General features: G+C 32.8%; 8 protein-coding genes and 2 long non-coding RNA genes across 19 annotated transcripts in view; 3 read left to right on the top strand and 7 right to left on the bottom strand.

The window, feature by feature from the left end:
* LOC133783189 (uncharacterized) overlaps positions 1-56 on the top strand; it is a 6,249-nt gene extending 6,193 nt beyond the window's left edge. For all 4 annotated transcript variants that reach the window (XR_009870809.1, XR_009870810.1, XR_009870808.1 and 1 more), the window contains exon 6: positions 1-56. This exon is cut by the window's left edge. This is a non-coding gene — a long non-coding RNA (uncharacterized LOC133783189).
* Positions 57-5,831: 5,775 nt separating this feature from the next.
* Positions 5,832-15,246, bottom strand: LOC133786014 (receptor like protein 22-like). The gene is made up of 3 exons (XM_062225226.1): positions 13,109-15,246; positions 7,193-7,369; positions 5,832-6,996 (listed from the first exon to the last, which is right to left on the bottom strand). The coding sequence occupies exons 1-3, from the start codon at positions 15,244-15,246 to the stop codon at positions 5,832-5,834; spliced, it is 3,480 nt and encodes a 1,159-aa protein (XP_062081210.1).
* A 6,187-nt stretch (positions 15,247-21,433) lies between these two features.
* On the bottom strand, positions 21,434-28,809 carry LOC133783190 (uncharacterized). 2 transcript variants are annotated; one of them, XM_062222739.1, is made up of 8 exons: positions 28,489-28,809; positions 28,352-28,410; positions 25,361-26,660; positions 22,624-22,865; positions 22,329-22,544; positions 22,171-22,263; positions 21,984-22,088; positions 21,434-21,905 (listed from the first exon to the last, which is right to left on the bottom strand). In XM_062222739.1, exons 3-8 carry the CDS (start codon positions 26,643-26,645, stop codon positions 21,561-21,563), a joined length of 2,286 nt encoding a protein of 761 aa, XP_062078723.1. In that variant the 5' UTR covers positions 26,646-26,660; positions 28,352-28,410; positions 28,489-28,809; the 3' UTR covers positions 21,434-21,560. The 2 variants fall into 2 exon arrangements, with proteins under 2 accessions (XP_062078723.1, XP_062078722.1); XM_062222738.1 differs by lacking the exons at positions 21,434-21,905; positions 21,984-22,088; positions 22,171-22,263 and having other exon boundaries at positions 22,501-22,865; positions 24,336-26,660.
* Positions 23,151-24,329, bottom strand: LOC133783191 (uncharacterized). The gene is made up of 2 exons (XM_062222740.1): positions 24,115-24,329; positions 23,151-24,024 (listed from the first exon to the last, which is right to left on the bottom strand). The coding sequence occupies exons 1-2, from the start codon at positions 24,315-24,317 to the stop codon at positions 23,151-23,153; spliced, it is 1,077 nt and encodes a 358-aa protein (XP_062078724.1). The 5' UTR covers positions 24,318-24,329.
* A 5,095-nt stretch (positions 28,810-33,904) lies between the features above and the next one.
* On the top strand, positions 33,905-58,950 carry LOC133786015 (uncharacterized). Its single transcript, XM_062225227.1, has 3 exons — positions 33,905-34,444; positions 34,528-34,812; positions 58,400-58,950. The coding sequence occupies exons 1-3, from the start codon at positions 34,138-34,140 to the stop codon at positions 58,948-58,950; spliced, it is 1,143 nt and encodes a 380-aa protein (XP_062081211.1). The 5' UTR covers positions 33,905-34,137.
* A 4,075-nt stretch (positions 58,951-63,025) lies between these two features.
* On the top strand, positions 63,026-72,973 carry LOC133784475 (uncharacterized). Its single transcript, XR_009871361.1, has 5 exons — positions 63,026-63,117; positions 63,491-63,559; positions 64,227-64,283; positions 72,539-72,581; positions 72,736-72,973. It is a non-coding gene; the product is annotated as an uncharacterized LOC133784475 (long non-coding RNA).
* A 2,689-nt stretch (positions 72,974-75,662) lies between these two features.
* On the bottom strand, positions 75,663-76,197 carry LOC133786016 (uncharacterized). Its single transcript, XM_062225228.1, has 2 exons — positions 76,120-76,197; positions 75,663-76,037 (listed from the first exon to the last, which is right to left on the bottom strand). Exons 1-2 carry the CDS (start codon positions 76,195-76,197, stop codon positions 75,687-75,689), a joined length of 429 nt encoding a protein of 142 aa, XP_062081212.1. The 3' UTR covers positions 75,663-75,686.
* Positions 76,198-89,298: 13,101 nt separating this feature from the next.
* On the bottom strand, positions 89,299-100,565 carry LOC133786017 (receptor-like protein 53). The gene is made up of 5 exons (XM_062225229.1): positions 99,509-100,565; positions 90,660-90,996; positions 90,285-90,463; positions 89,750-90,236; positions 89,299-89,629 (listed from the first exon to the last, which is right to left on the bottom strand). Exons 1-5 carry the CDS (start codon positions 100,563-100,565, stop codon positions 89,299-89,301), a joined length of 2,391 nt encoding a protein of 796 aa, XP_062081213.1.
* On the bottom strand, positions 89,557-115,631 carry LOC133783192 (pentatricopeptide repeat-containing protein At2g18940, chloroplastic-like). 6 transcript variants are annotated; one of them, XR_009870815.1, is made up of 4 exons: positions 115,186-115,631; positions 110,701-110,816; positions 107,119-107,819; positions 106,187-106,915 (listed from the first exon to the last, which is right to left on the bottom strand). XR_009870815.1 is itself a non-coding variant. In XM_062222741.1 (2 exons), exons 1-2 carry the CDS (start codon positions 115,595-115,597, stop codon positions 112,735-112,737), a joined length of 492 nt encoding a protein of 163 aa, XP_062078725.1. In that variant the 5' UTR covers positions 115,598-115,631; the 3' UTR covers positions 112,699-112,734. The 6 variants fall into 6 exon arrangements, 1 of the variants encoding a protein (XP_062078725.1); XR_009870813.1 differs by lacking the exons at positions 106,187-106,915; positions 107,119-107,819 and adding an exon at positions 89,557-89,864 and having other exon boundaries at positions 115,186-115,630; XR_009870812.1 differs by having other exon boundaries at positions 106,187-107,819; positions 115,186-115,630.
* A 21,465-nt stretch (positions 115,632-137,096) lies between these two features.
* On the bottom strand, positions 137,097-139,973 carry LOC133786019 (receptor like protein 22-like). Its single transcript, XM_062225230.1, has one exon. It carries the CDS (start codon positions 139,971-139,973, stop codon positions 137,097-137,099), a length of 2,877 nt encoding a protein of 958 aa, XP_062081214.1.
* Positions 139,974-144,179: the final 4,206 nt, after the last annotated feature.

Here is a 144,179-nt window from a genome sequence, read left to right on the forward strand (position 1 = left end):
TATGTATTTGGACCGAGTTACCTAATATGATGATATTGATATTTTTTAAGATCTAATGCTTTTTTTTAGGGATTTTTTTTATAAATACCTATATATAAAACTTATCATTCATTTATACGGTAAACTAATACTTAATTCAATACTATATAAATAAAAGATTTTAATGCAAAAAGACGGTCTCTCTTATCACTTCTCAAAACTATATGATTTTTTTGTTTTTTTCATTTGCAATGCATGCATGATCATCTAGAGAGAGTAAATTAAAGCATATATATTTATGGTTTTTGTCATATATGATTTACAGGTAGTTAATTACTTTTAAACATATATATATATATATATAAATAATGATTATGATGATGGAATTAATATATATTGGTGAAGAAAGAGATGAAAATCTAGTTTTGTTGTAATAAAAACTCCATATATCTTTTAGATTATGCGAATAAATATTTTACATAAATCAAATTGTAATATATGACAACGGAAGGTGATTTCTTTACTTTTTATTTTTATTTTTTTAGAGTTAAATTACAGAAGTGAGTTATGAGAACAAATCAAGCTTTGAATTTAGCAATGATGATATATATATTTATAATCTTTCACACACTCTATCTCTCTCTTTCTCTCTCTCTATCTCAAGATTTGGCATTCGTATTGTAACTAAAAATATAAAACTCAAATCAACTTCAAAGTATAAATAAATTACCAATTCATTTTTCTTTCCATTTCCTCCCAACTCCAGTTTTCTATCAACTCTCTCAACACCTTATATATATATATATATATATATATATATATAATAATAATAAGAGACAAACAATTTCACTCCCTCCTACCACTTTCGTTGCCCCTATAAGATTATAAAGAAAAGTTTGAACTCACTCTATTCGTATAACATCAACGAACTCCTTTTGTCATATGTATATATATGTACAACAATTTATATTTATTTTTCCCCTTTTTCAAGATATATTAGAGTGTGAAATCCAAGGACAAAAGAGAATGAGAGATGGGAGCAAATGCATATGTTTGAACCCAAATTAATTTTACTTTTCCTCTAGTAAAGTGCACTATGTATGAATAATATGTTACAGTTCACATGGCTTTTCTCTATTAATGGTGTTCACATATACTATATATGGGGTTGCATTGGATTGCATGATAGTTGCATTGGGTTGCATTTTGCAATTTGGAAAAGAGTTCTTTAATGTTTTTTAGATTGCAATTACTTGCATGTGATATTTCAGTGAGTTGCTTTAGGTTGCATTGGACTTGCATTTCAGGTTGCATTGAGCTTGCATTTTAGGTTGCATTAATTTCATAAGGATGAAAGATGTTGCATTTGAGGTTGGAGTGGGTTGCATGAGAATTAAAGTAGAATATTAGTTTTTTGAAGTTGATTTAGATTGCATGAAATTGCATTAAGCTTTCGTTTGAGATTGCAGTAGGTTGCTTGAGTTGCATACAAATGAAATTAGCATGAGTTTTTTTAAGTTGTCATAGTTTGCATTGAGTTGCATATGAATTTTCATGAGTTCTTTTAAGTTTCCATGTCTTGCATTGGGTTGCAGTTAGTTACATGGGCTAACATTTGAGGTTGAAATGGGTTGTTAAATTTTCCAAAAATGCATTTAGGTTGCTTTTGAATTTGCATGAAGTTGCATTAGGTGGTATTTGACATAAGAATTGGGTTGCATTATTTTGCATGTGTTAATTTAGCTTATTTGAGTTGCAGTGGGTTTATTTAGGTTACATTAGGTTCTTTAAGTTGCTTTAGGTACTTTAGGTTGTATTGAGTTGTTCGGGGTTGTATGTGACTTTTTAGATTGGGAACATCGTGTTGAATTAAGGTTGTATGGGGTTGTTGCAATGTATGCAACCTCTGTTTCAACTACTTTTGAAACTTTTGCAACTTCTCTCGCCACATCTGCAAAACCTATGAAACATGAGTTGCAACCTCTCAACCTCTGTCACAATATCTGCAACCTTTGAGGTTGTATAAGGATGCATGGACTTGCCTTTAAGGTTGTTTTAGGTTCCATTGGGTTTGCATTTAAGGTTACAATGGGTTAGACGAGTTGGGTTCTTTTAGGTTGCATTTAAAATTACATTGAGTTGCATTGGAATTGCATAGGCTTGCATGTGTTGCCATGTGTTGCTTTAGGTTGCATGAGGTTGTAGTGGGTTGCATTTGAGGTTGCATTAAAGTATGTTGCATGATTTGTATAACAATGAAAATAGAATATTAGTTTTTATGTTGCCATGAGTTGCATGGGGTTATAGTGGTTGCATGCATGGGCTTGCATTTGAAGTTACAGTGGGTTCCTTCAGAATGTTTTAAGTTGCATTGGGGTTGCATTTAAGGTTGCAGTGGGTTGCATTTGAAATTGTATTTGGTTTGTATGTTTCTAGAGGTTTCATGGGTTTGCATCTGAGATTGCAGTGAGTTATCGTCTGGGATGTTTTGAGTTTGCATTTGAGGTTGCAGTAAGTTGCATGAGTTACATTATAATGAAATTTCCAAATGAGTTTACAAGTTGTTTTGAGTTGCATTAAGTTGCATGGACTACTATTTAAGATTGCAATGGGCTCGTGTGCTTCCATTTGAGGTTGTAACGTATGCAACCCATGCAACATTTTTCAAAACCTTTTCCATCTAGGGTAGCTTTCAGTAAGCAACCTATGCAACCTTTTTGCGATCTCTTTTAAAATATCTTCCATTTGAGGTAGCTATTGCTATTGGTATGCAACTTTTGTTGCAATGTGTGCAACCTCTGCAACCTTCGTTTCAACTTTTGGAACCTTTATGACAATATCAACAACCTCTATTGCATCATTTGAAACCTAACGTGCAACATGTGCAACCTTAATTTGGAAATAAAATTTTATAAGTTGTTTTACTTGCATAGAAGGTTGCTTAAGCTATTTTTTTTTTTAATTACATTGAGTTTCATGAGTTTGCATTTGAGGTTGCAGTGGTTTGTTCATTTTGAACAAATTACACTTTCTATTTATAATATTATGAGTTATTTGAACAAATTAAACTAAATAAATGCTCAAAAATATTGGATGGATCTGATCCGATCATATACATAAGCAAGGGGACACATTCAATGGAGAAAACCGATCCAATCCAATGGATAATTGGATCGGATCGGCTGAGACAAGTTAATTGCATTGGATCGGTTATAAAAATCTAACATCCAATGAATAATTAGATCGGATCAGATAGGTCTAAAAACATTGGATGTGATCCAATTAATACCCCTACTTGCTGTGCTAGACTCCGACTTTAATATTTTCAAACTACTTTGTAGATCAATTGTTATTTAGCTTATAATTTGAGTAGAGGATTTTACAACAAAAGGCTGAAGAATAGCAGGTTTGAACCATTTGAAGCTAATTTATAGGCAAAAAGTATAACCAGATTAAAATGGCAATGGTTGAGCTTCTAAATCACACCACTCACGACTTCCAATTTTTCTACCAACAAATACCAAGAATGCAAATGATCAATCATACAAATACTAGTAGCTTTTTCTAAAATTTAATTAGAAGAAAACATATTATATTTATATAAGGTTGCATTAATATATATGGTAAATTATAAATTGCTCAGTTTGATATAATATTGTATAATAAAACAAAAGTTCATGACACATATACATTGCATCTGTTGAGGAAAGGGAGCTTGTTCTTTAGCCCGAATGGAAATCTTGAAATCCCTTCTCCATTGTTGGAAATTCTTGTCTGTGAGAGGAGAGGAGGAGAGGCAAGAACAGTGCCAGGTGATCTCCTGTGCTCAAGAAGTAGGGACTACTACCATCTTCATGGGCAGGTCGATCAAGAACAGAGAAAGAAGAGAAACGGTTCGAGACATGGATGGGAGAACTCGGAACCCTAGAAATTGGGGGTTCTTGAGGAGGAGCATCAGGATTCGGAAGAGAAGAATCAGTAGCAGCCGTTGAGGGCTCCGGAAGAGGAGGAACGGGGCTTGTACTTCGACGACCTGTAGCTCTTGTTCGTGCCATGGAAACAAAGGAAAAGAAAGGTCAGATGGTCACTGATACCATATTAGAGTAAGAAGACTTATTATTCAATCAAAAAGTATATCAAGTCTTATAAACAAGGGGACCAAATCAGCTTAAATAAAGGCTGAGAAAGGTCTAAGTCAATGATAACAAACCTAACTAAAATGAAACAGAATTGGTTAAACCAAGAATGCTAACAAACCAAGCCTAACTAATTAACCATAAACTGAACTCTAATAGTATCGTCACTTAAGTGATATAGCAAGCTACTTACATACCTCTTCCAATATAAATATATATTTCATTAGATTAGATAAATGGAGTAGCTAGCCCATGCTTACTAAAGACTTGATCATTATTTAATATCGACTATTGATCGGTTAATATTAATACCAAGTAATTTTATCTTTATAATCAATCACATATAATTTTTACATTTTGACAAAATTTAAATTTAGTACTATTAGAATCGATCAAACATGATATGTTGCCCTCAAATAGCGGCACTCATCAAATTCGTATAATTAAAAAATTTATAGTAAAAAAATCGTACAACAGAAAAAAATGCTAAATAAAATTGAACTAATAAAAACTTAACCGTATAATTGAAAAGTTTATCAAATTATAGTATATCGGGTAATTTCACTTTTATTTTTTGTCACAAAAATATTAATTCGATAGATTAATTTACACTTGTATAAACTCTTCCTCAATCCATGTTGTCATTTTCTATTTTCTTTTCTTTTCTTTTCTTTATTTTCACGTGGTCATTTTTGAATTGGGTTTATATATCCTAATTTATTATAACTTTTTAATGATAGTTTCAATATTATGTAAATAAAAATATAATTTTTCTTTTATAATGAATGAATAAATTATTTACTCACTTGTGTTTTTTTTTTTATAATTATTTTATGTTGAGTATTTAAAAATGATTTCTTGGTGGATAAAAATTGGTTGATCTATAAAATGATGTATAAAGAAATCTTGTTTAGTGGTAAGTGTTTCATATATTAACAAATCTTGTTTAGGGATCTTTATATGTCATGCATTCAATAAAAAGAGATCTATGGTCTCCCATTGTATTTGTAATTTTGTTAAAGTAAAAATAAAAACTTTTATTGAGAATACTAAGAATAGTTCAATAGTACAATGTGAGATAATCATAAAATTTATACGACCCAAATATTATATCATGTGGTCTAGTATACATAAAATAGTATTGGTCTTATTATGTTTGTTTTGTTTTTTTGTACTTTTCAAAAAACACAATCATTTACTTAATTTATGTAAAAAAACTACTTCCTTAAAAGGTAAGCATATAGATATGCTCTCTAAGTATTATGAATAACGTGAACACAAACCAAACATTTGTATTATTGTTTGGATGAATTAATCAAGTAATTAATATGGCATTTTTTTCTTTCTTATCCTAGTTTCTTACCAAAGAAATTAAAAAGAACAATTATCTATCTTATTGTACAGCATCTCTTTATTTTTAGTATTATTTTTCACTTAGGTAAAGTATGTCTAAACCATAAATTAATTTTGTAATTGTATTTGAATTGTACATTTTCTTGTCTTATTTAAGAAGCAACCATTTTTATCATCATTTGGGAGACTTTACAAGTGTATAGAGAAAAATGAAACCAAAAAAAAAAAAAAGTTCAGGTGACCAACATAGTTTTTGTAAAGTTGACTAAAATTCATTTAAACAAAAACTTACATAATAACGATCTACAATAACAAACAACATACATTTAAACAAAATGAAACACAATATACTAAAAATGTAAACTAATGTCTTCTCTCAATTCCAACATTTTGACGAGCCCTCCTCTGCTTTGATCTTTTTGCCATAAGATGCCATTGTTCTCCTTTCAATGTTTTGACAATCCCATCAATGTTTTGATCGGTAAGGAACATGTATCCGATCGAAATTCCAATAACCATTCCACTTCCAAATCCTATTAACACAATTTTCCAATCAAATCCCTTCACATGCTCCTCATTGTCCTCTTGCTGAAATTGGTGTATGGTGTCCTCGTTGCATGATTCTGAAATTGGAAACCCACATAAGCCCAAATTCTCTTTGTATGAATCGTTTGTGAATGTATCAAATTGTCGACTGCGAGGTATAAGCCCCTCCAATTGGTTCACAGAAAGATTTAAAATTTGGAGTTGATTTAGATTTGCTGCCAATTGCCATGGAATCTTCCCAACAAGCTCATTCGAGGAGAGATCTAACCATTCCAGATTGGTCAAATTTCCCAAGGATGGTGGAATATTGCAAGATATCTTGTTATGTGAAAAATTGAGCCCTTTGAGTGAGTTGAGCTTACCAAGCAATTCTGGGATCTCTCCTGTGAAGTTATTTCTTGAGAAGTCAATGAATATAAGCATGGTTTGGATTTTCTCTAACTCAGGATAATATCCTTTTATTGTCAATGAACTGCTTTCATAATATCGAATTAGTGTTGGATATTCCATGTATCTCAAGTAATCTGAAGTAGCATTCATCATTCCCACAAAATTCTTAAAATATTTTTGGGGCAAATGATCAGTAAATTCATTGCCAGAGAGATCCATGATTCTCAAATTGTGAAAGGGATGTCTCACCTTGGGATTGCCTATTGGACCTTGAAATCTATTAGATCTCAAGATAAGAACTTGGAGATTCGGAAGAGATTCCAACCACCAGGGGAATGCTCCATTTATCTTGTTGATTCCAATATCTAAAAATTTCAACTCTTTACAATTGAGCAAAAACTTTGGTAAAGAACCTTCCAATTGATTTTCTTTGAGATTCAAAACACCTAGGCAGTTTCCCTTTGCAAAATGTGAAGGAATCAAGCCATGAAGCTTATTCTTGTGCAAATCTAGCACACGGAGACTTGAATTTCCTAAGCATGGAGGAATGTTCTCACTCAAATTGTTATTTGACAAATCAAGGATTTGAAGCCTACTGAGATTGCAAATCAAATGTGATAATTCACCATCCAATGTATTGTTTGAGATTTAAAAAAACATCATTTTTAGGTGGTGGGATTGGAAGATGACCTTGAAGTCGGTTGGAGCAAAGGTTAATGAATGCTAGATTCTTCCATGGAATCTGATCTATTTGCGTTAAAGAGTTGTGAGAAATATCTAGTAAATACAATGAATCCTTACCCATATTCCATAGCCATTGGGGAACACTCCCTTCGATTTGATTGTTGGAGAGATCCAAGTATCTTAAATTTTCTAAGCTTCTTAAGGAGTATGGGAACTCACTTATGCCACATGAAGACAAATGTAATTCAGAAAGAATATTGGGCAAAGTATCATTATTATTACTGTTAGATACCAATGATAAGCTATTATCAGAAAGATAAAGAATTTGGAGCTTTTTTAACTTTGAAAATTGGTCAAACTACACGACACCACTCAAGTTATTTGAGGAGAGTTCCAAATCCGTGAGATTGACTTGCTGAAAAATTGATCTTGGGAAAGAGCCTTGTAAGTTATTAGAATATAAAGAAAGATACTCCAAAAAATTATGTTGGAATTCCTGAATGCTACCACTAAATTTGTTGGAACTTAGATCTAAATATTGTAAAGATGGAAGGGAATAGAACCAAGATGGTATTGTCCCATTAAGCTCATTTCCATATAAATCTAGAGTTTTTAAATTCAATGGAGGAGAACTCACTAATTGATGTTTTGAAGAGACACACGAAATTGAATTTTTTGTTGAGTTACTACAAATTTCTGGAATTGGGCCTACGAAATTATTCTCTGAAAGATCCAAATAGGTTAGTTGTTGTATATTTAAAATGGATGACCATGGGATATAACCACCAAAATTATTACGAGAAAGGTCTAAGGAAGTGATTTGTGTGCAGTTGTCAAGCAATGTGGAAGAAAGTTTTAAGAAATTGTAATTCCTTAGAGACAAAATGTGTAAATACTTCAACTTTCTACAAAGATGAGGTAGATCTATTACGACTCCAGATTCAGAAAGATTCAATAATTTAAGCGGGCTGCTCCAATTATATTGTGGAAAAGAACCATTGAGATTTGGGTTGTAACTCAAATCAAGTTGTTAAAGGTTTGGCAAACTGAGAACATTTTTCATTATATTTTTGTCTATATATTTTTCATTATATTTCCATACAAATTCCTGTGTTTAGACTTTAACACATTACAAAGCACTTTCGTCTTTCTTTTTGAGCTTTGAATTTAAAAACATCGATTGAGACATAGTTGAACATGATGAGATAAATAGTCAAGTAGTGGATAACCACATTGGAGATGGAAATTATCTACCAAATAAAAAGGAATTTAAGAAAAATAAATTAAAAATAAACAAAAAAGATTGTTTTCTTTTCTTTTGCTGAGATAATTGAATGTGTATCGCATAATCTATGTGTACAAATTTATCAATAATTACATCCCAGTGAAATAAAATTAGATAATTAGTACTGTATCTAATTGTAATAATGTGTACCTAATCTCAAAAATAATAATTTGACTAGTGGATCATGCAAAAGTTTTAATTAAAATTAATGTCAATTTGCCTCTCCACAAATTTCTATTATTTTAAATTTTGTAAATTTTACCCAATATTTAAATATATATATATATTGTGTCAATTTAAAAAATTATGTTTCAATTTTTTGTGGACTTTGTAAGTATTTACATGTTAACTCAACTTAAAAATTTATTTTGAAAACAAACATGTTAAAACTAAAAATGGACCTTAAATACACAATCACACTTTGGGTGTGTGGTATATATAGAGTATTAATGAATTTGACTGGCCTCCGTCAAGATGTCTGCTACATTTGGATCACTATCAAAGACAGCTAATATGGAGGGTTGACCTTTTCTTGCAAAGAGTGAAACAACCCTTTCAACTAATAAAAGAGAGTAGTTGAATTGTCGATATATAGTTTTACTTATTTAATTTGTGGTTCCAAATTTCTTTTTCCTTTTGGTCCCATTTATTTATTCCTTGATTAATTAGATGAAATTAATTAAATATATATATATATGCAAGTTTTATTATCAAAATATATAGTATAATAATGATCAAAAATATATATATATATATATATGCAACAGAAATTTTTACTAAAATGAAATATAATGACTAGACACTTGATGATGATTTTTGATATCAATATATAATGATGTTTAAAGAATGAATTATATAGTTTAGATTTCAACAAATGATTGTAACTACAGACTTATGATAAAATTTTGAACCTACAAGCAATGATAGTTAGAAAATTGTACTGATAATATATTATAAAAGAATAATTGACAGGAAAAATCTATTATCTTTACATGTTTTATACTTAACCTTTCATTCTTTATTTTTTTTTATGGTAGTACCTCCCAAACTACAATTCCACAATCCTGGTAGTTCTAGACTATTATCTGCCAACATGGATGTACTGTCCACATCATAATTTGAGGTCCAAGTCATTAATAAAAAAATATTTTGTTTAATAAATTTTTTTTAGAATAAATTAGAAACTAAGAAAAATCAAGAACACTAACAAAAGATTATGGGCTTTTATGCTATTTTTTTCTTGCTTACCCAACCCATCACAATTTTCTCGCTCTAGATCTTCTCGGCTTTTCTTATTAGCTTTGGAGATATCCCTAATCACTACAAGAAATACGACTTTTGCTTGCAGTTCTATAGTTATGCGCTGGCAAAGGAAACTTTTATCGGCGCTTTATACATAACGCCAGCAAAAGCACCCCCATTTTCGCCTATGAATCAATCTTTATCGGTGCAACTTCTTGCCGACATAAATCACCTTGTCTAGTGGGTTACATACATACCTTGTTGGCAAAGGTTGAGAACTTTTCCCTCTTAATTAAGCATGGGGTATTTTTGGTGGGAAACATAACTTTTGTCGCTACAAATTTGCGTAGGAAAAATCAAGTTGCACCGGCAAAAGTTTTTTGTGGGAAAATTCCCGTTGATGAAAACGTGGGAAAATTGGTGCCAAAAAAGTTGGTGGGAAAATTCATTTCCAGTGAAACAAATTGTGCCAGCAAAAGTAGTCGACTTTGAAAACGCCACCGTTTCATTTAGTGAACATGAATTCATGTGCTTCTTTTCTAGACCAACGAGAGTGTTCTCCTTTATATCCCAAGAATTTATTTATAAATATGACATCTCTTTCATCATTTAGGACACACCTTATCTTACACCACTTTTTTCATCTCTCTATTCTCTCCATCTTTTTATCTTTTAGAGTAGCATTTATGTAGTTTTAGAAGAATAATTTGGAGGCTCCACATCCAAATTTTCCTATTTATGTTGTAATTTTTATTTTATTTTGATAATTATGGGTTTCTAATCCACTTAAAATTATTAAGATGGAGGATGAAACAAATTGTAACTAAATAGTATTTGTTGTATGTTGATCTCCCAAACTTTGAGTAATAGAAGACTATAATTTTTCTTCTTCTAAATATTTCTTTCATCTATAATATCATGTATTTTAGATTGTTAGAACATATTTTACTTGGTTCTTAATGTTTACCCAAAAAATATTTGCTTGATGACATGGCACGATCAGGACGCACGTGGATATCATGTGACTGTTTAGTGATGACAGTCTGGTCGACCAACGACCAGGAAACAGTAAGCTGCTCAATTACAAGAAATAAGTTGAATAGTAAGGATGAAGATATGCTAACATATGTGCCAGGTCTGATCATAGGAACGAAACCAGAATTAAAAAACAGTTCTAAGATAGATATTTCTAAGATTACTAGCCAGCCATTTTAAAAGACATTAAAAATTTAAATGTTGACACTCCCCTTTTAGCTCTTTCGTCTTTCCTTTTTGAGTTTTGAATTTGAAAACATTGATTGGGACATAACTACTGAACATGATGAGATGACTTGACCATATCTATAATCATTCATAACTAATATATGAATAGAAATAGTGGATAACCACGTTTGAGATGGAAATTATCTACCAAACAAAAAGGAATTTAAGATGATTTAAATTAAAAATTAAAAATAATAATTATTTTCATTTTTGGGTGCATTAATACAACATTCCCCAATTAATACTTACTTTTTTTTGCTATAAAAAAAACTATATAGTAATTTATGTGCAAGTTTTTAGATTACTAAATAATTTTTTACACTAATTTATCTAAATAAAATTACTTATATGAAATGTACTCGGCCATTATCGTACTTGCTCCATTGTAAGCTTTGTAACTCTCTCTGAACAGAGTTTAAAGTTATGTAATCGATTGGTTTAATTAGAAATAATAAAGTTATCCCAGATATATAATACTTTCCACTATCAAATTAATCATTCTTTGTCTACTTTATTACAGCCATGTATATAAAAATATACGTGACATAAAAAATGTATTTTTTAAAATTTATTGTTAAATAACATTGTTTTGTATGATGAAGCTTTATAAAAGAAAATATTTCAAATAATAATCTTACCAATCACTTCTCCGATTTTAGTTTGTTCACTGTAAGGGGAGATTACATTTTATATAATTTTTTAATAAAATTTGCAAAAATATGATTTTTTTTAAGAACTTTCACTTATGAGTTTAGTTTTTTATATTTTTATATAAAAGTTGGTTTATAACATAATTTTACTCTTAATCAAATTTTTTATATTTAGTTAGTTATCAATAAAGTTTCTCATATTTTTTTTTCTTTAATAAGCTTTCTTATATAAACTAATAAAAATAAAATCCTCGTATTTTTTAAACAGTAATAGCATAAACACCATATTTATGAAAAATCTCTTATGTAATCTTTAATCTTTATTACCAAATTTATAAATATCCACGAGATTTATCTTATATTTATTATTTTGATAGAAGAACAATAAAACACATAAAAAAAGTTGAAAAAAGAAGAAGAAGAAGCATGATTCTGTTATTCCATTATTAATGAAGTGTTCATTAATTAGCAAACTAACAGCTTTAACAACTTTATTGCAACAGTAACTAACTACAACTACCAAACCTCTATAAAAAATCTACAACTACCAAACACTAATTCTGTTTATATAATTCTCGGTTGAAAAAACCTATGAAACTTGAGAACCAAATTAAAATAATGATAGACTTTGTTGCAGTAGTTTTTTTTTTATGTTCTAATATTTATACAGGGAACACGCATAAATGGGTTATTTTCTAAATTTGATTTTTCTGTGTTGGATAATTAATTGAAGATGGAGTGAAAAATGATGCTTGTAGCTGTAAAATCATACTTTTGAAGTTATAAAAAGAAGAAAACAGAGAAAAACAGGACAGCTCCAAAAGACCATTTTAGCTAGAAATGAAACTAACATTACAATAATAATAATTTCCTATTTCTCAAGAAAAAAAATAAGATGTGTAAAAACTTGTATTGGCTAAATTTTATTTTAGACAAAATATTTTAAGTAAATTGAGAAAAATTAGTAGCATATCCTTAATTAATTGTCACATGATTCAGCTGGTTTTAGTATGAAAATATTTTAGTGTGAATACAATAGTTTTACCATATTTATTACAATTAATTTTTATTGATAAAATATTGTATTTAAATTATCTTGTGAGAATATTTTCAGGCATTATGTCCATTCAGAGAATATGATTGGTAATGATGTGGTCATTATTGATCCGCAAGGTGAGCTGAGGATGAGTGGTGATGATGTAATAATGAACATTTGCATACTTAAATTGCAAATGATGGTCAATCTCAAGTACAAAAACACATAATAATAATAATAATAATAATAAGGAAACTAATTACTCTTATTTACTCCAAGGCATTATTTTATAAATTTATACCACCCAAAAAGACAAGAAAAAAGAGAGGAAAATAATAAAAATACAAAATACTACAACACCAACATGAGCTTTATCACAACATGAGACTAAATATAATTAAATCTAAATAAATAAGAGACACTCCTTGCCAATTATGACACCACATTGCTCTACTACAACCACTTCACAAACACACCTGCTCTTCCATTTGAGAAAAAATTAATATAACCTATGAAGATCCCAAACACAAAGCCACATCCATACCCCAATACCACAACTTTCCAAGTAAATCCATTTGCATCCTCCGATTCATTTTCTTGCTCCACGGTTGATCCTTCATATTCCTCATTGCATGGTTTGGACAGTGGAAAACCACACAAATCTAAATTTCCTTTGAATGAATCATTGCTAAAAGTATTGAACTGCTTACCATTGGGTATTGGTCCCACGAGTTGGTTTTCTGAAAGGTTTAAGATTTGGAGCCATATTAAATCGGTCAAGTGCAAAGGGATATTCCCACTTAGCTTGTTAGCAGAGAGGTCTAACCACTCAAGGTTAGTCAAATTTCCCAATGATGATGGTATGGTACCTGTGAGCATATTATGAGAAATGTTGAGGCCCTTGAGTTCGTTCAGCCCTCCAAGGAACACTGGAATCTCTCCACTAAAATTATTGCATGAGAAATCAAGAGTTACAAGGATAGTTAGGATATGCACCAACTCTAACTCATATCCTTTCATGGTCACTGTTATAGAGTCTTGGTAATAATTCTCTCCCATGTACTTCAGTTCTACATTCTTTGTATTGAAAATCATAGCTTTGAAGTTGACAAAGTATTTTGTTGGAAGAGCACCGTCAAACTCATTGTGGGACAAATCTATAATCCTTAACTCAGGAAAAGGATATTTGATTTTAGGTTTTCTTATTGAACCATAAAACCTATTAGATCTCAAGACTAAAACCCGTAAGGCTGGAAGAGAGTCTAGCCAGTGAGGAAATGAGTCGTTGAGGATGTTATTTCCAAGATCTAGGACTTCAAGATTTCTGCAATATTCTAGTGATCTTGGCAATGAGCCTTCTAAATGATTTCCATTTAGATTGAAATTTCTCAAAGTACTTCCTACTGAAAATGTGTTGGGGATAGTACCATAAAATTTGTTCCTAGAAAAATTCAAGACCGAAAGAAGTTTACTATGTTTTACAATGCATCGAGGAATGATACCACTCAAGTTATTCGAAGATATATCAAGCACCGCAAGGAATGACATGTTGCAAAAGGAAGTTGGGATCTCTCCCACAAATTGATTTTTGGATACTGAGAAGAACTGCAGATAAGATGATGCAATAATTGGAAGAGGTCCTGAGAACGAGTTCGAGCTGAGATCAAGATATGATAACCCATTCCATGGAAGAGGCTCTATATATGTTAAAAAATTGTGAGAGAGAGTCAAGTTGTAGAGAGAATTCTTTCCCACCTCCCATAACCATTTAGGAACACTTCCTTGAATCTGATTATGGGAGAGATCTAAAATTTGTAATTGTTTTGAAGATTTTAAAATGTGTGGGAACTCAGTAATGTTGCAAGAAGACAGATATAATCCCTCAAGATTATCCAAACTATAGTTTTTGGTGTTTCCAAAAGTTACTGAAATATTATTAGAGGAAAGGTCAAGATATGCTAACCTTTTGGAAATTAAAAGCTTTTCCAATTCCAAAGTACCACTGAACTTATTTGATGAGAGATCCAAATATTGGAGGTTTTGACTTTGAAATGTGGATCTTGGAGTGATGCCCAAAAACACAGTTTCACCGAATGAAGTAGTTTCAAAATCACGAATTATCTCCCCAGTAAATTGGTTGTCTCTGAGGTTTAAATACTCCAAATACGGTAGGGCATATATCCATGTTGGTATTGTCCCGTTGAGTAAGTTGTTTGATAAAATCAATTCAGTGAAATTTGGAGCATTATGCACGAGATGGTTTGACGAGTCATAAAATTGAATGTTGTCCGGAAGTGGACCAACTAAGTTACTGGAACTTAATTCCAAAGAAGACAAAGATTTTGGGATATCTTTCAATAAAAGAGGTAAGTCAATGGAGAAGGTGTTATTACGGAGACTTAAGCTGTTAAGTGCACTACTCCAATTAGATGTTGGGAGAGAGACATTTGGTGCTTCATTATCTTCTAAAGAAAGAGCGGTGAGATTCGACAACTCAAAAATACTCTCTAGTAGCTTCCTACTCAACTTACAATCGATGAGTTCTATATATGTTAAAGAGGATGAGAAGTTTTTGAAAGGGAGTGCTGGTGGGAGAGAAGACAAATCAATACCAGCTAGGTAGAACCTTGTCAAGTTGGATAAGTTTTGAGAAAGTGCTTTAAAGGTATTTTCCCCTATCATGATGACTTTATACCCCCAATGCGAATGCCCACCAAGTGCGAGAAAAACCAATTTGGAAAGATGGGATATCTCTAAAGGGACATGACCGCTGAAGTTGGAGTTGCGCAGATCAAGAGAGGTCATATTCTTGAATTTGCCAAACTCTGGTACAATAAAGGACTCTCTAAAATCATTATAAGAAAGAGAAAGCTCCTGGAGATGGTGGAGTTTGAAGAGAGTGCTGTTGGAACTGATAGTGCCTTGAAGGCTGCAACAGTTCAAATCCAAACCTATTACGTGGCCTGTAACGTTGTCACACGTGATTCCCTCCCACGTGCAACAATTGGTTTTGTTATTCCAGGTGTCTGTAGGATGAAATACAGTTCCATTCTCGTATGGCTTATAACAGATGACATCTCCAAGAGCAATTAATTTGAATAATGAGGTCTTGAGTTGGAGAAGGGCAGAGCTTTCATGAGGATGGCATTGGGGTGCATGGTGAGGAGAAGACGAAGATGATGAAATGACAAGTTGAGAATGGATGAGGAAGAAGAAGAATACCAAATAATATAACAACATCCTCATATCTCTCTCTCTCTCTCTTTTATTATACAAAACTGAAAAATCTATATATTGTTTGATGAAAGTGTATAATGGCATCTCATTTTATAATGATGAAGATTCCACATGTTCAAACCATGGGAGTCCAGGTGGTGGTGGGACCTTTATGTAAAGATTCAACGAAGAAACTTCAAGAGCATTATTAGACTAATATATAATTGGATATATGTATATTCGACAGTAATTAAGATAAATGATATATATATATCTATTATATACAAGATAAATAAAAAATCAACATTAAAAAGACATTCTGCATAACGCGTGTTGGTCAATTATATGATTTGGACAATGTTTAACGAAGTGATATATGTTGCATGTATGTTTTTTTTTATGTGTAAATTAATTTGTGTACTATGTATATTATTTATAATTTTCTAAAAATGACTAGATACTTATTTTACAAAGATAAAGGTAAAAACACCCTACGGAAAGGGATTAAACTAAGATAAATGTTATATGTATATCTATCTATATAATAAATTATTAGTTTTAACGGTTTTTTATATTTTTGATGTTAACTTTAACAAAATATTCTTATATTTAAAGATAATTTGTAAACACTTAAACTTAAATAAAATAAAATAAATAATTAAAAAAATATATTTTTAAGATACTTTACAATAATAATTATTTAAAAATAATAAATAATTAAACAAATTAAAATATGATATTTTAAAGATATTTTACAATAATAATTGTTTAAAAATAATAAATAATTAAAGAAATTAAAATATGATATTTTTGAGATATTTTACAATGATAATTATTTAAAAATAATAAAACCATACTTTTTATAACTTAAATAAAATTTAATTAAACTTAAAATCACTTACTAGAATAATATTATATTAAACATGTAATATAATACTAGGCAGAAGCAACGTGCAATGCACGTTTGCTTAATTTTAAAATTGTAAACATTGTCTATAATTTTAACGAAAACTGGTTCAATAGTTTTTTTAAAATATTTATATATATATAATAGAATGAATTATAATTCTATAGTATATATAGATATTTGTAGCAATAATCTATATATATATATATAACATCTAAACACAATATTAACATAAATATATATATTTACATGACTACATGACATATATACATATATAAAATACAATAATATATAAAAATAGATTGAAAAGAAATCTCCAAGTCTTCCATGTAAAAAGCAAGTCGTCCACTGATCAATAACAATAATAAAAGTATGATAGGACTAAAGTTTGGTTGGAAATCTTTGCTGACAACTAATTTTGGGTTGAAAATTCAGACTAGAATGTATTTATTTAAGAAAGAATAATACGTGAACTTAAAATATATTCTTAAACATTATATACAATTTACATATGTTAAAATTGAGATTTGCTATTTTAAAAATTATATTCTTTTCATTCCCACTCACCTTTTTTTTTAAGTTTACCACAATTCACACCTTTCTTTTTCTAAATAAAAAACAATTTTGTTACAACACCGAAAGCAGAATAATTATTTGTGAATGATCTTGATAAGCATCAAACTTTATAAAGATAAAGTTGTTTTCATGGTTCTTTATATGTAGAGTGTTTCCACGATGTACTATCAAACTTTGTAAGTTATAATAATTCAAACATTCTTGAATCAAAGCTATATATGTATGTGTTACAAATGAATAGGCTGATCGAAATTATACTATAATTATGTGTGCTTACAATATATGTATATATAAAAATTATTTGAAACTTTATGTTATAAATTTCAAATTATTTTTTATATTTAAAACATATTTCAAGGAGTTTTAAACGTTAGAAATATATATTTTTATTAAATAATTAAAATTGAGACAAATTTGATTTAAAATGTAACTTTTGCAACAAAAAAATACTCTGTGACTTAGTATTTTTTTTAAATGATATATGCTTATTATCCACGTGGACAACTCGAGTTTCAAGTGGCCACACGTGGTGTTAGGCGTCCTGGGTCTAACTCAAACAAGAGATACGAAGACTGTGAAGCGCAAGCTCAGAATATTAAAATAGCTGTTGAAGCACGAACTTGAATGAGATATCCAACTCGTGGTAATTCTATTATATTGCATACCTGTGGATCCCCAGAAACTCGGGGTCTTTTTATACGTTTATTTATGATCAGGCTGTAATATTTAATTTTCTAGATATTAGGAGAATATTTACTTTGTGATCAAATCATATCTCAATATAAATAAGAAATATATTTATTAAATGTAATAATTAAGTAAATGCGTGATTGACTTACGCGGTTATCCAAACTTGTTCATGGAATTCCCTTATAAATATTGTGAAATATTAGACAGGGAGAGGGACCATTATTCTGTAATACCGAAATTCTGCCAAAATAGAGAGAGAAAAACATCAATAATATAGACTCGTGGACTAGGTTAATTTTAATTACTGAATTACGTAAAAATTATGTGTTCTTGAGTGAATTCATCTATTTTTCATTACGGTTTATTAAGCACTAATCTACTTAATTATTTCTTAATACACTATTGACGAAAAATTGCGTCAACAAACACACTTATATAATTGTAACAATTTTCTCTATAAAGCCATCCCATAGTATTTAATGATAATATAAATTAAATTTAAAATAATATGTTTCGTAATTGTAATAAACAAAAGCAGCTCAATTTAAGCACAATTAATTACTTATAAGTACTATAAGGAGTAAAACAAAATGACAATGAAATAAAATTTACCAGATAAAAGAAGAAATCTCAAAGTCTTCCAAGTAAAATAAAAGTGTAATCTTGGTGCCAAGCCAATTTAGTTTTAGCTTTGTCATGTGCCAATTTTAGTTTAGTTTTGTGTTGTGCCAATATTTGATTTGACTTTATTATTATTATTATTTTATTAAATTTTTTTACATAATTAATGTTATAAGTTTAGTGCCTATTTATGGTTTTATTTTTTTGCTATATTTTCATGTAACTTATAATCCCTTCGGTTTGTATTTATTATAGTTTAGTTTTTATTTTTTGCTAGATTTTTTTAGAAGAATGGAAATAATATCTGAATAGAAGAAACTTGTACGCCATCAAACTTGCACGCCTGAATATATTAGTTTTTATTTTTTATTTTTTTAAGAATAAATAAATAGATAAAAACTTGAGCTGAAATATGTGTCTAGGTACTAAATTAAAACGAATATAATATAAAAGTAGATAGAAAAGAAATATCCAAGTCTTCCATCTAAAAAAGCAAGTCGTCCACTCATGATCTTTTCTTTGCTAACAACTAATTTTGGTTTGGAAATTCAAACTAGAATGCAGTTTTTTCAAAATATATTTTAAAACATTACACATAATTATAACTTAATTTAATTTAACCAATCATGATGATAAAAATTGGAACTTATTGGGTGTATATTTATCATTAATATTTATAAAGAGTATGATTTTTTTTAAGTCAATGACTACTATATTCACATTATCATATCTTTTCGTTCACACCGTCACTTGTTTTGGTCAATTAAGTTTACCACAATTTACACTTTTCTTTTTCTAAATAAAAATAATTTTGTTACAAGACCGAAAGCAGGATAATTATTTGTGAATGCTCTTGATAATCATCAAATTTTATTAATATAAAGTTGTTTTCATGGTTCTTTATATATAGAGTGTTTCCACCAAGTACTAAACTTTTTATGTGTTTGGTAAAAAATTTATTTTTGAATTTTTTAAGCATAAAAATGAAAATATTATTTTATTTTTGTTTCTTTATTTAAAAAAAAAATATGTGTTTGGTAACTATTTTTGTTTTGTATTTTTAAAAACAAAAAATAATAAACGCATTTGATAAATTTTATTTTATTTTTTTGTTTAACAATATGATGTGTTGATTTGAAGAATAGAAGAAAAAAAAGAAAGAAAAAATCGAAAACGGTTTAAAAAAATTTTGAAAATGAAAAAAATTCTATTTTCAAAATTTAATAAATTTTAATTAAAATTTAAAAAAATAATAAATCAAATTAGAGTTACCAAACACATTTTATGTTTAATTGTCAAATTTTTAATTAATTAAATAAAAAACTATTTCTTTAAGTGTTACCAAACATAATAATTCAAACATTCTTGGATCAAAGCTATATATGTATGTGTTACAAATGAATGGGTTGATCAAAATTATACTATAATTATGTGTGGTTACAGTACATGTATATATAAAAATTATTTGAAACTTTATTAATAAAGACATCTAAATTATTATCCATGTAATATACTTACCTAACATAACATAAATCAATTGTCTAATGTATATAACAATCATTTTCTATGACAGACCAGAAAAAAGACAATCTTGTTAGGCCATAACGTGATTGTTACCTAACATAACATAAATCAATTGTTTAATAAATGTGAATCGTATTTTTGAGTGGTAATAGCTTTAGCTGAATCATTATTTTGCTTAGAAATTATTAAACTAAACGTAATGGAGGTGCAAAGTAAAGGTAATTAACAAACTGAAGTTTTCTATGGAAAGAGAGTTAATTAGTTAAAATAATAAAATTTTCTTTGGTCCCAACGTTTACTTGACTAAATTTCACTTAGTGGATGACATTTATTTATTATAGTCAAAAAAATAATGTTGAAAAAGAATTATATTAGAAAAATAATAATATTGGGTTATCTCAACTTATGTATTGGGTTGGAAATCTTGTAATTTTATCGTTGTCCTACATATATATCAAGTCAACAAATTTTCTACAACTCACAAATTCATCAATAAGTATTTGTATCTTATAAATACGTGTAGCTTCATCTATATAAATAGTACAGACAATATATACTAATTAATTACAATCTATTAAAATATATTAAATTTTTATACTATATATATATATATTTAAGAAACTAATTTCAAGCGTTACCATATATTATTTAATTGAATATTTATAATTTAAAAAGTTTCAGATAAATAATTTCTGAAAATAAAATTTAGCAATGAAGTTCTTTAATTATATAAACTGTTATTTGTTTTTACTTTTTTTTACAAAATTTTTAGTCTATGAATGAAAATTTAGAATTTTTATCATAAACTATACAATATATTTATTTTAAAAAATAACAATAGAAGTTTATAATATATAAGAAAATATCAACTTTTTATGTAGAAAATATAAAATTGTGTTTAAAAAATAAGCTATAAGAGCTAAATCGCTACAATTTTTATAACTCATGTACAGACTTGACACTACAAAAATCAGGGCCTATACCGAGAACAAATGTCCTCGGTATAAGCCGAAATGTCCTCGGTATATCTTATACCGAGACAATGTCGTCGGTATACAGTTGTCGGTACAGCCGCGTCGGTAAAAACAAAACGTCTACCGACGACATTAAAAATGTTCTCGGTATACGTTTTACCGAGGATAATGTCCTCGGTAGAAAGTGACAAATGTCCTCGGTACAACAAACCTCAATTTCTCATCGTACTGGTACATACCGACATCTTGGTGGTATATACCGAGGACAATGTCCTCGGTATAGACTTGTCCCCAATTTTTTTTTATATTTGTTATTCCCTTATTTATTTATTTATTTTGAATTAAATATAAGAAAATAGAATAAAATTAAAACACTTATATTAAAGATATAAAAAAAAACATAAGAGTGTATTCGTTGAATTAAAATAAAGACTTGTCTTAAACATGATAATGTAATAGTCAATTGTAATAAAATTCATACATAAGTCCTACTGAGTCGGTGCTCCAACATCAGGATCATCGGGTGGTGGTGGTGGGGCAGATTGAGATCCCGGGGTGATACAATGAGTCCGGACATGCTCCTCTAACTGTCGAAGACGCTCTCTCATCTCAGACAACTCTTCATCTCTAGTTTGTGAAGGACGAAAATCAAATGGAGTTCGGTCCCTTATGTTAAGGATACGTCCATATCCTTTCTGGTGGCCCCGTCGTTTTCCGAAGACATTTTGTACCAAAGATATGTCTTCATCTTCAGGCGCACTCGAAACTGGTGTGGAACTCTCAGTATCAGTTGCCTGTGTCTGCTGTGTGTCGCGGTATGCACGCAATTCCTCCTGTGATACAATGTATAATGTAATTAAAATTTTGAAACAATTAAAAATTTGAAAAATGTTTAAAAAAACTTAACGTACCCAAGTATTTTTTGCTGTCTCTGTCACCCACCCTGTGCCTGATTTATGGTGAGTATCCATCCAGCTATCCGGGATGGACTCAAGTTGCCCAGTCTCTAAATTGCGCTGTCACGTACATATATTTTTATAAAATTAATAATTAAACGTAAATAAGAAAAATAAACTAAAAAATAATTAATTAACTAACCTTTTTATAGCGTAAGGCTGGGATTGACTGAGAACCTCCATAGCTAAGCTCTTTCAATTTCTTTCTATTTTCCTTGTTGACCACAGAACGTTTCTGCAAAAAGTTATCGTTAGTAATATATTTAATTAAGATAGTTAAGTTTAGCAAGAAATTAATACCGTAATTTCTGGGCGACGGAAAAAATCAATTGCTTTTTGCCACTGCGTATCCGTGCAACCACCATAACGATTTTGTGGCCCATTAATCGTTAAGTGCTCTTTAATATCGTACTTCCAGTCAGAATACTTTTTAGCACACGAAGTATCAATGCCTCTCAAGATCCCAGGCATATGCCCTTCTCCATATCTAGTACGCCCAATATCAAACAAATCATCCTAATTTACAAACATTTATTAGTAAATATCATATATAACATAAAATAAGAATTAAGATAAAAATACATAAACTACTTACTTCCAAATGTGCAAGTATTCTTTCTTTCGAGGCATTTGGTACTTTTGACCATTGAGGACAGTCCGGATCTGTGTACTGTCGAACAAGTAATCCGAGCTCTCTTGAGAAATTTGAGCTGTACTCTCCGATCTCTTTATATGTTCTCCCCCGCACATCCCACTCGAGAGGGAGAGGACGCCCCAACTGTTCCCTCTTTTCCCGCGTGTTCAATCCCTTATGGCGTCCACGTTTACTTGGAGGCGCTATTGTATGCAAATTCAATATTTTAAAATTAATATGGATTAATTGTTAAATTTTAAGGAGTATATCAATGTGTAAAATATTACCTCGTTCACAATCAGCTGGGATATCTGCCGGTCCACGTGGAGGATCGCATCCTCCACCATCACCCCCGTGAGATTGAGCAATAACATCAGCCATATCTGTCAAATTAATCGATATTAAAATTACATTTATCAGTTAAAAATGACAATATAAAATTATTTATTGTTAAAAATAATTACTTCAACATATTATAAAATTACCACTTAATTATCACTATAATAATCTTCACTATCATCATCGGTTTCTATGTGTTCATCTTCCTCTTCATCATCTTCATATTCAACCTCCTCCTCCTCCTCCTCCACTTCCTCTTCCTCCTCCTCCTCTTCTTCTTCCATTTCCTCCTCCCTCTCCTCCTCAATTGCAACATTATCTATCTCAACAAATTGTAATGGAGCCCCCGTACGTTCAAAGCTGATTTGTGGCAACGGTCCAAGATCAACGAATAATTGGAAATTAGAGGAACTAGTGTCGTGCATAACATCTACTTCTACATCCTCCGCTTGTTCTTCAACTAGTGGGATGTCCCACACATTTCTGTGATGCACTTCTTGGACGACTTTCCAATGAGATTTATTTTTAAGGTCTTCAATGTAGAAAACTTGGTTAGCCTGAGTTGCTAAGATAAATTTATCATCTTTGAAGGCCTCCGAACTGGTTTTGATACTCGTTATGTTTTGCTCAAACTTTAATCCTGAAGACCGATTAGTGTCAAACCATTTGCACTTAAATAATACAACAGAACAACCAGAAAGATAAGACATCACTAAAACTTCTTCCAACTGGCCGTAATAAGTACTATTTTCGACACCCGCTACAGAGACTCCACTATTTTGAGTTTTGCGATTCTTGTCCCTGTCATAACACAAAAATCTTACTCCATTTACAACACACCCAGGGTACGACGCAACACGAGTTGAAGAACCGTTTGCTAAAGAGATTAATTCTTCATCTACTTCCAAGGATCCTGTTTGTCGAAGATGATAAATCTTATTATAAAACCAATTAGGAAATTCCTCTCTATGTAATTGGTCTAGGTTTTCAACACCTCTAGTCTGTAAAATTTCCCTATGCTCTCTGCAAAAAACAAAAACAACTAATTTAAGAGCTACTAATAAGAGTTATAATAAACATGCAATGAAATGATGAACTACTTTAATTACTTACCGAAGATATGGCAAGATCTCATTGCAGTTGTTTAGAATATACCAATCTGCTATTTTCTTCACTTCATCTTCCAAAATTGTCAATGATTTCTTACCAATTGGACGACCCTGAGATCGAAAGACCGACATCTTTTTAAGTGATGGACCAACATCTACATTTCGGTCTGGACGATTGAACTTTGTCTCAACACCTTTCAAGTACATGGAGCAAAATGTTAATGCCTCATCAACCACATATCCTTCTGCTATTGAGCCCTCTGGACGTGCTTTGTTACAGACATAATTCTTCAATTTTTTCATATACCTTTCAAAAGGATACATCCACCTCATGTGAACCGGTCCTCCAAGTATTGCTTCTTCCGGTAAATGTATTAGTAGATGGACCATGATATCGAAAAAAGCAGGTGGGAAAATATTCTCTAACTTGCAAACAATCTCAACAATTGAAGTTTGGACTTTTTCTAAATCTGAGACTTTTAGAGTTCTCGCACAAATGAGCTTGAAGAAAGTGCATAACTCAATAATAGTTGTACTCATTGATTTCTCTAGGAATGCATGCACACCAACTGGCAAAAGGCGTTGCATAATGATGTGACAATCATGCGATTTCAAACCAGTTATCTTATTGTCATTGTCAATCACATTTTTCCTTAGGTTAGATCCAAAACCATCTGGAAACTTCACTGATTTAAGAAATCGACAAAACTTTTGGCGATCTTCAACAGTGAAAGTGAATTTGGCCGCAGGCTTTTGTATCCGACCATTCAACTTCCTCAGCTGTAACTCTGGTCTCATCTTCATCTTCTCCAAGTCTACTCTGGCACTAACTGTGTCTTTGGTCTTATTCTCCAGCCCAACTATTGTGCCTACTAAACTGTCACACACATTTTTCTCAACATGCATAACATCTAGATTGTGTCGCAGCATTATGTTGGCCCAATATGGGAGCTCAAAAAATATACTTTTTTTCCGCCAACCAACTTGCTCTTTTGTACGCTTTCTTTTTTGGCCGCCATAACTGACATGCTTACCAGGAAGAGAATCAGGTATAAAACTCATTTGTGTGAACATTTCTTGCATGGTTAATGGCTGTGGTGGTAATCTCTTTTCAACGACACCATATGTCTTCTTGTCCCTTCTAATGACATGTCTGATTGGTAAAAAATGTCTATGACCATAAAAAGCAACCTTCTTTTGTAAACGAATAGATGGTGTTGCCACATTGCAAGTAGAGCAAGCATGATAACCTTGAGCAGTCCATCCAGAAAGGCTACTCCTTGCTGGGTAATCGTTTATAGTCCACATCAAAGCTGCCCGAAGAGTGAAGAAACTGCCATCGACTGCATCTCGAGTCTGTACACCAGTCACCCATAATTCTTTTAACTCATCAATCAATGGTCTTAAGAAAACATCAAAATCTTTTCCTGGCGAATGAGGTCCCGGAATTAATAAACTCAACATGAAATTAGTTTCTCTCATGCACAACCATGGTGGCAAGTTATATGTCGTCAACACTACTGGCCACATACTATAAGACAGACTCATATTACCAAAGGGATTGAATCCATCTGCAGCCAATCCAAGCCGCACATTCCTGGGTTCCATTGCAAATGTTGGATTATTTCGGTCAAAGTCCTTCCAAGCTTTCCCATCAGCAGGATGACGCAATACACCATCTTCTTTTATACGTTGCTCGTGATGCCATCTCATATGTTGAGCAATGTGCCTCGATGCATATTTTCGCATTAACCTAGGGGTTAAAGGAAAATAACGCATCACTTTATGAGGCACTTTCTTTCCCTTGGTGTTCTTGTCCACCCATCGATCCTCTCCACAAACAGGACATTTGCTTTTTCCAGCATGTTCTTTCCAAAACAGTGCGCAATCATGCTTGCAGACATGGATTGACTCGTAGCCCAATCCAAGTTTCCGCAACAACCTTTTCGCTGCATAGTGCGATTTTGGAAGCTTATTTGGGGCTGGAAATGCATCATGTAACAACTCCAGCATTCCATCAAATATTTTGTTGGGAATTTTTCCCAACACTTTGAAATGCATTAACTTCACTAGGAAATTCAATGAAGTGTAATTTTGACACCCGGGGAATAATGGAGCCTCGATCTCAGCAAACAAATCGTTATAATGTTGCCCACTCCTGTAGTCAGTTGTAGGTATCTCTTGACCGCGCTCATTCTCCGCTTGTTCGTCATTGTCATTTTGCATAAGATCAGTGAGAACATCCATCATCTCATCTTCATCATTTTGATCTATCCGAGCTCTCATTGGTATTATTTCATCCTCTCCATGCCAATGCCAATTGGTATATTTCCGTAGAAAACCATTTACAAAAAGATGATTTTCTAATACATCAATTGTCTGAAATTCAACGTTGACACACCTCCTACACGGACATTTCACCAATCCCCTTGAGTCAACGCACTGCCGGGCTCTCTGGAGAAAATCCATCACACCAGCCTCATACTCATCGGATAATCGATCTGTCAAATTAATCCAACTCTTGTCGATCGACATTGTATGAATGTAGCACTGCACGGAACACTAATCATCAAACTTACAATCAATTTGTGTGTGTCCTAATTCAGAGAGAGGCAAATGTAAGAGTCTTCAATGACTCACCCTCTCTAAACGGGTCTAAGGCTTCTTGTGATGAACACTAAAAAAATATAATATTATCACTATGTGATAATAATACTATTATATCTTTGGTAATAATTTCTTATTACCAAAGAAAAAAGCAAATATAATTAAATATGTTTTTTTAATGTCTTATGCTTTTTGAAGTTAATTATGTTGTTTTATGATATCTAACTATAATATATTTCAGTGTAAATATTATTAAACTTATTTAAATTTGACATATTAATTTAGTATTTATTAAATTACATATTTTACTTATGCTTTATTGAATAGTTTGATTAATTTAAACAAAATTTCTAAAATTTGTTTAAAATTTATTTAACTACTTTAGGATTAATTTTTATTTTTATTAAAATTTAGTTGCATAATGTTAATGTTAATTTTTTTTATTCTTAATTTTAAAATATATTATTTATATAAAAAACATAAATTATTCAAAAATTGAAAAAAAATATTAAAAAAAATACAGAAAAATTAAAAACAACTAACAAATAATATTAAAAACATATTTTTTTAATTTTAATTTTAATAATGATTAAAACTAACAAATATTAAATTTAATTTTTTTAATTTTAATTTTAATTTTAATAATGGTTTTCTAATAATATATTTGTTAATTTTATTTAATCAGAACTAACACATATTATTTTTTTACATATTAATTTAGTATTTATTAAATTACATATTTTACTTATGCTTTATTGAATAGTTTGATTAATTTAAAAAAAAATTCTAAGATTTGTTTAAAATTTATTTAACTACTTTAGGATTTAATTATTACTTAAATTATTTAATTAATGTTTATTTTTATTAAAATTTAGTTGCATAATGTTAATGTTAATTTTTTTAATCTTAATTTTAAAATAAATGATTTTACTTATCAATTCACTATTTATTAAATTAGAAATTTTATTGAGTACTTCTACTAATATTCACAATATCTCTAAATTTTACAATTCTATAAAAAATTCGGCAGCATAACGACTATATTTTCATCTATCCCAAAATTTAAAATCCTGCAAATAACACATAAAAAATATCCAGACCCAGATCATGCAGAGAGCATTACAAATTCATTTTAAATAACTATATAATTTATAATTATTAGTCTAAATTTTATTAATTATTCAATTTTCTAACCAAAATATTAAAATTCTACTAAAAATTAACAACAACAAATTAATCATCAATATTCATAAAATCTGAATTTTTACTACTAACATAAGCAAAAAAATTAAAATTGACAACAACAACATACTAACATTACCACCAAAATTTTCAAATTAACACTCAAATATTTAATATGTTTACTAATATGTTTAATACACATAAAATTCACCAAACACAACATAGAATTTATTTAAAAAAAATACTAATTAATCATTTAACAATTTTCTAATTCCTAATATCATTTTTACTAATACTTATTTTGAAAACCTAAAAATAAATACATTCTATCTAATATAATTATTTCAGATTTTTATTAAAATTAATATTATATTATTTATATAAAAAAACATAAATTATTCAAAAATTGAAAAAAAAATTAAAAAAATACAGAAAAATTAAAAAAAACTTACCAATGCCTTCAATATCTTGCTAGCAATCCCTATAATCCAACAAAAACCGAATACCCAACCTTCAAACAAAAATTAGAAAATATCATTATACAATTTCATAAATATATATATATATAAAATGAATAAATAAACCATACCTTCAACAAATACACAGAAATTCCTTCACCCTTGGCAATTTTGGGGCTTAAAACCGAGCTTTTATGGAGGAAAACGACTATAATCGGCGGAGGGAGGCGGAGGTTTCGGAGAAAACCCAGAGAAACCAGAGAGGAAGGAGAAGGGGCTTCGCGGCTGAGTGTGATATTTATAAACCCTATACCGAGAACATGTTCTCGGTATAGGTCCTCGGTATAGCAACTAAACCTATTCAGAACCGCGAAAATGTCCCGCGCATATGAAATGTCTATACCGAGGACATGTTGTCGGTATAATGTTCTCGGTATTGAACCTTTTTTTTGTAGTGTGATTAAAAAAAATATCAATTTTGCTTTCGTTGTATAAGAAATATAGATGAAATTAACCAGCAAAATCATATATGTATACATTAATTAAGTAACTTACACATTTTAATATACAAGAAATGATAATATAATATATGTGATAATGGTGTACTTAGAAGAATTTATTTATTTCGACCACTCACAATGGGTAAGTTATAATAGCTCAAACTATAAAATTTTGCTCTAAATCATCAAAACAAATTATCACTTTTATTTTAGCTCACTATATTTTTAACTCCACGTGTCCCTACAAAAAACAAGGGCTATACTGAGAACAAAAGTTGTCGGTAAAAGTCCAAATGTTCTCAGTACAGCTTCTACCGACAACATGTTCTCGGTACATCCTCGTCGGTAGAGGAAAACTTATACCGAGGACATTGAATATGTTCTCGGTATAGGATGTGTCGAGGACATTGTCCTTGATATAGAGTTGACAATATTGTCGGTGAAACTTGTCCAATTTTGTCATTTAGGTGGGCTATACCGAGCACACTGTCATCGGTATAGACTGAACCGAGATTTTTTTTTATATGTGCAATGTTTATTTATTTATTGCTTTAATTTGAATTAAATATAAAACAATAGATTAAAATTAAAACACTGATATTAAACATATGTTGAGTAATGTGCCTCGATTCATATTTTCGCATTAACCTAAGGGTTAAAGGAAAATAACGCATCACTTTATGAGACATTTTCTTGCCCTTGGTGTTCTTGTCCACCCATCGATCATCCCCACAACACAAGACATTTGCTTTTTCCAACATTTTCTTTCCAAAACAGTGCCCAATCATGCTTGCAGACATGGATTGACTTGTAGCCCAATCCAAGTTTACGCAACAACCTTTTCCCTGCATAATGCGATTTTGGAAGCTTATTTGGGGCTGGAAATGCATCATGTAACAACTCCAGCATTCCATCAAATATTTTGTTGGGAATTTTGCCCAACACTTTAAAATGTATCAACTTCACTAGGAAATTCAATGATGTGTAATTTTGACACCCAGGGAATAATGGAGCATCGATCTCAACAAACAAATCGTTATAATGTTGCCCACCCCTGTAGTCTGCTGTAGGTATCTCTTGATCGCACTTTTTGTCTTCATATTCGTCATTATCATTTTGCATAACATCATTGAGAACATCCATCATTTCATCTTCATCATTTTGATCTATCACTTTCCACATTTGTATTATTACATCCTCTCCATGTCAATGCCAATTGGTATATTTCCGAAGAAAATCATTTTCAAAGAGATGATTTTCTAATACATCAATCGTCTAAAATTCAACGTTGACATACCTCCTGCACATAAATTTTACCAATCCCCTTGAGTCAACGCACTGCCTAACTCTATGAAGGAAATCCATCACACCAACTTCATACTCATTAGATAATCAATTTGTCAAATTAATCCAGCTCTTGTCGATCGATATTGTATGAGTGTAGCACTACATGGAACACTAATCATCAAACTTACAATCAATTTTTGTGTGTGTCCTAATTCAGAGAAAGACAAATTTAAGAGTTTTCAATGATTCACCCTCTCCGAACAAGTCTAAGGCTTCTTGTGAAGAACACTAATAAAATAAAAAAATTATCACTATGTGATGGTAACACACTATCATATCTTTGGCAATAATTTCTTATTACCAAAGAAAAACAAATTTTATTAAATATTGTTTTTATAATGTCTTATGTTCTTTTAAGTTAATTATGTTGTTTTATGATATCTAACTGTAATATATTTGAGTGTAAATATTATTAAAATTAATAAAATTTGACATTATTTTTCTAAATTCAAATATTAATTTTAATTTTAATTACAATTAATGATTAATATTTTACAATTAAATTAATTTTAAAAATTATTAAGATTATGTTTAAAATTGGTTTTATAATAATATATTTGTTAATTTTATTTAATCAGAACTAACAAATATTATTATTTTACATATTGATTCACTATTTATTAAATTACATATTTTACTTATGTTTTATTGAATAGTTTTATTAATTTACACAAAATTTCTAAGATTATGTTAAAAGTTATTTAATTAATTTAGGATTTATTACTTAAATTATTTACTTAATATTCATGATTAATATTTATTTTTATTAAAATTTGGTTGCATAATGTTATTGTTAATTTTATTTAATCATAATTATAAAATATATTATTTTACTTATCAATTCACTATTTATTAAATTAGAAATTTTATTGAGTACTTCTCCTATGTTGACGCCGTTTTTCGCCAACAGATAAAAGAAGAGAGCACGCAAACAATTAAAGACAATGGTTAAAACAAACAAACGAATCAGACACACGGTTTTTACGTGGTTCAGCAGTTAAATCTGCCTAGTCCACGAGTCTCTGTTATTAATCTCAAGATTATCTCTGAACAATCCTTTAGCATGAATTCTCCAGAGTTTTCTCTCAAGAATCAGAAAATCCGTCCTTTACAATGGTGCATGCCTTCTCTATTTATAGAGAAGGATGCAGAATACTATCCCACATATTTTGGGTAGTTACTCTTTTGTGAATAAAATAAATGGCTTTAAATGCCTATAATCAGATATAAAAGGAAACGTCCCTGAAGACCAGGAAACGCATAACTGACCAAATAATATCCCACGATTCTTGGGGATTTACATTAATAAATGAGGATCATATCCCATATCTACAACTCTTGTAGATATTCAAGGTAGTCATTGCGTATCTCCAAGGCTTCACGTCATTGTGCGAGCCGCTGACACTTCCCGAGCTGACATTTCTTTCGAGATGGCATATCGAGCTCGAGATCCCTGCTCCGAAGTTGCTTCTGAAGATGAGGGGCTCACAGAGCTATCCTTCGAGATCGAGATCATTTCGAGGTCACCATATTCGAGATCTGTACCATACTTTGCAGGCTCCGATTTACAATCGTAGAGCATACCCTTAACCCTCACGAGACCATTTAATGCGAACTCAGCTTTCGAGGTCATATTTGCTACGGCTCGAAATCTGGGTATAACATTTTTCCCCCTCAAAAGTATTTGTTCGAATCCTAAGAGAAGGAAACTTTTGAACTACTCTTTTCGGGAACCATACCGTCACACTCTTAAAAACGGACACGTGCCAGATGGGTATTGCTCACTTTAGGTACTTGAGTACCTTGGGAACATGCCCACGATCGTTCGTCTGACAGCTTTTCGGCGCTATCTTATCATCGACTCCCCTCCATTCGATCTGTTGAGGATTTCAATCAACGTTCCTGATTAATTCAGTTTTCCCACCTATTTATGCAAGACTCCCTCTTCGTCTTCTTCACATTTTCTCATCACAGACCAGAAAAAAGAAACACTCCCTAAACCTCTTACCACAGTTCATGCTCATTGCATGTTTTCCAGGCCGAAGAAACAAAAGAATCCTGGTTTGTACGACTCAGTGAGTTCTTTCCTGCAACCTCTTCTCCACTCGACGATTTCGCTGCACTCCCCATTACTGTGTAAGTACGCCATTTTTGTTGTTCCTTTGCTATTGTGCTTGCTGTGTATGTTAGTTTACGTTATTAGCATGATGCGATAGGAGGGTTTGAACCGATAGGTTTTTAGGCTTTCTGGATTTTCACTCTGGAAGTTCGTCTCTGGTTTATATTCAGATTCAATCGTTTGAATGTGGTTTCAACTTTCTGGGTTTTGAAGATTTTAGGCTATGTTTCTTGTACACCAAGTTTTCGGGTAAAAACCCTTATTCTTGACAATTACACGAAACCCGAAAAAGCCCTTTCCTGGCTAACCGCCACCTTTCTTTCCCTTGAACTTCGGGATTTTCAAAAAATCATCCACGTTCTTTTTCTTCCCTGTGGAACACGCGCTCTGACTCTTTAGTGAGGGTCTTAATATTTAGTTTCTTGCCCTTAGTTATCCGAGCTTATCTTATCGAGTTCGTGATCCTTGCATGCATGGCCCTCACCATTTTTTCTTTCTCGTTAGATGTCACAGAATCTGGAAAGACGGTGGGGGTCATTACGAGCAATCCCTTACGAGCCCAAATCTCCGAGCCCGGAATCGGTCTTTGTTCGGAACCAGCGTCGGATTAAAGAGTACGAGATCGCACGCGAGCAAGAAGACATCCGAGCCCACTATCGCCACCAGATTGACGAGGTCATCGAAAAGAAGAGAAGGGTCCTTCGGGAAGCCATCTATCCGGAGCCGAACCCCGAACCTAGGCCAGTTCCCCTCGACCCCGCGTTAAAAGTCACGGTAGCATACCATCCGGGGGAACTTCAGTTTTCCTTAATGGCGGAGCCTTCGTCTTCGCAGCCTAGGAGGGAGATGTTTGAAGCCGAGTTCTACCAGAGCTCGGTTACCACCTCCGACCAGATAACTGACATCCTGGCCCTTCATGGCCTTAGCTCGTTGGACACACTGAACTGCCGAGCTCCGACAAGACATGAACGGAGCTGCTTCGCTCCTGGGGGCCGTGATTCCAGTGTGAAGTACGCGGCCTGGAGCCAGGAACACCTAAAGGCAGGAGCTTTGCTGCCCCTGAAGTCCTTTTTCAGAGATTTCACCGATTTCATTGGGTTGGCTCCATTCCAACTCAACACCAACTCATACAGGGTGATGTCTGCCCTGAGGTCCTTATTCCACGAGCTGGGGTGGATAGGACCTTCACCCCAAGAGATTTTATACCTCTTTTGTTTGAAGAGTAATCCCTCCCGAGCTCGGGGAGGAGATGGTTTTTACTATCTTTCGAGCTATCCCAAAGAGACAAAAATCTTTGAAGACCTTCCGAACCATCCCCCTGACTTCAAAAGGGCTTTTTTCTGGACAGACGGTCTGTTCCCGTCTCGACATCGTTCGTTTAGGCGAATTCGTAAGTATTCTCGTTACTTTCTATTTTTGAGCTCGAATCTTTAGTCCTTGTATCCATGTTTAGTTGAAGTGTATCTCGCCTTTCAGCTAACTTTCAGCGTCCCACCCCCGACGAGACAATGAAGGAGCACAGAGGGAGCCTGCTCTGACTCCCTTATGGCAGGAGGTCTCTTTCATTTCTGTTACATGAGGACAAGCTTCGAGCTTGTGGCTTGTTGGGACAGGGCCAGTCAACCTCTGACTGGTCCAGTAAAAAATACGAACGCTGGGAGGAAGTGCCTCTGCCCACAGGCATCCTTCCTCCGAGGAGGGAAAGGAAAGCACCTCTCCCAATTCGCTCGAGAAGTCCGCGGTCAGGGAACGAGGCAAATGATGAAGCCTCGGGTTCGGACTCCGATGGAGGTAAAACCCTTCCTACTTCGCGAATGTGGTCTCCCACTTTATTAAAACACAGGCCCAATAGACTAGTCTCGTGCCCACAGGATAGATATCACTTCTACATATGGAGTTGGGTAGATGACTGTGTCCATAGGTTTGATAGTGGGCTCGGGAAATACGACACTATGTATACCACAGACGAGATGTGGAATGGGATAGCTGTGCAGTATGGGACCAATGACTATAGGGACCTTTCGAGGTTATCACCAACTTATAGGGAAGGCCCTCCCCCCGCCTCTTCTGAAGACGGGGGAATTTCATGGTCCCCAAGCTCGATCTCGGGGGAAAGTTCCAGTTAGGATTTTTCTTTCACCACTCTATATAGTGTTGGAGTAACTTGTATTTCTTTCACTGACTCACTGTGATGACTTGTGCAGGCAACATGGACTCCGACCTCGACGCCCTCATCGACAATGCGGGTGCCAAGAGGAGCAAGCGCCCCAGGGCAAGGGGACTGACAACCAGTCAGCCTGGGAAAAGCTCCAAGAGATCTAGGAAAACGCCTCCTCCTCCCCCGCCGGCTTCGAGCTCTGCTGCTGCGTCGACTGGCCAGACTAACGTCCCCACGACGATACCACCCTCGCAGGCCGTCGTCTCTGTGGTGGCGCCGGCCTCGCAGACTGATATCGCTGCCGTGGTTGAATCCCAACCTCCTGTGGCGGGTCAAATGCCTTCTACCCAGCTCGTCGAAAGACCTTCTGCTTCCCGAGCCCAGAAGCTAAATATTTCCACCCATATGGATTCGTATGTGGTGGATAATGCTGCCGGTCCTCACGGGTCTACGCTGATCTCGGATGTAATGTCCCGGATTGGCCAGAGCTACGGCAATTTTGAGGCTCCTCAGTGGCAGTGTCTAACTGGCACTCGGGACCGCACTGTCCTGTACGAGAAGAGTATCGAGCACACTGCCGCGGTAAGTATCCTATATATTCCCTTTGCTTACATTCATGCTGTCTCGAGGCTAATGATGGTTTCTTCCTTTTTTCAGGCTCTTGCTTTCACTGCCCAGCTTAATTACGAGCTAAACAACGAGGTCCATTCGAGCAGGACCCTCGCCCAAGAGGAGAGGGACCTCCACCTTAAAGCGAATGACGACCTGAAGGCAGTGAATACTAAGCTCGAGGCAGTGGTTAAGGAGCGTGAAGAAATGGCCAAGGAGCTCGGAAAGCTGAAAAACGAACTCGAGGAGCAGAAGAAAGACAACATCCAGCTTCGGGAGACCAATAAGAAGCTCGAGGAAGACAAGGCCGTCACCCTCGACCTCATGAAGGATATCAAAACCCGCCTTACTGCTGAGTTCAAAGAAAAGAAGGAAACGGCGGTCGATTCAGCCATGTACCGGATGTGGGCCTATAACGAAGAACTGGACACCAGTTTTTTGGGTCCCCTCGAGGCGTCCTTCCTCGAACGATGGAATGCCCGGCTCGAGAAGGAAGAGGCTGACCAGCTCGAGAAGGATAAAGCTACTCCGAGTACCGTTTCGGAGGGAGCTCAGGAGGATAGTCATGCTATTCGTCCTGAGGGGTCCGGTGCCACTGATGCTGAGAAGGCCAAGGAGACTCCTCTTCTTTGAATCTGACCTCGGGGAGATCAGTTTTCGGGGCTGCGTCCCATTATTTCTGTAATTATTTCAACTTGTGCCCACGGGGCTGATACAATTCCCTTTATTATTCTTTTATATACTTACATTTCTTGGTTCGAAATATTTTTCATATTTTTATAATTGATGGACCGGTTATGTTTATTTATGCATACAAACATAGTTTGGATTTAGGCTCGAAATTCGATGCATTCATGCATAGTTTATTCGATTTATCCGTTTCCAACCTCGTTATTTATCAAGGTCGGACATTACTGTAACCATGAACTGAAAAGTACTTATATGGCATGTAATATGAATGATTTGGTTAATCTTTTTAGTCACTTTTCCTCATCCTTAGTATCTTAGCTCCGAGGTTATGAGTTCGAAACTATTTTAAGATGTTAAAGCCTCGATCTCGACATATTTTGTGACGGGTTTAGGCTCCCATTCATCATTGATCGATAATTTGGCTGGTTTGTTCCAAACCTGTTATGCTTGCACATCTGGTTAATTCCAAACGTTTTTGGTTTTTGGTAGCTCGGTAATGTCCGAACTATCTAAGCCCGCGTACTTGGTTATTTCCAAATACTTAATGTTTTTTATAATTCGGTTAAGTCCGAACTATCTAAGCTCGCTCGGTTAAGTCCGAACTATCTAAACTCGCGTATTTGGTTATATCCAAATACTTTTTTGTTTTTGATAACTCGGTTAAGTCCGAACTATCTAAGCTCGCGTATTTGGTTGTATCCAAATACTTAATGTTTTTTTTATAATTCGGTTAAGTCCGAACTATCTAAGCTCGCTCGATTAAGTCCGAACTATCTAAACTCGCGTATTTGGTTATATCCAAATACTTTTTTGTTTTTGATAACTCGGTTAAGTCCGAACTATCTAAGCTCGCGTATTTGGTTGTATCCAAATACTTTTTGTATTTTTTTTTTTTTTTTTTTTTTAAAGCTAGAGGTATGTATACCAATGATGCCCCCTTAATATCCTATGAGTGTGACCATAGGTTATTAAATTAAGAGAGATTGCAAAAATAAAAATAAATTACATGTGAAACAAAGTAGACCCTTTATTTGAAATTCAAAAACAAACTAAGTACAGAAAATCATGGTTACGGGCGACACTTCCTTCATTATTGATAATATGGTCTCAGGTGTTCGCCATTCCATGCTCGTGGTATGAGGCTCCCATCTAATCTTGCAAGTTTGTATACGCCAGGGCGGATGACTGATTCTATCTGGTATGGTCCTTCCCAGTTTGGCCCGAGTACTCCTGCTGGATCTCGGGTTGCTCAGAATACTCGTCTCAAAATCAGGTCTCCCACTCCGAACTTTCGGTCTCGAACCCTCTTATTGAAATATCTCGTGGTCCGTTGCCGGTAAGCAGCATTTTTCAGTTGAGCCTCTTCCCTTTTTTCTTCGATCAAGTCTAGGGTTTCTTCGAGCTGAATATGATTGGAACTTTGGTCGTAAATCTGAGTTCGAATTGTCGGAATTTCGACCTCAATGGGCAACATTGCCTCGCAGCCGTATGCTAGAGAAAACGGGGTATGCCCAGTTGATGTCCGAGCTGTAGTTCTATATCCCCAAAGGACTTGGGGTAATTTCTCAGGCCATCGTCCCTTTGCTTCTTCCAACTTTTTCTTCAAGGAACTCTTGAGAGTTTTATTAACGGCTTCGACCTGACCGTTCGCCTGAGGGTGAGCCACTGACGAAAAGCTCTTTATTATACCGTTCTTGTTACAAAAGTTGGAAAATAAATCGCAATCAAACTGGGTTCCGTTGTCAGACACAATCTTTCTTGGCACTCCATATCGGCATACGATGTTCTTTACCACGAAATCCAGGATCTTCTTCGAAGTTATGGTCGCCAATGGTTCAGCCTCCGTCCATTTTGTGAAGTAATCAACCGCGACCACAGCATACTTTACTCCTCCTTTGCCAGTTGGGAGTGAGCCTATGAGGTCGATGCCCCATACCGCAAAAGGCCATGGGGACGTCAACATGGTTAGTTCGGAAGGTGGAGCTCGGGGTATCGTGGCGAATCTCTGGCACTTGTTACATTTTTTCACGAACTCGAAAGAATCCGTCTTAATGGTTGGCCAGAAATATCCTTGGCGTATAATTTTCTTGGATAGGCTGTGCCCCCCGGTATGATCTCCGCAAAACCCTTCATGAACTTCTCTAATAATCTTCTTTGCCTCGGGGGGAGTCACGCATCTGAGCAATGGCATGGAATACCCTCTTCTGTATAGCCTTCCATCCAGGATGGTGTAACGAGGAAGTTGATACATTAGTTTCCGAGCCTGACTTCGATCTTTGGGAAGAATTCAATTTTCGAGGTATTCAACGATCGGGCTCATCCAGGTCGGTTCTGTCTCGATCATGCACACATCTTCCTTGTCTGACTCAGTAATGCTGGGTGCTGACAGATGTTCTATGGGTACAACATTCAGCTCCTCATTTTCAGTGGAAGTGGCGAGCCGAGCTAAGGCATCTGCATTTGAGTTTTGTTCTCGGGGAACTTGTTCGATTGCATAAAACTCAAAAAACTCCAATGCGTACTTTGCCTTCTCCAGATAAGCTGCCATTTTTGTGCCACGAGCCTGATACTCTCCCAAGATTTGATTAACTACGAGCTGAGAGTCGCTGTAGCAATGTATAGCTCTGGCCTTGAGTTCCTTTGCTATTCGTAGTCCCGCCAGTAAAGCCTCGTACTCAGCTTCATTATTAGATGCTTTAAAGCCGAACCTTAATGCAGAGTGAAATTTGCTCCCTGCAGGGGTGATCAGAATAACTCCTGCCCCCGCTCCATTTTCATTTGACGACCCGTCGACGTAAAGTTTCCACAGCTCGTGGGCCGTGGTTGTTACTTCGTCGTCGGCTGTACCGGTGCACTCTACTATAAAATCTGCCAACGCTTGTGCCTTAATGGTTGTTCTCGGATGGTAGGTGATCTCGAATTGTCCGAGCTCAACAGCCCACTTAAGGAGTCGACCTGATGCCTCTGGTTTGGACAAGACTTGCCTTAATGGTTGATCTGTCAGTACATGGATAGGATGTGCCTGAAAGTAAGGGCGGAGCTTTCGAGATGAGTGGATCAGACTGAGGGCGAGTTTCTCCATCAGTGGATACCTTGACTCTGCCCCCAGTAATCTTTTACTGATGTAGTAGACGGGTTTCTGTATTCTCTCTTCCTCTCGGACGAGCACCGCGCTTATCGCGTGTTCAGTTGTTGAGAGATATAAGAACAGTACTTCTCCCGTCTCAGGTTTCGATAGGATAGGTGGTTCGGCTAAGTGCCTTTTTAGCTCTTGAAAGGCTAGCTCGCACTCGTCTGTCCATTCGAACTTTTTACTTCCTTTCAATAAGTTGAAGAACGGGAGACCGCGGTCCGTTGACTTCGAAATGAACCTGCCCAGAGCTGCCATCCTGCCAGTCAAGCTTTGAACATCTTTATGCTTCCGAGGTGAAGGCATATCAATCAGGGCCTTTATTTTATCGGGATTAGCCTCGATTCCACGAGAGTTGACAATGAAACCCAGAAATTTCCCTGAAGACACCCCAAAAGTGCACTTCTGAGGATTCAACTTCATGTTGTACTTTCTGAGCACGCCAAAGCATTCTTCGAGGTCATCAGCATGGTTCTTGTTAAGTTGAGACTTTACGAGCGTGTCGTCAACATAAACTTCCATGTTGTTCCCTATTTGCTCTGAGAACATCATGTTTACGAGCCGCTGGTACGTGGCTCCGGCATTCTTGAGTCCGAATGGCATGACATTGTAGCAGTAGAGCCCTTTATCCGTAATGAAGCTTGTATGCTCTTGGTCGGGGGCATGCATGGGAATCTGGTTATATCCAGAATAGGCATCCATGAATGACATCAGACCATGCCCCGCCGTGGCATCCACGAGCTGATCAATTCTCGGTAGGGGAAAACAGTCTTTCGGGCAGGCCTTGTTGAGGTCTGAGTAGTCAATGCACGTCCTCCATGTCCCATTGGGTTTCGGGACCAACACTGGATTGGCCACCCAATCAGGGTAAAAAAGCGTCCCTTATAAAATTATTTGCTTTCAGCCTGTCCACCTCCTCCTTTAGTGCTTTCTTTCTGTCTTCATCCAGCTGCCTTCGCTTTTGCTGCTTCGGAGGAAAGCTTTTGTCTATATTCAATGCGTGGCTCGCTACATTAGGGCTTATTCCCACCATGTCAGAGTGGGACCACGCGAAGACATCCTGGTTTTTCTTCAGAAAGCAAATTAATTGCTATTTTGATTCGTCTAGGAGGTGTTTCCCGACCTTCACCTTTTTCGAGGGACTAGATTCATCGAGCTGAACCTCTTCGAGCTCCTCCAAAGGTTGGAGGTCAATCTTCTCTTCAATCCTTGGATCGATCTCCTCGTCAATTTTTAGAACTGTCCCGTCTTTATACTGTATGACAACAAGTGCTTGCGCGCTTGTTTGTTTCTTTCCCCTTAAGGAAATGCTGTAGCACTCCCTTCCTGCCAGTTGATCTCCTTTCAATGTTCCGACCCCGCTTGGAGTTGGGAACTTAAGGGCTAGATGCCTTACAGATGAAATTGCCCCCAGCCCGACCAGGGCGGGTCTCCCGAGCAATACATTGTAGGCAGATGGTAACTCTACTACCACGAACTCCATCATCATGGTCACCGAGACTGGATAGTCTCCCAAGGTCACAGGGAGTTCAATGGACCCCATACAGGCGGTTCCTTCTCCAGAAAAGCCGTACAAAGTGGTTGCACAAGCCCTCAGGTCGCGAAGGGAGAGCCCCATTTTCTCTAGGGTTGCTTTATAAAGAATGTTAACTGAGCTCCCATTGTCTATGAGAACTCGGCGCACTCTTTTGTTGGCAAGCTGTAGGGTGATGACGAGTGGATCATGATGAGGGAACTGGACATGAGAAGCATCCTCCTCGGTGAAGGTTATAGGCCGAGCCTCAACCCTTTGGCTTTTTGGTGCCCTTGGTTCGGGTTCATATGGAGACCCGTCCCCTGTCTTCAGCTCATTCACATATCGTTTTTGAGCATTTTTGCCCCCTCCTGCGAGATGAGGACCTCCCGAGATGGTTATTACGTCCTCTCCATCTATCGGTGGAGGCCTATCCTCATCCCGAGATCGGGAGTTATTATTCTGTATTGCCGGAAGCGCGGCTACTCTCTGGCTGGCAGTAGCCTGTCCAGTATTCTGGTTTTTGACATACTGCCGGAAATAACCTCTCGAGATCAATCCTTCGATCTCGTCCTTGAGCTGTCGGCACTCATCAGTTGTGTGGCCGGTGTCCCTATGAAATCGACAATACTTGCTGGAGTCCCTCTTGGACTTTTGATTCCTCATAGGATCCGGTCGCCTGAAGGGGACCTGGTTTTCATTAGCCAGGTATATGTTTTCCCGGGACTCGTTGAGCTCGGTATGCACTTTATATACGGAGAAATATCTTTCTCCTTTTTTCTTCTTTCCTCCATCAGCCTCAGGATTATTTCCCTCGCTTTTTTTTCTCTTGGAAGGATTCTCCGAGGCAGGCTGTGTAACTAGAGGGTCAACCGAGGTTGAGGCGGAGTTAATGTTTATCGTTGTAGTTTCGGTCTGCGAGGTCGCTTTGAGTGTTGACCTCGCTTCCTCTACATTAACAAATTTCTGCGCTCGTCTGTTAAACTCGGTTATCGACCTCACCGGTTTCCCTTGTATGTCATCCCAAAGTGCACTCCCGGGTAAAACACCAGCTCGGATGGCCATCAAGTGCCCGCTGTCATCCACGTCACGAGCTCGGGCGACCTCTAGATTAAATCTTGTCAGGTAGCTCTTGAGTGTTTCGCCTGGTTGTTGTCGGACGTTAGTCAAAGTGGATGCTTCGGGTCTGACTCCCACCATAGCCCGGAACTGCTTCTTGAAGTCTCTAGACAATTGATCCCACGAAGTTATAGAATGTCTCTTGTACTTCTCGAACCAACTCTTGGCAGGCCCGGCCAATGATGTTGGAAACAACATACATCTGAGCTCGTAACCTACGTTACTAGCTCTCATAATAGTGTTGAATGTACTCAGATGGCTGCATGGGTCGGTTTTTCCTTCAAACGCTGGGACGTGAGGAATCCGGAACCCTTGGGGGAACTGAGTGTTAGAAATATTGGGAGCAAACGGCTCGAGCTCCTCATCAGAGTCCTCATATCGACCGTTTCCTCGCTCATTCTTCAAAAGCCTAAAGGCTTTTTCGAGCTGATCGATCCTTTCTTGTACTGGGTCCTTAGGCGGTGTTTGGAATTGATAGTCATTAATCGCGATCCCAGGCTCGCGTCTCCGTGAGGGATCTCTACGCCCATTCAGATGATTCCTAAGATCCGGGTTTGTCTGATCTCCCTTTCCCCTGCTCTGATTCAGGTGATTGCGCAGGTCGAGATGGCTCTTGTGATTCCCAGTATTTTTACGACCCCGGTCGTGTTTACTGACAGACCTTGTTTCTCCGGACTCATCGCTAGTGAAACTCATCGATCGGTCATTTCGTGGTGGATCCTTTCTACGTCGCCTCGTCACTGCAGTACGAGATCGGGACGTTTGACTTCTCTCGGATGGCGCGCCTTTCCGCCCCTGGAACGTCTCCCCGTTTCCTTGTCTCTCCCCTGTACGCCCTTGATCCTGATCTCGACCAGGTTGAGCGTTCCTGCGGGGAGGTGAAGGATATCTTACGGGAGACGGAGGAAACCGTATAGGTGACGGTGGTTGCCGTCCTTGCCTCGGCCTGGAAGGTCCAGAATTTGCCCGAGATGGGCCGGTTGCGTTTGGTGCGCTACCAGGAACCTGAGTCCGAGCCTCGACAGGAGCTTGGTTGTTCTCAGTTCCTGCAGGCACTTCCATGGGTGGATTAGGCGGGACTCGAGCTCGGGTACTCCTCTGAGGCCTAGAAGGAGCAGATGGCTCTGTTGGTGCTGGAGGCTGAGCTGGCCTCCTTGTGTTAGCATTTTTTCGTGGACGTCCACGGGGCTTCCGGGGAGGAACGTGCACGTCCCTTGGAGGAGGGGCTCGGTCTTCGCGCGGAGGTGGGGGCTGAGCCACCTGCGCCTCCGCGGCTATCCTAGTCAACTCCTCGTTACGTTTGTTGGCATCTGCCAGCAGTTGTTTCAGCTGCCGATTCTCCAATTCTACAATAGGGACATAACGCTCAGGGTTATAGTACATGTCCTCATCCCTTGGTTGTGGAGGTGGTCCCCGGGAATCAGAGGACCCACTCCTTTCATCAGCGTCCGGGTTCTCCATTGGCTGTTTTCCAGGACGCCTTGGGTAATTTTCTTCAGGAGTGTTCTGATTGTTTGTAGCCATGAATCTCTCAGGGATAGATGCTTGAGGCTCTCAATGAAAGCACCAAACTGTTGACGCCGTTTTTCGCCAACAGATAAAAGAAGAGAGCACGCAAACAATTAAAGACAATGGTTAAAACAAACAAACGAATCAGACACACGGTTTTTACGTGGTTCAGCAGTTAAATCTGCCTAGTCCACGAGTCTCTGTTATTAATCTCAAGATTATCTCTGAACAATCCTTTAGCATGAATTCTCCAGAGTTTTCTCTCAAGAATCAGAAAATCCGTCCTTTACAATGGTGCATGCCTTCTCTATTTATAGAGAAGGATGCAGAATACTATCCCACATATTTTGGGTAGTTACTCTTTTGTGAATAAAATAAATGGCTTTAAATGCCTATAATCAGATATAAAAGGAAACGTCCCTGAAGACCAGGAAACGCATAACTGACCAAATAATATCCCACGATTCTTGGGGATTTACATTAATAAATGAGGATCATATCCCATATCTACAACTCTTGTAGATATTCAAGGTAGTCATTGCGTATCTCCAAGGCTTCACGTCATTGTGCGAGCCGCTGACACTTCCCGAGCTGACATTTCTTTCGAGATGGCATATCGAGCTCGAGATCCCTGCTCCGAAGTTGCTTCTGAAGATGAGGGGCTCACAGAGCTATCCTTCGAGATCGAGATCATTTCGAGGTCACCATATTCGAGATCTGTACCATACTTTGCAGGCTCCGATTTACAATCGTAGAGCATACCCTTAACTCTCACGAGACCATTTAATGCGAACTCAGCTTTCGAGGTCATATTTGCTACGGCTCGAAATCTGGGTATAACATACTAATATTCACAATATCTCTAAATTTTACAATTCTATAAAAAATTCGGCAGCATGACGACTATATTTTCATCTATCCAAAAATTTAAAATCCTACAAATAACACATAAAAAATATTTAGACCCAGAATATACACAGAAGTAGACATACAACTATTAGTCTTAATTTTATTAATTATGCAAAATATCGGAATTTCACTAAAAAAAAACAACAACACCAAAAACAAAAATAAAGTATCAATATTCATCAACACTAAGAATAAAAAAATTAACAACAACAACAAATACAAATTTTAACAAAATAAAAAAAAAATCTAATAATATAACTTTATCAACTCAATCTATTAATCTAACTTTATTAACTCAATCTCTATAATAATGTAACACTCAAATTAATTATCCCAAATAAAAAATTAACACTCAAATTAATTATTCCAAACTAAAAAATTAACACTAAAATATTATATTTTCATTTATAATTATACAACACATTTTCATACATATTAATTAAACTCAAATTTTATTTTTAATTTGATTATTTAAATAACAAATATATTTATATATATACCTATAATACAATAACAAAAATGGTGAAAAACCAAAAAAAAAAATCAAAATCTTACCAATAGGAGTCAGGTGAATATTGGAATGTGTTTGTAGACACCAAATTAACCAAAAATACTTCATAAAAACAAAAAAAAAAAGACACATAAATCTCGAATTCAAAATAACACAATAACAAAAAAAATTCAAAGAAAAACACAAACATACCTTCAAATCTTGGAATGAAACTCAAAATCTAACCATGGGAGAGCCAAAATTGGGGATAAATGAGTTTTATAGTAAGAGAGTGGGGGGTTTTTTTAGAGAGAGGTCGGAGGAAATGGAGTTTTGATCGAGAGAAAGGCTGTTTTTTTTGCATCTGGAGGAAGAAGAAAGGTTTCAGTATTATGTGGTGTGGAAGTAATGAAATTGACCTCCACATACATTTTAAGGCCTTGTTTGGACCATATTTTGTAGTTTTGATTCATTGAGAATCAAGAATAATTTGATTTGTCTTTTTTATTTTTTAAGAAATCATTTCCTCGTATATAAAGATAACAAAAATATGTATTTTTATAAAGACAATTATTTTTTTGTGAAAATTTATCTGATTTGCATATTTCATATATCTCATTGAACAATGCAGGAATTAAGATTGTCAAAAATCAATATGGTTCATATGGTGAATCGGGTTCGTGATTAGTTTGCTGAGTCAACTGAGTGAGTTGCTCAGGCAAATCATGTTTCCTTGAAATATTGCCTATTTTATGATTGTCTTTGATGTTACATAATCAATTTGATAGTTGTGAAGGTTCTTGATTAGTTATTGAAAATGTATATTTAATGTTCGTAAGTGTTAAAAAAAATTAAGTTTTAGTTAATATTTTTATCAATTTAATGTAATATATTTTATTATTGAAAGAATTTTATTTGATTTGAGTTTATGTTTATTTTGCATAAATAATAATGCATTGTGGCAAATATAAAGAAAGAAATTAAAAAGAAATAAAGATGCAAGCCTTGAAAGAGAAATTGGCATTTCTGAAAATTAATAGCCCATAGAATTATGACATTTTTAGGGAAAGAAGCCCAAAAAATAGAAGTGACATTTGTACAATGGATCCCCATATTCATATTTAATGCCATGGCATGAATTTCAAAACTTAGAGTTGTTTTAATTTTTTTTTAAAACTTTTTTAAAAAAGGTCTTAAATTATTTAGTGGCGTATTTCTAAAATTACAATAAATGATATTTTCTATCAAAACTAAATCAATGTATGTTTTTGTTGGTTACGGTTGTTTTAAAAGTTTTAAATGTAATTTTTTCGCTTTATTGAGATAGTATTTTTCCTTACCTTTTTTATATGCATGAAAATGAAATATAAATCTTTTCGAAAAAGAAAAAAAGAAAAAGAATAATAATAATTCACTAAATGAAAAAGAAAAAAAAAATTTAACGTAAATGGTGATTAGTTACATACTCATATCACGAGAACCACTTGTGATAAGTAAAACGATATAAATTGTCATATTTTATATAATATAATATTAGATTAAATAATGTGACATAATGTGATTTGTCATACCTTTTAATATAATCTTGAGAGTTACAAAATTTGACATATGTATGTGTCCAAGTGTAACATATTTGGAGTTACAAATTTGTAACTCTCAAATATTAGCTAATAATGGGTAGATTGAGAGTTACACATTTTGTTTGAATTTCACAAAGCCATAATGTGATATGGTTGTTGAAGATATGATTCTAACTCCCATTATGTGTATGGAGGTTACAAAATCAAGTGGGAAAGAGTTTGGACGTTTTGAAAAAGTGAAAAATTTGGGAGGCTGGAAGAGCATGCTGGTCGCGGCTAGAGAGTCGGGGACTAGCGGTCGTGAATGTCCCTGGTCATGGCTGGGTGTGCTGAAAACCAAATCCCAATTTTCTATTTTTTCAATTTTGAACGGTTTTAACATTTCAAAATAACTCTCAAATCTTCATTTTAATTCCATAAGATCCAATTAAACATTGGTAACAACCAAGGGAGTTGGTATAATTGAAATAAGTTTTTGGATACTTTGGTGATCCACACTACTCTACACTTTGGTTATGTAAGTATTATAGTGTTATTGTTATTTTTACTTTGTTTTCTATTTACTATTGTTCTTATTTATTTCTTCATGTTCTTTTTTGTTTTTTTATATTTACATGTATTATTTTGCTTTGAGTTTGTAATTTTTTTCTCCTCTACTTCTTCTACATCCCTTCTATTTATTTGTTTTTTTAGCAATTGAGTTGTAACATTAATTTTAATCAAACACATTGTCTATTGTATTTGGTTCTTAGAGCTGTATCTTGATATCTATACATTCCACTTGAATAATACATTCTCTAACATAAATGATTGATGAACAAACAAATAAAACTTTATTTATTTTTTAATAGTTTGTTTTTGGTCTTTCAATCTCAACCATTGGATTTAGTTTTATTTATTTATTATTCATTAAAATCTAACGGAAAAATGAATATTTAAAGGGAATTAACAAACAAAAATATTGGGTCAATGAGACTCTGTCTAAATACAGAGAGGCTCGGTCATTTAGAAGAGAAGCCACTCTCACTCTATAACTTCGTTCTTTCGCACACATTTCACTCACTCCACCTGTCCAAAATTGAATCTTTGAAAAAACCCAGAACTCAAATTCATCAAATGAGACTTAGAATCATCATCATCATCACCATCACCATCACCATCTCTATCGCCATCTTTTTCTCTTATTGGGTGTAAATGAACTAAGGAAGTTTTATGGTTCAAGCAAAATGCCAATGGATTCTTTTCTTCTGGGCTCCATTATCACTCCTTGTAAACTATCAAAATGTAATTGTAGCATCCTGGAATTTTACTTAGCTAGATAGTAGTAGTAGTAGTAGTAGTAGTAGTAGCTGTAGAATTTTAGTTTTCGTGAATATTGGTCAAAGCCGAAATTTAGTTAGAAACTCATAGAAATAGTTATAGATTTTATAAGTTTAACCTATGGTTTAGAAATATTAATTTTTAACATAAGGTTTGATTTATATAGTTAGTCCTAAGAATATTATTTATTATAACCTAAGGTTTAGATAGAATAATTAAGAGCGTGACAATTGTCATAAGCATGTTTATTAAAGATTTAAGTATTTTTGAGGAATAGTTTTAATTAAAAGAAAGATCTAGAAGCTCTAGAACCTTCCATTATCTGTTAGGATCACGTTTTTACTCAGTCAAAATAGTTCTAATCAATTTCAAATTATCCTAAAATGTGCAAAAACATGTTTAAAAAATCAGTGTATGCCGATATATCACAGCTATAGGGACCGATATAACGCCTATATTTGATACGGAAAACACGCTAACTTCGCACTAACGAAACCATGGACCCTCGATATCATGGTAGAGGCGATATATCGCCTACCCTTGGCGATATATCGGCTCCAGTGGCCAATTTTTGAATTTCGTAAAATTCGGAACTAGAAACAACCCTCAACAACCTTGACTCGTTCCTGAACGTTTTTGACCGAGTTCTGGGCGTCTGTTGAATAGTGTTGACGCGGTTCTTCGCCAACAGGTAATTAAGAGAAGAAGAGAAAGGGATTAGTACTGAAAGTAGAACCGTCACAGATATGAAATCTTAGAGAATGAACTAGGTGACTCAAGACACGTTTTTTAAGTGGTTCGAAGGTTAAAATCCTTCTACTCCACTAGTCAATATTATTCATATATTCTGGGTATTTGGTTTACAAAGTATATAGCTCTTCATAGACTATTTTTTCCAACCCCTATCAACTCCCAGGGTCCCCATATTTATAGCAGAAGGCACCTGGAAGTTGGTAGGGAGGTCATCCCGTGACCTTACCATTTGTCATATCAACTCTGTGACATTTATGATTAATTCCTAAACCTGACACATAAGTGTGGTCTAATCAGTATATAAGGAGATAATGGGCCGCACGGCCCAACCCAGCCGTGGGTGTCTGAATGCGCACGTTCCTGCTGCGTGTCCGAGAAGTCAGGGGGATATCGGACACGTGATGTCAGATATATGCACGTTTATCTTGCGTGTGTTGACTTTACAAAGGGTCAGAGATCCACGGCCAGCTCGTACCACGAGCTGCTTCCCTGAACCGACCTTCAGCCTTCAGGCCTTCTGATTCCTTCCTCCAATCTTGGGGACCCTTGGCGAGCCTTTGAGGATCCCTCGAGCTAAGAAGATACGATCTAGAAACAGGATCTCCGCCCTGGGGGAATCCTACGACTAAACCATGATTAGTCCGAGGCTCGACCTGCTAATCAGCCCGTGGGAAACCCAGGGCGTACAAATAGATAATTCAAATTTATTAATTTTTAATCATTTATTTATTCATTGAAATGGGAGTTAGTTACACTCCTTGAACTCTATAAGTAGGACCTTTCACTCAGTCATTTCATTCATCATTCAAGCACAATTCAGAGCCTCTAAGCTGCTAAGATTGTTCTAGAGAGAAACACTAGGGTTTTGGGGTTAAAGCTTTCAAATCTAATGCTTTTATAAACACTTGGGAAGTAAGTTTTTGTGTGATTTCGGTGTTCGAGGTATAGATCGAGTATCTAAGCTATCCAAGGTATTCATTATCTTAGGGTTTAGTTCATTATAGTTTCATCTTATTCTTTCATTTTCTTCAAATCCTAACTTGTGATAGTGACTTTTGGGTAGGTGTTCAATCCCTTTGAAACATAAAGTTTTCGGTAAGTTTCTATCTCGATGGTTTAGATCTTCTCTTTATCTTATTTTTCTTTAGAAATTTATGGTTTCTTTATGTTTGGTTTTAGGAGTTTCAATCCCGCTCTTGTCTCCAATATTCTGGTTTTTTGTAAGGAAAATTAGATAGTTTAGTATTATGACTTAGTTCATGATATAGTTTATGTTTGTATGACCTAACATTTCAGGTACAATAAATGGATAAGTGTGTTTGGACCTAAGGTGTCAAATGATGTATGACGGACTATGTCCGGTAGGCTCGGTTGCCAAAACTTTATGACAGACCTATGTCCGGTGTATGACGGACTTTTGTCCGGGGCTTAATTGCCACCCCTGTATAAACACTTATCTTTTTATTATATCTGACTTGTTATTATGACCTATAGTTATGATTTATGACCTATGACCCATAGTTATGATTATGACTTATGACCTATGATTTATGACTTTGAGTATGATTTATGATGTATGACTTAGATTATGATTTAGAGTTATGACATAAGTTATGATATGATCTAGAGGTTTGTGTTTATATGACTCTTGTGAATTTATGTTATGTTTGATTATATGACTAACTTTTGTATGTATTTTCCTTACTGGGCTTAGAAGCTCACTCCTTATAATGTTGTTATTTCAGGAAATTAAGGATAGAAAGGCCGGTGGCAAGTGTGAGACCTAAGTGCTTCGTGATGTACTCGTGGGGACCATATAGTCGAGGAAGATCAAGCGGGCCTAATTATTTATTTTTATTAAAGAAAGTTTATTTTAAAGTTTTATTTAAATGCTGTTCATTTTTATGTTAAAGACACGTATTTTATTTTTGTGAAAACTATAGATCTATGTATGTATTTATTTTTAAGTTTTTATTCAATAAAATAGCAATATTTATAATTATGACCCAACGCTGTGTTCTCGATAATCTATGAGAAATTAGGGCGTTACAGTAACTACCCATAATTACACTATATTCTCTTAATTACTAATTGATTATTACATTTAATACATGAAATCATATATTTTTCTTTTCGAGAAGTAAATCCCAGAGCCTAAGGGATCTGCTTGCACGTCTTTATTATATCCAATCCTTCGCAAGCTGAAATCACATCATGATGACTCGAGCAAGTTTACCCGCATCATACAAACTAACATCATGATGACCTGAGGAACAACTATTAAGACGATCGTATAACTTCCATCGCAATACCTCATTTCGGACTGGATTGAACTATCTGCATCATTGAACCACGAGCTTGGTTAAATACTTAGTTCATATTTAACCTTGACTAAAGAATCTTGATTGCCCTTATCATATGATTAATAAGTTTAACCAATTTGCTTGTTATCATTCTATATCACCAATTTGCTTGTTATCATTCTATATCACGATCTAGACACTTCAACACTTATTTTTCTGGTACAACAAAAACATATTATCTATAGTTCTAAAAAAAATATATATGATAATAAAAAAAAATTGTTAAACAATAAAAACCTTCAGATATAAAGATTTTTTGTATTTTAGTTTTAAAATTAAATCCTTTTTTTCTAATTTTCTTTTAGAAAAATATGATCTTTTATTCTCATTATAATAAAATATTTTAAATTAAAACTATAAATCTTAAAAAAATTATTTGATCAAATATTAATTATTTAATTAAAAAAATTAAAGCTAATAGAAAGTGATGAACAATTAAAACAAGTAATTTCTTATTAAAAAAAATAAACAGCAAAATAAGAAATAGATATGGATTCGGATAGAATTTTTCACAAATAAAAATGAGAATAGGTAAGAAGATAAGCCAAAGTTTTGTTTCTTATGATTCGAAGTGAGGAAACAATTAAAGAAACATCAAAATACAAGAAATAAATAAATATATATATATATATAGCAGCCACTACGAAAGATATTAAAAATTGAAATAGCCACTGCTTATTTTGGCTGTCGAAATTATCATGCAAGTTTTCAACTTTAGTTTACTTGTATCTTTTTATTATAGTATTGTATTTTCTATTACTCTCTTCAACTACATTTTTCTATATTTATATGTATTTTTTGCAATAGAATTGTAACTTATTTAATCAATCATCTTATTTTTATACTATTTTAGTTAGAGTTATAAGGGCCTTTTTATTTTTCATTGAAACAATTTAATTATCTTTAACAATTTAAATGGCATTTGAAGTCAATGTCAAAAGTGAGGGTGCAAAATAACTAATTGTTGTTATTTCATGGAAAACTTTTATTAAAATTATGATAAATTAAGTACTGTGCACACCACAGCATAGTACTTCTTACACAGCCCAATTTGATTTATTATCCAATGTAGTGACCACATGTGAGAAAGAAACTCACGTGATACATTGTATTAAAGAGAAAAGAGAAAAGGAAACAAAAAAAATATAGTATATGCCATGAACTTTATCTATCAATGTGTACATATTATGTGATTCTACGTTAGGGCTCATCGAGCTTCAAGCACTGTTATGCTCATGCCGTTTATGTAAATTGGGCTGAGGTAGCTCACTATGGCTTGGCTACCCAACATCAAAACAACAGAAGACATGGTTGGTCTATCCACATGACTTTGTTGCACGCATAGAAGACTAATATTGATACAACGTTACACTTTTTGTAAATTTTCATAAGAAATCTAAATTGTCATGAATAAATTCATTGGATTAGAAATGGAGTACAAGAACAAGGAAATTAGCTTTTAAGATACTCACATGTCCAATGAGCGTCAAACCTTGATTTTCATCATGAAAGCCTCATGTTTTCTTTCCGCTTACTATTTCTATCACGAGTACACCAAAGTTAAACACATTAGAAATATATTCAGGCGTCATGTAACCACTGCATAAGAGCAATATAAGAAATTATTTTTAATGGACAAATAATTTAAATTCATTTATATAGATACTTACACGGTTCCAATTACTCTGTTCCAAAAATTCTAGCCTAGCCAAAATCAGAAATCTTAGAATTCATCTCATTGTCAAGTAAAATATTACTAGCTTTGAGATCTCGTAGTCTTGAATCTTCATGAAAATAAACAAGCCACTTAGCAATTCTGTAAATAATTTGAAAGAGCTTTGACCATTTTAGTAGTTTTCCTTGCTTTTTATCTATCAAATTTGTTTGTTTGAACATCAATTAAACTAGTAGAAGTGTTGAAGAAATTAAATTGATTCAAAATGGGTATACAGAACAGAAACGCAGACCGAAAATGAAGAAGTCGAGGCTTGTGTTGGGCATGTATTCATAAACTAGCATGTTGTCATCTCCCTGAACGCAACAACCAAGAAGTTTTTACAAGATTTCGATGTTGAAGCTGCGCGATTAGCTTTACTTCATTTTTTAACTCATTTAAGCCTTGTGCTGAACTCATTGACAACCTCTTCACAGCAATTTATTGTCCATCGTCTAACTTACCCTGAAAATATCACATTAATAATCACAAGGCTTTTATGGTATTATTATTATTGATCAGTTATTCTTTTATTTATATATGTTTTGTTTAAAACAGAGTAAAGAACGAATGACATAAAATGTTGAGCTTCACGTTAGAATAGATGATATACTAATACATAATTAGGGTGGTATATTCTACATCGAATACAAAATTTGATTTTATCATATAAAATCATTAAAAAAATTAGATTAATCAAAACTAATGTAAAGAAACTTGGCCAAGAATATTTGGTAAAATAATACCTTTCACGTCCCTCCTGTAAAAGTAATAGCCAAGAAAGATCATCACAGACATACCTCCAATCACAACTATCTATGACTACTATCTTCACCTTTCGGTCATCACGTCCTTTTTAAAAATAAAACCAAAAAAGAATGACAAATCGAAATGAGTCCTACGAATTCATATCTATATCTCCGACTCTGGCATACGAATGTAGAGATCTAATCCACCACCTCCTGCGATTTGCCTAATATCCATTAAATTGTCAAACCAGATAGCCCAACTCTGATATCTGTGTTTGAGTAAGCCATGCAAGAGCAGTTGTTCAGGCATGTAGCCCTGCAATCCTTTAAGTTCATATCTTTTTTCACCCATGAGCGTTTAGTATCTTTTTTCACCCATGCAAGATGCAAGAAAAGTTGTTCTGGTATAGGCTATCGAAAACAAGATGCATATTCTTTTCAGTAGTCCACCACTTGAGAACTCCAAAATTAAGTGTGTTTGACCTGGAGTAGTCTCATGATGATTGACATCCTGGAAAGTTTTCCCAGGAAGTGTGCGAGTGAGGACAAAACACGTTGAAAAAGACTCGTGTTGGTTTGTATGGTCAGTCGTCATTCCAAGAAGCAGTCATAGTGACGTGGGACGTTACTTGTAAAATTGTCTTGAATTAAATGATACTTCATTTCATGTGCTATACCCTTTCATGATTTATAGTTATTCTATAATAGTTGCATCTGCATTGCTTTCGCAATGAGATACTAGTAGTTTATTTTAGTCTGAAACCTTTTCTAGAATGGTAAAGAACTGAACTAAATCAAATAGCATATATAACTGCTCGTAGATGTTACATTTCAGCTTCTATGGTGAAACATATACTTGAAATGTCCAATACATTTCCAGATTAATGTGTTTCCTCTACAGTTATAGAAACTGATTTTTGATATCAATCTTTGAATATTTCTATCTAGTTTAAAATCAATTCATCCTTTGGGATTTTAGGTCACTACCAAAATACACAAACATATAATCTCCATTATATTCAAGATACTCAAAAACTAAGTCCTTGTATATAATTATTCAATGACTCAATCCATCATTGGATTGACAACTGCTGACTATTCCCACCGTTTAAAAAATGTTAATTCGAAAGCATAACATTCGATACATTAAACAGTCCATTACCGAGTTGTAGGAATACTATCTCATGTCCTCATTTTCTAGTAAAAGAACAAATGAACATTATTATTTAGATAATACATCCTCCTGACTAGGAAGACAAAAAATCTTTTTTGGACTTTTGTAAACTAAAGTATTTAAGCTTCTTATCTATATAAGTTGCTTGAGATAGTGCCAAAAGATTGTTCTTTCAATCTCTATAGACTTGAATATATAGAACCTGTTTGGCTTTTCTAAATCTAATATTTAGAAATGTTCAGGTAACCATTTCTTTTCTATTGATAATTTCTCTACATCATTCCCAATAATCAGAACGTTATTAATATTAAGAATAAGAATCACAAAAGAATCTCATAATTCATGCATAAAATAATGGATAAGAGTATGTAAACAGATTTAAGCTTGGTTACAGTAGAAGGTATTTATTCGAGTAATAAATTATTATTTCTGATTATAGTTTTAGGCTATTAATCTTACTTTGAAAAGTTTGTACTTTCATCTGTTCTCCTCTTCATCTTGAATATCATGTTTCAAACTGAAGTTCAATAAACTTTAGTTGGATGTTTCAACCATTATTTTCTATAAAAAGTTTTCATTACATTCTAGTATGTGAATGAAATATAGTTAGATTGTGTTACACACAACCAACTAAATTTTATAAAAAAAAAAAGCAAAATAATTTAATTAATTATTTTTTTTGTTTTAAATTGAATGGAGATAAGGTGGTTTAAGTAGTTCTTAAGTTAAGTTAAACTAATACAAAATTTATTTTTATATTTAATTTAATAAAAAAAGGTAAAATTAATGGTTGAGAAGAAGAAAGGGTGAAACTAGTACTTGTTCCAAAATTGATATGGTGTGGTATGGTGTGGTGTTTGTATGAGAGTTGAGTTGATCCTGGTCATTTACATTTTTTTTTTTAATTAGTTTTTAGTCAGGAGTGGATTTGTTTATAAATTGAAATCGAAGAATATATTTAAATTAAAAGTATATTAACTAATTTAACTAAAAAACAGTGACAAAAATTTTGTACCGAAAGAAAATAATGAAAATGGAAAGGAAAAAAAAAACGAAGGTATGTTTAGTCTGCAGTGAATATTATCTCAAAATCTTTGCTCTTATTGTTTTTTATTATATACGTACCTTTAATTTTGGTTAGATACAAATTTATACCATTTTAAAGAGAAGTACCACTTTTGACCATTAAGTTTACTAAAATACACTTAAAAAAATTTAGGAAAAAATCATGGACTTACCGCTTTTGTTAAGAGAGATTTCGACTCTCTGATTTTTGTTTCTTAATACGGCACTGTTTTGATATATATATATATATATATATATATATATGTATATGTCATTATTCTAACTGTGTTTGAAATATATTATTTTTCTAAAAGTGCTTAAAAAATATTCTATTTTTATAGCCGAAATGGAATTATAAAAGTGAGTATATAATTATCAAAATCCGACCAATAAAACTATTAAATAAAATATAGCAAGGAAGGAAAATTTTGAAAATATCTCAACCTTAGAAATTTATGAGTTCTAGCTATTCTACCATTTTCATCTTAGTCAATGGTTGTCGGTCTTGAATGTTTCAATTGTAATTTTTCTTTTATATGATTTTACCCAATCACATATTTCTAGTTGGTTAAAAAAGGTGATGTATTAAAAAATATATAAATAAGTTATATTATGAAAATACAATTAGAATAATGCCATATATGAAAACATAGTTGGAGTATTGCCAAAAAAAAATGGTATAACTATTTTCTCCCCCAATTTGGACGCAAGAGAAAAATTACAAAAAAGTTTGGTCAAGTACAACTTTGAACAATAGTTGTGAGTAGTTGGGGGCAAATATTTTGTCCTAAGTAAAATTTTCAGCAAAATTAAAATTATTAAATCAAAAGAAAATCAACAATTACGAAAGAAAACAAAGATGTTGTTTAATTAACTTTAAATTATTTTATCTATTTATTATATCAATTTGAAAGAATATTTTGGTATGCCAAAATTTTAATGAGAATAACAATATTGTAATATACAAAATACATGGTATGTCCAACAATAATTTCATCTATCCAATTATCAACTAAAAGCTACTAAGATACTAATTAATAAAAGCCGAATTGTAGGACAATATGGGATTTTTTTTCTTCAAACTTTGAAAAATATGACTGTTTTTTTCCTTAAGTTTTTTATGGCATATTTTTTTTGTTTACATTTTTATGGAAGTTTTTTTTTTTATATTTGTACACCATATTTTATCTTTTTATACATTTTTAGTGGCAAGTTTTGATAATTTTAAAATTATTTTGATAATTTTAATCTATTTATATTATTTTTTATCATTCATATTTTATAAAATATTTTTTTACATAATTCTTTGAAAAAAAAATCTGGGACCTTCATCACCATACTTTTTATTCTCATTTCTTCTTCTGTTATTCCATTTTTTATATTCTTCAATCAGTATTTTATCCGCAGTAACTAGTTACCACTATCAAAATAATTTTGATTTTTTCTGTGATAGTATTCGTATGCCATTGTCAATTTTTTTTAGTTATGTGTGGTATCTGGTTACAACTATAAAATCATTTTTATTTTTTAAGTGGTGCTATAGTAACTGGTCACAACTATAAAAAAAAATTGATTTTTTTAGTAATGTACCATTATCAAAATATCAACTGAATTGTAACTGGTTACTTAGTGAAATTTGGAAAAAAAAATGATATGAAAAAAATAAACTAAATTGATCGTGAAGATAACTGGTTACAGCTAAGTATGAAAAAAAATGAAAAATAAAATAAAATCATTTGCGATGGTAACCGGTTACTGAGCCAGGCCTGGAACAAAATAAGATCCAAACAAAAAATCTAAACTGATCATAATCAATTATTATATAGAAGTGAAATAAAATCAATTAATTCAAAATTAATTATTCTAATTATTTAAATGCCTATTTCGAAATTCCCATTTTATTTAAAAAATTAATTTAAAAAATTGCTTTAATTAAAATGTCAATTTCGAAAACTGCGATATTAATTAAATAATTTGTTTGAATTACATATTTGTCCTTGAATAACTAATTTCTTCCAAATATGTAATTTTCTTGATTTTTCACAATTTCCATTCTTACATTGAATAGTGTTGATAGAGTCACCCCGAGCACCTATGGACTTATAATTTCAAGCTCCAATAAATTTAGATTATTAATTAGAACTCTTTAATATAATAACCTTAATTTATTAATCTCAGTATTATTCCACTAAAAATATGAGACTACACTTTTGTAATTGTAAACATATATTTACTAAGTACTTTTAAACATAAAAGTGTTCATCGATTTAATCATTACGTACAATTTAATTATCTATTAATGGTTCATAATTAAACTATATGAATTAATTACCGTTTAACCTCTTTAATAATATCTTGTTTCCTCAAGTACCATTAATTTTACTAGTGAATGTTAATTCATAAACTGATTTATGAATTTGAGTTCAATAACTTTTTAGTTCCAAAAGTCAACCCTTAAGAGAACCATTATTTAATTACTCTCGGAAAAGTATAGATTTCATATTTGTATATTATGTCCCCAACCATTTACATTAATGAGTTCCGAAAACAAAAATTTTCATCCCGATCATTTTTCAACCATAGCATATATGCTAGCCTATGCTTTCATTACTGCAACAGAAATTGCCAAGACAGAACCAAAGACTTACACATAAGCCATTTCTTGTAAAGAAGCAACTAACTGGAAGATGGCTAGATGAGCTCACTTGTCAAGAATGAAACTTTGATATTGACTCAAAGACCAACAAACAAGAGAGTTATCAGCTGTAAATAGATTTATAAGATAAAGCCAGGAATCAAGGAAGGGGAATTGCCAAGGTTCAAAGCCAAATTAGTAGCAAAGGGGTTCAGTGAGGAAGAAGAAGGTTGACTTTAATGAAATTTTTGCTCTAGTAGTAAAGTATAAGACAATAAGAATCATGATGTCTTTAGTATCACAGTTTGACTTAGAGTTTGAACAAATGGATGTTACTACAACCTTCTTAAATGGAGAATTAGAAGAAGTTATATACATGAGCAACCAGAAGGCTATGAAGTTGATAAAGAAAATGAGCAAGTTTGTTTGCTGAAAAGGTCTTTATATGGCTTAAAGGAAGCTCCAAGACAGTGGAACAAGAAATTTGACTCTTTCATCACCAAACAAGGATTTAGAAAAAGCATGCATGATACATGTCTTTATTATAAAGGGTCTGATATTATTCAAGCATAGTATTTACTTATATTGTTAATCAGCAAAGAGAAACAAAAGATTGAAAGAATTAAAAGAGTTCTTTCTAAGCTCAGAGTTTGATATGAAAGACCATGAAGTAGCTAAAACAATTATGGGAGTCAATATAAAAAGAAACAAAAGTTCTAGTGATCTGTTCCTTGGTCAAAGTGAATCAATTGATAGACAAGTTTGCAATAAGAGGAGCGCTTCTCTACCATTGTCTAGTCAGTTTCAAATATCAGCAAAGCAAAGTCCCAAAACAGAAAGTGAAAGGAAAGAAATGGAGAAATTCCATACTCAAAATGCTATAGGATCAGTTATGTACTCCATGGTTTGTACAAGACCAGATTTGGCTTATTCAACTAGCATTCTGAGTAGGTACATGGGAGATCCAGGGAAGCCACATTGGGTAGCTCTAAAATGGATGCTAAGATGCATGGCTATGACTACTGACTATGGTTTAAGATTTAAGAAGAAATATGATACAATTCAGGTTGAAGGTGATAAAGATTCAAGAAAGTCATCTACTTCATTTGTGTTCTTAGTATCTGGTAATTGTGTGAGCTGGAAGTGACAACTTCAACCAGTTGTAGCTTTTTCTTCAATAGAATCTGAATACATTGCTAAAACCAATTCCTTCCATTGATAGTGAATCAAAATAGAGTAAAGTAAATACATTGCTAAAGCTCTTCTAAAAGTCCTTGAATCAAAATATATTCCTTCAATTGCTTTAATATGGTTTAGTAGTATTCCCATATTACTTTTGTGAGCTTTAGCAATTGAATCAAAATAGAGAAAATCCCAAGTAAAGAGAATCCAGCTGATATGTGAACCAAAGTTCTAACACTTAGTAAGTTTCAACATCTTGAAATTACTAAGTATTGATTGAAAAAGGATGATTGTAGAGTAAAGTTTGAGCAGGGATCTTTGAGAAGCTTTTTTTCTTCTTCTAGTTTATATGAATTGTCAAGTGGAATTTGTTGTTGAGTCAGACCTCATATAAACCAATTAGATGGCACAAACACAAGTCACGTAGTGGATCACTCAAGATTCCAAGACCATTATATTAGTTATTTAGGTTCTTTCTATATATATATATACTAATACCTATAACAGAGGAATGTTGGTGTACCGACAATTATTAGTGATTGTAACTTGTGCCATTGATAGTGAAAGAGGCTGAACTCAAAGGGAGTTCATGGGGACGTGACCAAAGCTTCTCTTTGGTTGAACCTCGAAACAAATCTGTTGTGTTCCTTTTCATTATTTTTCAATTATCTGTTCTTGGTTTCTTTTGTTTCTGGTTTGATGTGTTTGTGTGTAGATTAAAGTTGAGGTTGTTGTTTCACAACAGTTGCCTATGACGCTAATTTGAGCATGAAAATAAAAATACAAAAGCACTACTAAACAAAGATTTTTGATTCAGAGACTTATATTACTCTGTCAATCCTAGGGAATGAGCTATGAAAACAAGTACAATCTTTTTGTTTCAGTCGTATCGGTTTATCATTTATGTTATATTAACATTGCTCTAATAATTGCAACTAATTTCTTACATAAATCGTCTGCAGAGAACAAAAGACTACAAGTCTTGTAAAATGTAAACTTACTCATCTCTAGATCTAGAGATTACTCTTTCATTAGTGAATCCTTACCAAGTCCTGGTGAATCTCTTGAGGTTTATATGTGTTTTTAACTTTGCAAGGATGATATTTTATAATGTAAATTGTTCCACCATGCTATATTTTGTTAGTTAGTTTAAAGGAATAATATATGCAAAATAAAAGCATTTCGATTGCTGCTCTGTTTTGTCTCTGAGTCAAGCTCATTATTAGTTATTTGCATAAGATTGAGATCACAACAAGTGCTTAGTTAGGATTATAACATTGCTCTAATAAGGCACAAGGCCAGTACAGAGTACATAAAGAAATCAAAGCAGGACACATGTCCACTATAGCTAAATCAGAAAAGGAAATGTAATTAACAGTAATACAAAGTGTAATTATGGTTTAACATCTCCTCAAACTCAGCAGCGGGCATGGAAGCACAGTGAGTTTGGTCTCATTGCCCACGTTTGGTGGTGGAATAATATATCATAAAGTTATATCTCATGAAATCTTTACAGGACTTTTAGAAATCTGAATTATAATCCATTGTCCACGTTTGGTGGTGGAACTTTAAGACTCTTTATTGTTAAGGGAATGACATGATGTGTGCTGTTTTTTCTCTCAATGCCTCGATAGTTGTTACATGATGTGTTGTAATTTTCAGTTAGCAGTAGTAAACTTTACTTTTTGTTATAACAGATATTAAAATTGACTTAATAATGTGAGAAAGTGCAATTAGTATAATAATCTCGTTTGCTTAATTGATCTTGAAAATTATTTTGTAATGTAAAAAAGAAAGAAATGAAAAATTAAAGAATTTAAAAAAATTAAGAATTTTTTTTTAAGAATAAATTATAAAAAAATAATTTATTTTAATTCTTTTTAATATATGAGGTGCCTACATTGATTATTGATGTGTAAATACCATTGTTATTTCATATTGAGTGATTATATTTGCACCTCAAAATTTGATTCACACAGTTTATTTTTATTATAAATTAATATATAACATATATTATTATCAACTTATGCTCATATTTTTCTATTTTTTTGTTTTTCGTATTCTAAAAATTACATATATATAATATATTTTAAATATTTAAATAAAATAAAATTTTAAACAAAAAAATATAACAAACAAGAGTTTTTTTTTCTAAAAAAAATATACATTATTTATAAAAAGAATTTAAAGAATGGAAAAAAAAATACTGAGAAAAAGTGTTAAAATTAATTTTTTTTTAATTAATGGAGTGCCTATTTATATTTTTTGGGTACAAATATAATGCCCCTTTGGAAATTTTTTATGAAATGACAATGATACCACTACAACACTAGTGAGTATATATCACATTGAAAAAATGACATTTTTAACAAAGTGTTATTATTAAAAAATGGGCTAATAACCTAAAACTAAACACACGGGAATCCTAATTTTGCCAGTAATAAAATAGTAAAAATTAAATGGAATACCCATTTTTAGAGAGCACCTTCAATTTTTAACCAGTATTTAAAACTCTTTCATTTATGCCCAATTTTTTAGTGTCTCTTCCCATAATACCCTTTTTCTCACTGAAACTCAGTACCCATCATCTTCCCCAATAGGACATATACGTCATCTTCTTCACCCATCTATGGCGGATCTCCGTCAAGCTGTCGTCCGACTTCGAGACCACGTGCGCCACAAACTGATGGTCTCTCACCGACGCAAGCGAGGCTCAGAAATTTCAAGATCTAAGAAGTTATAATGAAATCCTCACTCACAAATGGCAGCCGCAGCCCCCTCCATCTTCATCTCCTCCGAATCCTAACCATGAGCAACTCCAAGAGCTGAGAGATCTCCCAGCTATGGCTGGACCTCCATCTCGTTGCCAACCTCCGCTGTGGACTCTGCTACTTCTCCAAGTTCCACTCAACCTGTTACTTCAAGTCCACTGATGGCCACAACAACAACTGGTCATTCGACTATTCTCACCTTAATCTCCCTGTACTCGCTCACCTTGCTGGTACACCCTCATTCTTTATTTGTTTAATTAAGTGGTCATAACACAAAATTGGCACTGGAACTGGGACAAAAAATCTTAAAAATTATTATTAGAAAATATGTTGGGAGAGAAAGAAGGGTGTATCATATTGGATTCAACCTGTAAAGGGAAGAGATTTCTGGATTGCAGAAACTGAGCTTGTAGTTGGCAGTGGTTGGTTGATTGCTTGGTTCGTTTAAATTACTATACACTTATTTCATATATATGACCCGTTTAAATTACTTGTAGTATAAGTATATTTATATATATAAACCTTGTTTATATTATCTTTAACAACGAAAGATTCAATAATGGTTTACTGGTTTGCTTGAGTTGATTTTCATACCCTTTATATGTTTGATAAAATGCCTCAACTATATTTCATGTGTTTGACTTTGATGCTTAAAACTGCTTGGTGTGGTACTATCTTTCTACCTTTTGAACACTAGGGAGATGGGTACCACAATAATTTCTTCTCATATTTGTCTCAACTTTTTATGTTGCTAATCTTGCTATTGCTTATAGTATAAGGTGCATGTGCTGTATGCAAGAAAAATGTAGCTAAACAAAGACATAAACTGAAATAAATACAAATAGAACATGAGCAAGAAACAATGAAAAGCGAGTAATACTGGGCCTTTTTCTTATACTGTAGTAAAACGTGACATTTCTAGATGACCATACGACCTAGGTCATCATCGCCTCCTCCGATCAGTCGTCGGGCTTCTCTGATCAGTGTTGTACACCTTTGATTATCCTCTCCACGATCATCCATCTCATCTAAGGCTTTGGCTTCGGGGATTTTCCAAATCAACACCGCCGTCTCTTCCTTCTTCCGCCTCGTCAATTCCCTTGGCACCCCCAAAGATACTCTTCAACTTCGAGAAAAACTGTAAACAAACCCTTCCCTCTTTATTAATCTATACCATCTTCATCATCATCATCATCATCATCATCATCTTCTTCTGATTTCTCAATTTTTACTAATTATTTTTTTTAAAAAAAAAAAACAGATACAAAACGAGGAACCATATCACACAATTGGTGAAGGAGACTTCATCCAAACTCAGTCAAGCCAGTGAGGTCGATCACCAACATAATAATCAAATTACTGTAAGTCTTATTATTATTTTTAATTCATGGAAAGTCTTTAATCTCTCTTCTTTCTCATTTGATTTTGAATTTTTTTTTTTTAATAAATTGCAAACTGACAAGACAATTGCATATGCCAAGCTAGCTAATGATTTTCAGTCAGTTCTGAAAGAATTTCAGAAGGCTCAGAGGCATTAAATCATTGATTTAATTAATTTTGTTTGTGGTAGTAGCCCCTAAAACCAATCGTATAAACCACTATACTCAACAATATCATAACATATACTATTATTATTACCCTTTCTCTCCCTATCCTCTCTGTCTTTCTCTCTCTATCTTTCTCTCTAAAAGGTTGAGTGTGTAGACTAAGTTTTCATGGGAAATAACATGGCAGATGTACTAAGTGAGGAACAGATTGTTGAGTTTGAAGAAGTTTTTTGTCTTTTTGACAAGGATGGAGATGGTGAATTTTCTGCTCTCTCGTTAGTATTAATGGATGTGTTTTTTTTTTTTTTTTGGTTTTAATATAGCTTCCCCTTTTTGGTTGCCAAGAAAACTATATGCACTGAATCCTAAATCCTTGCCCCTTTTGGTCTTCATCACAAATATTATGGTTCATGGTAAATAAATTAAATGATCACTGTGTCCTCTAGTTAATAATATTTCTGTGTTACATGAATAGTTGTTTAATATTCAAGAGAAGAAAAGTCAGGTCTAATCCAAAATAGAATATCAAAAGTTTTTTTTTTATGTTTCACGTGATGATATAGTTCTTGTAATCACATGTTGTATTTAGCAGTTTAATTAAGCTCTCTCATATTGAATTTAGACAGAAGAAAAAGAAAAGGTCACTTTCATTCTAATTATTGTTGGGTACACTTGCTAGCTAGTATGCTCTCACTATCATTGATCGAAAGATATGTAATAATTCATTATTTAAATTTATATTTATTGACTCACTATTATTCATACATTTATATCAACTTTCAATCGGAAAAACAAAATGTATATAAACTTTTATTATTACCATTCATAACTTAGTTAGATTTTATTTTTCCCTTTTTCCATTATTATTTAATTATTTAATTCAAATTTGACTCACTTTCATTATATCTTATTACATTGTAAAGGTGTTTATGTGTTGAGACGAACTTCAAAGAAACTTTTGTGGCAATAGTTTGCAATAGGTATGTCTCTTAACTTTTATTTTAATACTATGCAAATGTTAGAGGAGTTTGAATATCTTAAATATTTATCCATAGTGTAGTAGGTTCTGGGATTGTTACTGTGTGCTGCGGTGATAACGGAAGGTTGAAAACTTGTGTGTTTTAGTGAAGTAAGATCTGAGAAATTTGTGTGCTGTGGAGATAAGGAAGAAAACTTGTGTGTTGTTTGAATTGATATTGGCAGATGGTTGGTTGCTAGTGACATATCACTATATATAATATTTGAGTGCATATTTTGAGTACACATATCATTATTCTTCAAATTATTACGTAATTGTTCCTTTTGTTCCCACCACTACTTTGCATTTTTTGAATGACCCTTCCTCTCGTACTTTGCATCTGGAAGCTGGAATCTGAATCATCAAGGACAACCTGACACCCCTTTTCTTCTTCTTCTTACCATTTTATAAATAATTCCCATTTTTTCAAAAATTATGAATTTGGCCCCCTTATATAAACTTCTTATATTTTGGCTCCCTTGTATCAAAAACTATGCATCTAATAGAACAAGCCTTTGTATAGAAGAGACTTCTTTAAGTGAAAATCTAACTGAAAAGCACTTTAAAAAATCTCAACAAAAGGACTTGGAGGATTAATTTACTACTTAAAGAGATTTGATACAATTATGTGTGTAATACTAATAATTTACCTGAATTAGAACATTGTTGGATAGAAAAGTTAATTATACTTGTAAGTCATCATTGGTGCCATTTCCAGTGGCTCCAAAATCAAGCACATTGTGTATGTTTTGGCCATATGTAGTGCCAAAACAGCTTGACAAAGTGATACCTAATGATACCAGAACTACTAAGCAGCTTCTGGGGTCCTGCATAATTATTAAGAATTAAATCAAAGAGAAAAAGAAAATACAGAATAAATTATTATTATCAGAAGAAGAAAGAATGTTACTTACTGACCATTATTGGAGATGAAGTAGTAAACCAGAGAGAAAAGAGTGATGGTTTTTGATCTCTCTAGTTCATGTACTTATACATAATATTAAGTTTTGATGTTATCAATGGTTAGGGTATTTAATTCTATAGTTGACTGTTTTAACCATATGTGGTACTGAAGATCAGAATAAGTAACTGTTTTAGTGTCAGTATTTACTAAAAAATCTGTCTTTGTAGTTCTTTCATTGGGACTATTAATGGCATCGATTAGTGGTATGTATCATAGTAAAACTTAACAGAAATTAACTCAGAATTGAATAAAATCAGGGATTCATAAGCTTGAATTCCCTTGCTGCCTTTTCATTAAAAAATACCCAGAATTCGAGAGCTGGGATTCTCTCCAAATACAACACAATTCTTACAGCACAAAGAACATAATACGTAATACTCCCCTTTAATACTCAAGCTCACAGCTCTATTCTGTACCCCAATACATTGTACCCCAGCCCTTCTAACTACTTGCTGACCTGTCATTCCTTCTTACCCCCCTAGCATACACATACGTCAAGGGTGGCCTATCATTACCCCCGGCCCAAAGACGCACCTTGTCCTCAAGGTGGAAATCTGGGAATTGCTGCTGGATTGTGCCCAAATCCTCCCAAGTCGCCTCAAACTCCGGTAGATGTAGCCATTTGATCAACACCTGTGGCTGCTGAAATTGAGTACCGGGACGCAAGGCCAACATCGCTTCAGGCTCAAGAAGCCACTCCAGCTCTTCAGTCAAGTTGGACGGTAAAGGAATGGCTGTTTGATGTGGGCCTAAAGCGGGTCTCAACATCGAAACATGGAAAACTGGGTGAATTTTCGTTTGAGGTGGCAGTAGCAACTTGTAGGCTGTCGATCCCACTCTGGCCAGAACTGGAAAAGGTCCAAAAAATAAAGGTCCAAGCTTCTGATTTTTTTCTTTTTGCCAAAGTCTGCTGCCTATATGGTTTCAGCTTCACATAAACATTGTCCCCAACTGCAAACTGAACATCGCGCCTCTTTTTATCAGCTTGAGCTTTCATCTTTTGTTGAGCTCGCTGTAAATTCATCTTTAACAGATCCAAAATAGCGTCACGGTCCTTCAAATTTTTCTCCACAGCAGAAACAATAGTATGATTGCCTTCAATCCTTATCAACGGCGGGGGGTCTCTGTGGTAAAGAGCCTTAAAAGGCGTCATTCCCGCTGCTGAATGGTACGCTGTATTGTACCAATACTCTGCCCATGCCAGCCATTTGACCCATTGTGAGGGCCGAGAGCTCACAAAACACCTTAAGTAGGTCTCCAAACACCTATTGAGTACCTCGGTTTGGCCATCTGTCTGTGGGTGATAAGCTGAACTATATTTCAGCGAAGTTCCTTGCAACTTAAACAGCTCCTTCCAAAAAAAGCTGAGAAATACTTTGTCCCTATCGGAAACAATGAACTTAGGAATGCCATGTAATTTGACGATCTCTTTGACAAAAACGGCAGCAACAGTAGCAGCTGTATAAGGGTATCGAAGAGGTACAAAATGGCCATATTTAGACAAACGGTCAACCACCACTAAGATTGAATCGAACCCATTGGAACACGGTAACCCCTCAATGAAATTCATCGATATATCGTCCCAAACTTGGTCCGGTATAGGTAATGGCTGTAACAAACCAGCTGGAGACTGCGCTAAATACTTGCTTTGTTGACAAGTATGACATTCAGCAACAAACTTTTGGATATCTTGTCTCATTCCTTGCCAATAAAAATCAGCGGCGATGCGCTGAAATGTGCGGAATGCCCCTGCGTGACCCCCCATGTTGCTACAGTGATACTCCTGTAATATCAGCGATATAAACGGCGAAGAAGAGGGAACTACCAGCCGCCCTTTGAACTTCAAACACCCCTTCGAAAAAGAGTATCCCAGTACCTCTTTGCCCTGCTGAAGTTGCTGAACAATGGCAGCCAGATTTGGGTCTGTAGCTACATGATTCTTTAAATCTGAAATAGAAATCAGATTGGGAATGGATAAAGCATTGCAAGCTCCAATCTCTGGTACCCGTGAGAGAGCATCAGCGGCTTTGTTTTGAAAACCTGGCTTGTATTGGACCTGAAAATCATAACCCAGCAGCTTCGTAAGCCACTTTTGATGCTCCGTTGCTACCATTCTTTGCTCAAGCAAGTACCTTAAGCTCCGCTGGTCCGTTCAAACTATAAACTGGCGGCCCAAAAGGTAAGGACGCCATTTTTGTATAGCTAAAACCATAGCCAGAAGCTCTCTTTCATAAACTGATTTGCAGCGATCTCTAGGTGATAACGCCTTGCTGAAATAAGCTATTGGACGTTGTTCCTGCATCAAAACAGCCCCAATCCCCGTCCCCGATGCGTCCGTCTCCACTATAAATGGGGCAGCAAAATTTGGTAAGGCTAAAACAGGGACCTCACACAATGCTTTCTTAAGTGCCAAAAATGCCGCTTGAGCCTCTTCATTCCAGCCAAATGCATCCTTCTTGAGCTGGTCCGTTAACGGTCTTGCCAAATACCCATAACCTCTTACAAATTTTCGATAGTAGCCGGTGAGTCCCAAGAATCCTCTTAACTCCTTTAAATTTCTGGGTGCTGGCCATTCTTCCATCGCTGCCAGTTTTAGTGGGTCTGCCGAAACACCTGCTGCTGAAACAATATGCCCCAAATATTCCAGTTGTGACTGCCCAAATAAGCACTTCTTTTTATTTGCATACAAATGATGCTGGCGGAGGCGAGATAACACCAAATCTAAGTGCTGCAAGTGAAGCTCCAAGGAAGCGCTGTAAACAAGTATATCATCAAAAAAAACTAAGACAAACTTTCTCAAAAACTCACGAAAAACATCGTTCATTAAGGCTTGAAAAGTGGCTGGAGCGTTGGTTAGGCCGAATGGCATAACCAAAAATTCGTAATGTCCTTCATGGGTACGGAAAGCCGTCTTCTCAACATCCTTTGCTGCCACCCTTATTTGGTGATAACCCGCCTTGAGGTCGAGTTTTGAAAAGACCCTTGCCCCATGTAGTTCGTCCAACAGCTCCTCAATGACTGGAATGGGGAATCTATCAACAACTGTTTCACGGCTTAATGCTCTATAATCGACACAAAACCTCCAACTCCCATCTTTTTTTTTTACTAGGAGGACGGGGCTCGAAAAGGGACTAGTACTGGGCTGAACTATCCCCGCCTGTAACATCTCCGTCAATAATTTTTCTCTCATTTTTTTGTATCTGCGCGTACTGGTAAGGGCGCATTGAAATGGGGCCAGCTCCTTCTCTCAGGGTGATGTGGTGCTCATGAGAACGGTGGGGTGGCAGTCCTTTTGGCATGTCGAATACAGCTTCATGTTTCTGCAGTAATCCTTGTATTTCAGCTCCATTTTCAGTCGGCCTACTTTCAACTTCGGCAGTAAGTGCACCACATTGAATCCAATAGCCCTGCCCTTCATGCTGAACTTAATGAATCAAAGCCTTCAAGGAGATCTGCGACTTGCATAAACTAGGGTCCCCTTGCAATGTAATCCATGTACCCCCAATTTCGAATTTCATGACCATGGTGCGCCAGTTCACTTGCATATTCCCCAAAGTACTCAGCCACTGTATACCCAAGACAGCATCGGCTCCCCCCAGTTCTAACGGTAAAAAATCCATCACCACCCGTAGCGACCCCAGGTCTAACTCCACATTCTTGCAAAGCCCCTCCGTTCGTACTCGTCCCCCGGTGCCCAGCAAAACCCCATAAGCTGTAGTCTCTGTAACGGGCAACTTAACCGCACTAACGAGGTCCTTCGACACAAAATTGTGCGTTGCTCCACTGTCGATAAGCACAGTCACTGGGTGTTCGGCTATTGACCCCAATATTTTCATTGTGTGAGCTGATGATATGCCCACTAATGAGTTAAGAGACAGCATCGCTAATTTTTCTTCCTGTACTGTTTCCTCCCCCGAATCTAGACTAGAGGGGGCTGACTCCTGGCTCTCTGAACCTTCGATCTCATCTGCAATCAACATCACATGCAAAGATTTCTGTTCACAAACGTGCCCCCGATGGAACTTCTTATCGCAACGAAAACAGACCCCACGATTCTTCTTATCTTGGTACTCCTGCTCCGTTAGTCGTCGTAAGGGAGGGGGGGTGACCGGCGTTGCTGACGGCGGCCCAGTGCTGGTCGACGATGGTTGCGGGGAGTTGGCCAAAAACGCCGTAGTCGATCTCGTGCTGGGATGCTGCTGTGAAAATCTGGGCAACGAAATTGGGCCGGCTTGTGCCCTAGCCGATCCAGTTCGGTGGTGGAAACCCAATCCAGATAGGAAATGGCCCTCTTCAATGCGCTGGCCCGTCTCCATGATTTGGGCCAGGCCCGACGGTTGTAACACGTGCAACGGCCCACGGATCTCCTGCTTCAACCCCTTGATGAAACTTCCCTCCAAGACGTGTTCAGGAACACCGACTACTCTAGATGCCAGAGCCTCCCATTGAAGCCGATATGCTCTGACTGTAGATTCTTGCTTGACGGACAGTAGCTCTTCCGTCGACGACCCCACGGGAGCAGATCGGAATCGCACCATGAGAAGGTGCTTCAACAATGCCCATGAAGTAATCTGGCGACGGGAATTCTCCCATTGGAACCAAGTAAGAGCGTCGCCATCCAGGCCGATTATAGCTGCCTCCAACATTTCTGCTTCGCTCAATCGATTCAGAAGAAAGAATCTCTCCACACGGAAGACCCAACCCTCTGGGTTCTCGCCAGCAAACAATGGCAGCTCGATACGTGGTGGTCGGAAATCGCGAGATTATTGTAAGTCAGGATGTGTAAACGGTTGCCTCGTCAACGGTGTTGGAGGTGGGTGCATCGCCGAAGGAACTCCGGTTGCTGGATGAGAGGAAGAGCTGTCGCCGTCGACTGCCTTCTTCTATCGATCATCCGCCGCACTTGTACTTGCCATTCCCGGTCGCTGAGTTGACTGGAGCAATTGCGTGATATGTGCAACCAAGAATTCCACCTTCTTTTCCAATTCTGGAATTCGTTGTGTGTCTGCTCGTAAAGCGTCCAGCTCCTGGGGCAGGTGTTCGATCTGCGATCGAATTGCCATAACTTCCTGCCTCAGTTTAGACTGCACCTCTTCGATCTTCTCTTCCACCAGCTCGATCTGAAAATTTCGTTTCAGTCCCATCTTGGATCTGTTGCTCTGATACCACTTGGTATGTATCACAGTAAAACTTAACAGAAATTAACTCAGAATTGAATAAAATCAGGGATTCATAAGCTTGAATTCCCTTGCTGCCTTTTCATTAAAAAATACCCAGAATTCGAGAGCTGGGATTCTCTCCAAATACAACACAATTCTTACAGCACAAAGAACATAATACGTAATACTCCCCTTTAATACTCAAGCTCACAGCTCTATTCTGTACCCCAATACATTGTACCCCAGCCCTTCTAACTACTTGTTGACCTGTCATTCCTTCTTACCCCCTAGCATACACATACGTCAAGGGTGGCCTATCAATTAGTTTCTTAAATAAACACTTATTGACTTTTGTAATGGATTTGTTGCTTTGTCAAAAGTATACACAACTTGTAACCACTAGTTTGAGATTATTTTGTTTTGGTGAATACGAGAATTGTTAAGGGGCACCGGTGGTGCCCAACACCACAAGGAGGTGGTGTACTCATAATACTCTTGGATTTGGAAGTACACTCTCCCTCCCATTGGCCTTTTTCCAAAACTTGTCTCAGAGTCGGAACTTGAGGCCTATATCCCATCTCATTATTAGAATGCCGAATTGCCTTTTTCATCACCAAACCTTTCATGTCATGTCATTGAATTCAGTCGTGATAATCTTCTTTTGCAATCCCACTCTTTCAAACCGAGAATCGTACTGAACATCCAATTAAATTGATAATTAGAAACTAAAAATATAAATTATTTAATAAAAAAATATATGAAATAAAACCCATTTCCCAAGTAATTAGTTGAGCATTGGGACGTCTCCCTTCCATTCTATTGCAAACAAACACATCACCATCAAACAAATTACCCCGGCTTTATAATGTCCTCTTTTATATCACGTTCACAGCCAATATCTACATTTTCCAACTTCATTTCATGCAAAAAAAGATAATAACATTTGGGTGCTGATTGGTAACACTTAAAAAAAAAAAAGTTTTTTATTTAATTAATTAAAAATTTGACAATTAAACAAAAACAATGTTTGATATCCTATAAGTGAATTGTGTTTGTTTGTTTGATTGGTTTCATTATAACATATACTTGTATGAATGTACTTATTGTGTGTTGGCATACACATATAGCATAGCCTTTTGTACTTCTTGTTTTATATATGTTAGTTTTCTTCTTGTCCCTTCTCACAGAAGAAAAATTTCAAAAAGGAGATATATAGGCTCTTATTACCAACTTTGGACATCATGTTTGATAAAAGTTAGTTACAGTTCAACAGGTAATAAGAATTGAGGACTTAGTTAATATTAAGTTAATAAATTCATAGATAGATAGGTTATACCTTTCTCTAATAATTTTGAGTATATATTTTTCATTTAATTGTAGAGCCTCAGATGAGTATAAGCAAGGTGCTAAGAGTTTTGTAGAGACAATAGAGAAAGAGGCTAATTATCCAAAAAAATTATTGTGTCCCTGCAAAGTGTGTCGAAACTTAAGTCACCAAGATGTCAGCATTCTTTATGAGCATTTGATCATAAATGGGATCGATCCAACTTACAAAATACGGTTTCATCATGGGGAAGAAGTATCTAGAAGTGATGATATTGACGAAATGAATTATTTTGATGCTTATAATGTGTTTAGTGCTACAAAACTTGATGACTATGATTTTGACGAACATGTAGAAGGCCCTGATGACAATTTCACCAAAAAATTAGAAGATGCAGAAATTCCATTATATCCACAGTGCACAAAATACACTAAGTTATCTGCAATTGTTGCTTTGTATAAGCTTAAGACTTCTAATGGATTGTCGGACAAATGTTTTGATGAAATGCAAGGGCTTTTCCATGATATGCTACCTTTTGATAATGTGCTCCTCAAGTCTATGTACTCAGTGAGAAAATTTCTTCGAGCACTCAAGGTAGGATATGAAAGGATTCATGCATGTGTAAATGATTGTTGTCTATTTAGAAAAGATAAAGAGACGTTGGAAAATTGTCCAACATGTGGAACTTCTCGTTGGATGTCAAACAAGCTTACTGTTTTTTTATATATGTCTAAGTAATTTAATTATGTTTATTTTGGGTTCTAATGCAGTTGGTTGTGATGCCATACATCTTCATATAGTTAGGCTCTTGAGGTGTATTTTCTTTTCCTTGTACTCTTTATAATGGAAAATATCTTGTTGGCTTGCTTTAGTAGTATAAACCATGCATGAATATAATATTTATGTCTTTTAACATTAATAGTGCTTTAATATTGTTGTTGTTGTTTCATTTCTGACCAAGACACAGATAGATGGAAACAAATGGAAGGTCATGGCACACATTTTGGGCTCGGCAATAGGCTTTCAAATCTAGTGCAAATAACAAAGCATCAAAATATCTTTAGATTTCGTTGTTCACTTTTAAAGTGAAACATGGAATTTTTTTCAAATTTTAGCTAAACCTTTTAGCTAGAAGTTTATTATGATGATTTTGATTCTCTAAACTTTACTTTTTGAAAGATGGTTCACTTAAGTGAAATATGTATTTGGACCGAGTTACCTAATATGATGATATTGACATTTTTTAAGATCTAATGCTTTTTTTTAGGGATTTTTTTTATAAATACCTATATATAAAACTTATCATTCATTTATCTGGTAAACTAATACTTAATTCAATACTATATAAATAAAAGATTTTAATGCAAAAAGACGGTCTCTCTTATCACTTCTCAAAACTATATGATTTTTTTGTTTTTTTCATTTGCAATGCATGCATGATCATCTAGAGAGAGTAAATTAAAGCATATATATTTATGGTTTTTGTCATATATGATTTACAGGTAGTTAATTACTTTTAAACATATATATATATAAATAATGATTATGATGATGGAATTAATATATATTGGTGAAGAAAGAGATGAAAATCTAGTTTTGTTGTAATAAAAACTCCATATATCTTTTAGATTATGCGAAGAAATATTTTACATAAATCAAATTGTAATATATGACAACGGAAGGTGATTTCTTTACTTTTTATTTTTATTTTTTTAGAGTTAAATTACAGAAGTGAGTTATGAGAACAAATCAAGCTTTGAATTTAGCAATGATGATATATATATTTATAATCTTTCACACACTCTATCTCTCTCTCCATCTCAAGATTTGGCATTCGTATTGTAACTAAAAATATAAAACTCAAATCCACTTCAAAGTATAAATTAATTACCAATTCATTTTTCTTTCCATTTCCTCCCAACTCCAGTTTTCTATCAACTCTCTCTCAACACCTTTATATATATATATATATATATAATAAGAGACAAACAATTTCACTCCCTCCTACCACTTTCGTTGCCCCTATAAGATTATAAAGAAAAGTTTGAACTCACTCTATTCGTATAACACCAACGAACTCCTTTTGTCATATGTATATATATATACAACGATTTATATTTTTTTTCCCCTTTTTCAAGATATATTAGAGTGTGAAATCCAAGGACAAAAGAGAATGAGAGATGGGAGCAAATGCATATGTTTAAACCCAAATTAATTTTACTTTTCCTCTAGTAAAGTGCACTATGTATGAATAATATGTTACAGTTCACATGGCTTTTCTCTATTAATGGTGTTCACATGTACTATCACTACAACAAATTTAATTATTAGCGGCGGGGGACTCCGCCGCTAATAAATGCCACGTCCGCCGCTAATAGACTTTAGTGGCGGGCCTCCGCCGCTAATACCCCGCGCCTAAAAAAGTGTCGCTAATAATGATTATTAGCGGCGGACTGACACACCCGCCGCTAATAAGCAATTATTAGCAGCGGACATTAGCGGCGGAACCCGCCGCTAATAACTATGTCCGAGGGATTAATATTAGTCGCGGGGTCCGCCGCTATTATTGTATTTATAATTTTTTTTAAATTAAATTTTAAATAAATTAATAAATTAATATTTATTAAATTTAATTATTTTTAAAAATAATTTATAATATAATTTAATAAAAATAAACATTAAATTAATTTAAACATAACTAACATTAAAATTAATATAAATAGTTTTAATATTTATCAACCTAGTAAATATCACTATAGTCATTAAAAATAAATAAAGTATTAATTCAGTCAAAATATATAAACTAGTAACTAAAGAAAGTCATTAAGATTAATATTGAAATTGTCCTCATCTTCAACATTTTGGTCTGGCTGTGAGGACGATGGCTGTGACGATGGCGGTGGCGGTGGCTGTGGCGGCCGTGGCGGTGGCGGTGAAGGAATATATGGTGGTTGTGATGATCGTCCGAGCGTGAGGTCCCCAAACAGATCTCGAGGCTGTGGCTGTGGTGGAGGCTGCATCGATCCTCCTGGAAAATCGGTAAAACTAAAATATTGTGGAGGAGACTGAGAATGGGGTCCAAAAATGTATTGGTTTTGATACCGAGGAGGTTGTTGCAACGACATATGTGGCGGATACATTGGATGAGGCTGGTACAGCTGCTGCGGCGGATACTATGAAGGAGGCTGGAACTGATGCTGTGAAGGAGGTTGATACTGCTGATGTGAAGGAGGCTGATACTGCTGTGAAGGAGGCTGATACTGCTGTGACGGAGGATGATACTGCTGTGACGGAGACTGAGAAGACGAAGCACCTTCGGATTGTGGTGGCAAATGCCTCTGCAGAAAACTGTCAAACATTGGGTTATACAGTTTACTGGGATGCACAGTTGTCGAAGTCTCAAACGTCTCACGAATTGCCTTCACCAGCAAAGCCATAACTCTCATATCTTCATTAGGCGAAGCAGCAGTATTTGCTTGGGACTGACTTTGATCTGTAGAGCTAGAGGATGTCCTTTTTGCCTTCCCTTTCGCCCTATAACCCACTCCTCTTTGGTAGTCAGATCTCTCCCCGAGTACTTTACTTAGTATCTCATATTGATCGACCGGGGACGAATCAACACCAGATACATTTAGAGATGCCTCACTCTGCTGTTGACTTTGCCTCTCATTCTGTGACTTCTCAACCTCAGCCGCCATTTTTTCCTGTATAAAGATAACATTATAAACAAAAATTAGAAACATTATAAATATTAGAAACAAGAAAACAATACTATTCACTTACATAATCTTGTTGAGCTGCCTCATTGACAAAAGATTTTGTCGATTTTCTCATATGAGCATCCCTCCAAGTATCAACAACATGCGCATGTGGGTTCTCCTATACAAATGTAAACAAAATGTTTCAGAATGTGTTATTTTATAAAATTAAATTAACATCTTCACTTACATATTCGTGACGCTTAGCTGCCAACGACTTTGTGCCTTGTGTTGTTACATACTTCATTTGTCTTCTGTTTGCTTGATTTTTAGCGGAACGAGCCAAAAATCTTTCGCTCAAAAACATTTCACAAATAAGCTGCCAAGCCTCCTTAGTGCAATGGTTAGGTGGCTTAGAGAGGACATTCTCCAAATCTTCTGGTCCAGCATAATGATTTTTGAAGTGTCTATGTCTATAGTTCTTTCTCTCGCGATATCTTTCCCCCATCTCCTTGTTGAGAGTTGCCAGAACTGACTCACGTTGTGGATGACCGTCTATATTATAGTAATACTGCATTAGGAAAAAAAATATTAGATAACTTGTAAATAATGGAATTAAATAATGAAAAGTACAAGATTTGTAATTTTTTTACCCTCATACGATCAAGCACTTGATCCTTAAACTGTTGAGGTACATCAGCAAAATCCAAATAATGCCCCGAACACAACATGGAAACTAGAGTTCCCAACATGCGAATAAAAGCTTGATCCTCCTGCCCAACCACTTTGTTGGTCACAGGATCAAGCTCTAGATCCAATGGTTTCCCAGCTTTTTTCCTTCGTTCTTCAAGAACATTATTACTAGCAGGGCCACGACCTTTTCTTCTCGTCGACGGGGCTTTAAAATTTATTAACAATAATCAGTATTAGTATTGATGTTATATTTATCTAACAATATAATTTCTAAAAATAATTTTGATATGCAATATTTAACCTGACTCGCAAGATGTTGGTACCCTAGAAGGATCTGGAGGGTCTTGACCCCCACCATCTCCGCCATGATAAGTAGCTATATCAGCTGACATTATACTTCAGTTTAAAATTTATTAGTTAGTAATTAGCATTAAATAGAAGTATATCACATTGAATTCATAATAATAATAATTACAAAAAAAAACTTCATTATATTTAAATATATAGTTCTGTTACACAAATAGAAAAAACTAAACAGAGTAATCACTATCATTTCCATCAGTAATCGGAGATACATTTTCATCTTCACAAAGCTCAAATATCTTATATTATAATTACAAAAAAACACTTCATTATATTTAAATACATAGTTCTGTTACACAAGTAGAAAAAAACTAAACAGAGTAATCACTATCATTTCCATCAGTACTCGGAGACACATTTTCATCTTCACAAAGTTCAACAACCAATTCATCTTCTGCATCTGCAACATCCTCATGTTCTGTCATATCAGCTTCGTCGTTACCATCTTCATCAGCTCCAACATAAGCAGCAGGTTGATCAGATTGCATAATCAACTCTCCGAGGTCCACAGTCAACAAAAAATTTGATGAACTTGTTTCATGTACAACATCAATAACATCATTAACCTCATCAGAATTGTCCTTAATGTCCCAAATCTGTCGATGATTCACATCTTCTACAACTTTCCAATCATGACCTCTAAGTAAATCATCAAGATAGAAAACTTGCTTAGCTTGAGTAGCAAGTATGTACGGCTCATCTTTGTACCATTCGCCATTGACGTTTATACTGGTGACATTATTTTCAATGACTGTTTTCTTCATTCTTGGATTTGTATTAAACCATTTGCACCGAAATAATGCCACTAAATATGCACCAGTGAAAGAAAGTATCACCACTTCTTCAAGCGTGCCGTAAAAATTAAAATCTTCTGTTCCGGCAGCAGACACTCCACTATTCTGTGTGGTGCGCTTTTTGTCTCGATCGTGTGCAATAAATCGAACACCATTGACTATACAACCTTGGTAAAAGGTTGACAAATGATCTGACCCAGATGCTAAAGCTAACAGTTCACCACCGTTATCCAAAGACCCAAGCTTGTGCAGGTCATATATCTAAATATATAGAATGATATTAGATTCACAAAATATATCATTAATAAAATCACTGTTCAAAGTTCAAAGTTCAAAGCTACCTTTTTATGAAACCACGAACGGAAATTTTTCCTATGCAAACGATCATGATCACCATCTGGGTATTTTTGTTTAATCTCTTGTAGGTGTTCGCTGTTAATTAGAATAGTGTTACGATTCTTGATAACAAAAAACTGATAATAACCACACATGTTCTAATTTATAAGAGAATAAACTTACTCTAAATAAGGCTCAATTTCAGGAGAATTCTCAAGTATGAACCACTCAGCTATTTCACGAGTCTTATGATCGAGAGTCTTCAAAGTTCCCTTTGTGAGTGGACGACATTGAGATTGGAAAACTGCAAGATTTCGTGGGATATAAGTTGCATCTTCATTTCGATCAAGACGGTTAAATCTTGTTTCAATGCCTTTGAAATACATTGAACAAAAGGTCAAAGCCTCGTCTGCAACATAGCCTTCGGCGATCGACCCTTCAGGGCGAGCTTTATTTCCCACATAATTCTTTAATTTTTTCATGTACCTTTCAAAAGGATACATCCACCTCATAAATACCGGACCACCCAATCTTCTGGCAAATGTAATACCAAATGAATCATTATGTCAAAAAAAGCTGGAGGAAAAATCAACTCCATCTTGCACAATATCTGAATAAGATCATTTTGTGCTTCCTCCATATCTTTAACATTTAAAGTCCTCGAACATATTTTCCTGAAGAAATTGCACAATTCTGCAATAGTGGTCGATATAGATTTTGGAAGAAACTTGCGAACACCGAGAGAAAGTAATCGTTGTATTATCACATGACAATCGTGTGACTTCAACCCAAGAATATTTGTATCATTCTCGGACACTTTCTTCTTCAAATTTGAACAAAAGCCATCTGGAAATCTAACTCCTTTTATAAACTGACAAAACTGTTGCCTCTGCGCTGGAGTTAACACATAAGGAGCGTGCGGCTTCATCAGCTTCCCATTCTCATCTTCATAAATCCACAATGATTCTCTCACACCCATCTTTTTCAAATCATGTCTGGCATTAGTGGTGTCCTTAGATTTATCACTGTCTAAGATGGTGCCAAGGAGACTATCACACACATTCTTCTCAACATGCATGACATCTATATTGTGTTTTAATTTGTTTGTACACCAATACTCAAGCTCGTAAAAAATACTTTTTTTCCTCCAATTACCTTCATCTACTCCTCTTTTACGTTTCACACCCCCAAACTGGACATGTTTTCCTGGAACTTGCGCTGCAAGAGCATTAACTTGTTCTAGTATATCCTCATAAGTAAACCGTCTCGGAGGACGTCTTCTCTCAACTTCTCCATCGAACTCTTTGTCTCTTCTCATTCGATGAGTACTTGGCAAGAATCTTCTGTGACCAACGTAAGATGTCTTACCGATCACTCAGATGGAAGTTGTGTCCGCATTACACGTAGGACAAGCTTTGTATCCCTGACCACTCCATCCAGACAAACTACTGCGAGCTGGAAAATCGTTCACTGTCCACAAAAGGGCTGCCCGCATCTTGAACATCCTGTTGGTCGTACTATCTCTTGTATCAACTCCGCTAACCCACAGATCCTTCAACTCATCCACCAATGGTCTCAGAAATACATCCATGTCCTTACCGGGTGATTTTGGCCCAGGAATAAGGAGGGTCAACATGAAATAATTGTCTTTCATGCACAACCAAGGTGGCAGATTATAGTTTGCCAACACCACAGGCCATATACTGTATGCAAGATTCATGTTGCCAAATGGATTAAATCCATCAGCAGCTAAGCCCAGACGAACATTTCTGGGATCCCTTGAAAAAGATCAGGATGCTTGGCATCAAAGTCCTTCCACGCAGAGCCGTCCACCGGGTGTTGCATCACCCTTTCATCTTTTGATTTCCTGGCGTGATGCCATATCATGTGCTTTGCTGTAATCCTTGAACTGTATAATCTTTTCAACCGAGGGGTCAACGGAAAGTAACGCATCACCTTGTGTGGCACTTTTTTTCCTTTCGTCATTTCGGAAGTAATCCATCTACTACTTCCGCATACTGGACATGTCTCTTTAGATGCATGCTCATTGTAAAATAAGCAGCAATCATACTGACACACATGAATGGACTCGTATCCCAACCCTAATTTTTTCAATCTCTTTTTCGCCTCGTAGTACGATCCGGGGATTTTGTTCTCCTTAGGAAATGCAAGCTTTAACAACTTCAGCAATTCATCAAATATGTTGTTAGGCATCTTCCCTCTAACTTTTAGATGCAATAACTTTGCTAAAAAGTTCAGGGATGAAATCCAATCACAGCCAGGATACAACTCCGCTTCAATCTCCTCAAATAACTCGTCATAAAACTGACTCCCATCGGGATCCCTTTCTACTTCCTCAGTTGTCGGTAAAAGGAAGTCTTCCACAACTTGAATCATCTCATCGTCTTCATTCTCATCAACCACCTCATCAGCAACAATTTCTTCCACCTCACCATGAAAAATCCACTTATCATAAGCTTGATGAAAACCCCTATCGAATACATGTGCCTGAACTACATCCAAAGATTCAAATCTATTATTATTGCATCTCACACACGGGCACCTAATTCTTCCATCAGAATCTTTATGTTCCGACGCCATCCTCAAAAAAGCTTGCAGACCATTCCAATATTCTTGACAACCACGATTTCTCAATGTTGTCCAAGTCTTGTCAATCGCCATCTAAAGTGTTATAAGAGTGTGAGTTTTAGTAATGTGAATAGAAATGGATAACAAATGAGATTTGTTATCATTTTTGAAATCTTATGCAATATTATAATATCTTATGCTATTTTATGATGTTTTATTTGATCATGTTATTTATAAACAAATTAATTTTTTTTCCTAAACTAATTTATTATTTATTAAAATTTTATTAAATATTATATCTAACTTTTATTATTTAATTAATTAAATTATTATAAATTAATTAAAAAATAAATTATTATTTATTCTTAATTTTTTAAACTTTTATTAAATATAATTATCAATTTCTATATTCATGTAATTTATAAATTATTATTTATTCATAATATTTTAATTTGTAATAATAATAATAATTTTATAAATGAATTATTATTTGACTTTAAGACTAATTTATATTTTTAAATAATTAGATAAATTTTATTAATAATATTTTAAACTTATCATTTATGTGCCGATATCCATGTAATTGATGGTTGTAGTCAACAACCATCAATCACAAACATACAGAGACTAAGAAAATAAATTAACTACTAATTAATTTTTTTGTTCTATTTTTACAAATTATAATAATAATAATAACATATGTTCAAGCAAAAAGGAGAAAAAAGAACAAAATAACATGATAATATGCACTTATTGTTGTTTTTTTTTTCTATACTCACTTTTTTTATTAAATAAACTATCTTAAATTTGTTTCAAAAATTTCACAATCTAAACAAAATTAGTTTCCCTATTAAAAATATCAAGTTGCGGTGAAAGTTAGTTAGTAGTATAAAAGCTTTCACTTATTTGACTAAATACTTTTTTTTTTGACAAAAATTAATAAGTAGTTCAAAAAATTTGGTATGGCCGCTAATAATGACAATAGAGTAACACAGACGTGATTTAATTAGTTTGTTTCAATTTTAATTTAAAAAATAATTACAAATTTTTTTAAAATAAAAAATAATTCAAAATTTATTACTAAAATTTAAAAATGATTCAAACATTAAAAAAATATTTTAAAATTTAAATTAATTTTAATTGAATTTGTATATTTTTCTAGCACTTAGTTTAATTAATATTATATAATTAAGAAAATGGTGATAAAGAAAATATGGGTGCTAATAATCTGATTGATCAAGTTTAAATCATCTTTATTCAATATTAACAAAAACACTATATTTTACTTAATACTAAATCATCTATTATTATATTTTATAAATTAATTTAAATTATCACTTAAATTTTGTTTTTAACCAAAACAGTCCTATAATTATTTACATACCAAGATTAAAAAATAAAGTAAGAACAAACATATATCTTAACAATAGATGTCAAGATTTACATACCAAGGATACTAACTAAAGGACTCAAAACTCAAATATTATACACTAAACAAATACAAAATAAATTATTCAAAAAATACAAAAGATATTAATTACAAAAAATATATCCACACCTGTTGAGGGTGTGCCAAGGTCATGTGTGTGTCGGGGTCGTGGGTGTGTCGCTGTCCTGATAAAAAAAAAATTAATACCAAAAGATACACGAAAAAAATTCAAACCAAATATATGAAATAAAAACTCGACAAGAAAAGAAATTGATAACAAAGGAGATTTGTTATCATTTTTGAAATCTTATGCAATATTATAATATCTTATGCTATTTTATGATGTTTTATTAGATAATATTATTCAATAAACAAATTAAATTATATAATTTAATTAGATAATATTATATCAAACTTTTATTATTTAATTAATTAAATTAATAAAAAATAATTAAAAATAAATTATTATTTATTCTTAATTTTTTATACTTTTATTAAATATTATTATCAATTACTATATTCATGTAATTTATATTAAACAATATTATTCAATAAACAAATTAAATTAAATTATTTATTTAGATAATATTATATCAAACTTTTATTATTTAATTCATTAAATTATTAAAAATTAATCAAAAATTAAATTATTATTTATATAATTATTTATTCTTAATTTTTTATACTTTTATTAAATATTATTATCAATTTCTATATTCATGTAATTTATAACTATTTAATATTAGATAATATTATTCAATAAACAAATTAAATTATATAATTTAATTAGATAATATTATATCAAACTTTTATTATTTAATTAATTAAATTAATAAAAAATAATTAAAAATAAATTATTATTTATTCATAATTTTTTATACTTTTATTAAATATTATTATCAATTTCTATATTCATGTAATTTATATTAAACAATATTATTCAATAAACAAATTAAATTAAATTATTTATTTAGATAATATTATATTAAACTTTTATTATTTAATTCATTAAATTATTAAAAATTAGTCAAAAAATAAGTTATTATTTATATAATTATTTATTCATATTTTTTTATACTTTTACTAAATATAATTATCAATTTCTATATTCATGTAATTTATAACTATTTAATATTGGATAATGTTATTCAATAAATTAATAAAAAATAATTAAAAATAAATTATTATTTATTCATAATTTTTTAAAATTTTATTAAATATAGTTATCAATTTTTATATTCATGTAATTTATATTAAACAATATTATTCAATAAACAAATTAAATTAAATTATTTAATTAAATAATAATATATCAAACTTTTATAATTTAATATAATGTTAAGAAGACAATAATCAAGAACTATCTGTGATACCAAAATATAATGTTAAATAAGTACAACAAATTGAAAACAATAAGAATTTTCTATGCAAATATTCATTTCTTTTATCTATTCAATACTATCATTTATATATTTTGCCCCACAATTTTTTTAATCTATTTTCTGAGCTATAATTTTGATAGTTTTACTCTTTGTAACTCTGTTTTCCCATTCACATCATCAATCAATATGATGATTTTGTCTATAGTTTTCAATGCTGTTTAGATAAAAACAAATGACTAATTAATCAAAACTAATTATGTCTTATATATGTTTTATATGGTCTCTTTATGATGCTGTACGTGCTTATACAAAATGAAAATTTCAATGTCAAATGATTGAGCTAGTTTGAGAGATTAATTTATCTGGTTAACCAATTACCATATATTAATTACATGATGAAATCAACAATAATATATATAGATCGATACATTTTGATATATATATCTTCATAAAGAAAGAGCTAGTTTTGCTTACCCAAGTAAACTGCAAAGGAGATCGAGTAGTGATGATGATAACAAAAGCCCCAACAAACCAAGAAGATCTTGCAGATATAAATCGAGGAGAATAAGACCCACAACAGAACAAAGCACAAATAGTTTATCTATAAAACATAAAATAAATGGTTTTGTTAATAAAAAATGTGATGAGTTTATATATACATGAATTAATATATATATATATATTTATTATATAGAACTCCACCTTGTCTTCCCTTGCAAGTTTTTCCTTCTCTTCTGCAACTATTATCCCATAGATGAGCCTCGTATCTACCTGACCATCTATGCCTGTAAAAATTTCAAAACCAAATATCTAAGAAATAATACAACAGAAAAAAAATGTGTGCATATATATATACATATGTGTGTATATAGATGAGAAAATGACCTAGTTACACCACGGTATATAGATGTTCTTTGTCCGAAAGTGTCAATGGATTTTCTAGGAACGACCTCGATTGCGGTTGTCGGACTGGAGAGGCTCGGCGTTAGGGAGAGTCGCGAAGGGGAGGAGGAAAGAAATGAGCGAATAGTTTGAGAACAGACGCTAAGAGGAAATGGGCGGTTTCCAATAATATTATTAGCGGCGGGTCCCGCCGCTAATAGTTTCTCCCGCCGCCAAAACTATTATTAGCGGCGGGTAGCCCGCCTCTAATAAAAGGTAATTATCCGCCGCTGATATTATTAGCGGCGGGACCCGCCGCTAATAAAGGGTGATTACCCGTCGCTGATAGTATTAGCGGCGGATAGTCCGCCTCTAATAAAGGTGATTATCCGCTGCTAATAAATTTTAAAAACTGTTCCCAGGCGTTTATTTTGGGATATTTGCGGCTGAGCCTCCGCCGCTAATAGTCGTACAGTCCGCCGCTAATACATTTTTTTATATTTTTTTAAATAGTCACTTATTATTAGCGGCGGAAGCCCAAGTCCGCCGCTAATATACTGGGCATTACAGGCGGACTTAGTCCGCTGCTTATTAATCCGCCGCTAATAGACTTTATTGTTGTAGTGTATATATGGGGTTGCATTGGATTGCATGACAGTTGCATTTTGCAATTTGCAAAAGAGTTCTTTAAAGTTTTTTAGATTGCAATTACTTGCATGTGATATTTCAGTGAGTTGCTTTAGGTTGCATTGGACTTGCATTTCAAGTTGCATTGAGCTTGCATTTCAGGTTGCATTAATTTCATAAGGATGAAAGAGATTGCTTTTGAGGTTGGAGTGGGTTGCATGAGAATTAAAGTAGAATATTAGTTTTTTGAAGTTGATTTAGATTGCATGAAATTGCATTAAGCTTTCGTTTGAGATTGCAGTAGGTTGCTTGAGTTGCATACAAATGAAATTAGCATGAGTTTTTTTAAGTTGTCATAGTTTGCATTGAGTTGCATATGAATTTTCATGAGTTCTTTTAAGTTTCCATGTCTGGCATTGGGTTGCAGTTAGTTACATGGGCTAACATTTGAGGTTGAAATGGGTTGTTAAATTTTCTGAAAATGCATTTAGGTTGCTTTTGAATTTGCATGAAGTTGCATTAGGTGGTATTTGACATAAGAATTGGGTTGCATTATTTTGCATGTGTTAATTTAGCTTATTTGAGTTGCAGTGGGTTTATTTAGGTTACATTAGGTTCTTTAAGTTGCTTTAGGTACTTTAGGTTGCATTGAGTTGTTCAGGGTTGTATGTGACTTTTTAGATTGGGAACAGCGGGTTGAATTAAGGTTGTATGGGGTTGTTGCAATGTATGCAACCTCTGTTTCAACTACTTTCGAAACTTTTGCAACTTCTCTTGCCACATCTGCAACATCATTTGCAACATATGCAAAACCTATGAAACATGAGTTGCAACCTCTCAACCTCTGTCACAATATCTGCAACCTTTGAGGTTGTATAGGGATGCATGGACTTGCCTTTAAGGTTGTTTTAGGTTCCATTGGGTTTGCATTTAAGGTTACAATGGGTTAGACGAGTTGGGTTCTTTTAGGTTGCATTTAAAATTGCATTGAGTTGCATTGGAATTGCATAGGCTTGCATGTGTTGCCATGTGTTGCTTTAGGTTGCATGAGGTTGTAGTGGGTTGCATTTGAGGTTGCAGGGAGTTGCATTAAAGTATGTTGCATGATTTGTATAACAATGAAAATAGAATATTAGTTTTTATGTTGTCATGAGTTGCATGGGGTTATAGTGGTTGCATGCATGGGCTTGCATTTGAAGTTACAGTGGGTTCCTTCAGAATGTTTTAAGTTGCATTGGGGTTGCATTTAAGGTTGCAGTGGGTTGCATTTGAAATTGTATTTGGTTTGTATGTTTCTATAGGTTTCATGGGTTTGCATCTGAGATTGCAGTGAGTTATCGTCTGGGATGTTTTGAGTTGCATTGAGTTTGCATTTGAGGTTGCAGTAAGTTGCATGAGTTACAATATAATGAATTTCCAAATGAGTTTACAAGTTGTTTTGAGTTGCATGGACTACTATTTAAGATTGCAATGGGCTCGTGTGCTTCCATTTGAGGTTGTAACGTATGCAACCCATCCAACATTTTTCAAAACCTTTTCCATCTAAGGTAGCTTTCAGTAAGCAACCTATGCAACCTTTGTTGCGATCTCTTTTAAAATATCTTCCATTTGAGGTAGCTATTGCTATTGGTATGCAACTTTTGTTGCAATGTGTGCAACCTCTGCAACCTTCGTTTCAACTTTTGGAACCTTTACGACAATATCAACAACCTCTATTGCATCATTTGAAACCTAACGTGCAACATGTGCAACCTTAATTTGGAAATAAAATTTTATAAGTTGTTTTACTTGCATATAAGGTTGCTTAAGCTATTTTTTTTTAATTACATTGAGTTTCATGGGTTTGCATTTGAGGTTGCAGTGGTTTGTTCATTTTGAACAAATTACACTTTCTATTTATAATATTATGAGTTATTTGAACAAATTAAACTAAATAAATGCTCAAAAATATTGGATGGATCTGATCTGATCAAATACATAAGCAAGGGGACACATTCAATGGAGAAAACCGATCCAATCCAATGGATAATTGGATCGGACCGGCTGAGACAAGTTAATTGGATTGGATCGGTTATAAAAATCTAACATCCAATGAATAATTAGATCGGATCAGATAGGTCTAAAAACATTGGATGTGATCCAATTAATACCCCTACTTGCTGTGCTAGACTCCGACTTTAATATTTTCAAACTACTTTGTAGATCAATTGTTATTTAGCTTATAATTTGAGTAGAGGATTTTACAGCAAAAGGCTGAAGAATAGCAGGTTTGAACCATTTGAAGCTAATTTATAGGCAAAAAGTATAACCAGATTAAAATGGCAATGGTTGAGCTTCTAAATCACACCACTCACGACTTCCAATTTTTCTACCAACAAATACCAAGAATGCAAATGATCAATCATACAAATACTAGTAGCTTTTTCTAGAATTTAATTAGAAGAAAACATATTATATTTATATAAGGTTGCATTAATATATATGGTAAATTATAAATTGCTCAGTTTGATATAATATTGTATAATAAAACAAAAGTTCATGACACATATACATTGGATCCGTTGAGGAAAGGGAGCTTGTTCTTTAGCCCGAATGGAAATCTTGAAATCCCTTCTCCATTGTTGGAAATTCTTGTCTGTGAGAGGAGAGGAGGAGAGGCAAGAACAAGTGCCGGGTGATCTCCTGTGCTCAAGAAGTAGGGACTACTACCATCTTCATGGGCAGGTCGATCAAGAACAGAGAAAGAAGAGAAACGGTTCGAGACATGGATGGGAGAACTCGGAACCCTAGAAATTGGGGGTTCTTGAGGAGCATCAGGATTCGGAAGAGAAGAATCAGTAGTAGCCGTTGAGGGCTCCGGAAGAGGAGGAACGGGGCTTGTACTTCGACGACCTGTAGCTCTTGTTCGTGCCATGGAAACAAAGGAAAAGAAAGGTCAGATGGTCACTGATACCATATTAGAGTAAGAAGACTTATTATTCAATCAAAAAGTATATCAAGTCTTATAAACAAGGGGACCGAATCAGGTTAAATAAAGGCTGAGAAAGGTCCAAGTCAATGATAACAAACCTAACTAAAATGAAACAGAATTGGTTAAACCAAGAATGCTAACAAACCAAGCCTAACTAATTAACCATAAACTGAACTCTAATAGTATCGTCACTTAAGTGATATAGCAAGCTACTTACATACCTCTTCCAATATAAATATATATTTCATTAGATTAGATAAATGGAGTAGCTAGCCCATGCTTACTAAAGACTTGATCATTGTTTAATATCAACTATTGATCGGTTAATATTAATACCAAGTAATTTTATCTTTATAATCAATCACATATAATTTTTACATTTTGACAAAATTTAAATTTAGTATTATTAGAATCGATCAAACATGATATGTTGCCCTCAAATAGCGACACTCATCAAATTCGTATAAGATAAATGTTTTGACGAACAAACAGTATAATTAAAAAATTTATAGTAAAAAAATCGTACAACAGAAAAAATGCTAAATAAAATTGAACTAATAAAAACTTAACCGTATAATTGAAAAGTTTATCAAAATTATAGTATATCGGTTAATTTCCCTTTTATTTTTTGTCACAAAAATATTAATTCGATAGATTAATTTACACTTGTATAAACTCTTCCTCAATCCATGTTGTCATTTTTCGATTTTTTTTTCTTTTCTTTATTTTCACGTGGTCATTTTTGAATTGGGTTTATATATCCTAATTTATTATAACTTTTTAATGATAGTTTCAATATTATGTAATTAAAAATATAATTTTTCTTTTATAATGAATGAATAAATTATTTACTCACTTGTGTTTTTTTTTATAATTATTTTATGTTGAGTATTTAAAAATGATTTCTTGGTGGATAAAAATTGGTTGATCTATAAAATGATGTATAAAGAAATCTTGTTTAGTGCTAAGTGTTTCATATATTAACAAATCTTGTTTAGGGATCCTTATATGCCATGCATTCAATAAAAAGAGATCTATGGTCTCCCATTGTATTTGTAATTTTGTTAAAGTAAAAATAAAAACTTTTATTGAGAATACTAATAATAGTTCAATAATACAGTGTGAGATAATCATAAAATTTATTCGACCCAAATATTATATCACGTGGTCTAGTATACATAAAATAGTATTGGTCTTATTATGTTTGTTTTGTTTTTTTGTACTTTTCAAAAAACACAATCATTTGCTTAATTTATGTAAAAAAACTACTTCCTTAAAAGGTAAGCATATAGATATGCTCTCTAAGTATTATGATTAACATGAACACAAACCAAACATTTGTATTATTGTTTGGATGAATTAATCAAGTAATTAATATGGCATTTTTTTCTTTCTTATCCTAGTTTCTTACCAAAGAAATTAAAAAGAACAATTATCTATCTTATTGTACAGCATCTCTTTATTTTTAGTTTTATTTTTCACTTAGGTAAAGTATGTCTAAACCATAAATTAATTTTGTAATTGTATTTGAGTTATACATTTTCTTGTCTTATTTAAGAAGCAACCATTTTTATCATCATTTGGGAGACTTTACAAGTGTATAGAAAAAAATGAAACCAAAAAAAAAAAAAAAAGTTCAGGTGACCAACATAGTTTTTGTAAAGTTGACTAAAATTCATTTAAATAAAAACTTACATAATAACGATCTACAATAACAAACAACATACATTTAAACAAAATGAAACACAATATACTAAAAATGTAAACTAATGTCTTCTCTCAATTCCAACATTTTGACGAGCCCTCCTCTGCTTTGATCTTTTTGCCATAAGATGCCATTGTTCTCCTTTCAATGTTTTGACAATCCCATCAATGTTTTGATCGGTAAGGAACATGTATCCGATCGAAATTCCAATAACCATTCCACTTCCAAATCCTATTAACACAATTTTCCAATCAAATCCCTTCACATGCTCCTCATTGTCTTCTTGCTGAAATTGGTGTATGGTGTCCTCGTTGCATGATTCTGAAATTGGAAACCCACATAAGCCCAAATTCTCTTTGTATGAATCGTTTGTGAATGTATCAAATTGTCGACTGCGAGGTATAAGCCCCTCCAATTGGTTCACAGAAAGATTTAAAATTTAGAGTTGATTTAGATTTGCTGCCAATTGCCATGGAATCTTCCCAACAAGCTCATTCGAGGAGAGATCTAACCATTCCAGATTGGTCAAATTTCCCAAGGATGGTGGAATATTGCAAGATATCTTGTTATGTGAAAAATTGAGCCCTTTGAGTGAGTTGAGCTTACCAAGCAATTCTGGGATCTCTCCTGTGAAGTTATTTCTTGAGAAGTCAATGAATATAAGCATGGTTTGGATTTTCTCTAACTCAGCATAATATCCTTTTACTGTCAATGAACTGCTTTCATAATATCGAATTAGTGTTGGATATTCCATGTATCTCAAGTAATCTGAAGTAGCATTCATCATTCCCACAAAATTCTTAAAATATTTTTGGGGCAAATGATCAGTAAATTCATTGCCAAAGAGATCCATGATTCTCAAATTGTGAAAGGGATGTCTCACCTTGAGATTGCCTATTGGACCTTGAAATCTATTAGATCTCAAGATAAGAACTTGGAGATTCAGAAGAGATTCCAACCACCAGGGGAATGCTCCATTTATCTTATTGATTCCAATATCTAAAAATTTCAACTCTTTTCAATTGAGCAAAGACTTTGGTAAAGAACCTTCCAATTGATTTTCTTTGAGATTCAAAACACATAGGCAGTTTCCCTTTGCAAAATGTGAAGGAATCAAGCCATGAAGCTTATTCTTGTGCAAATCTAGCACACGGAGACTTGAATTTCCTAAGCATGGAGGAATGTTCCCACTCAAATTGTTATTTGACAAATCAAGGATTTGAAGCCTACTGAGATTGCAAATCAAATGTGATAATTCCCCATCCAATGTATTGTTTGAGATTTAAAAAAACATCGTTTTTAGGTGGTGGGATTGGAAGATGACCTTGAAGTCGGTTCGAGCAAAGGTTAATGAATGCTAGATTCTTCCATGGAATCTGATCTATTTGCGTTAAAGAGTTGTGAGAAATATCTAGTAAATACAATGAATCCTTACCCATATTCCATAGCCATTGGGGAACACTCCCTTCGATTTGATTGTTGGAGAGATCCAAGTATCTTAAATTTTCTAAGCTTCTTAAGGAGTATGGGAACTCACTTATGCCACATGAAGACAAATGTAATTCAGAAAGAATATTGGGCAAAGTATCATTATTATTACTGTTAGATACCAATGATAAGCTATTATCAGAAAGATAAAAAATTTGGAGCTTTTTTAACTTTGAAAATTGGTCAAACTGCACAACACCACTCAAGTTATTTGAGGAGAGTTCCAAATCTGTGAGATTGACTTGCTGAAAAATTGATCTTGGGAAAGAGCCTTGTAAGTTATTAGAATATAAAGAAAGATACTCCAAAGAATTATGTTGGAATTCCTGAATGCTACCACTAAATTTGTTGGAACTTAGATCTAAATATTGTAAAGATGGAAGGGAATAGAACCAAGATGGTATTTTCCCATTAAGCTCATTTCCATATAAATCTAGAGTTTTTAAATTCAATGGAGGAGAACTCACTAAATGATGTTTTGAAGAGACACACGAAAATGGATTTTTTGTTGAGTTACTACAAATTTCTGGAATTGGGCCTACGAAATTATTCTCTGAAAGATCCAAATAAGTTAGTTGTTGTATATTTAAAATGGATGACCATGGGATATAACCACCAAAATTATTACGAGAAAGGTCTAAGGAAGTGATTTGTGTGCAGTTGTCAAACAATGTGGGAGAAAGTTTTAAGAAATTGTAATTCGTTAGAGACAAAATGTGTAAATACTTCAACTTTCTACAAAGATAAGGTAGATCTATTACGACTCCAGATTCAGAAAGATTCAATAATTTAAGCGGGCTGCTCTATTTATATTGTGGAAAAGAACCATTGAGATTTGGGTTGTAACTCAAATCAAGTTGTTAAAGGTTTGGCAAACTGAGAACATTTTTCATTATATTTTTGTCTATATATTTTTCATTATATTTCCATACAAATTCCTGTGTTTAGACTTTAACACATTACAAAGCACTTTCGTCTTTCCTTTTTGAGCTTTGAATTTAAAAACATCGATTGAGACATAGTTGAACATGATGAGATAAATAGTCAAGTAGTGGATAACCACATTGGAGATGGAAATTATCTACCAAATAAAAAGGAATTTAAGAAAAATAAATTAAAAATAAACAAAAAAAGATTGTTTTCTTTTCTTTTGCTGAGATAATTGAATGTATATCGCATAATCTATGTGTACAAATTTATCAATAATTACATCTCAGTGAAATAAAATTAGATAATTAGTACTGTGTCCAGTTGTAATAATGTGTACCTAATCTCAAAAATAATAATTTGACTAGTGGATCATGCAAAAGTTTTAATTAAAATTAATGTTAATTTGCCTCTCCACAAATTTCTATTATTTTAAATTTTGTAAATTTTACCCAATATTTAAATGTATATATATTGTCTTTATTAAAAAATTATGTTTCACAATCACACTTTAGGTGTGTGGTATATAGAGTATTAATGAATTTGACTGGTCTCCATTAAAGACTTATTCAAGATGTCTGCTACATTTGGATCACTATCAAAGACAGCTAATATGTTTCACTTAGCTGCAAAGAGTGAAACAACCCTTTCAAGTAATGAAAGAGAGTAGTTGAATTATTGATAGATAGTTTTCACTTATTTAATTTGTGGTTCCAAATTTCTTTTTCCTTTTGGTCCCATTTATTTATTCCTTGATTAATTAGATGAAATTAATTAATTAGCAAAATATATATATATATATGCAAGTTTTATTATCAAAATATATATAGTATAATAATGATCATAAATATATATATATATGCAACAGAAATGTTTTACTAAAATGAAATATAATGACTAGACACTTGATGATGATTTTTGATATCAATATAGGATGATGTTTAAAGAATGAATTATATAGTTTAGATTTCAACAAATCATTGTGACTACAGACTTGTGATAAAATTTTGAACCTACAAACAATGATAGTTAGAAAATTGTACTGATAATATATTATAAAAGAGTAATTGACAGGAAAAATCTATTATCTTTAAATGTTTTATACTTAACCCTTCATTCTTTATTTTTTTTTTTTATGGTAGTGTAACACCCCACGTCACTATGGCTGCTTCCTAAAATGACGACTGACCCTACAAACCAACGCGAGTCTTTCCAGCGTGCTTTGTCCTCACTCGCACGCTTCCTGGGAAAACTTCCCAGGAGGTCACCCATCTTGAGATTACTCCAGGTCAAGCACGCTTAACTTTGGAGTTCTCAAGTGATGGGCTACCGAAAGGAAGATGCATCTTCTTTTCGGTAGCCCATCACTTGAGAACTCCAAAGTTAAGCGTGCTTGGCCTGGAATAATTTAGGGATGGGTGAGAGTGAGGACAAAGCACGCTGGAAAGACTTGTCTTGGTTTGTAGGGCCAGTCGTCATTCCAAAAAGCAGCCATAGTGATGTGGGGCGTCACAGGTAGTACCTCCCAAACTACAATTCTGTTGGAAAATCCACAATCCTGTTAGTTCTAGACTATTATCTACCAACATGGATGTACTGTCCACATCATAATTTGAGGTCCAAGTCATTAATAAAAAAATATTTTGTTTAATAAAAAAAAAATTAGAATAAATTAGAAACTAAGAAAAATCAAGAACACTAACAAAAGATTATGGGCTTTTATGCTATTTTTTTCTTGCTTACCCAACCCATCACAATTTTCTCGCTCTAGATCTTCTCGGCTTTTCTTATTAGCTTTGGAGATATCCCTAATCACTACAAGAAATACGACTTTTGCTGGCAGTTCTATAGTTATGCGCTGGCAAAGGAAACTTTTATCGGCGCTTTATAGATAACGCCGGCAAAAGCACCCCCATTTTCGCCTATGAATCAATCTTTACCGGTGCAACTTCTTGCCGACATAAATCACCTTGTCTAGTGGGTTACATACATACCTTGTTGGCAAAGGTTGAGAACTTTTCCCTCCTAAGCATGGGGTATTTTTGGTGGGAAACATAACTTTTGTTGCTACAAATTTGCGTAGGAAAAATCAAGTTGCACCGGCAAAAGTTTTTTGAGGGAAAATTCCCGTTGATGAAAACGTGGGAAAATTGGTGCCAAAAAAGTTGGTGGGAAAATTCTTTTCCAGTGAAACAAATTGTGCGAGCAAAAGTAGTCGACTTTGAAAACGCCACCGTTTCATTTAGTGAACATGAATTCATGTGCTTCTTTTCTAGACCAACGAGAATGTTCTCCTTTATATCCCAAGAATTTATTTATAAATATGACATCTCTTTCATCATTTAGGACACACCTTATCTTACACCACTTTTTTCATCTCTCTATTCTCTCCATCTTTTTATCTTTTAGAGTAGCCTTTATGTAGTTTTAGAGGAATAATTTGGAGGCTCCACATCCAAATTTTCCTATTTATGTTGTAATTTTTATTTTATTTTGATAATTATGGGTTTCTAATCCACTTAAAATTATTAAGATGGAGGATGAAACAAATTGTAACTAAATAGTATTTGTTGTATGTTGATCTCCCAAACTTTGAGTAATAAAAGACTATAATTTTTCTTCTTCTAAATATTTCTTTCATCTATAATATCATGTATTTTAGATTGTTAGAACATATTTTACTTGGTTCTTAATGTTTACCCAAAACATATTTGCTTGATGACATGGCACGATCAGGACGCACGTGGATATCATGTGACTGTTTAGTGATGACAGTCTGGTCGACCAACGACCAGGAAACAATAAGCTGCTCAATTACAAGAAATAAGTTGAATAGTAAGGATGAAGATATGCTAACATATGTGCCAGGTCTGATCATAGGAACGAAGCCATAATTCAAAAACAGTTCTAAGATAGATATTTCTAAGATTACTAGCCAGCTATTTTAAAAGACATTGAAAATTTAAATGTTGACACTCCCCTTTTAGCTCTTTCGTCTTTCCTTTTTGAGTTTTGAATTTGAAAACATTGATTGGGACATAACTACTGAACATATGATGAGATGACTTGACCATATCTATAATCATAACTAATATATGAATAGAAATAGTGGATAACCACGTTTGAGATGGAAATTATCTACCAAACAAAAAGGAATTTAAGATGATTCAAATTAAAAATAAAAAATAATTATTATTTTCATTTCTGGGTGCATTAATACAATATTCCCTAATTAATACTTACTGTTTTTTGCTATAAAAAAAACTACATAGTGATTTATGTGCAAGTTTTTAGACTACTAAATAATTTTTGACACTAATTTATCTAAATAAAATTACTTATATGAAATGTACCCGGCCATTATCGTACTTGCTCCGTTGTAAGCTTTGTAACTCTCTCTGAATAGAGTTTAAAGTTATGTAATCGATTGGTTTAATTAGAAATAATAAAGTTATCCCAGATATATAATACTTGCCATTATCAAATTAATCATTCTTTGTCTACTTTATTATAGCCACGTATATATATACGTGACATAAAAAATGTATTTTTTAAAATTTCTTGTTAAATAACATTGTTTGTATGATGAAGCTTTATAAAAAGAAAATATTTCAAATAATAATCTTACCAATCACTTCTCCGATTTTAGTTTGTTCACTGTAAGGGGAGATTACATTTTATATAATTTTTTAAAAAAATTTGCAAAAATATGATTTTTTTTAAGAATTTTCACTTATGAGTTTAGTTTTTTATATTTTTATATAAAAGTTGGTTTATAACATAATTTTACTCTTAATCAAATTTTTTATATTTAGTTAGTTATCAATTATGTTTCTCATATTTTTTTTTCTTTAATAAGTTTTCTTATATAAACTAATAAAAATAAAATCCTCGTATTTTTTAGACAGTAATAGCATAAACACCATATTTATGAAAAATCCCTTATATAATCTGTAACGCCCCAACTCTAGGGACCACTACAGTGCACTTTGCAAACAGTGCTAAACTCGCTAACCGAGTCGTTTGGCCATAAACGTGTAACTAAGTATGATTAGTGGTTTAGGGGTTAAAAACTTTAGTTAAGATATAACGTTTCACTAGAACATTTACTGTATACATTGGGATCCCAAAAATATAATTTCAGAGTCTATTATAAGGAAGTGTTTACAACAGGCCGTTCTAAGCGGCAAAACAGGGTTCAGCCCTAGTTCCACTTTCAAACCTTGCCCAAGTATTGGTCGAGCGGCTGCATATGTACACGTCATCACCTAAGCTCTCCAACTCAAGGATGGTCCAGCTTCCTTTTGCCTTTACCTGCACCACAAAGCACCCGTGAGCCGAAGCCCAGCAAAAAAACTCATATGCTCATAAACAGTCATATCATGATATCAAACCATATCTGACATGCCTAGCAAACATAGCTTTATTCAAGCATGCAAATGACCTCAAACAATGCTGGGGTATTCAGGATAAGAAATCATGGCCTTCTGATTGGAGGACTATCAAGTCAATCCTAATCAGATGAGTGTCGCAACACTTGAGGTTCCGATAAACCATGCTGAGCGACCGACAAGCGAGTCATTAATTCAAATGGAAGGGTGGCTGTTGGGTAAGCCTCTAGCCTTCAATAGGATCTGGTAAACCATATTGAGTGACTGACAAGCAAGTCACTAATTCAAATGGAAGGGTGGCTGTTGGGTAAGCCTCTAGCCTTCAAGCGCTTATAATGTTCATCGACCTTGAGGTCGGTCCGGCATTAATACTCTTTGAGTCTTTCAATGCTGAAAGTCGATTAGATCTAATCTCTGTTGGCTTGCGTGATACACGCTAAGGCCGTTCTGACTAATGAGTCAGTGCAACGTGACCAGTGCCCAGTACCATTGTCGAACCTGACTAATGAGTCACAGCTTCACAGTTGATGCTAGCACCTTTGCCAAATCTGACTAATTAGTCAGTACCATGCACAAGTAAGCAATGATATCAATGTGTATCATATGTCAATTATCCAAGAATAGGGCATTCAGCATGCTTACTAAACAGTTGCTAGCATAATTATGATCATGCACAAACTCACAGACTCAAGCTCTGACCAATCTCGTATTCATCATTCATGGCATGCCCTAATCACATATTTTTCGTGCATCACACTTAATCATCCAGCATGCCTCAATAATAACCATATGCAAATGGGCAAAATTGCCAAGCATTCATTATGCTATCAATGTTCACATTCAACATCCAACATGTATCAATCATAACCATGCATGTCACATATGGGGTGCAGTTTTCTTACCTTGGGTTCGAGCAAGAATTAATAAAAGAAACGTCCTTTGAGAACGATCAGTCCTTTGGTCCTTTAACGGTCACCTAGTCATAACCAAAAATATAGGATACCATCAATGAAAATGAGAGCAAAGGTTTCCAAACCAATAACTAGCCTCCGGGACATCAATCCACACTTAACCGGGTAGTAGGATCGACCCCGAGGCCTAAGGCCAACATCCCCAAGTCAAAAACCTATTCTTGGCCAAATCTACCCTGATGGGCTGCGGCTCACCATAGCCATGTCGCGGCTCACCCTCAGACAGAAGCATTTCCTCCCCCAGAAACACACACAGGCCGCGGCACACCATAGCCAGGCCGCGACACATTACGCAAACCAGCAACAGTCAGATTTTCTTCCCCTGCGTTTCCCTCGAAACCAAACCTTCAAACCAGTCCCAAACCTCAACCTAACACCCAATTCAACCACCAAACATCATCTACAACTCATCCACATCAAAACCTAAGTTAAACACCAACTAAACTTCCATTAATTCCAACTAACCACCAAGAAACCACAAGCTGAAAGTTTAAAGCAAAAACAAAGTATACCATGAAACTAATGGCTGGAACTTACCTCAAACTTGATTTTGAATCCCCTTTAATGTCTGAATCAAGTTCCTAAGCTCCCACCTTTGATCTCCTAGCTCAACTCCTCAATTTGGGCTCCCAAAATTCAAAGGAAAGTGAAGGGAAAAACATGTACGGGGGAGAAGAAGAAGATGAGGATGAGACTCTGTTTTGGTTCTGTTTTTCCACAGCCTTAAAGTCATATACATCCAACCCAAATGACCTAAATGCCCCTAGGTCATTAAAAGTTTCTAAAGCCACCCCAAGGGAAAAATTGTCCTTTCCAACCTATACCTGTTAATTATAATTAACGCTCTCCAATTCCTGCTAATCTCAAAATTATCAAATACCAATAAATCATATCCCATTACCCTTTAATTCCCGACAACATTCTAATCACCAAATTACCCCGAGACTCACTCCGAGCCCCGAACTTAATCCCGTTATGACTAGACCGAAAAATTGCATTCCCATGATCGTCTCATGCCGAATGGCTCGAACCAATCCACATATAATGTGGTAAAATTATAATTCACCCATATGCATGAAATTACACAATCACGCCCCCCCCCCCCCCCCCCAACGACCAAATTACCAAAATGCCCTTGCAATTAAAGTATGAGCCCATATGCATGCATTCACCATCATATAATAATATAATTCACATAAACATGCATATAATCATTAAATACCATAGTAAATCAATTATGGCCCTCCCGACCTCCTAATCAAGGTCCTAAACCTTATTAGGAAATTTGGGGCATTACATAATCTTTAGTCTTTATTACAAAATTTATAAATATCCACGAGATTTATCTTACATTTATTATTTTGATAGAAGAAGAATAAAACACATAAAAAATGTTGAAAAAAGAAGAAGAAGAAGCATGATTCTGTTATTCCATTATTAATGAAGTGTTCATTAATTGAAAGCCATAGCAAACTAACAACTTTATTGCAACAGTAACTAACTACAACTACCAAACCTTTATAAAAATATCTACAACTACCAAACACTAATTCTGTTTATATAATTCTCGGTTGAAAAAACCTATGAAACTTGAGAACCAAATTATAATAATGATAGGTTTTATTACAATAGTTTTTTTATGTTTTAATATTTATACCGGGAACACGCATAAATGAGTTATTTTCTATGTTTGAATTTTTTGTGATGAATAATTAATTGAAGATGGAGTAAAAAATGATGCTTACAGCTGTAAAATCTTACTTTTGAAGTTATAAAAAGAAGAAAACAGAGAAAAACAGGACAGCTCCAAAAAACCATTTTAGCTAGAAATGAAACTAACATTACAATAATAATAATTTTCTATTTCCCAAGAAAAAAAATAAGATGTGTAAAAACTTTTATTGGCTAAATTTTATTATAGACAAAATATTTTAAGTAAATTGAGAAAAATTAGTAGCATATCCTTAATTAATTGTCACATGATTCAGCTGATTTTAGTATGAAAATATATTTTAGTGTGAATACAATATTTTTACCATATTTATTATAATTAATTTTTATTGATAAAATATTGTATTTAAATTATCTTGTGAGAATATTTTTAGGCATTATGTCCATTCAGAGAATATGGATGGTCATGATGTGGTCATTTTCATTGATCAGCAAGCTGAGCAGAGGATGAGTGGTGATGATGTAATAATGAACATTTGCATACTTAAATTGCAAATGATGGTCAATCTCAAGTACAAAAACACACAATAATAATAAGAAAATTAATTACTCTTATTTACTCCAAGGCATTGTTTTATAAATTTATACCACCCAAAAAGACAAGAAAAAAAAGAGAAAAATAATAAAAACACAAAATACTACAACAACAACATGAGCTTTATTACAACATGAGACTAAATATAATTAAATCTAAATAAATAAGAGACACTCCTTGCCAATTATGAAACCACATTGCTCTACCACAACCACTTCACAAACAAACCTGCTCTTCCATTTGAGAAAAAATTAATATAACCTATGAAGATCCCAAACACAAAGCCACATCCATACCCCAATACCACAACTTTCCAAGTAAATCCATTTGCATCCTCCGATTCATTTTCTTGCTCCATGGTCGATCCTTCATATTCCTCATTGCATGGTTTGGACAGTGGAAAACCACACAAATCTAAATTTCCTTTGAATGAATCATTGCTAAAAGTATTGAACTGCTTACCATTGGGTATCGGTCCCACGAGTTTGTTTTCTGAAAGGTTTAAGATTTCGAGCCATATTAAATCGGTCAACTGCCAAGGAATATTCCCACTTAGCTTGTTAACAGAGAGGTCTAACCACTCAAGGTTAGTCAAATTTCCCAATGATGATGGTATGGTACCTCTGAGCATATTATGAGAAATGTTGAGGCCCTTGAGTTCGTTCAGCCCTCCAAGGAACACTGGAATCTCTCCACTAAAATTATTGCATGAGAAATCAAGAGTTACAAGGATAGTTAGGATATGCACCAACTCTAACTCAGATCCTTTCATGGTCATTGTTATAGAGTCTTGGTAATAATCATCTCCCATGTACTTCAGTTGGACATTCTCTGTATTCATCATAGCTTTGAAGTTGACAAAGTATTTTGTTGGAAGAGCACCATCAAACTCATTGTGGGACAAATCTATAATCCTTAACTCAGGAAAAGGATATTCGATTTTAGGTTTTCTTATCGAACCATAAAACCTATTAGATCTCAAGACTAAAACCCGTAAGGCTGGAAGAGAGTCTAGCCAGTGAGGAAATGAGTCGTTGAGGATGTTATTTCCAAGATCTAGAACTTCAAGATTTCTGCAATATTCTAGTGATCTTGGCAATGAGCCTTCTAAATGATTTCCATTTAGATTGAGATTTCTCAAAGTACTTCCTACTGAAAATGTGTTGGGGATAGTACCATATAATTTGTTCCCAGCAAAATTCAAGACCGAAAGAATTTTGCTATGTTTTACAATGCATCGAGGAATGATACCACTCAAGTTATTCGAAGATAAATCAAGCACCATAAGAAATGGCGTGTTGCAAAAGGAAGTTGGGATCTCTCCCACAAATTGATTTTTGGCTGCTGAGAAGAACCCCAGATAAGATGATGCAATAATTGGAAGAGGTCCTGAGAACGAATTGGAGCTGAGATCAACATATGATAACCCATTCCATGGAAGAGGCTCTATATATGTTAAAAAATTGTGAGAGAGATTCAATTTGTAGAGAGAATTCTTTCCCACCTCCCATAACCATTTAGGAACACTTCCTTGAATCTGATTATGGGAGAGATCTAAAAAGTGTAATTGTTTTGAAGATTTTAAAATGTGTGGGAACTCAGTAATGTTGCAAGAAGACAGATATAATTCCTTAAGATTATCCAAACTATAGTTTTTGGTATTTCCAAAAGTTACTGAAATATTATTAGAGGAAAGGTCAAGATATGCTAACCTTTTGGAAATTAAAAGCTTTTCCAATTCCAAAGTACCACTGAACTTATTTGATGAGAGATCCAAATCTTGGAGGTTTTGACTTTGAAATGTGGATCTTGGAGTGATGCCCAAAAACACAGTTTCACCGAATGAAGTAGTTTCAAAATCACGAATTATCTCCCCAGTAAATTGGTTGTCGCTGAGGTCTAAATCCTCCAAATACGGTAGGGCATATATCCATGTTGGTATTGTCTCGTTGAGTAAGTTGTTTGATAAAATCAAAACAGTGAAATTTGGAGCACTATGCACGAGATGGTTTGACGAGTCATAAAATTGAATGTTGTCTGGAAGTGGACCAACTAAGTTACTGAAACTTAATTGCAAAGAAGATAAAGATTTGGGGATATCTTTCAATAAAAGAGGTAAGTCAATGGAGAAGGTGTTATTATGGAGAGTTAAACGGTTAAGTGCACTACTCCAATTAGATGTTGGGAGAGAGACATCTGGTGCTTCATTATCTTCTAAAGAAAGACCGGTGAGATTCGACAACTCAAAAATACTCTCTAGTAGCTTCCTACTCAACTTACAATCGATGAGTTCTATATATGTTAAAGAGGATGAGAAGTTTTTGAAAGGGAGTGCTGGTGGGAGAGAAGACAAATCAATACCAGCTAGGTGGAAACTTGTCAAGTTGGATAAGTTTTGAGAAAGTGCTTTAAAGGTATTTTCCCCTATCATGACTTTATACCCCCAATACCCACCAAGTCCGAGATAATCCAATTTGGAAAGATGGGATATCTCTAAAGGGACATGACCGCTGAAGTTGGAGTTGCTCAGATCAAGAAAGGTCATATTCTTGAATTTGCCAAACTCTGGTACAATAGAGGACTCTCTAAAATCATTACCAGAAAGATCGAGACTTTGGAGATGGTGGAGTTTGAAGAGAGTGCTGTTGGAACTGATAGTGCCTTGAAGGCTGCAAGAATACAAATGCAAACCGATTACATGGCCTGTAACGTTGTCACACGTGATTCCGTCCCACGTGCAACAATTAGTTTTCTTATGCCAGACGGCTGTTACGTCGTATGGAGTACCATCGTCGTTGTATCCCTGATTACCTGATGGGAAACATTTAAATAAATTTGAATGATGAGGTCTTGAGTTGGAGAAGGGCAGAGCTTTCATCAGGATGGCATTGGGGTGCATGGTCAGGAGAAGACGAAGATGATGAAATGAACAGTTGAGAATGGATGAGCAAGAAGAAGCATACGAAATAATATAACAACATCCTCATCTCTCTTCCTTTCTCTTTTAATATCAAAATCTGAAAAATCTATATTGTTAATGAGAGTGTATAATGCTGCGCCATTTTATAATGATGACGAGAAGATCCAAGTTAGATTTTGAAAGGTGGACAAGTTAATGTTATTTTCTGTCCAAATTAGGAGTCCAGGTGGTGGGACCTTTATGTTTTCAATTTGCAATCAAAGAAGTTTCAATTTCAACGAAGAATATATCAAGACAAATGCGATATATATAATATTAAAAGTAATGTATGAGTTGAAACTTTGAAGAGAGAAATTGAAATGTTCTCCAACTATAGTTGTCTTTCCATACTGGGCAAGACAAAACTCAACCAAATTTTTAAAACTAATTAGTATTTTTTTTGTAAATTTTTTTAAAGAATAAATAAATAGAAAAAAAAAATTGAGCTGAAATATGTGTCTAGGTACTAAATTAAAACGAATATAATCCCCGAAAGATACAAAACTGTTACTTTACAAAATATTTATATATAAAAATAGATTGAAAAGAAATCTCCAAGTCTTCCATGTAAAAAAAGCAAGTCGTCCACTCAATAATAATAAAAGTATAATCCGATTAAAGTTTGGATGGAAATCTTTTAATTTTGTCTTGGTCATGATCTTGTCTTTTGCTAACAACTAATTTTGGGTTGAAAATTCAAACTATTGGCATGGAATGTACTTTTTTAAAGGAGTAATGATATGTGAATACAAAATATGTCATTACCGATTGCAGAGAGAGTAACATGTTAATTTAATTTAGTCAGTTACTTTTATTAAAATTAAAATTTATTATTTTAAAAATTATTGTCACCTGATTGTATGTAATGTTTTGGTACATATCATTATTATTTATAACATTTTTTTAATTCAATAACTACTACATTCACACACTATCATATCTTTTTGTTTCCACTGTCACCTTCTTTTATCAATTAAGTTTACTACAATCCACACCTTCCTTTTTCTAAATAAAAATTAATAATAAAATTTTATTTTCCAACTGATATATTTTTTGTTATTAATTGTCTCTTTACAAGACCGAAAGCAGGATAATCATTTGTGAATGATCTGGATAATCATCAAACTTCATAAATATAAAGTTGTTTTCACGCTTCTTTATATGTATAGTGTTTCCACCAAGTACTGAACTTTATAAGTTATAATAATTCAAACATTCTTGGATCAAAGCTATACATGCATGTGTTACAAATGAATGGGTTGATCAAAATTATACTATAATTATGTGTGCTTACAGTACTTGTATATATAAAAATTATTTGAAACTTTATGTTATAAATTTAAAAAAAAACACAGATGACTTATTATCCTTTTTTTTAAAAAAAAAAAAGAAAAAGAAAAAGAAAAGCAAGTCTTCCAAATAAAAAAGTATGAAATGTGACTCTTTTGAAAGTAGGATGTGATAGAACAAATGATACAAAATAAAAGTAGATAGGAAAGGAATCTAGCTCAAAGTATTCAAAGTAAAAAAACCATGTCGTCCAAGTAAAAGAAGTTTGATATAAATTTAATAATAATTAAAAAGAAAGTATGATGATAAGAGACTAAAGTATGTTTTGGGTTGGAAATATTTTAATTTCGTTCGTCTTTGTTGCCTTAATTATCTTGTGTCTGCTAACAACAAATTTTGGATTGGAAATCTTTAGCGTCCAACTAACATCTATTCAAAACTGCTCTGTGACAAGAATCATGAGGCTCCATCTAAAAACCAATTGGTGATTAGTGGAATTACACATGTTCTTATTAATGGTTCAATATTCTTACACTTATTCCATGTGGGACACAATAGTCTAATATCCTCCCTCAAGATTGTGGCGATTTTTCACTCACCAATCTTGAATCACCTTATCACAAGTAGCCCATTTTTTTTTTCAGCTCGCTTATTTTTTTGGATCTCAAGTGCCTTTTTTGCACTATGCAGATCTCTTGCGGCTTGGCTCATTCTTTTGGATCGGTGTGGATCGAATGCCCGCTAGGGAATTGACTCTTGATACCATGACAAGAATCATAAGGCTCCATCTAAAAACCAATTGGTAATTAGTGGAGTTACACATGTTCTTATTAATGGTTCAATATTCTTACCCTTATTCCATGTGAGACACAATAGTCTAATACTCTGGAATGCATCTCTTTCAATACAGTAGCATTCTCTAACTATAACATTCACTAAAATACATTCACATAATATATAGTTTCGCTCCACTGTCACTTTGAGCTATTAACATTCACTAAAATACAAAAAATGATCCACAACCATATAGTAACACATCGAAACTAACAACACAGTGAAACCATATATATAGCTGACACTATTCACGATTATGTCATCGCATTACTTTATTATAAATATTTAATATATGCCATGAAGATCCCAAAAACAAGACCACATTTTCCTAGCACCATAGTTTTCCAGGTGAATCTATTTGTAAACTCAAACACTTTCTTGCTCCAACAATCTATTTGTAAGGGGTTTCTCTCCATTTTACAATTAGTTATTTGTAACAAGACTTACTAATTGCACCAATATGGAATAAAACAAAATGATAGCTCTAAACGTCCTATCTCAACTATCTTTGCAAAAATGTTATTTTTATGCTTATTTAGAAAAATGTCAGTAATTATCCAAAAAGTTCCGTGGTGCCTTATTAAAAACATGCAATATGAGTTCATTTGTTCAAAAGAAAATAAAATTTATTTTGTGCTGTTCATAAGAAAATAACAAAGAATCCCACTGAAGTTTAAAGTAACATAATAAATCTCAAATATATCTCTTGGCGTTTCTTAGATTAATCGTCTTCATGGTTTCACCAAGAAAGATCATCACAAGAGTTTTGTATGGGATTCAACATGATTTGTTTCTTGTGACGAAGATCAACACATATACTTCTAAATCATCTTAGGGGCAATGCAGAAGTAGCAACTTGTTGCCTATGGCGCTCATTTGAGCATGAAAATAAAAATGCAAAAGCACTACTAAACAAAGATTGTTGATTCATAGACTTATATTACTCTGTCAATCCTATATGGAATGAACTATGAAAACAAGTACAATTATTTTGTTTCAGTCTTATCGTTTTATCATTTATGTTATATTAACATGGCTCTAATAAGTGCAGTTAATTTCTTACATAAATCGGCTGTAGAGAACAAAAGACTACAAGTCTTGTAAAATGTAAACTTACTCATCTCTAGATCTAGAGATTATTACTCTTTCATTAGTGAATCATTACCAAGTCCTGGTGAATCTCTTGAGGTTTATATGTGTTTTTCTTTGCAAGGATGATATTTTATAATGTAAAATGTTCCACGATGATATGTTTTGTTAGATAGTTGACAGGAAAAATAATAGAGATATTATATGTAAATTAAAGCATTTCGATTACTGCTCTGTTTTCTCTCTACGCTGAGTTAAACTCATTATTAGTTATTTGTATAAGATTGAGATCACAACAAGTGCTTAGTTAGGATTAACAGATTCTATAGGTAGTTGCCCCTATCGTAACTTTATTCTTTGAGTTCAAATGAAGCTCCATACATAGAGTGTGTGAGGCCTCACACGACTAGTGAAACTTATTAAGAAAGAAATGACATTGAACACGAACGAACAGAACCTTTATATACATAAATGCACCCTTTGTTATCAAGAATAACACTACTATTGTACATGATGGAATCAAATAAAATACACAAAAGTTTTGTGCTTTATCATTTTAATCGAAAGATGCCATAAACGAGTTCCATTTATGATATTCCTAGACAAATCATTATGTTGTCTTCATATAGAACATGATTATTATATGCACACTGACTGGAATAGCTTTGATTTAAGAGTTCATTAAATAGGAAAACCAAAAAGGTAGAAGAAAACTAGTTAGGAGTAGTAATAAATAACCGACAATCATGCATAGTAGCTGGCTTATTATTAAGCTTCTCCAACACAGCATATATATATGTGGAACTTCATATATGCACACAACAAAATTCAGGCAAAAGCCACACCCATTTATAACCATAAAACGAAAATTTAGAGTCCATTACGTTTAGTTTTTGAACTACTTATTTGGGTTGATTGCGTACCATGTTTGAATGGCAGTCAACAAAAGAGCTATTATAGCAGCCGAAAGAGCAACCATAGTCCAGGGGCTTCTGAAATGGGTCTGATAGACTTGGGCCATCCAAATCGCACACTTTCTCTGGCAATGATTTTCCAGTTCTTCCATGACATCAAAATAATAGTCCTTGGGTGGCTTAAAGCATTCAGACCCCATTTCATTGAACAGATCGACCACATCTTTATCACAGCTGAGATGGTTCCAAAGTACTCTTGACGCCCTTAGCTCCTTAACATCTTCTTCTTTATCAATGAGAAAATCCATAAGTTTTACATATGAAGTAACGATATAAGAACCAACATCACCAAGACACATCTCGTAGGCAACAAGATTCATCAGCTTAGGTTTCGTCCATTCATCCACAGTGGAGGAAGTTTAAGATGCCCTTTGAAGTTAAAACATTTACTACTATAAGCTATATCAGCACCACTTGGCTTAAACTCTATCCCAGCTGATTTAAGCTCCTGTGCACTGCAAAAGTTCCTCTTTGTATAAAAAAAAGGAACTGGTATTGGGCGTGGGTGTGAGCATGATGAGCATATGCAAAAACATTCAAAAATTATGTCAGATTGCTTCTGTAAAGGATATTGAGTCTTGTGCCCATGTACCATTTTGCCCGTTGATTTGATTAACGAGTGGAGATGATGAAGAAGGTGAAGATTTTTATTTTCTTTATCAAAAATTATGTCAGATTGTTTTCTGATGTACCTGGAGGTTAGTGAGTCCTTCTTCATGATATTGTTGATGTGAAGGAAATAGACAATATCCTCTTTCAGTTTCGAAGATGTTTCCGTCGGCATACAGTGCAGCAACAGCACAATGACTCGGAATGGGATTTGGTTTTGAAGAAGGAACAAGTCCTCCTGGATCGATATTGCTTGCTTATTATCAATTCCAAACTCTTCTAGTTCATTTTGATAATAGCTTCGTATGAACTGTACTATAGCACACCCATCTAAGAAAAGAAACCTGGCCAGTACATCATCATCAATTGTACAATCATGTATCGAAGTTCTCATTTCCTTGATATGCTTCTTGCCAATTTAACCTTCAGGTCCCTCGTTGCGTGGAACTTTTCTACACATGATTCATATGTGTCCTTTGGGCGCTGGTCACCAGACTGGGTTTCATTCTTATGCTCATAATAAACAGGACCGATTGGCAACTCCTTTGGGTAACAGTACTGATCTACATAATTTCGATAATCTTTCTGCAAAATTTGTGGAAGCCAACCTATCTTAATGTCATTATCCCTCTCACCAGAGGAGCTGGGTTTAGTTACAGGTTCTCCCTCTTGAAGTTCTTTTAAAAACTCCTTATCTATATCTGACTTTGATACTTTGTCATCAACCTCAATGATAGTACAATCTTCACTGGTACCACGATGACCCTCCATCTTACCCGATAATCTACAACAAAATAAGAAATAATATGTAAATTACTACGTACAATGGTAATATATCAAATGTGTAGCTAATAACTGATTTTTCTTTCTAGCTTTAGACGGAACTTTTAATAGATTTTACACTGTATGTTTTTTTTACAGAAAAAAAATTAGTAACATGTGGTATCTTAAGAGAGTAAAATGTTATGAAAGAAGTCTTTGTGGTAACTGACAGAAAACCTAAGAAATCATGAAATGAAACTATAGAATAATAATTCAAAATCAAATAGCTAATCCATGGTTCAAATACTAAATTGCATAAAATTTAAGATTTTAATGAATACAGTTTGTAGATATTGAATTACATAATAAAAACATATAAAAAGGAGATATTTTCAGCTAAGGTACTAAATATTACTTTTTCTTGCCTTTGATCCACGTTTTTTAACTTTTACCACCAAAATAACAAAATTTTGGTATTTATCAGTAAGTAAACACAAAATTTGGATATTTTAACTGCAAATTTTTCTTATTTATATTTTAGGGTTCCAAATTTTCATAGAACACTTAGTTTCTATATTCTTCACCCAATAATGCAATAAAAGATAAACATATGCTCATGCATATACAATGATGCAATCCCAGCGTGTTTGTAATACAAAAATGGAAGTCATCATTTACAACTAAATGAAAATAGTCAAATTTGACACTACATCAATAATTAAAATAGGATATAAGAAAATAAATTTTAAAAAAAATAAATAAATTATTTAATTAAAATAGGATATTTATTTGAAATTTATGACATTAATATAAATTTAATAAAAATAATTAATAAATTCTATAAATAAAACTAAGCAAATATGCATATTGCACGTTGTTTGTATCTAGTATATATATAAATATTTGCCCATGCCATCATATTTAACAATACAAAATTACATTTCTTTCCTAAAATCATATTTATAAATACAAAAAAACACATTTATATTCAATCTAAATACACTGTCTAACGCAAACACAAAATCAAAAGTATCAAACAAACTGATTGATCCAACAAAACACAACTCAGAGCCACCAAAAGCTTATTCAATCTTCACCCTCAAATGTAAAGTTCAGATCTAATAAAAGGACGAAAACTTTTATCAGAAACAAGATTTCTCTTAATCACCATCACTCCATCAGACACACGAAAATGAACTTTTCAGATATTCAAAACAGATTAAACATAGGTATAGAATAAAAGGAGAGATGAAGACAAGTAGCGAAGACAGGTATTTGGCTCAAGTGTCATGCTTGCAACAATCAAATCCAGGGACAAAGACAAGTTTATGCTTGGCACTATCTTGGGAGGAGGTCGGATTGCTTGATATGCCCAAGCAAGAATGCCCACAAACAATAAAGCTAGTACTTCCTCAAGCAACCCTGAAAGATTTTGGCTTTAACTAAAATTGGAATAAAGCGACATAAACAAAGTTAAGTTTATGATTTTTTGACCAAAGTTATAATGAAAAATTAACCAAATCTGTCAAGTTCATGTATTGAAATAATGGACCTATTTAGAAATGGGCCAGAACTGTCAAGTTCATGCACACAAAAAAGAACACAAGAAGGGTTCAAATTCAAAGTGGGAAAATATTAAAACTTAAGTTTTGTTTAAATATTTAAGACACTGCATAAATCAAAGTCTTAAATAGAAATATTTACAACAGGAGCAAAGATTAAGACTTCAAAGTCAATTTATACACCCTTTTGCATAACCACTAACCAACTTTCTTAACTAATTGTAAAATTCAATATGAAATTGCTACTGCTCCAGAGAAAATTAGACATATTGGATGACTCAAAACACATATTAAAACAACAATTATTCTTAGTCTCGCGGTTTACCATTCAATGACTTCAACGTCAATTTGTGATCCAATACAACATTGCAAAAACAACAACTAACAGCAAAAGTGTTTTCCTAATTTTCATAAACAAGTTCTTATCATTTTCCTCCATTTGCAGTTCCTATTTTTCATAACTTTTAATAGTAATTTCTGTTCAAATTCAAATCAGAGCATTTGAAACCTCAACACAATAGAACATGTCATGTCAGTTTTCAGTACCAAAACAGTCTAAAGACTAATATAGCACCATTAAATTTCAATTTCCTCAAATGAATAAAAGGGAAAAAGATAAAAAGAAAAAAAAACCACCTGCAGGAAAGTGAAAAGAAGTGTTCTTGCTAGGTCAACAGAATAGAATCATTGAAACACATATCTAAAACTTATCTAAAAAAAGACAAAAGAGATCATATCAGTCCAGCCCCATGCCTCCTATGAATAAATCTGGATGCAAGTTGCAGATACGAAAAAGATAATACAGAATCTTACTAACAATATCCTAACAAGTCTATCCTAAAAGACTCAATTATTAATGAATCTAGAAAGAGATGTAGCCATAAGTTAAAACCAGCCAAAAAACTACCTGCCTAGTTATATTCCAAATTTTCTAATGAATCACCAAATACCAAACCCCAAACTCTTAATAACTAAGTCATATGTTGGGGGGAAAATAAAAAGAAATCATTACTAGTTCACAGCAAACTTTTGATGCTATTAGAAATTGGTTATTCATGAAGTAATAGTACCAAACTACATGAAATCAGAAAGTAAATGTACAGCTAAAAAAGCTGACTAAACAGAGTTTGGTGCAAACATGGAGGATATTAAATAAACAAAAAACATAATTTTTATTTCTCATATACGTACTCAAAAGATAGAAAACTCATCCATAAGCTTAATAACCTAAAAAACTAAAGCATCAAAGCTAATAAATATTGTTTGCTGCTGAAGCACTAGTGTAAAGCTACATGAAAACGGAATGTTAAAAAATACAGTAAAGGTGTCTAATTAGTGTACCTGAGAATGAGTGAAACAGCTGGTGGGTTTGAGGTATTTCTCAGAATAGAAGAGGCTCCTCCATTGATAGAGAAAAGGGGAACTTGGTACAAAGAGGAAGAGGCTCTAACGGTGACCTTCATTGCCAGAAGAAATGCAGATTAGAAAAAATGTATAAAATCACAGTTATCTCCTACTTCATGAAAATATCGAATAATATATGTCAAAAGAACTATAAAACACATACATATCATATTTTTACAGATTAAAATCATAAAATAAAAAGTGGGTTGCATTGCCTTGCTCTGTCGCCGTCCATGGAGGTGAGGGCCGGTCTCGCAGGGGGGAGGAAGTAGAACTCCGGTTAGCGTGAGAAGAGGAATTTGCCGAAATGGATGGCCTTTATATATATATTTTTATTTATCATATTTTTTAAATCCGATAATGTGGCATTCATTAAGAGTAACTAGAAAACATGAAAAAAGATTGTCTCGTTTCCCTATCTCATTTCTTTCCCTCCAATGAATAATTGCGATAAGCTTTTTTTTGTTTTGTTTTTTTCTCCTGTTTAACCTGTTTCATTCCTCTTCCTTATCTTCTCAAAATTTGAACCACATTAATTAATTATATATTTGTTAAGAGTTAAGAAATTATGTATCCACTATTTTCTATTAAAAATATTATATTTTTTATTAAATCTCTACTTTTTTTTAATTTTAGTTATTATTATATATATTATTTTATTATCATATAATTATATAAAAATAGTGAGTAAGAAACAATTAATTAATGGGGTTTAAATTTTGAAGAGATAAAGAGAAGGAATTAATCATGGTAAATATGACAACTATTCATTGGAGGAACAGGAATGAGATAGGGAAATGGAATAGGCTATCTAATTTTTCAGAAAACATAGTCGCACTTCGCACAATTTTTTGTAATGTTTAAAAAATATATATTTTTAAATAATTTTTGAGAGATTGTGTGTAAAAGATTCATTTTAACCCTACACGTACAACATGCTCCTTATATTAATAAGTAATGGCGTCTTGACCATAATTTTTTTTCATGGTAATATTCATTATATAGCGAGCCTCTTATAGGTTTTCGAGAAATTATGAATAATTAAAGTGTCGAAAATAAAATTCAAATTACTTGTTGTACGTGTGTTTTTATTTAATATTAGTATTATTTTATGCTTTTTGTGTTGTTTTTTTGTTTATTATATAAATCTTTTAAGATTTTTATATTTTTAGGGTTAAAAATGTATATATCATGATATTTTGCACAATCATTCATTTTTTTAAATAAATATTTTTATTAATTTAATTAATAATATTTTTAATCAAATTAATATCATGTGTATACATGTTGGTATTTTTAATTGTTAAGATATTTTGGCTTTAAATTTGAAATATCAAAAAAATAAATCTTGAAGATAAATGTCAATTTATATATGATTCATTTATTATTATAATTATTAAAAAATGAGTTATTCTTAAATATTTTATTTAAAAAATCTATGTGACATTTTCCAATTTTGACATTGTCATTTAAAATATATCTCACGACAAACTTTATAGGTATTATTTATGTTTTTGCCAAATAAAATTGCTTCAATTGGCTTATCACATTATTGTGAAGGCAATGGGATGGTAAATTTAGATTTTTTATATTCTATTTACTTATAACTCTTCCGAAAAAAGGAAGGATTATTGAGAAAGATTATAGGTTTTTGTGTCATATTTATATTCATATACAAAAAGATATATTTTTTTTTATAAAATATCTTTAATTTTAAAAAAGTCTACAAAAATATATATGAACATATTATTATAAATAAAAAATTATTATAAATATAAGATGGTTATATCAATTTTATTATTTTTTTCTATTTTTTATTCATTTTAAATAATAATAGTAATTAAATAAAATATAAATATATTAGAACTCACAATAGCTTCCACACCATTGGAGATGGTGGAAAATCTTTCGATTAATGATGCTACAAAATCTATTTGAAGATTTATCGATTAACTTATACTTCCTAATTTGTTAAAACTTTGATGTCTCTTTTTGCCAACCACCTCCAACAATCTCAATATCATCCACACAATATAAACATTCGATAATATCTAAAACATGATAGAAAAATAAGATGAAGATGTTAGAATATGAAGATCAATAATTTAAAATAAAAACTTTAAAAATTAACAAACATTAATAATTAAATAAATACTCGAGAGGATTGTGTTATCATTGGCACGTAAATCAATCAAATTTGGAGATATGAATTATAATTCATTGAAATTTGAAATTGAAAGAATTTAGAGAGAAGAAGAGAAAAAAATAAAAAAATTACAGTAAAGAAAAATATGAGAATAATAAAAAATGTTTAGAATATTTATCTATTTTTAAATAATAATATCTTATAAATATCTTATTTAAATTTAAGAAATTACATTTATTATTATAGATATTACCTTAATATATATAACAAAACCTAAATACGAGAAACCCATTGTGGTCCTCCTCTTTCACGTCTCTTGTTCTCCGTTGACGAGACTAGAGCGTCAACCATTTTCTATTTTGCCGACGATGAGTTCCGACCATCCTCAACAGCACAACTTATTTATTGGTATTTATTTTATTTTACTTATTTCTATAATAGTTTCACTTTCACTCGTTCACTTTCTATCTTAATTTATTTATTTTAAAGAAAATATAATAGAATCAATGGAGGAATCAACTGCATTTAGTCAGCCTTCATCAAATCAAATCAAATTAAGAAGTAACATTATGATTATAAGTTTAATGAATTAGAATGATTTTGATTTTGACTTTGTTGATGTACAAATTAAAAAAAAATTGAAAATACTATAATTTTAAGTTTATTTTCATTGTTAGATTTCATTACTATTCAGAAAAATTATGAGTTCTAACTTGAAAATTAAACTAAGAGACCATATGTACCCCATAGATTCGACTAGTGTAATTGAGGGTCACTCGGTATAATTTTCTTGTTAATGTTAAAATACACTAAGCGACCTTCTATGACTCTATGGATTGCTTAGGGTCGCTTAGTTCAATCTTCTTCTTAATGTTGAGCTGATCATCACCAACTTTTTCTTCTATATATGAAAATGTATGTAGAGATATGTGTTTACATATATTTGCGAATGGAATATTAAGGTGTGTGATGGTGATCTTTGACAGGATGATTGTTGATGGAGTTTGCCGATATGGGTAGAATTTTGGGTCTATTATGTTTGTTCGTCAAAATGCTTTGATCATTTCATATATATAAATGTAACTTTTTTTTCATGGTGGGGTTTAATTCTTGTTTCAGGAAATATCCAACATTGTAGTTCAAGGTTTCTTACACGTTTGTTATAAATTTGGTTATTTTGGGTATCTTTTCCTAGAAATTAAGTTGATAATAATCTTGTTGTCAATATGTTTGTTTGATATTTTTTCAGTCGGTTATTGTGTTTTAAGCAAAATAAAGTACTATAAAAGCTACAATTTCTAATGAGATTATCACCCATGTTGTAGTGTTTTATGTTTTGATTAACATCCTTTACATCTGCAATGTACCTATATGCTTTATTAAAATTTGCTTCATTGCTGTATGAGACTTCGATATCACAGTTTGTTTGGTTCTCATTGTTTAAGGAAATAATATACAGAGAAATTTTATTTCATTGAGTTATTCACATTATGATGGAGATTCAAAATATCATACAACTAATATTATTTTTGACATTGAAAAATAGCACTAACATAAATTAGTCACATAACCATATGTTCTTACTGCAATTTGATTTAGCCACTTTTTTCTTTTCTTTTTGGCAACATATATATTTTTGGCATGGAGGTTTCTTCAAAAAAATCAAATTGGTGGAAATTGTTTGTTTTTGTTGCCATGTCCTTCGTGGGTTACTGCTCTCATGTGCGTTTGAGTGTGTATATATTGTTGGGAATGCTAAAATTTTGAAAGGAATACCAAATTCCAGGCAGTATTGGGAGGCTAATAGTTAATTTTTGGGGACTAAAGGATTGTAAATTGCTATCTAAAATTTTCAGTAACTAGCTTTTGTTGTTTTTGACTTACTTATCTAATTTATGTGATGCAGTTGAATATGCATGAAGTAGGAGCTCTTTGGTACTTGCCAGTACGAGAATATGCGTAAGCTCGAATATCAAGCGAGAATTCATCTAGAGAAATTTCATCAAACAGCTTAGATGCAATTGTATGCTGTGATTCTCTACCAAGAATCCTAACCATGAGTTCAATAACCTGGCTATTAAGTTTCACTTTCGCAGGCCACAAATTCGATAAAACCCATTCAAACAACAAAAGGGATCTTTCCCAATTCCCAGAAAGGTCCAAAGCTTTCAACAGACTAATCAAATCAACCTCAACCGACTCAACCTTTACAGAATCAAAATAACCATTCAAATCATCCAAAGGCAACTCTACAATCGAATTAAACAGCATCTTACCCTTTGTTGTGAGAAACTCAAGGAACCCAGTTTCCAAACGACCTTCTTCTTCGTCCTCCTCCAGCTGAGAGACTAAAACCGATGTGGGTTTTTCGTAACCGCCATTTTCAAGCTGTTTCTGAGTAGAATCAACCGAAAGTTTAAGAGAACGCAAATGGGCATTGCTGAAATGATGTGGCTTCACAGGTTTAACAGTGTGAGGAGTTTTTGGAGACGAAGAAAGGTGTAGAAGGTGTTGGAGGAGAGAATCAATGGGGAATGAGGATGGAGATGGGGATTGAGTAGGAGGAGGTGGTGGAGGTGGAGGTTGGGCTGTTGTTGGATTGAGCTTCCATGGCGGGAAGTTTGGTTGGGTTGGTTTATTTGAAGGGGTGGGATATACAGGTCTTGAGGGGAAGAGGGAACCCTCCATTGATGTTGATAGTGTTCAAAATCTTAGCTCATATTGTTTTTTAATATATATATATATATATATATGGGATTTTTAAAAAATATGGCTTTTTAGCTATCAATGTGGGAGTTTAACTTTCTTTAATTTGTATGGGAAAATTTAATTAAGAAAACTTAGTTTATGGGAAAACTAATCCCATATTGGAAATCAAAATTAATCAAAACAAATGAGCAAAAGGAGGGTACTATTTTTTTTCTTCATTTTTATTCATTTATCTATTTTTTTCTTTCATTTGTATTGTTTTTTTTCTTCATATTTTTTTAGTTTTTTTTTCATTTTATTTTTTCTTTATTTTTGTATTTATTATTTTTTCCTTTAATTTTTTTTTCTTTTTTCACACATATGAGCTTTTTTTTCTTCTTCCATTTTTTTTCATTTTTTTCTACCAATTTTTTCATTCATATTTTTTTTCTTTTCAATTTTCCATTATTTTTCTTCTTCTTCTTTTCATTCTTATTTATTTATCTATTTTTTTTTCATTCATCATTTCTTTTGTTTTTTTTTCATATTTTTTTTTTCATTTTTGTACTTATTCTTTTCTCATTCTATTTCTTTTTTTTTCACACATATTATTTAACATTACATAATTATTCTATTATTTTTTATTTATTTATTATCTTTTATTATTGTAATTTTTTTTATAGTTTTTCCACTATATGTAAAAAAAATTCAAATAAATTTTTTCAGCATTTTCTTTTTACTGTAACACTTATAGGAATACCAAATTTTGGAAAGAAAACTAATAAAAATCTGAAAACGTGAATGGGTAACTGGTTACCTTCACATTCTTTGTGTGTATATTTATGAGGGTAACTGGTTACTTTCACGTTCTGGTGTGTGTATATTTATAGTTTCTTTATGGTAACTAGTTACTTATGTTACTAAAATCATAGTTACTTATTCTTCCTTTTTTAATGAAGTGTTCATTCATTTTTTTTCCTTCAAATTTGATGTTTCTTTTCATATTTAATATAAGTAACTCGTCACCCCTCTTAGGTAACTTGTTACCTCTCTTATGGCAGAAAATTACCCATCTCAGAATAATTGGTTACCCCTCCTGGTGCATGTTATTTAACCTAGCTCAAAGATTTTTTTTAAGATCAATCAAGTAACTGGTTACCCTACCCAGAATTTGAAAAAAAAAATGTACAACCTAAAAAAAAGGAAAAAAAATATTTACAATAAATAAAAAAATAATAAACACAATTCATATTACAAAAAAAAAAATTTGCAAAACAACCATGGAAAAATTTAATATAAAAATAGTTATATAAAATTAATATAAAAAAATAATCAAATAAGCTAAAAAATATAATCAAATTACAAACATACCCTTCCAAATTCATAAAACTTGATTAAGAGTGAAAATATGGCATAAACAAACTTTTATTACAAAAATATGGGAAACTAAACCCATAAAAGTGAAATTAAAACAAAAAAAGCCATAGATTAACTTTTCTTAAAAAAAAGCTATATTTTTGCACAATCTATTAAAATTCTCATATAATATATGTAATTTTCACATATATATATATATATATATACGTACCTCTAATTTTGGTTAGACACAAATTTATACCATTTTAAAGAGAAATACCACTTTTGACCATTAAGTTTACTAAAATACACTTACAAAATTTAGGAAAAAAAGCCATGGACTTACCGCTTCTGTTAAGAGAGATTTCGACTCTCTGATTATTGTATTTCTTCTCATATGCCCCATTTTTTCTTCATATGGCACCGTTTTGATATATATACATACCCATGAGGGATTTACACGAGAAAATTTTCTCAACTTTGATAAATATGACATTTTTTTTATGTGCATTTTATATAGTATTTTATGTTTTCTTACTTTTTTTTATGGGATTTGTTTTCCCATATTTGTGTAATAATTTATTAGTTTTATCATATTTAATCATATAAGATTATTTTGCTAATTTTAAAATTTTGTGATGTTATTTCAGTAATTGTAGGTATTATTTTTAATTAATTTTTTTGTTCAGACTTTGAAAAACATTTTTTTTTCTTCTTTTCTTTTATCAAAATAATTTTGATTTTTTAGTAATCTACTATTATCAAAATACCAGATAAATTGTAACTGGTTACTTAGTGAAATTTGGAGAAAAAAACGGATATGAAAAAAATAAACTAAATTGATCGTGAAGATAACTGGTTACAATTAGGTTCGAAAAAAATATATAAGAAAGAAAACTAGTTGTGATGGTAACTGATTACTTAGCCAGATGTGAAAACAAATAGGATCAAAACAAAACAAAAAATCTAAAATGATCATAATTGTAACTGGTTACAACTAGGTTTGAAAAAAAAAATCAGATCTGAAAAAAAAAATTACGATAGTAACTAATTACTTATCTAGACCTGGAAAAAAAAATCAGATCTATATTAAAAAAAATCAAATATGAAAAAAAAAAAGAATTAGTCGTTGTAGTACCTGATTACTCAAACATGTTAGAAAAAAAAATCAAATTTAAACAAAAAAAATCTAAACAAATCGTGTTAGTAATTGGTTATAGTTAGGGCTGGAAGAAAAAAGAACAACCAAAAGAATAACATTAAAACCACCACCACCACCAGCAACAACAAAAGAAGAAGAAGAATCAAAGGGTGGTGGATCGTCGGAGGGAGGGGGGTTGCGTCGCCGACGAATGGCGGAGGTGGTGTCTCCGACAGAGGGCTGAGAAGAAAGAACCAAGTGGGGAAGGAGAGATGGAGAAATGAGAAAATAAAGAGAGATAAATGTGAGAGAAATGTGAGGATTAGAAAGTTTGAGAGAGTTTTGTGTAAAAATATGGTAATTTAACTTTTATATTTTATAGAATTCCCATGTTTTAAACTTTTTTTTTAAATTCATCATATTTTATAGCATTTCTTTTTTTTCCATAAATATAAAAACTCATCTTTTTTTTTCCCATATTTATGTAAAATTCTATATATATATATATATATAAATCTTTTAATATGTCATTATTCTAACTGTGTTTGAAATATATTATTTTTCTAAAAGTGCTTAAAAAATATTCTATTTTTATAGCCGAAATGGAATTATAAAAGTGAATATATAATTATCAAGATTGAAAATATTTCATCCTTAGAGTTGTAGCTATTTCATCTTAGTCAATGGTTGTCGTTCTTGAATATTTCAATTGTAATTTTTCTTTTATATGATTTTACCCAATCAAATATTTCTAGTTGGTTAAAAAAGGTGATGTATTAAAAAAGGAGAATTCTGGCGTCCTTCACAGGACCGAGTCCTTCACGTGGGGCCCAGATTTTTGCTAAGTGTCAAATTTATATTGGTATTAAAATGTTGACTTTTTAGTATTTTGACTTGGTATAACCGGTTGTGTTTTTTTTAGCTGACACAGTTAAAATAAGTGGGGGTAGAAGCATAATTTTAGGTCTAATAAATTGTACAGTTGAGGGTTTTATAGTAAATTTAGGTAAGAGTTGGGACTTATTTACGATTGTGGACACGTAACTATTATAATTGACTTAGACAAATGTATAATAAAATAACGTAACAAAAACTGAAGCTGTTTAATTTTTTTTATGCGGTATAAGAAATGAATATAATATGGTGACAAGATTTTAATATTAATAATAATTTTTTTAAAGGTATTGATTATTTAAAAACGACGACGATTCGGAACTCCAACTAGCAAACAGTAGTTATACTATACGTACTACATACATGTCTCCAAGTGGCCCACCCATGCATGCAAAACAATGATTCTTGTGAGGGGTGCAAGATACTTTCTACCACTATAAAAGTCTGACGATTTGGGAAACAATCAGTGCAAGCACCATTCAACCATTGCTTTTACCTTTCCCACTAATTGAAATACGTACATCCACTAAGACATGTATTCTGAAAAGAACCCCATGGCTTCCTCAAGGAAGGATTCAAAGAAGGAGGATGAAAGTTACACATCCAGGCTGAGTCCAACAGTCCAAAAGTTGTCCCAGAAAGCTGGGATACTACCATCGACAATTACGTACAGTCTCTGGGGAACTCAGTACATGTTCAAGTCAGCGAACCAGCACCTGGGATCAAGTTGACAACCATCGCTGGTTATGAAGTTGTTCGTAACCCCGTCGAACCGAAACATAGGAGAGCAAAACCAGTAGATGTTCAATGTTTCATTGTAGAGCAAATACGCAAGTTCGACGAAGCAATGGAGCAGGCTCAATCCGTGCGTAAGGAAATTGAGAAGATTGGAATAAAATGGTGCATTGTGAATGGAATGCAAGATGCATTTGCCACTATGGTTCTGTGTTTCCAAAAGTTGGAGGACAATAGTTATTACTGTATTTCCAAGAGTCGGAGGACATGTAGCACGTATAGTATAATTTTTTTAACCAAAACGGCGACAATTCGGAACTATAACTACTACTCTAGATATTCACATTGCAGAAAGTTCTCTTAGGAGTCAGGCGAGGGAATGAAGCTTACTAAGGCTCTTCCAACCTTCTGTTATTTTATAATATAATAACCAAACCAAAGAAAATGTGAAGAGGAACGGTTGTCGATTATATGGAAGAAGTTAGGGGTATTTTCGTATTTTATACAACTTAAGCTTCAACTCAAATCCTACCATTCAATCTAATAAATCACTTCATCCAACGACCAAAAATCACCACAGGACTCAGTCTTGGAAAATGAACTGAGGGACTCCAGAAGGCCCCATTAAAAAAATATATAAATAAGTTATATTATTAAAATACAATTAGAATAATGCCACATATGAAAACATAGTTGGAGTATTGCCAAAAAAAATGATATAACTATTTTCTCCCCCAATTTGGACGCAAGAGAAAAATTACAAAAAAGTTTGGTTAAGTACAACTTTGAACAATAGTTGTGAGTAGTTGGGGGCAAATATTTTGTCCTAAGTAAAATTTTCAGAAAAATTAACATTATATAATCAAAAGAAAATATATAGAATCACAATTACGAAAGAAAACAAAGATGTGTTAGAATATTATTTATTTGGTATATAAAATCAACTAATTGATTTAATATATTAAAGTCAATATTTAATTTATTGACAAAATATTCTAATTAATGGTCAACATTGTTTGTTACCTGATTTGTTGTTACCCGATTTTTCATATCCCAACTGATTGAGGAAATATCTCAATCTGTGGCAGAGACTCTGATGGTAAGTCTCACTCTATAAATATAGAGTACCGGTCCCCAAGCTCGCTGCTCATTCTGACTTTCAGTAACTCCATCTAAAAGAGTTAGTGAGAGCTTGGAAGCCCGTGTACTCGTTCTAACTTCTGTTCTTTTTCTTTTGTGGATCTAAAGCTAGATCGAGGTTATCAATAGCAATGGCTGGAGGTATACAATATTCGATCCTTTTTTGTATATGTTCATTCTATATATTAATTCCGCCTACATGTATATAGAATTGTTCATATGTCTACTTTCATATTAATTCTAACATTTGGTATCAGTCGCTAGGTTAATCTCTGCCTTGTTATTTTTGTATGCATATATACACATATATTTTTTTTCATGATTTATAGATGTGCCTATGTCTTCATCTATTCACATATATTATATATTCGTGTATATAGTTTCATATATTGTTGAAAATTGGAATTGTTAATTCAAATTTGTTTCTCAATTTAGTTGCATTAGAAATCTTTGGTAAGTGTTTCTAATAATTTGTTATTTGAGAAACTAGTTTAAAAAACAAAACAATGACCATATACATACACGTTCATGGCCTTAAGTTGAAATTTTTTATTTATTTATTTATTTTTAATTCAAATATGTATTTTCGATCTATTTGAGTATTAGGACATCTTAAGATTATTATTATTTTTTTTTTTTAAAATGAAGAAAATGAAGAAAATTAATTTTTTGATTTATTTTGGAATTTTGTTATTTTATTCATTTTAATGCTTATTTGGACAATAAATTTTATTTTGCCAATTTAATTAAAACATATAATTTTGGTAAATTATATATTTGGAAATTAATTAAAATGTGCAATTACTTGATTTTGGTGTATGGTATATTTCTTTTATTCATGAAATATTAAATAATTGTGCTATTTTAAGAATGTAATTAATTTTTACAATTAAGTTTGTGCAATTGTTTTATTAATTCACCGGATTAATAAATGATTTTATTGTTTTATTTAGCATGAATTTCTCTGCCATTAAGTATATATATATATATATATATATATGGAATTATTGTATTTTCGTACATATAATTAATTATACTAATTTGCATGATTATTTTGTTCTTATTCATGCAAAATTTATTTTTAGTATAATTATCTTTAATTTTATATGTATGCCTTTATAATTTTAAATACATTATGTATATATTCCATTATTGTGCTAGATATATTTAGATTATATTCAAAACATTAAGATAGGTTGAATAATATTTAGCACATTAATCTCCATAATTTATTCATAAAATATTCATAAAACATTTAGGGTGAATAAAATTATGAATAATTCATAAACAATTTTGTGGTTGACATAAGAACGCATGAAACTGAGACAAATGCTCAATCTAGAACGGTTTTTAATGATCTTCGGACGACCACACTAGGAGCACTACTCTCTGTGATTGCCTATTATGTTATAACGAAATTGTTCTTAGGTCTTCCTAGAGCCTAAAACATAATGTCTAGTGAACCATATAATTTTACATAATTAGGGAGTAGCCACAGCATCTTTAATTATATAAAATTATATATTAATTTGAAAGGATCACATAATGGACAAAATTGTGATTGATTATATAAATATAACAATTTTACCCCACAGGGATTTTATTATATTTATATAATTAATTAGGATAATATATTAAATTAATTTTCTTAATTTACCCACAGGAGTTATGATAATTAATTTAATAGTTTTATCATAAAGTTTAATAAAGATAGAAGTTTCAAACCTTACTTTATCCCAAATAATTCGTTTGAATAATCTATCATCCTTTACATCCAATTTTATTAAATTAAAAATTTAGCCCACAGGCAACTTTTGTTTAATAAAATTTCAATCTTCAGCATGTTATACATTGGTAAAACATGACTTCATTAAGCCTCAATCTTCTAAATCTAAGTTTGTAATCCTATTCATGCAGCTTCTTCATCATCCTCTAGTTTCGCTGAAATCCTTACCGAAATTCCTGAGCTTAGGGGTGATAATTTCAAAATCTGGAAGGAACGAGTTCTTCTTCATTTAGGCTGCACCGACATGGACTACGCAATAAGGAAGGACGAACCTGCTGCAATCACTGCGACTAGCACTGCTGCTCAGATCGCACTATATGAGAAATGGGAGCGGTCCAATCGCCTCAGCATCATGTTCATCATGTCCAAGATCCCTCTGGGAATGCGTGGATCGGTGGAGCAAACTGAGAAAGTCAAAGACTTGATCAAACTGATCGATGAGCAGTTCGACACTTCGGACAAACCACTTTACAACAACCTCATCCACCAGTTCTCATCCACAAAACTCACTGGTGTCAAAGGAGTTAGAGAACATATTTCAAAGATGAGGGACATTTCTGCTCAACTGAAGAAACTCGATGTAGTCATTCCTGAAACCTTCTTGGTCCACTACATCCTTAACCATCTTCCACCTCAATATGGGCCTTTCAAAATTTCCTACAACACACATAAGGACAAATAGAGTATCAATGAACTGATAACCATGTGTGCTCAAGAAGAAGCAAGGCTCCTGCAGGAACAAGGTGAAAGTGCTCACATGGCCACCCAAGGCAAGAAACGCAAACCATCCAAGAAGGACAAGGGGAAAAATAAAGTGCCTCCCCAAGGCGATATAAAGAAGGATTCCATCAAATGTTTCTTCTGCAAAAAGAAGGGACATGCGAAAAAGGAATGCGCCAAGTTCAAGAAATGGATGGACGACAAAGGTAATCCAATTTCATTCGTATGTTATGAATCTAATATGGCTAATGTTAATATTAACACATGGTGGATTGATTCTGGATCGACAATTCACATTTCAAATTCCTTGTAGGGTTTACAAAACTTAAGGAAGCCAGTGGGAAGTGAGCAAAGCATCTTATCCGGAAACAAGATGGGCTCACATGTGGAGGCTATAGGAACGTGCCATTTAGTTTTAAGTAGCGGTTTTGTTTTAAAGTTAGAAAAGACATTTTATGTACCAAGTTTCTCTAGAAACTTGATTTCCGTTTCAAGACTTGTACCTTTTGGTTTTTCCTTTACATTTTCAGACAAATCTTTTAATTTATATAATAAATCTGAATGTGTTGGAAATGGTATTTTGTCTGATGGTCTTTACTGCCTTAATTTACAAAACAATACCGCTTATAATACTGTGCACGTTCACGCTGGCAATAAAAGATGTGTTATGAATGAGAATTCCTCTACATTATGGCACCGGAGATTGGGACATATCTCTATTGATAGAATTAGAAGTTTAGTAAATGATGGGGTACTCAATACCTTAGATTTTACTGATTTTGATACTTGTGTGGATTGCATTAAGGGAAAGCATACCTCCAAGTCTAAGAAAAGTGGTGTCCATAGGAGTTCCGACCTATTAGAAATCATACATACTGATATATGTAGTCCAGACATGGACTCATATGGTCAGAAATACTTCATCTCTTTCATAGATGATTACTCACGCTACATGTATATCTATTTACTTCATAACAAAAGCGAAGCGTTAGATGTCTTTAAGATATTTAAAGCTGAAGTAGAGAAACAATGCAACAAGCAAATTAAGATAGTGAGATCAGATAGAGGTGGAGAATATTATGGTAGATACACTGAAGATGGACAAGCACCTGGTCCTTTTGCAAAGTTTCTTCAAGAAAATGGGATTGTTGCCCAATATACCATGCCCGGTACACCCGAGCAAAATGGTGTTGCAGAAAGGAGAAACCGAACATTGATGGACATGGTGCGAAGTATGCTTAGCAGCAACCCTAAACTTCCTAAATCCTTGTGGACTGAAGCTCTAAAGACATCCGTGTACATATTAAATCGAGTTCCAACCAAGGCAGTCTCCAAAACTCCTTTTGAATTATGGAAAGGTTGGAAACCGAGTTTGCAACATGTACGCATTTGGGGATGCCCATCTGAAGTTAGGGTATACAATCCACAAGAAAAGAAACTGGACCCAAGGACCATAAGTGGATACTTTATTGGTTACGCTGAAAGGTCTAAAGGTTACAAGTTTTATTGTCCATCTCATAGCACTAGGATTGTGGAATCAAGGAATGCAAAATTTCTTGAAATTGCCTTGATTAGTGGGAGTGATCAATCCAAGGACTTAGGTTCTGAGAAAGATCCTTTAGAACCCTCCACCTCAAGAGCAAGATTGATTGTGGTCGATAACACCCCTGCAGTCCAAATGGATGTTGAACCACCACAGCCAATTGTTGAAGATCCACAAGTCAATGATGAAGTTCAAATGGATCAAGTTGTTCAAGAGTTGCCTATAATTGTTGAACAACAAGCTGAACCACCCGCTCCTCAAGAGCCTGCTGGTGTAGCCTTAAGAAGATCCATTAGGACAATAAAATCGGCGATACCTAGTGACTACATTGTGTATTTGCAAGAATCTGACTACAATATTGGAGGCGAAAATGATCCAGAAACGTTTTCACAAGCTATGAATAGCAAAGAATCGGAACTGTGGTACAATGCCATGAATGAAGAAATGAATTCTATGAAAAGCAACGGAGTCTGGGATCTTGTTGAGTTGCCTAATGGGGCGAGGGCTATTGGGTGTAAATGGGTCTTCAAAACAAAGAAAGACTCATTAGGCAACATTGAGAGACACAAAGCGAGACTCGTTGCTAAGGGATTCACTCAAAAAGAAGGAACTGACTACACGGAGACCTTTTCTCCGGTATCTAAGAAAGATTCCCTCAGAGTTATCCTGGCATTAGTTGCTCATTTCGATTTAGAGCTACAGCAGATGGATGTGAAAACTGCCTTCCTAAATGGTGACCTAGAGGAGGAGGTATACATGAAACAACCAGAAGGATTCTCCTCTAGTGATGGTGAGCATTTGGTGTGCAAGCTTAAGAAGTCCATCTATGGTTTAAAACAAGCGTCCCGCCAATGGTATTTAAAATTCCATGATGTCATCTCTTCTTTTGGATTTGAAGAGAATGTCATGGATCAATGTATATACCAGAAGATCAGTGGGAGTAAGATTTGTTTTCTTGTTTTATATGTGGATGATATTCTTCTTGCAACCAATGATAAGGGCATGCTACATGAGGTGAAGCAATTTCTCTCAAAGAACTTTGAGATGAAGGATATGGGTGATGCGTCTTATGTCATTGGCATTAAGATCCATCGAGATAGATTCAAATGTATCTTAGGTATATCTCAAGAAACCTACATTAACAAAGTTTTAGAGAGATTTCGGATGAAAGATTGTTCACCAAGTGTTGCTCCTATCGTTAAGGGTGATAAATTAAATTTGAGCCAGTGTCCAAAGAATGATTTTGAAAAGGAAGAAATGAAGAACATCCCATATGCTTCTGCTGTTGGAAGCTTGATGTATGCTCAGGTGTGCACACGACCCGACATTGCCTTTGCTGTCGGAATGCTAGGAAGATTTCAGAGTAACCCGGGATTAGACCACTGGAAAGCTGCAAAGAAAGTTATGAGGTATCTTCAGGGTACTAAGGATTACAAACTCATGTTCAGACGAACCGACAACCTAGAAGTAGTTGGCTACTCAGATTCAGACTTTGCTGGTTGTACTGATTCACGTAAATCAACTTCTGGTTACGTGTTTATGTTTGCCGGTGGAGCTATATCATGGAGGAGTAACAAACAGACCTTGACTGCTACTTCTACTATGGAAGCCGAGTTCGTTTCGTGTTTTGAGGCTACATCGCATGGTGTATGGCTAAAGAGTTTCATTTCAGGCCTTAGAGTTGTAGATTCTATATCTAGGCCATTGAGAATGTTTTGCGACAATTCAGCTGCTGTATTCATGGCTAAGAACAACAAGAGTGGTAGTCGAAGCAAGCACATCGACATCAAGTACTTAGCCGTGAGAGAACGTGTTAAAGAAAATAAAGTGGTCATTCAACACATTAGCACTGAATTGATGATTGCTGATCCTATGACGAAAGGCTTGCCACCTCATAAATTCAAGGATCATGTAGTGAACATGGGACTTGGTTCCCTTATGTAAATTTATTGTACAAACTAAAGTTATTATCAATGAAACTCTCTTTTTTGATATTTTCTCATATTTATGCGCATCTTAATTTTATTTGAGAAAATTTTACTTTCATAGGACCTGAATAAACATAAGGTTTATTCGTTTAAGTGCATAGCCACATAAATTACATTGTTATGTAATAAATATATTGTAATACATGGAAGATAATACTCGTCATAAAAAGAGGACCTATCGCCATGATTCATGTGTTTATTATCTAACAGGGATGATCGTCGGGCTTAAGTAATACATTAATTTAAATGCTGACCAAGTGGGAGAATGTTAGAATATTATTTATTTGGTATATAAAATCAACTAATTGATTTAATATATTAAAGTCAATATTTAATTTATTGACAAAATATTCTAATTAATGGTCAACATTGTTTGTTACCTGATTTGTTGTTACCCGATTTTTCATATCCCAACTGATTGAGGAAATATCTCAATCTGTGGCAGAGACTCTGATGGTAAGTCTCACTCTATAAATATAGAGTACCGGTCCCCAAGCTCGCTGCTCATTCTGACTTTCAGTAACTCCATCTAAAAGAGTTAGTGAGAGCTTGGAAGCCCGTGTACTCGTTCTAACTTCTGTTCTTTTTCTTTTGTAGATCTAAAGCTAGATCGAGGTTATCAATAGCAATGGCTGGAGGTATACAATATTCGATCCTTTTTTGTATATGTTCATTCTATATATTAATTCCGCCTACATGTATATAGAATTGTTCATATGTCTACTTTCATATTAATTCTAACAAGATGTTGTTTGATTAACTTTAAATTATTTTATCTATTTATATTATATCAATTTGAAAGAATATTTTGGTATGCCAAAATTTTAATGAGAATAACAATATTGTAATATACAAAATACATGGTATGTCCAACAATAATTTCATCTATCCAATTATCAACTAAAAGCTACTAAGATACTAATTAATAAAAGCCGAATTGTAGGACAATATGGGATTTTTTTTTTCCTTCAAACTTTGAAAAATATGACTGTTTTTTTCCTTAAGTTTTTTATGGCATATTTTATTTGTTTATATTTTTATGGAAGTTTTTTTTTCTTATATTTGTACACCATATTTTATCTTTTTATACATTTTTAGTGGCTAGTTTTGATATATTTTGAAATTATTTTTATAATTTTAATCTATTTGTATTATTTTTTATCATTCATATTTTATAAAATATTTTTTACATAATTCTTTGAAAAAAAAACTGAGACATTCATCACCATACTTTTTATTCCCATTTCTTCTTCTGTTATTCCATTTTTTATATTCTTCAATCAATATTTTATCCGCAGTAACTAGTTACCACTATCAAAACAATTTTGATTTTTCCTGTGATAGTAATCGTATGCCACTGTCAGTTTTTTTTAATTATGTGTGGTAACTGGTTATAACTATAAAATCATCTTTATTTTTTAAGTGGTGCTATAGTAACTGGTCACAACTAAAAAAAAAATTGATTTTTTTTAGTAATGTACCATTATCAAAATATCAACTGAATTGTAACTGGTTACTTAGTGAGATTTGGAAAAAAAAATTGATATGAAAAAAATAAACTAAATTGATCGTGAAGGTAACTGGTTATAGCTAGGTCTGAAAAAAAATGAAAAAAAACAAAATCATTTGCGATGGTAACCGGTTACTTAGCAAGGCCTGGAACAAAATAAGATCCAAACAAAAAATCTAAACGGATCATAATCGTAACTGGTTACAGTTAGGTTTGAAAGAAAAAACCACATCTAAAAAAACAGTCGTCATGGTGCCTGGTTACTTAGTTAGGTGTGAAAATAAAATCAAATATAAACAAAAAAATCTAAATGAATCGTTATCATAACTGGTTACAGGTAGGTCTAAAAAAAATCATATATGAATAAAATGAATCAGTCATCATGGTACCTGGATACTTAAACAGATTTGAAAAAAAAAAACAGAAAAATCAAATATAAAGTGCAAAATCAAATTTAAAATGGAAAAATCTGATGTGAAAAATAAGAAGATGAAGAAGAAGATCAAAACCAAATTTGAAGAAAAGAAAAAGAAGAGGAAAGAAAGAAGAAAAAAGAAAGAAAGAAAGAAAGAAAAAAGAAGAAGAAGAGGGATGAGGTGAGTCGCTGTCGGGGTAGCGGTGGGAGGTGGCATTGCCGACAGAGGTCTGAGATGAGGGAAGCGAATGGGGGAGGAGAGAGGAAGAAAGGAGAAGAGACAGAGAGATATCCCGAGGGAGAAAGGAGAGAGTGAGAGAGAGTTGTGTAATTAGGTTTATGGTAATTTACTTTTTATATTTTATGGAATTACCATGTTTTAAAAAAAAATTCGAAACTTACCATATTTTGTATAAATATTATTTTTCCCATTAATATATATATTATATTTATTTTTCTCATATTTATGTAAATTTCTCACCTAAAATGAAATTATTGATTTGAAATGTCAAACAATAAGATAATTAATCCACAAATTTATATAACTAAAACAATGTATAAATCTAGTAAGATAATGATAGATAAATTTGCTTTATAGAGATAGGTAACAAAAAGACTCCATTTAAAAGTAATTCCAAAATTATTTATTTTTTAACAAATTTTATATTTAAAACCACATAACAAATCGCTTTCTTATATTCCTACTTATAAAAAAACTTTCTCTTACAATTAGAAAGAATGATCAACCACATATATGTTTTAAATTATTATTTTTTTAGAGAAAATTTGGCATTGTTAAAATCTCACAAGAGCAAAACCTAGTGGGAAAAAACCCTAGGGGAGAAAAGAGTGAAAATGAGATATGATTGATTAGAGGCATCAGCCAAAATAATAACATTAATATAATGGGAGTGATTAGACCACCAAACATGATGAAAATTTATAGAGAGCTAATTTTGCCAAACAATAAGCTGTTCCATTAGCTTCTCTAGGACAATGTCTAAAAGTAATATCAACAAAAGCATTACTTGTTACAATGATATCTCTAACAATGCAACCTAGATAAGAGAAGTCCAGTCTCTTGTTGAGGATAGCTTTAAAGATGGGAAGACAATCAGAATCAACAACTATGGACAAGTAACCTAGGCGGCGACATAGGTGAAGGTTGTGATGAATCACCATTGCCTCTGCCATAAGAGGTTTATAAGAAGCCAAAAAAGGTCAAGTGGCCGAGGCAACTGAAGAACTCTCATAGTCACGCAGAACCATACTAAGACCCATTTTGCCTTGTTAATAGGAGATTGCAACATCATTGTTGACTTTGAGAAAATGGGCAAGTGGGTGACACCATTTGTTGACAGTTGGGCTGTACTGCAGTTCAACACTTGATTGAGAAAAATTAGCAATTACATAAGGCTGGTAATAGTTAAAAGCCCAAGGAACAATCAACTTGTCATGAACAAGATTATTCTTATTGACAAAAGAATTACGTTTGAACCAAATTCTCCACATAATAGTCAAGATTTCGAAATTCTTGTCACTAGGGACCAAATGGGAAATACTCAAAAGCAAATCATAGAGATCGACACTATGGCCGTGAGGAAAACTCACCAAATTGAGGATTGCTTTTTAGTATTCTAAAGCGACGAACAACCCCACAAAGCATGCAAAGTAGTCTCAGGAATTATTGTTCATTGTATACTTTTATTTTACTTAAAATAGATAAGTTTTTGTTATTATTTATTTTCAATCTAATGATTTTTTTAGTACTAATTTGATATTTATATTTAAGGTCAGTTTGGCATGTATTTCAAAACTTAAAGTTGTTTTAATATTTTGTTTAAAATTTCTTTTTTAACTTTTTTTTAGAGAGGCCTTAATTGATTTAGTGACATATTTATAAAATTACAGAAAATGATATTTTCTTTAAAAGGTGAGTCAATATATGTTTTTGTTAGTTACGTTTCTCTTAACAGTCTTAAATGTAATTTTCCCTTTATGATAGTATTTTTTTAACCTTTTTGATATCTATGAAAATGAAATATAATTTTTTTCAAAATATAAAAATTCAATATATAAAAAGAAAACAAAATGTTTAACGTAAATGGTGATTAATTACTCAACCTCTCTTGATGAGTGAAAGAGTAGTGTAATTTTTTTTTAGACAAAAGTGAAACAGTATAAATTATTAAAGAAAATTAAAATAAAACTTTCTTTCTTTATTTATTATTTTATTTTTTTCATTGGATTTAGTTTTATTTATTTATTAAACATTAAAATCAAATGGAAAAATGAATATTTAAAGAGAAAAAACAAACAAAAAGAAAAAATTGGATCAGTAAGACTAGCTTTTACTCTCTAATTCTACTCTTTCACACACACTTCACTCACTCTCTTGTTCCAAAATTGAATCTTTGAAAAAACCCAGAACTCAGATTCATCAAACGAGGCTTAGAATCATCATCACCATCACCATCACCATCACCATCACCATCGCCATCTTTTTCTCTTTTTGGGTGTAAATGAACTGAGGAAATTTTATGATTCAAGCAAAATGCCAATGGATTCTTTGCATCTGGGCTCCTTTACCACTCCTTCTATATATTAGCAAAAGGTTTGTCTGTCCCACTTCTGTCCATTTGTTGATGCACTACTTTATTTGGTTTTAGCCTCTATTTATTTATTTTGGACAAAAATGGGTTATTTTGGACTCATAGATTTGTATCACTGTTCTTTGATTGATTTTTGTTTTGTGGGTTTTAGGTTACTTAATTGTAACTCTACTCAAAAGTTGTTCTTTATATTTTTAATGTAAAAAACTTGAATTTTCATATGTTTTCATCTAAGACTTTTTTTGTCTATTATTGCACTGGATTTTTTTTATTTCACCTTCTCTTCTTATTTTGAGCATTTGACTAGGCTGAGGGACACTAAGTTTGGTCTGTTTAATGCACAAATTTGGGTTTTTCAGTTTATGATTTTAACATTTCTGTAGATCTATAGGACCTGCTTTTTTGGTATGTTTAGTCTAATGCTTGGTATATATATTCACATGTGAGAATAATTAGAGAAGGTGCAATCTAAATAATGTTGACTTTTCAGGTATGATTCATGCCATGCTAACAATTTACATGATTGTTTTTCGTAAATTTACTAGTATTTGGTTCTAGTTTTATATGATTATTAGAGCCCTTTATTAGTTTCTCTTTGTTTTTTTTATATATATATTTTAAGCATTAGCTAGTTTCTAGTATAATAGAATGTCATATTTGTTTTTTCCTTTTTGTCCTTTTTTTTTCCCTTTTCTTGGAAGATCTTTATCCAATCACTTAATTTTCTCCATTTAAGTCCCTTAGCCAAAATGAAGTAAAATTGGATAAGTAGTTGCCATGTTTACTTCTCACATATATTCTTAACTAGAGAAGTTGAAAAATGATTGATGTTGAAGTGTAACTTCTTTGCCGTTTTTGTGCTTGTGTTGCATCAACAGATTTTCCTGTTGGTTAAACACTTAGTTTGATAAGATTTTTAACATAAAACTTTACCTCTCACTGCTGAGACATGGGTTCAACATATTATTTTATATACTCAGATCAAATAGAATAGATTTTTTGTTTTCCTCATATAAAGACATTATTTTTTTTTTGAAGCTTTCTTACCATTGCTTTTGATATATCTGTCTTTGATTTTGAAAGAAAAGTTCTGTTCATTGGGATAGTTTATTGGATTTAAATTAACAATTTTCAATGTACTACTTGTATAGTCTACGGTGAGAATTTTTGTTTCTATTTTTGAGAAAACAGAGCTCTACTAAAGACATCTTGGATGTTTTCTATAGGTTTTCTCGGTAAGTTTAAATTTAATGGGGCGGTCCCAGCTAGTTGTTCATTATATTAATCTAATTCATTTGAGCATCAATTTATTGATAATATTGTTTTTTATCAATTTATTGATAAGAGTTTTGGCCTTGGATGGATCGTTGGCTCATGAACATTATTTTGGGCCCTCTTCATCACTATTATATTAGGAACTGCTTATTCAATCAATGTGAGTTGATTTAGTCTCATATGAATTTTCATATACAATGCATAATAAATGGATTTTCTGAAATAATTGACTTAGTTTTATATTGTCATATAATGAGGAAAAGCTAAGAGGAAAACTTTACAGACTTTGTTTCTCACTTGGTAGCTTTAACTTGACAGACTTGGAAGAGATTTGCTTTAGTTACATCAATGTGCATCCTTGTTGTTTTATCTATTCCTCTTGCCTTGTTAACCAAGTTGAACTTTCCATGTCTCTTTCTACACATGCTATGCTATGCACAATCAAAACATTCTTATTTCTTGTGTCATTTACTGTATAAATATAAGCAAAAGATAAATAAATCGTGCATGACATAGCTGACTTGGCATCCAACAGATCCATATTTAAGAATGTAAATGATATGGAACATGTAGGATAAAAATAGAAGGGTATCATGTGGTAAGGTCAATGCACTTTCAAATTTCAATGGTGTTTCAACTACTGAAATATGGATTGCTTTTCAAGGCCTATCATCTTTGCAACTGCATTTATGAGCTTCTTCTCAGTTGTTGTTATAACATTATTTAAAGTATCAACTTCTTTTTCTCTATTTCTATGGAACTTTTAAGTTGTTTGCTTTCCAAATCTGTTTATGCTTTTGGTTGGGCACATGTAACTCTGTCATAAATAAAATGGCTGTATAAGATATACATGATTTTGATGGAGATAGGATATACGACATCCCATCATTTACCGTGCGCTTAGGTCAAAAGCGGGTTAGGTTTAAATTGGAAACCTTGTTTTGTTTCCATTCTAAATCATATTGTGTAGGTGTTTTGGATATGCATTTCACTACTTGAAATTGCTTATGCATTTGCACATTTAGAGGGAGCATCATCCGGCTTCCTGTGGAGCAAAGTTGAAATTGCTTATAGTTTTTTCTGCTTGCTACAATGTTAAGGGCTCAATAGTGATAGGTTGTATGAATGTTGCCTTATTATATGTAAGTTTCCTTGTTTAGGTATTGGGACACACAATTTTGGCTTCAATACTTTGGACTAATGCCAAGTCAGTTGATTTGAGTAGCAAAGCTGCAATAACATCTTTTTACATGTTCAAATGGAAGGTAAGTAACTATGCTGCCAAACTTACTTTGTTTAACACTTATTCTTGGGCATCCCCTAAATTTTTGTGTCTTGACTTGAATTGCATTGATTCAAAATTCAAATCTCTTGTTCCCATTTTCTCAATCCCTTTTATTTTCCATCATTGAATGACAATTAACTCATTAAAATGATATTTCTTTTTATTTATTTTTACATGTGCATTGATTGCCATTTTAAATGAGTTGGCTGCTATTGAGTGGTGGGATATAGAGGAGACAAAAAATGAGATAAGACATATGAATCCATTGATTCAAGCATTTGACAACTTACAAAAGTGAAAAATACTTAATGTTTCAATGTTATTTTAACTACGTATAATGCTAAAGATCTCGACCTTTAATAACAATTGATGCAACATATGAGTTTGTCATACATTCATTCGATGAATCATGAATGCTATAAATCCACCAATTCTAATGTTGCAACTAATATGCCACATCAATTGACATTAAAATGTTAAAGAGTTAAAATTTCTAGCATATCCTTTTTTTTTAACATGAATAGATATCTCATGAAATCTTTATAGGACTTATAGAAATCTGAATTATAGTCTATTTGTCATAGAAATAGGAACTTTAGGACTCTTTATTGTTAACAGATTGGCATGATGTGTAGTGTTTTTCCGTTAGCTTTACAAACTTTACTTTTTGTTATAACAGACATTGAAATTGACTTAATGGTGTGAGAAAGTGAAATTAGCATAATAATCTCGTTTTTATATTGAATGACGCGTAGGGTTGCTTAATCGATCTTGATAATTATTTTGTAATGGAAAAAAAGAAAAAACTTTTGGTGAAAATGGACTTTTAAAACTTCAACTTGCCAAAATAACATGCTATTACAAAATAATCTTTAGTGTTGTTGAGAAAATTACTTTGCAAATAATATATCAACATAAGCCTTTAACCATCCTTAAGAAAACTAGTTTGAAAATAGTTTTCTTGAAAATTATTTTACAAATAAATTTTCTCATTAATTAATGTTATTTCTACAAAGCATTCTCCTCAAAGAGTAATGCTATTCGTTATGAATTCATGATTCATTTGTAAAAGTAGTTATTGTTTGCTAAAATTTATTATTATATCAAATTATTCATTGACATGTTTTGTGCTATATACATCATGAATTTTAACATGTAATGAATTAAAAAAAAATTATGGTATCTCCATCTTACTCTATCTCTTAGTTGTGTTTGCGATTATAAATTGTCATTTATCTTTTCAATTTCATCTAGGGGCATTATATTAACATCTCAAAATTTGATTAAAACACCCAATTTTTATTAAAAATTGATATAAAATATATCCATTTTTTTTAACTTATGCTTATTTTAAAAAAAAAATTCTTCTTTTGCATATTCTAAAAATACATATAAATAAAATATAATTTAAATATTTAGACATAAAAAATCAAAACAATAAAATATTGGAATAAAAGTAAAAAGCTGTAAAAAAATATTGAACATTATTTTCTAAAATATTATGAAAATAAGAAAATAAAGTGGATTAAATTAACACAAAAAAAATAAAAAATCAAGAAAATAAAAAAAATTAAGAAAATAATTTTTTTTAATATATGGGGTGCCTATATAGATTATTAGAGTGTAAATATCATTGGCCTTTCATGTTTTGGAGAAAATTTCTATGAAATGACAATGATACCCTTAAAGGTTGATACCAGTCATTGTCATTGTTGTGTACATGAGAGGAGGTTGTTGATTTTAGGATATTTTTTTAACAAAATTTTATTGGATTTTTTTTTTGACAAAATTATCAGGTTGGATTTGGTTGTCAGTTGTGAGTAAATTTTATTTTTATTTTTTGTCACAAAGATATTAATTTGATAAATGAATTTACACTTATGTAAATTCTTCCTCAATCCATGTTGTCATTTTCCATTTTTTTTTCTTTATTTTGAAGTGGTCATTTTTGAATTGGGTTGATATATCCTAATTTATTATAAATTTTAAATGATAGTTTCAATAATATATAATTAACAATAATTTTTTTATATAATGAATAAATTTATTATTACTCACTTGTGTTTTTTTATAATTATTTTATGTTGAGTATTTAAAAATTATTTCTTGGCGGATATAAGTTGATTAATCTATAAAATGATGTATAATGAAATCTTGTTTAGTGCTAAGTGTTTCATATATTAACAAATCTTGTTTAGAGATCCTTATATGTAATGCATTCAATAAAAAGAGATCTATGGTCTGCCATTTTATTTGTAATTTTGTTAAAGTAGAAATAAAAACTTTTATTGAAACTACTAATAATAGTTCAATAGTACAGTGTGAGATAATGATAAAATTTATTCGACCCAAATCTTCTATCACGTGGTCTAGTATGCATAAAATAGTATTGGTCTTATTATGTTTGTTTTGTTTTTGTTTTTTTTAAATTTTTTATACTTTTCAAAAAAACACAATCATTTACTTAATTTATGCAAAAAAAAAAAAAAAAAACTTCCTTAAAAGGTGAGCATATAGATATATTATGATTAACATGAACACAAACCAAACATTTGTATTATTATTTGGATGAATTAATCAAGTAATTAATATGGCTTTTTTTCTTATCCTAGTTTCTTACCAAAGAAATTAAAAAGAAAAATTCTCTATCTTATTGTAATGCACATCATTTTTTTTTTTTTCTAGTTTTATTTTTCATTCAAGTAAAGTATTTTTATTGAAAACAAAAAAGAGGAATATATTGCAATAATGGGAAGAAATGTATGTCCAAACCATAAATTAATTTTGTAATTGTATTTGAGTTATACATTTTCTTGTCTTATTTAAGAAACAACCATTTTTATCATCATTTGGGAAACTTTATAAGTGTATAGAGAAAAATGAAACAAAAAAAAAAGTTCATTTAAACAACACAGTTTTGTAAAGTTGACTAAAATTCATTTAAACACAAACTTGCATAATAACGAGCTACAATAACAAACAACATACATTTAAACAAAATGAAACACAGTATACAAAAAATGTAAACTAATGTCTTCTCTCAATTCCAACATTTTGACGAGTCCTCCTCTGCTTTGATCTTTTTGCCAAAAGATGTCATTATTCTCCTTTCACTGTTTTGACAAGCCCATCAATGATTTTATCTGAAAGGAACATGTATCCCATCGAAATTCCAATAACCATTCCACTTCCAAATCCCATTAACACAATTTTCCAATCAAATCCATTCACATGTTCCTCATCGTCTTCTTGCTGAAATTGGTGTGTGGTGGTCTCGTTGCATGATTCTGAAATTGGAAACCCACATAAGCCCAAATTCTTTTTGTATGAATCATTTGTGAATGTATCAAATTGTCGACTGCGAGGTATAAGCCCATCCAATTCGTTCACAGAAAGATTTAAAAATTGGAGTTGATTTAGATTTGCTGCCAATTGCGATGGAATCTTCCCCACAAGCTTGTTTGAGGAGAGATCTAACCATTCTAGATTGGTCAAATTTCCCAAAGATGGTGGAATACTATCAGAGATCTTGTTATGTGAAAAATTGAGCCCTTTGAGTGAGTTGAGCTTACCAAGTAATTCTGGGATCTCTCCTGTGAAGTTATTTCTTGAGAAGTCAATGACTATAAGCATGGTTTGGATTTTCTCCAACTCAGCATAATATCCCTTTATTGTCAACGAACTGATTTCGTAATAGTTACCACCAGGTAAATTTGCTTGCATGTAGCTCAAGTAATGTGAAGTAGCATTCATCATTCCCAAAAAATTCTTAAAATACTTTTGCGGCAAATGACCAGTGAATTCATTGCCAGAGAGATCCATAATTCTCAAATTGTGAAAGGGATGTCTCACCTTGGGATTGCCTATTGGACCTTGAAATCTATTAGATCTCAAGATAAGAACTTGGAGATACGAAAAAGATTCCAACCACCAAGGAAATGATCCATTTATCTTGTTGTTTCCAATATCCAAAAATTCCAACCATTTACAATTGAGCAAAGACTTTGGTAAGGACCCTTCCAATTGATTTTCGTTGAGATTCAAAACCTGTAGGTGGTTTCCCTTTGGAAAATGTGAAGGAATGATGCCATGAAGCTTATTCTTGTGCAAATCTAGCACAAAGAGACTTGAATTTCCTAAGCATGGAGGAATGTTCCCACTCAAATTGTTATTTGACAAATCAAGGAGTTGAAGCCCACTGAGATTGCAAATCAAATGTGATATTTCCCCATCCAATGTATTGTTTGAGATTGAAAAAAAAGATGTATAAGGTGGTGGGATTGGAAGATGACCTTGAAGTCGGTTGGAGCCGAGGTTAATGATTGCTAGATTCTTCCATGGAATATGATCTATTTGCGTTAAAGAGTTGTGAGAAATATCTAGAGAAAACAATGAATACTTACCCACATTCCACAGCCATTGGGGAACACTGCCTTCAATTTGATTGTTGGAGAGATCCAAGTATATTAAGTTTTCTAAGCTTCTTAAGGAGTACGGGAACTCACTTATACCACATGAAGACAAAAATAAATAAGAAAGAGTATTGGGCAAAGTATCTTTATTCTTACTGTTAGATACCAGTGATAAGCTATTATTAGAAAGAGAAAGAGTTTGGAGCTTTTTTAACTTTGAAAACTGGTCAAACTGCAAGACGTCACTCAAGTTATTTGAGGAAATATACAAATCCGTGAGATTGACTTGCTGAAAAATTGATCTTGGGAAAGAGCCTTGTAATTTATTTGAAGATAAAGAAAGATGCTCCAAAGAATTATGTTGGAATTCCTGAATGCTACCACTGAATTTGTTGGAACCTAGATCTAAATATTGTAAAGATGGAAGGGAATATAACCAAGATGGTATTGTCCCATTAAGCTCATTTTCATATAAATATAGAGATTTTAAATTCAATGGAGGAGAACCCACTAATTGATGTTTTGAAGAGACACACGAAAATGAATTTTTTGTTGAGTTGCTACAAATTTCTGGAATTGGGCCTATGAAATTATTCCCTGAAAGATCCAAATAGGTTAGTTGTTGTAGATTTAAAATGGATGACCATGGGATATAACCACCAATATAATAATAAGAATAAAGGTCTAAGGAAGTGATTTGTGTGCAGTTGTCAAGCAACGTGGGAGAAAGTTTTAAGAAATTGTAACTCCTTAGAGACAAAATATGTAAATACTTAAACTTTCTACAAAGATGAGGTAGATCTATCACGACTCCAGATTCAGAAAGATTCAATACTTTAAGTGGGCTGCTCCAATTATATTGTAGAAAAGAACCATTGAGATTTGGGTTGTAACTCAAATCAAGTTGTTGAAGGTTTGGCAAACTGAGAACATTTTCTGGAAGTTTCCCCTGCAAATCACTGTTACTAAGATCAAGAGATGTCAAAGAAGTTGACAGATTCATAAATGAATCAGGTGAAGTAGAAGACATATCAACATATCTAAGAAACAATTCTCTGAGATTTGTTAGGTTTGCTAGAGTTCTTTTCCAGCTAGATGTCTCTAGTTTCAAATCATAATTCCTTCTCAAGTCAAGTGTAACCAAGTTGGAAAAGTGAGACAATTCGAGAGGAACTTGGCCAGTGAAATAATTATAAGAGAGAATAAGAGATTGGAGATGAGCAAGAGAGAAAAGAGAGTTGTTGGAGTGAAGAATGCCTTGAAGGCCACTGCATGTAAGGTCAAGACGGATGACATGAGCTGTGACCTCATCACATGTGACTCCACTCCATCTGCAGCAGTCCATGTTTTTGTTCCATGAAATTGTATTATTAGGATTATTAATCCCATATTCCTCCATACAGAACCATGTATTGTTATAGAAGGTGAAAGAATTTCTGAAGTTGAGCAACGCAGAGCTTTCATGGGGATGGCACAATGGAGGTGGAGAAGGAGAAGACAAAGAAGTAACAAAGAAGAAAAAAAAGAGAATGATGAGAGAGTAGAGCCATGAAAACAGATCCATCATTTTCACCCAAATCAACTATAATGGAAGAGATGCAGAGATTAAAATACTAATGTTGGATGAGTTATATGCTATATATTGGCTCATCATCCATATATATATATATATATAGGCAAGAGAGTTAATTAGTTAAAATAATAAAAGTTTGTTTGGTCCCAACGTTTACTTGACTAAATCTCACTTAGCTGATGACATGTATTTATTATAGTCAAGAAAATAATGTTGAAAAAGAATTATATTAGAAAATACCTACAGATCTCATTCTCCTGGTTTTTTTTAAAAAAAAAACAGAAATTAAATAATTCTAGGACATCAGTCCTTGTGCAGTGTTCTTTCTCTTATTTTTATATTTTAATTGACGGTAATATATATAAATATAATTAATTATGAAACATCAGACTTAATTATATTATTGATATTTTATACAGTGTTGAAGAAACACAGAGACGAAAGTTTGTCTTCCACAAGCACAATACATCAATCACGTGATTTTTTTTTTAAATCTACTTAATGTTAAAAATTTAAAATTATTAAAACATAATTATTACACTTTGTAAAACTCACTCTTAATTGCAACATAATATTTTTTAGGGATAAGGTTTCCGAATAACAAAAAATTATAAAATAAAATTTAAGAGGTATTTATGCTACACATTTATAAAATTGTAACAAATTCTCTTTAAAACAATCTCATACTATTTAATTTATTAAATAGTAACTCATAAAAAATTTATATAATTCAACAATCTAATGCTATTCCACTTTCTAAACATGACCTATCACAATAATGATACAAAAAATAGGAATCTCAACTTCAATACAATTTCAAAAAAAAAAAAAACTCAACTTCAATAATAATAATAATAATAATAATAATAATAATAATAATAATAATAGGTCACCTTAACTTGTGTTTTGGGTTGGTCCTACAGTGTGTGGTATAAAGTAGAAGTAATAAATAATTGAAGAATTATTCCAAGTCAACAAATTTTCTACAACTCACAATTCTATTTCAGCAAAATAGGAATGTGTATGATTCATGCCATTTTAATCAAGAAAGTGAAATGTATTGATTTTATATTTGGGGGAAAGATTTTGACCCAAATAACTCAACTTGTGTTGTGGGTTGGAAATCTTGTAATAGACTTCTTAATGTTTATAATTGAAGTGATACAATCTATTTTAGCTCACTGTATTTTCAACTCCACATATAACTAAGATTTGTCTCATTTTCAAATATTTTTTATTATTATTTTAGTCATTTTTATTCTCTTTTTCTAAATTAATTATTTGTTTATTCTTTATCTCATTTTTTTATTATTTTAATTAATAAAAATATTTAAATAATGTAGAGAGAAAATATAGAAAAATTTATGTATGATGTAATATAAAAATTTGAGATAAAATATAAAAAGTAAATTTTAATGAGGTAGTTTGAAGGATAATAGAGCTAATGCTTTTATTTTAATATTACTCATGCAAGTTCCTACACTTATTTGTCAAGAAAATAATGTTGACTTATAAATAAGATAAAAAAAGTACTAAATTATCATTATTTGTCATTAGTAAATTAGAGAAGAAATTATAGATAAAAGTTTTTCAACGATTGTCTTACTAATATTATATGACCTGATTTTTTTTTAAAAAAAATCTACTTAATGTTAAAAGAATAAAAATTATTAAAACATAATTGTTACACTTTGTAAAAATAAAACCGTTAGGGATAAGGTTTCCAAATAACAAAAAAAATTATAAAATAAAATTTAAGAGGTAAATTTATAAAATTGTAACATTTATAACTCACAAAAAAATTCATATAATTCAACAATCTAATGCTATTCAACTTTCGAAACATGACCTATCAGAATAATAATATAAAAAATAGATAGAAAAAAAATCTCAACTTCAATACAATTTAATAAAAAAACTCAACTTCAATAATAATAATAATAATAATAATATTGGGTCACTTCAACTTGTGTTTTGGATTAGTCCTATAGCGTGTAACAAATAATTGAAGAATTATTAATTCAAGTCAACAAACATATTCCAAGTCAACAAATTTTCTACAACTCACAATTCTATTTCAGTAAGTAGGAATGTGTATTGACTTTATAATTAAACGAAATCAAATATAATTTGGGGAAAGATTTTGATTCAAATAATAATAATAATATTCGGTCATCTCAACTTATCTTTTGGGTCGGAAATCTTGTAATTTTATCTTCGTCATATATATATATGACAATTATCTTACAGGGGTTTCATTTTAAGCCCTGCCGATGGATATTGGGTCATCTCCACTTGTGTTTCGGGTTTGAATAAATCTTGTAATTCTATCTTCGTCGTATATATATAGCTAAAACTATAAAATTTAGCTTAAAATCATTAAAAATACACTCCATTTGGAAGAGTTAAATCACTCATTTATTTTAACTCACTATATTTTTTAACTCCACATGTAGCTAAGACTTACATCTCTTTCAAACATTTTTTTATTATTATTTTAGTTCTTTTTATTCTCTATTTCTAAATTAATTATTTGTTTATTCTTTATCTCCTTTTTCTATTATTTTAACTAATAAAGATATTTAAAAATATAATATTTAAATAATTTAGAGATAAAATATATAGAAGCTGATGTATGATGTAATGTAAAAATTTGAAGTAAAACACCATATATGATATTATGAGTTGGCAATGCTCTTAGGAGTGCTCTTAGTTCAAGATTACTCATGCAAGTTTCTACACTTATTTTGCCTCATCTTTAGTTTATTGCTTTTTTGATATGCATATCCATCCCTTTCAAAATAAATAAATAAATTAGAAAAAGAATTTCATTGTTATTTTTGTTTAATTAAGACATTGCCAGAATTCATTTCTCACTAAAGTATATGAATTTTGAATGAAATCTAATTAAACCTATCCAATTGTGACCAGTTAACATGGGAAGCTTTTCCATGGTAATATAAATTAAATTTAAAATAATATATCTTGTAATTGTAATAAAAGAAAGCAACTCAATAAGCAAACAAAATTTCTCTATAAAAGAAGATTTTTTTTATTTAACAAACTTTTTCTTCATTTCACAATTAATTACTTATAAGGACTAACTGCACAATAAGAAATTGTTGACGCCGTTTTTCGTCAACAGATAAAAGAAGAGAGCACGTAAACAATTAAAGACAATGGCTAAAAGAAACAAACGAATCAGACACACGGTTTTTACGTGGTTCAGCAGTTAAATTTGCCTTGTCCACGAGTCTCTGTTATTAATCTTAAGATTATCTCTGAAAATTCCTTAGCATGAATTCTTCAGAGTTTTCTCTCAAGGATCATAATTTTTTTCTTTTACAATGGTGCATGACTTCTCTATTTATAGAGAAGGATGCAGAATACTATTCCACATATTTTGGGTAGTTACTCTTTTGTGAATAAAAATAAATGGCTTTAAATGCCAACAATCAGATATAAAAGGAAACGTTCCCCAAAGATCAGGAAACGCATAACTGACTAAATAATATCCCATGATTCTTGGGGATTTACATCAATAAATGAGGATTACATCCCATATCTACGATACTTGTAGATATTCAAGGTGATCATAGTGTATCTCCAAGGCTTCAGCATCTAAGGTTTCACGTCATTGTGCGAGCCACTGACATCTCCCGAGCTAACATTGCTTTCGAGATAACATATCGAGCTCGAGATTCCTGCTCCGAAGTTGTTCCTGAAGATGAGGGGCTCTCAGAGCTATCCTTCGAGATCGAGATCATTTCGAGGTCACCATATTCGAGGTCTGTATCATACTTTGCAGGCTCCGATTTACAATCGTAGAGCATACCCTAACCCTCACGAGACCATTTAATGCGAACTCAGCTTTCGAGGTCATATTTGCTATGGCTCGAAATCTGGGTATAACATTTTGCCCCCTCAAAAGTATTTGTTCGAATCCTAAGAGAAGGAAACTTTTGAACTACTCTTTTCGGGAACCATACCGTCACACTCTTAAAAACGGACACGTGCCAGATGGGTATTGCTCACTTTAGGTACTTGAGTACCTTGGGAACACGCCCACGATCGTTCGTCTGACAACTTTTCGGCGTCATCTCATCACCGATTCCCCTCCATTCGATCTGTTGAGGATTTTAACCAACGCTCCTGATCGATTTCAGTTTTCCCACCTATATATATAAGATCTCCTCT

The sequence above is a fragment of the Humulus lupulus genome, chromosome 6 (genome assembly GCF_963169125.1).
Source record: "Humulus lupulus chromosome 6, drHumLupu1.1, whole genome shotgun sequence".
NCBI lineage: Eukaryota > Viridiplantae > Streptophyta > Magnoliopsida > Rosales > Cannabaceae > Humulus > Humulus lupulus.

Bases quoted from the DNA above. Each gene is read 5' to 3' on its own strand.
- LOC133786017 (XM_062225229.1), bottom strand. From the start codon at position 100,565: ATGGTGCTTGATTTATCTTCGAATAACTTGAGTGGTATCATTCCTCGA. The intron at 90,464-90,659 runs GTATTTACTAGA...CAATCTCAGTAG, and splicing joins AATATGGGTAAGGATTCATT to GCTTCAAATCCTTGATTTGT. The intron at 89,630-89,749 runs GTTAGATCTCTC...TATACCTCGCAG, and splicing joins AATTTGACCAATCTGGAATG to TCGACAATTTGATACATTCA.
- LOC133786015 (XM_062225227.1), top strand. From the start codon at position 34,138: ATGTGGTCTCCCACTTTATTAAAACACAGGCCCAATAGACTAGTCTCG. The intron at 34,445-34,527 runs GTTAGGATTTTT...TGACTTGTGCAG, and splicing joins GATCTCGGGGGAAAGTTCCA to GCAACATGGACTCCGACCTC. The intron at 34,813-58,399 runs GTCAAATGCCTT...ATTGTTAATCAG, and splicing joins ATCCCAACCTCCTGTGGCGG to CAAAGAGAAACAAAAGATTG.
- LOC133786014 (XM_062225226.1), bottom strand. From the start codon at position 15,246: ATGATAGGGGAAAATACCTTTAAAGCACTTTCTCAAAACTTATCCAAC. The intron at 7,370-13,108 runs GTATGGATGTGG...GGTATCTAACAG, and splicing joins TGGAAAGTTGTGGTATTGGG to TAATAATAATGATACTTTGC. The intron at 6,997-7,192 runs GTATTTACTAGA...CAATCTCAGTAG, and splicing joins AATATGGGTAAGGATTCATT to GCTTCAAATCCTTGATTTGT.
- LOC133786019 (XM_062225230.1), bottom strand. From the start codon at position 139,973: ATGGATCTGTTTTCATGGCTCTACTCTCTCATCATTCTCTTTTTTTTC.
- LOC133783192 (XM_062222741.1), bottom strand. From the start codon at position 115,597: ATGGAGGGTTCCCTCTTCCCCTCAAGACCTGTATATCCCACCCCTTCA. The intron at 112,815-115,185 runs GTAAGATGCTGT...ATCATGTTTTAG, and splicing joins TGAGTTTCTCACAACAAAGG to ATATTATCGAATGTTTATAT.
- LOC133786016 (XM_062225228.1), bottom strand. From the start codon at position 76,197: ATGTTGTGTTCGGGGCATTATTTGGATTTTGCTGATGTACCTCAACAG. The intron at 76,038-76,119 runs GTAAAAAAATTA...TTCCTAATGCAG, and splicing joins AAGTGCTTGATCGTATGAGG to TATTACTATAATATAGACGG.
- LOC133783190 (XM_062222738.1), bottom strand. From the start codon at position 26,645: ATGTCGATCGACAAGAGTTGGATTAATTTGACAGATCGATTATCCGAT. The intron at 22,866-24,335 runs GCATTAACATTT...TGCATACAATAG, and splicing joins AAGGATATGTGGTTGATGAG to CGCCTCCAAGTAAACGTGGA.
- LOC133783191 (XM_062222740.1), bottom strand. From the start codon at position 24,317: ATGTACTTGAAAGGTGTTGAGACAAAGTTCAATCGTCCAGACCGAAAT. The intron at 24,025-24,114 runs GTAAGTAATTAA...TGTTTTTTGCAG, and splicing joins GAGATCTTGCCATATCTTCG to AGAGCATAGGGAAATTTTAC.